This window comes from Coptis chinensis, chromosome 6 (genome assembly GCF_015680905.1).
Source record: "Coptis chinensis isolate HL-2020 chromosome 6, ASM1568090v1, whole genome shotgun sequence".
NCBI classification, from domain to species: Eukaryota; Viridiplantae; Streptophyta; class Magnoliopsida; order Ranunculales; family Ranunculaceae; genus Coptis; species Coptis chinensis.
In genome coordinates, this window is record NC_141461.1 from 96,588,310 (window position 1) to 96,695,752 (window position 107,443).

At 36.9% G+C, this 107,443-nt stretch overlaps 9 protein-coding genes, 3 long non-coding RNA genes and 2 pseudogenes across 27 annotated transcripts; 9 read left to right on the forward strand and 5 right to left on the reverse strand.

Annotated features, from left to right (window-relative positions):
- The first annotated feature begins 40 nt into the window (after positions 1-40).
- Positions 41-1,973, forward strand: LOC147495813 (Pentatricopeptide repeat (PPR) superfamily protein). The gene is made up of 2 exons (XM_086566904.1): positions 41-1,088; positions 1,224-1,973. Exons 1-2 carry the CDS (start codon positions 159-161, stop codon positions 1,815-1,817), a joined length of 1,524 nt encoding a protein of 507 aa, XP_086423030.1. The 5' UTR covers positions 41-158; the 3' UTR covers positions 1,818-1,973.
- Positions 1,974-2,786: 813 nt separating this feature from the next.
- Positions 2,787-4,537, reverse strand: LOC147495814 (uncharacterized). The gene is made up of 2 exons (XR_015197734.1): positions 3,706-4,537; positions 2,787-3,629 (listed from the first exon to the last, which is right to left on the reverse strand). It is a non-coding gene; the product is annotated as an uncharacterized LOC147495814 (long non-coding RNA).
- Positions 4,538-4,732: 195 nt separating this feature from the next.
- On the reverse strand, positions 4,733-10,872 carry LOC147495815 (putative disease resistance protein At4g27220). The gene is made up of 7 exons (XM_086568478.1): positions 10,609-10,872; positions 10,321-10,398; positions 9,587-10,204; positions 7,171-9,477; positions 7,027-7,108; positions 6,349-6,796; positions 4,733-5,334 (listed from the first exon to the last, which is right to left on the reverse strand). The coding sequence occupies exons 3-6, from the start codon at positions 10,200-10,202 to the stop codon at positions 6,793-6,795; spliced, it is 3,009 nt and encodes a 1,002-aa protein (XP_086424604.1). The 5' UTR covers positions 10,203-10,204; positions 10,321-10,398; positions 10,609-10,872; the 3' UTR covers positions 4,733-5,334; positions 6,349-6,792.
- A 2,233-nt stretch (positions 10,873-13,105) lies between these two features.
- Positions 13,106-18,252, reverse strand: ECA2 (ER-type Ca2+-ATPase 2). The gene is made up of 8 exons (XM_086564534.1): positions 18,078-18,252; positions 16,067-17,611; positions 15,867-15,988; positions 15,248-15,526; positions 14,773-15,156; positions 14,336-14,445; positions 14,036-14,264; positions 13,106-13,931 (listed from the first exon to the last, which is right to left on the reverse strand). The coding sequence occupies exons 2-8, from the start codon at positions 17,532-17,534 to the stop codon at positions 13,368-13,370; spliced, it is 3,156 nt and encodes a 1,051-aa protein (XP_086420660.1). The 5' UTR covers positions 17,535-17,611; positions 18,078-18,252; the 3' UTR covers positions 13,106-13,367.
- Positions 18,253-28,632: 10,380 nt separating this feature from the next.
- Positions 28,633-30,344, forward strand: LOC147495817 (uncharacterized). 2 transcript variants are annotated; one of them, XR_015199301.1, is made up of 5 exons: positions 28,633-29,041; positions 29,117-29,203; positions 29,281-29,414; positions 29,896-30,240; positions 30,327-30,344. It is a non-coding gene; the product is annotated as an uncharacterized LOC147495817 (long non-coding RNA). The 2 variants fall into 2 exon arrangements; XR_015199302.1 differs by lacking the exon at positions 30,327-30,344 and having other exon boundaries at positions 29,281-29,418; positions 29,896-30,013.
- A 2,521-nt stretch (positions 30,345-32,865) lies between these two features.
- Positions 32,866-34,549, forward strand: LOC147495818 (uncharacterized). The gene is made up of 3 exons (XR_015200111.1): positions 32,866-33,110; positions 33,676-33,748; positions 34,422-34,549. It is a non-coding gene; the product is annotated as an uncharacterized LOC147495818 (long non-coding RNA).
- Positions 34,550-41,590: 7,041 nt separating this feature from the next.
- On the forward strand, positions 41,591-47,723 carry LOC147495819 (ER membrane protein complex subunit-like protein). The gene is made up of 9 exons (XM_086564536.1): positions 41,591-42,075; positions 42,854-42,916; positions 43,635-43,730; positions 44,492-44,539; positions 45,095-45,166; positions 45,864-45,922; positions 46,546-46,636; positions 46,906-47,049; positions 47,369-47,723. The coding sequence occupies exons 1-8, from the start codon at positions 41,662-41,664 to the stop codon at positions 47,044-47,046; spliced, it is 984 nt and encodes a 327-aa protein (XP_086420662.1). The 5' UTR covers positions 41,591-41,661; the 3' UTR covers positions 47,047-47,049; positions 47,369-47,723.
- A 1,485-nt stretch (positions 47,724-49,208) lies between these two features.
- Positions 49,209-51,763, forward strand: LOC147495820 (endoglucanase 1-like). The gene is made up of 7 exons (XM_086564535.1): positions 49,209-49,515; positions 49,609-49,818; positions 49,974-50,174; positions 50,270-50,362; positions 50,453-50,614; positions 50,699-50,810; positions 51,118-51,763. Exons 1-7 carry the CDS (start codon positions 49,312-49,314, stop codon positions 51,612-51,614), a joined length of 1,479 nt encoding a protein of 492 aa, XP_086420661.1. The 5' UTR covers positions 49,209-49,311; the 3' UTR covers positions 51,615-51,763.
- Positions 51,764-52,736: 973 nt separating this feature from the next.
- LOC147495821 (uncharacterized) lies at positions 52,737-58,158 on the reverse strand. Of its 11 annotated transcripts, none has more exons than XR_015197742.1 (6): positions 58,024-58,152; positions 57,405-57,483; positions 57,242-57,327; positions 54,339-54,417; positions 54,168-54,249; positions 52,737-53,166 (listed from the first exon to the last, which is right to left on the reverse strand). XR_015197742.1 is itself a non-coding variant. In XM_086564543.1 (4 exons), exons 1-4 carry the CDS (start codon positions 58,145-58,147, stop codon positions 54,389-54,391), a joined length of 318 nt encoding a protein of 105 aa, XP_086420669.1. In that variant the 5' UTR covers positions 58,148-58,152; the 3' UTR covers positions 52,737-54,388. The 11 variants fall into 11 exon arrangements, 1 of the variants encoding a protein (XP_086420669.1); XR_015197739.1 differs by having other exon boundaries at positions 52,737-53,449; XR_015197745.1 differs by having other exon boundaries at positions 52,737-54,249; positions 57,242-57,301; positions 58,024-58,158.
- An 851-nt stretch (positions 58,159-59,009) lies between these two features.
- Positions 59,010-62,186, forward strand: LOC147495822 (serine/arginine-rich splicing factor RS31-like). 2 transcript variants are annotated; one of them, XM_086564537.1, is made up of 5 exons: positions 59,010-59,153; positions 60,870-60,982; positions 61,109-61,344; positions 61,492-61,737; positions 61,830-62,186. In XM_086564537.1, exons 1-5 carry the CDS (start codon positions 59,048-59,050, stop codon positions 61,849-61,851), a joined length of 723 nt encoding a protein of 240 aa, XP_086420663.1. In that variant the 5' UTR covers positions 59,010-59,047; the 3' UTR covers positions 61,852-62,186. The 2 variants fall into 2 exon arrangements, with proteins under 2 accessions (XP_086420663.1, XP_086420664.1); XM_086564538.1 differs by having other exon boundaries at positions 61,112-61,344.
- Positions 62,187-65,318: 3,132 nt separating this feature from the next.
- Positions 65,319-66,079, forward strand: LOC147495823 (uncharacterized; annotated as a pseudogene). The gene is made up of 2 exons (XR_015197736.1): positions 65,319-65,462; positions 65,558-66,079. The product of XR_015197736.1 is annotated as an uncharacterized LOC147495823 (transcript).
- Positions 66,080-71,473: 5,394 nt separating this feature from the next.
- Positions 71,474-75,969, forward strand: LOC147495824 (oligopeptide transporter 7-like). Of its 2 annotated transcripts, XM_086564540.1 has the most exons (8): positions 71,474-71,632; positions 71,882-72,393; positions 72,513-72,610; positions 73,588-74,157; positions 74,322-74,577; positions 74,668-74,850; positions 74,930-75,564; positions 75,686-75,969. In XM_086564540.1, the coding sequence occupies exons 1-7, from the start codon at positions 71,590-71,592 to the stop codon at positions 75,542-75,544; spliced, it is 2,277 nt and encodes a 758-aa protein (XP_086420666.1). In that variant the 5' UTR covers positions 71,474-71,589; the 3' UTR covers positions 75,545-75,564; positions 75,686-75,969. The 2 variants fall into 2 exon arrangements, with proteins under 2 accessions (XP_086420666.1, XP_086420665.1); XM_086564539.1 differs by lacking the exon at positions 75,686-75,969 and having other exon boundaries at positions 74,930-75,645.
- Positions 75,970-79,543: 3,574 nt separating this feature from the next.
- LOC147495825 (U-box domain-containing protein 43-like) lies at positions 79,544-87,158 on the reverse strand. Its single transcript, XM_086564541.1, is given in 7 exon segments — positions 79,544-80,801; positions 80,803-81,017; positions 81,962-82,452; positions 83,157-83,454; positions 85,640-86,656; positions 86,658-86,830; positions 86,981-87,158. Coding segments are annotated over 7 exon segments (3,006 nt in total). The 5' UTR covers positions 87,018-87,158; the 3' UTR covers positions 79,544-80,026.
- A 3,832-nt stretch (positions 87,159-90,990) lies between these two features.
- On the forward strand, positions 90,991-95,198 carry LOC147495826 (prefoldin subunit 2 pseudogene; annotated as a pseudogene). Its single transcript, XR_015197751.1, has 2 exons — positions 90,991-91,081; positions 94,656-95,198. The product of XR_015197751.1 is annotated as a prefoldin subunit 2 pseudogene (transcript).
- The last annotated feature ends 12,245 nt before the right edge of the window (positions 95,199-107,443 follow it).

A 107,443-nucleotide genomic window follows, 5' to 3' on the forward strand; every position in this document is an offset into this window, starting at 1 on the left:
AATATTAACAATATATTCATGAAATGTTACTGGTCAGAAATTTCAGAACTTTTGGCATTTTAAGTTTCACTACAAACAAAAAACAAAATATCAGTTTGCCGCCAATATAATGCAAAAGATGAACACTGAAAACCCAACCATCTCTTAATAGCAGTAACATGAACCAATTGAAGCAAATCCATGCACAAACACTTATAACTGGTACAGACCAATACAAATTTCTAATAACCAAACTTCTTGAAATCCCAAATATTACTTATGCACAGAAAATGTTTGACACAATTCCTCAACCAACTACTTTCCTTTATAACAAACTCATTCAAGCTTATTCTTCTCATGGTCCATATACCCAATGCCTCAAACTTTATTCTCAAATGTGTTTACGAGGTTGCTGGCCAAACCCACATTCTTTTACCTTCCTTTTTGCAGCTTGTGCTTCCCTTTTGTCGCGGCAACAAGGGCAAATGGTTCATACACAGTTTTTTAAATTGGGTTTTGAGTATGACCCTTATGCATTGACAGCGTTAGTTGATATGTATGCAAAATGTGGGTTGGCGGGATTGGCTAGAAAAGTGTTTGATGAAATGAGTGGTGATAGGGATTTACCTGCATGGAACTCGATGATTACGGGTTATACAAGATGTGGGGATTTAGCGGAAGCGAGGAGATTGTTTGAGTTGATGCCGCGTAGGAATGTTGTTTCGTGGACGGCTATGATTTCGGGGTACTCTCAGAATGAGCGGTATGAGGATGCACTTGAAATATATATGAGGATGGAGGCGGAGAAAGGGGTTAAGCCGAATGAGGTGACGATAGCAAGTGTTCTTCCAGCTTGTGCTAATCTTGGGGCACTTGAGATGGGGGAGAGAATTGAAGTATTAGTGAGGGAGAAAGGATTTGCAAAGAATTTGTTTGTAAGTAATGCTTTGTTGGAGATGTATGCAAAGTGTGGGAGGATTGATAAGGCAATGCGTGTGTTTAAGGAGATTAGACATACGAAAAATCTGTGTTCTTGGAATACTATGATCATGGGCTTGGCAGTTCATGGGAGATGGGAGGCGGGTTTGAAGCTTTTCCGTGAGATGCTGGTGAGTGCTCCGTGTGTTCCATTCTTCTCATTTTGTATTTTCTGGATATAGCAATTATTGCGTTGATATAACAAGTATGCTGCAATTTGTCTAACATCTTTACATTTTGTTGTCGGCATTGTCAAATATTATTAGACTGGAGGGATCTCACCTGATGACATCACATTCGTAGGGGTGCTACTAGCATGTACTCACGGAGCCCTAGTTAGGGAGGCCTGGAAGTTCTTTGAATCTATGCACAAAGATTTCTGTATAACCCCTAAACTGCAACACTATGGGTGCATGGTTGATCTATTAGGCCGCGCTGGATTTTTAAATGAAGCTTATGGTCTCTTAAAGAAGATGCCAATGAAGCCTGATGCAGTTGTATGGGGGGCTTTATTGGGGGCTTGCAGTTTCCATGGCAATGTTAAACTAGCTGAAATAGCTGCTGAGTTCCTCTTTGAGCTTGAGCCAAGGAATCCAGGCATCTATGTGATTCTTTCCAATGTATATGCATCGAGGGGTAGGTGGGACGGTGTTGCAAAAGTAAGGAAGCTGATGAAAGGCAAACAGTTCACAAAAGCAGTAGGTTATAGTTTCATCGAAGTGGATGGGATCGTTCATAAGTTTTTTGTAGAGGACAGATCGCATCCAAGATCTGATGAGGTATATGCTTTACTGGATGAGATTTTGTGCCGGATGAAGCTTCTTTGTTTAGAATCTGATTTAGATTCGGAGATTGAATAGCAACATAAGGATTGAATACCAAGGGACACAGTGTGAACCAATTGCATCACGGGTTTGGAAACACAACGATGAATTAGACTCCTCGTTGTGATTCTTAGTGTGCAATTTCTGTAGTCATTTCTCTTGACTTCTCAAGTTTTCTTTTGTGTTGCATCATTCTATCGGAATGCGGTCAACCAATTCCAACCCTCATTTTCCCTTTTTTTTTTTTTTTTTGGCAAGCCTGTTTTAAATGAGATCAGTAACTTTTTGATGCTGGCGGGGTTCGAGCCCCAGACTTCTGGTATTATCACCCAAAGGTTTTACCGACTTTGCTAGTCGGCACCTACTCCGTTAATGGAAATTGAACCCTGGGTATGGGCACTGCTCAACTCAATTGGAGGCTTGGAGCAGGTGACCAGTGACAGGATTACAAACGCACATTTTCTTCCTCCATTTGGCAGAGGGTCTAGTAGTACTAAACCATTACAACTACTAATCACAAACTTTATGGTGTTATGATCAATACATAAATCCTTCACAGTAACCTCTTCATTCGGATCATAGATTCTGGGGCCAATATATTTCGGAAATGCGATCAAACTAAGATTAGATTGACAACACTGAAAATGAGCGTTAATGAAAGATGAGCTGCTAATTAACTTGTACGGTTGTACTACAGTTGCATTCATACCTCAAAGGCTCAAACTGATTAAGTTCACGCCCATGAAGTCTTGTAAATATGTTAAAGAAGAAATCTTCCCCATGATATGATATGGCACAACCAACCAAATTGTTATTCTTGCCGCAGGTAGACAAATCTTCCCACTTATCTGGCACAACCAAATCATTTTTCTTCTCGTTGAAGATGTTCAAATCTTCAAGATTATTCTGATTTTCCATCATCAATTCCTCTTCTATTTAGTTTTGTAGGTTTGTGGGAGGCATGTAGTTTTGGATTTGATACAACAAGCGAAAGTGGAAGGAAACTTGAATGGAAGAACATCAATTAATCTAGCCAGTTCCAAAATTTACAATCTAATCTCTACAAAAGCTAAAATCTATTATCTCCTAAAGAAAACAATCAAACTCAACTACCACTGAAAAAAGAGGGTGCTAATTGTAAGGCCCTTAGCGTTTACATAAATAAATATAAGAGGATTGCTAATTCTAATTGGAATTCGAAAAGGAAACAACCAGGGAATTCTATATAGCTTTCGTTTGGTTACATTCCTAATTGGTTTAGGAAACTGGCCAGGGAATGAAGTGTGGTATTGGTTACCAGTTAGGAAATCCTACTTACTGACTGTCAATGAGGCAATGAAGAGCACACTGCCACCTTGGCCCTCGTTCAAGCATTAGGGGGCAAACACCCTTATCCTTGCTGAAATAGTGAAATCCCCAACTACACCCTCAACCTCGACAAGGAGATCTGAATCTGCTTCCGCCATAGTTGGGAACTCCGTCTTATACTCTTATCCAATGATTTTCCATTACTCAAAACTTGCACCTTAAACTTTTCATGGATTGCATGCCCCACACCAGGTTCGTTTACCAACAAGTCTTACACTTTTCTGCTTCTTGTTCCACGGATCCAAGCTGTTGCAGTCCGACGCTATCAACTTTGATGTCCTCCTTCAATCCTCCAGAGTCTTTGTGAGACAAGGCTCTTCATTTCTACAACCGCGCGCATTCCCAGCACCAATGCAGAAATGGTGTTTTTTTGTCCTACCATATACCACCACCTTTAATTGTCTGAGATGAAAATAACCGTGCAGCCATTTGATGCATATTTGTCCTTCCATTGCCTTTTGAATCTGCGTCAGTAAATGTCTGTAGCAAGACAGCAATGAGAATCTATAACAAACAGATATAAGGTAAGTGTACAATTCCAGAGAGAGCAGATGACCTTATCCACGATTGTTTCGACAACATCCTCAGAGAGGGCCAGATCAAACTCGATCAAAAGAGTCAACACCATCTCCTTTAACTGAAACATGCAACAAAAGTTACATACAAACTGGTTTAAAAATCAGATTCTTACACATTGAAATGTTGTATGCCTTGTATAATTTGGTCTGAACGTCTGATGTCTTCTTATATTCAGTCATGTGGTACGCCCTTTGGGACTCATTATGAATGACCCTTTGTTGCACATACAAAATTGAAAAGTATTGGTCGAAGACTTCTCATCATTTCATTATAAGTTGAGACATTTGTTCAATCACGGACTTTTCTAAGCATATAAATTTGGTCTTGAACACCCGAAATGAACAATTGATTATTTACTAATCAGTCAGAATTATAATGTATGGCTCCCCAAAGTCAGTGGGATCAAAACTGTGTTAAACATAGTCGATAGCATGATATGATATTTACTAGATTTTAAGATCACATATTCCCATCTCTAAATCCACATCTCTAACTACAATATTCTGCATGATAACATGTGTCTTGTGTACTATAACATGCTTCTTGATAAGTCAAGCACATACATACAGAATAAATGGAGAGAACCTGAATGATATATATACTAAATCACCTCCTCACGTTCAATTAAGCCAGTCTGCGTTAGATCATATAGTCGAAATGCAACTACACAAAGAATTTACCAAAGTGTGATCAGCAAATTAAAGGATACAGTGGAAAGGTGGGCAGTTTTTTGAGTAACTGATTACCAGTAGAATCTAGTAATGCTTATTATGAGATCATCAATATAAGTGTAAGTAATGAGAATCAATTCTTACATGCACCTTTCTCCTCCAAAGGAGCGTTGGGATGAAAGATGCCCAATGACCTAATAAATTCCTCGATTCAATAACACCATTAAACTTCACATCAAACAAATCCAAAACCTGTAATTTAAAACTTAAAACAACGACAGATGATATATACAAAAAGGGATCGAAAGTTAAAGACCTGATTCACGGTGTACATGGAAAATATAGGTCAAACACTTGTTCATTGAACCGCTCGGGTATAATAAATTTTCATAATTACAAAATGTGAGAAAGGAGTTATTTACCCTATGGATGTTCGAAACACTATGGAGTTATTTACCCTATGGATGTTCGAAACACTATGGAGTTATTTACCCTATGGATGTGAGAAAGGAGTTATTTACGTCTACTACCCATTCAACATAATCCTTACAACATTATTTCTGGTCAGGAAATTTATTCCTTGCAACATAGGTTCCACTCTTTCCAGTTTTAGCAAACGTCCGAAACACATTGGGCACCATGGGAATGCCTTTGACAGGGACCAACAATTTTCATTAAAAATTGCCTCCTTTGCCATCAGGGTGCCGCCTTTGACAACAGAGTTCATGATTGAAATTTTGAAATGAGATACGCATACAAATAACTAAAACATACTCACAGGGGTTTCTGAAGCAAGAACCGTAGGCTCCTCGTAACCAGGCGATCGTTTAACTTTCTTTGAGTAATAGCAGCCCATAAAACAAGCACAAGTTAAAAACCAAACTGTATGACAAGCAGGCGGCTACTATCCTACTGGCAGTTTTGAAATTTTGTACCTGTCAAACACATTAAAGTAGAATCAGTGCTTGAGTCAAGAGCAACAATACTTGAAGATTCTTGAATTTGGCTTCAGTTTGAAATGTTTGGAGGGGAAAATATGTCGGTGACCTATATTCAATCATGCCAATATAAATAAAGAACCTAAGCCTATGCTTGAGAAGAAATTATATAACATTTATCGAAAAAAAAAGAGAAGAAATTATATAACAGTTCAGAAGAACTCCAATACCAAGTATGTAAAGGACAACTATCATGGTATATGTGAGATTTTTTCTTCAGGAAAATGAAATAAATCAAATTAAACACGCTTCAACAGATCCCATTAACTGGAGGGGACTATATTGGTAGGACCAATCGGTGCCTAACACCAACTTTCAACCTTGGCCCTGTTTGTGAGTCAATGGTAATGTAATCACTGGATACTATTCAGGTTTAGGGAACTACTACAATGAGATTTTTCGGACTATGTTCACATGTAATACGAGGAATTATCATTGTATAGCGTAAAAGTGCAAACATATGATTGCATATCAAACCAATAGTCTGACTAGTTTGTTATCATAATGCCAACTCACCAAATTCCTGACATATGAACAAACCAGGAATCTCCATATACATTCAAATCCATGAATAATTATAACCTTAATGCAAGAGAAGCCACGACACTTACGAACTAAGCTAACTTTAACTCTTAAATCTCATAGAAAATATGCGGAGTATGGAGTTGTTATTACACAAGGAAATTTCAGCCAGTTCTAGAACATAAATGAATACTTACGAAACTTCGAATTTCCAATGGTTATATCAAAATTGGAAAAAATGAAAAGGATAAAGACCAACTGAAACGAAAACAAGACTAGAATTTCTGATTCTCCACTAAAAATCAATATAAATTCGAATTTGAACAACAACATCAGTATGGCCTATTATCTATCAAATTATTTCAAATTTGTTAAAAAGACAAAGTTTCAGATCCAACGCTTGAAACTACGGATGAATATGATGCATACCTTGATCGAAAACCCGATTATCTAAGCAGAAAGGAAAACTGGTTTCGATATCTAACATTTGATTCCTTCGTAGCACTTGGAGACCTTTCTTTTCCACAAGCACTTTGTAACTTGAAATCGAATAAGAGCTCTTTTCAATCCGATCAGAAAACGAGACGAAATCAATCATTCCTTTCTCGAAAGACGTGTTAAGGACGTGGGTAATCCCACTCGAGTGAATCCCACCACTCAAATACATCTTCTTGTTCATACATTAAGTTGCTGCGTTCTCTGCATCCAGTTTGACTGTTCAACAAATCACATTGCGGACACACACATAAACACCATTGATTGACAGGAGCAAATAATTGAGAGTATAGAAGTCGTTCTGAGTTTTACCATCACCAAAAGAAGTTCCAATACTATCGGTGACGATTCCCACAATCGAAAACTCTAGAAATCAGTTCAACTGAAAAAACAAAACAATCAAATTCAGAATTCCAATCAATTGAAACCAAAACAAGACTAGAATTTCTGAATCTCCACGAAAAATCAACACAAATTCGAATTTATCTGTGGATAAATTGAACAACAAATTATTTAAAAATCTTTAAAAACGGCAACAAATCAAAGAAAATCCTAAAAAGAAATAAAGTTTATGATGAAAAGCTTGAAACTACGGATGAACATGACACATACCTTGATCGAAGCCAAAAAACGAAGATTTTTGAGAAAAAGATCATTTCAATCCCACGTTTGAATCCTTGGAAAGAATACAAGCCTTTTCTTACTGATCATCTTCTTCTTCTTTTTCAACTTCTTCTTTGTCATCATCGTCATCACTTTCGAAGTTGAGAAAGAGATGTTCAGGACGTGGGTAATCCCACTCGAGTGAATCCCACCAATCTCTTCTTCCTTTGATTTCTTTGAGAGAAGGTGGGGCTGACTGATGTTCTCGGTTGAACAGAGGGAGCCTTTTCAATTCAGGACATATGCCTACAATAACTGTTTGAAGAGAGTCACAAACCATCACGCCCTTCCAAATGCTCTTCAGTTTCGGTAGATTCAAGAACCACAATTCCTTCAACCTTGGGAGTGCGACAGTTTCACATGCTTCTTCTTCTTCTACAATTAGTTCCTCCAATTCCGCACAATTGTACACTCCGATCTCTTCCAGGTATTGAAAGTGTTGTAATAACCTAGTTGAAATAAACAGGCGGTCCAGTTTGACTTTGTAAATTGAAACAGACTGCCAAGAGTTGCTGTACATGAATAGCTGACTCCAATTGCTCTTCAGTTTTGGTAATTTAGATAAGTGCAGATTACGTAACCTCGGGAGTACTGGAATGGCACCACTCTCATCTCCATCCGCTACCACTAGCTCCTCCAATTGTGAGCAATTCACAACTTCGATCACTTCAAGGTTAAGAAGCTGTTGAAGCAACCTAGACGAGAATAAAACTTTGATATTATGACAACTCCTGATATCTAACCTCTTCAAACAAGGAAAAGCTCCTGATATTAAACGAGAATAAAACTTTGATATTATGACCCGTTGTAGGAAGGGCAACTCTGATAATCTTGAGATTTCATTGAAATGTTGAACTCTAAGAAATTGAATGCTTTTCGGAAGTCGGAGGGCATTGCAAGGAATACCCTTTGAGTTGGACAAACATAGACTTCTCTCGTGCGGACTTCCGAGATAGAAGTCGCTTTCTATGCCAATAGAATACTTTTTTAACTTTTCAAAGTTTGTAAATTCAGCATAGGAAATAAAGTCCGACAGCTCGTGAAATTCGATTGTAAGATTCTCCAAGTGTGTCAAGCTTGAGAGTTCCTGCACGAAATCTCCCCCTCTTTCTCGCGCATACACATATTCCGCTTTTATTCCTCCCAATAGTAACTCTTCAAGTAAGGAAAACTTGGATATCAATCCTGAAGGGATAATTTCTTTCAATTTAGAATTGTCGCTGAGATCAAGGCTTCTGAGGTTGACCAACATTTCCATCCCATGAGGCAGTTCTTCTATGTCCGAATATGTGAGCTTCAACACTCTCAGTGACTGAAGCTTGGATAGAGAAGGCACTCTAACTAAGTACTCACAATAAATTAAGAGTAAACCACGAAGATTCACCAAATCAGAAAGTGAATCTGGTAATGACTCAATACTAGTCCCAGATAAATCGAGAACCGTCAGACTTTTCATGTGCACGAAGAATCCACTTGCAACGTGTTTCAGTGGACCATCATAATACTTCTGAGCAAAGATCAATGTCAAGAGTTTTGGGCATTTAGGAATAATTTGAATATTTTCTATTCCACTTTCCATAAACGAAACCCTCTCAAGATCTTCCGCCCAATCATTTTCATGTGGTATTTCTGTTGATGAAAGCCCAGTTCTGACCATGAATTTAGGTTTTGATTTTGTGATGTAAAGAGCCATATCCCTGATCAAATCATGCATTTTAACAAGGTCCCTATCTCTATAACCACGACCTTTTGAAGAAACTTCTTCTAGCATGCAACAACGCTTTAGTATATTCAGTATACCACGGCCACGATCCATTTCATCTTCTTTGCTCGATCCCTTGACTAACCCTTCCATAACCCAATACTCAATCAACTGTCTAGTGTCGATTTCATAATCTTCAGGGTACAGTGCACAATATAAGAAACACTTCTGGTGATTCTCCTCCCTCAATCGATCGTAACTGAACTTCAGACATTGAATAACTTTTTTCTCCATGTCCATGTTCAAACTTGTAGACTTCTTCAGATCTGATAATGCAACTCGCCACTCACCAACATCACCAACATCTTTGCTTCTCATAGCTTGCCCAATTGTGATGATTGCAAGCGGCAAACGACAACACTCCGCAACAACTTTTTTTGCAATCTCTTCCACGTCGGGAACAAGTTTCTCACCGACATTTACCAAGAACAGTTCCCATGCTTCGTCCTTAGAAAGGGGTTGAACTTTGACATCTTTCTGGCACAACATCCCTCTGCACACTTCCAATGATCTAGTAGTTAATACTATCTTGCACCCATTGATTTTTGAAGGTTCGGGAAGTCCTAGCTTATGCAGATCAAATGCCTCCCATATGTCGTCCAAGAAAAGTACAAATTTTCCTTTTTTTTTGCAATGCACTCAACAAAGATGACGATCTACTAGCTTCATCTTGTTTAGCGAAAGATCCAAATCGACTACTTTCGCAAATCTGTTGTTGAAGTTTTGAGCATCAACATCTCTCGATACAGATAACCCACAAAACATTTTCAAAACGTCTACGTTCTCGCACGAGCTGGTTACTGATTGTCGTCATAATGGTGGTTTTTCCCACGCCACCCATGCCGTAGACACCAATTTTCTCAAACTCATCACCTACTATATATTCCCAAACCATCTTGAGGTTCTCATCAGCAGTACGACCAATCAGTCTTGTAGTCGGCATCTCCATTCCCAAAAACGTTAAAGACTCTTCTGAGAAATGACTAGCCTCATTTAAGAGATCATCCATCACTTCAACGTATTTCACAAAATAATTTTCCAACTTCCGTCGTGAACAACAATCAGGCGTACAAGAAATTCCAATTGTGCATATTTTTATTTTTGGGTCTTTGGCTTCTTTGTCCACGGCATCTGCCACATGTATAATAGCCTCGGCTCTATTCCACCAATCCTGTGTGTCCTTTGTGCACGTCTTTCCGTGTATCTCTGCGATTTGCAGAATTTCGTTCACCTTGTTTTTTCTGGCAATCAGTTCTCCTTTTTTGTCTCTCAATGTCTGAATTTGGTCACTCAGACTTTTGACACCCAACTGATTAAGACCATGAGTCAGTACGCTTCCAACTACTGCTCCAGCAACTTTCATACCTGTCATTACAACACATTGGTTGTTAATTAAAGTGATGAGACATGATAGAGCTACTCCAGTAGGATATATATAAAATACATAACATTAAGTAAATAGAGAATATGTATAATCTCACTTGTTTGGGGCAGTTGGTTGTTCTCTGAACCTCTAATAACAAGAACCAAAGGAAAACGTTCAAGTACGAATTGGATATCTGCAAATTTAAAATCATGTAAAGGTGGAGAATTAGTAGATAAAAACACAAATCAGTTTTAAGAGATAGTCATCATTGGACTTTAGAATTGGTTAGCTCAAATTTCAAATAAGTGATGGATAAAGAGTTTAAGTTTGCAAAACCTTTAACAATGAATGACGATTAAAAAAAAAGAGAGTAATAAACAAGGAAGAATAAATTTGTAATAACCTTTAACAATGAAAATTTGATGGAGTGATGTTAAGCTGAGTACTAGTCCAAGATCGACCAAGCTAAGCAGACCAGCACAAAGAAGTTATGGAAAACTCTCTCTGCTGTTTGTAATGAAAAAAACCAACAACTCTGTTTCTTCCTACAGTCAATAAAGAGAGAATGTGTGAACCACAAATATATTATCAGGTCTCCACTTTTCTTTCAAGTCTTCTTCCTTTGCACGTGGTGGTGGGACTGGTGGGTCTTCCATTAGCTAAGCAGACCAACTGTTTCATCCTACAGTCAATAAAGAGAGTTCCATTGCACGTGGTGGTGGGAGTGGTAAGATAGTAAGATGTATGTATGTACCTGGACTGTTGTTGACTTGCTTCCTACGTAACTTCATTTGAATTTTTGATCATCCGATTTTCTGTTTTTGCCGACATAAAAAATGCAAATTTCATTACAAATGTGATCAGGCTGAATTCTTTATGAATGGTGTAAATATTGTACAAAGTCTGGTCCGGAATTAGCATCGGTTTAATTGTAAAAAAGTAAAGAAGCCAACTCTGTTTCTTCACACTAGAGAAAAGACTCAAAAGAGGGTAGTTTGGTTAGCTTGCACGCAGCGTGATGTGCTTCCAAGTCAAAAAAGGTTTACTACCACTAAGTAAAGCTTTGTCCCATATTCCCTTACCACTAACTAAAGCTAAAGCTAAACACACTTCTCTTTCAGCTACTTCTTTATCAGGAGAATATAAGCTACCCCAAGGTTGATTAGTTTTTCAGTTTGGTTTCTTCCATTTTGCAAAATATTTGACTTACCTGTGATTGTTATTTGCATTTTGTTAGTTAAAATAGTTAAGAGAACTTTGTTTTCTGATCATGTTGAACGATTTATTCCCAGGGGATGCCAAGTCTTGTGGAAGGGAGTGTAATTAATAGCGAGGGTAGGATTCAAGGTGGGCGCAGGCACCTTTCAAAAGCGTCTAGATCCCTAATAGGCTTATATTGAGCACTGAATTTTGTGTATATAATTTGCATGTTATTAACATACATGCTCCACTTTTTGAAACTTTTAGCTAACGTATCAGTGGTTCTTAATCCTTTCATCAACAAAATGATTTAACAATTAGCATAAAGATCGACCAAGCTATGCAGAGCACCACACAGAAGTTATGGAAAGCTCTCTCTGCTGTTTGTATATGATAATGATAATGATTATGAAATGAAAAAAGCCAATTACTGATTCTCCATTCCTGCCATTACAACATACTAGTTGTTAAAGAGTGAAGGTACCTTAACCAATCTTACGAAAACCAGAACTAGAAAGCGAGAAACAAAAATGCATTTTCCCAACTCTCACACCAATTTGTGTATAGCAATTATCAAATTAAAGAACCAACTCATAGGTAGATAGTTCAGATGAACAAGTAAACTATGGATCTGGTTTTAAGTGTTCTGACAGCATGACATAATAATAGTATAATACCATGGCCATATCTAGACTATAACTAGAATTAATTAACCCAACTTCAACGAATAAAAATTAATGTTTGCATGCAAAACATAAAATGTTAATTATATTATACATAAAGAGAAGAACAGCACTAATACTTTAATCTATAAGAAGGCACGTAGATGAAAATATAATATATATAACTTACCTTATAGTTGGTACGTAGGAACTGATGTTATAGACTAAATGGAATAAGCTGATCTGATAAAGAACAAACACCAAGCGGAAAGCTTATACATACAAATCATATCACACTTAGACTCCACTCACTCTTGTAGAACAATGCAATTCAGGAAAGCACACTCTTGTATCTCTTTATATTACAAAATGAATTGAAGAAGCCAACTCTAGAGAAAGTGTGAAAAAAGTCACCATGATTTTCTTTGATAGTGTGAAGAAAGTCACCATGCATGCTAAGCTTGCACGTACTGTGATTTTCTTCCAAGTAAAAAAAGGTTGCTGGATTGACCAATACGCGTGGGGAGGAATCTTTTGTTGGGTGTAGAAATTTTAACGCGGTAATTTTCAGATTTGCTGAAAAGGAACCACGGCATTTTTTAAGCTCAGGCCAGAAATGCGGGAATCTGGGTCCAGGTTACTCATTACAATGTGTGTAAATTCAGAGGGAGCCTTACACATGCAAGATGTCCATTTCGTACACTAGATATGCAGTAGTCGTTGAAAATCTAAGATAAGAACCCAATTTAAGTTTCAGAATTGATAGGTAAATTATTTCATTTATGCCGTATGAACATATGCATCAAAGGGCGTTAAATCCGTTAATTTCGATGTATTTTTGAGAAATAAAAGCGGAGTATGTATGCGTGTCCTTGTCCTAGTAATTCATGTTTTGCTGTAGCTCTTTAAAAGTGAATAATGGGAAGAGAAGAATGATGAACAAAAAAAGAGAAATGGTAGAAATAAGTTCAAATCTATTTGGGGCCTTCCAGTTTTCCAAAGCCAGCTTGCTATTTCCAAAAGAAGACGCAAAAGGGGAGAACAACATAAACGTACTTCGATATATTGTTTATTAATAGCTTGGTTATCCCAAGAGTGGATTGTCATTGTACTACAAACCAACTTTGGCTTACAAGCAGATTCCCAATGTTAGATTACAATGCAATCCTATGGCAGCAAAACACTTTTAGTTTGGCGCCATTTTTCTTTTCTTCTCATTTCGTTAAATTGGGTAAGTGTATTCAATTGATGCTTTTAGCATCGTAAAAAAGAAGAAGAGAGGCTCCAATGTTAAGATAAATTACACTGTCTTGTCCTTCTTGTGTCTCCATCTTTGACTCCTTCCAACTAGCTTGAGAACTTCATCAATAACTACAACAGGTGCAGAAACCAAGATAACTAAATACCATTCTTTTAGGCTCAGCGGAACAATGCCAAACACGTCAGCCAGGAACGGCACATAGAGTATGAGAAAGTGAAGCCCAAATGATACAGACATTGCCAACAGGAGGAAAGGGTTCTTCCATGGTGGCATTCTAACCAAGCTGTTATCTTCAGACAGAGCATTCAATGAGTTGAACATCTCAATTGCCACCAAAACAGATAAAGAAAGGGTCATTGCCTTTACTTTGCCGACCGAAAAGTAGTCACAGGGGTCTGAGAAACTAATCATCCGACCCCCACTGACCATGAATGGGGTCACTGAGAAATTAGACCAATTGGGGCACTCCCCCCAAGTGCGGAGCTGGGATAGAGTAACCAATGTGTGGCCATCTTCTGCAAGATTTATGCCCAGGAAGGACGCTTGGGTGTACCATAAGATGAAGATGCCAACTGTTGCGATGCCCACATATGAACCAATAACCTACATTCATGCAATATTGGTTAACAGAACGTCATTAAACGTGGCAAAAAGTATAACTACTATTAGATGGCATGGTTGGAGTGACAACTGTACATAATACTCACCAAGTATCTGAAGAAAACCCAAGAATTAATGAGAGCGTCGTTGCTCTTTCGAGGTGGTTTTCGCATTATATCAACATCAGCAGGATTAAAACCAAGAGCTGTTGCAGGTGGGCCGTCAGTAACCAGATTGACCCAGAGAAGTTGAACTGGTATCAAGCATTCCGGTATGCCCAGGGCTGCAGTCAGGAAGATAGATATCACCTCCCCCACGTTGGACGATATCATGTACCTGCAATAGGAAACCACAATGTTTATGTAACCGAGTTGAGAAACACGAGATAACAAAACTCAGAAACATACCTAATGAACGCTTTCATGTTATTATATATCGCGCGACCCTCGGCAACAGCAGAAACAATGGTGCTGAAATTATCATCTGCGAGAACCATGTCTGATGCTTCCTTGGCAACCTGGAAGATTACACCAAAGTATCACTGAGAACATTCGAAGTCCGAACATCCATAAACCTCACAATACATGTGGATCAAATCCAACTGGATTCAACAGCAAATGATGGATCACATGCTTAAGACCGCATTGCTGAAAATAATCCTAGATGATACAATGTTTGGAGCTACAAGGGATCCCATCAAATTGAAGCCCCCTCCTCTGTGCATCATGGTTTTAGTAACCTTTAAGGAAACTCCTCATGTAATCAACACGAGTTTGCCCAAACAATCGGAAAAACCAATAACAAGTATACAAGATGCAGCATAGTTAGTAATTGGCAAAGATACCTCAGTTCCTGTAATACCCATGGCAATTCCAATGTCAGCGAGTTTTAGTGCAGGTGCATCATTCACACCGTCTCCAGTCATAGCAACAATCTCACCCATTTCCTTAAGCATTCTTACTATATCTTGCTTATGCTTGGGTTCGGCACGAGAAAAAACCATTCCACCAGGTTTTGACAAAATTTCCTTTTGTAAGGTAGACGAAAGAGCCATGAACTCTTTGCCAGTATAACTTCTAAATTTGAGGTCTTCACCTTCAGAGAATAATCTGATTTCCCGACAGATAGCTTCAGCAGTGGATTTATTATCTCCAGTGATCACCATAACCTTGATCCCAGCATCCCTACAAGCATCAATTGCTTCATGAACTTCACCACGAGGTGGGTCCTGTTTCACAAGGAATTACATAGTAAACATTAAGAAACACATACAAAGAAGACTTGTAACTGTGATAACTGATAAGTATCTAAGGACTCACCCTCAAACCAACAACCCCCACAAAAACTAGGTCACTTTCAATGACGGGGTAGTTGACTGGATCAAGCAGTTTCTTATGAGAAGGATGGCACTCTGAATAGTAGTCTGAAAACTCTCCTAAGTCATCTTTATATGCCAAAGCCAAGCACCGCAATCCTTTTGAGCTCATTCCCAAATTTCTCAAGATTAATAATTGTCTACAAGGCTCATCCATAGGAACAATCGATCCATCTGCTAGCTGCACGTGTGAACTACGTTCCAATAAACTCTCAATCGCACCCTGCCATTAAAACATATTTATCAGAGGAAGAACTTCGACCGAATTAGCAATCAAATAGCAGTGACATTCGATAGTAACAAAGTTATGGCATTGCATGAAAAAGACAAAAAGTATAAGCAAATATAAGATATCAGTTGCAGATCAAGTTGAGCTGAATTTAAACTTGAAGCTTCACAGAAAGAACTAATCATTCAGATATAAGAAATTGCAACATTGACAAGCAGACTTTTCATTCTTCTATAAGGAAAACTCAAATAGGAATCTATAAAATATGCATATAAATAAAGATCTTCACCATCACCGTAAAGGCGTAAACAGAAAAAGTTGAAACAACATTCACCTTCACAAGAAGACGATTATTTCCTGTTGGCTCTCGGACAATAACACTCATTGATTTGCGAACGCGGTCAAACTCCAAAGTAGCAACCCTTTTCAATCTTTTTGTCCACCACTCAGAACAGCCTAATGTCCGTAAAAATCAATAATAAGCAAAATAGTCAGAAATTCACATATATGACGAAATTGCTGATTCCTGCTCACCTAATTTAACATTGCTGCGATCGATTGCACAATCTGCAGCAAACTGTGTATCACGGATCCTGTTTCTTGCCTTGGTATCTGGAACTCCCATCTTTTCAGCCAAGACCTTAAGAGCTGCCTCAGTGGGTAAGCCCGTAGCTTGGAATAAGCGGCCTTTGCAAAAGACCCCAGCGTCATTACAGACAGCACATATCTCTGCCATAGATTGCAAGTTTGCATCCATGTTGTAGCAACTCCAGCCCACGATTCCTCCATCCTTAGGATCGTAAGTTGTACCCTCAACATTAAATATTCGAGAAATAGTTGTCTTTCCACCTAAAGTGAAAAATTGGCTCACTGACATCTGATTGGTTGTAAGGGTCCCAGTTTTATCAGAACAAATCACAGTAGTACACCCCAATGTCTCTACGCTGGGAAGCTTCCTCACAATAGCATTCTTTTTTGCCATTTTTCTCGTACCCAAAGCTAAGCAAGTTGTGATAACGGCTGGAAGGCCTTCTGGAATGGCAGCAACTGCTAGTGCAACTGCAATCTTGAAATAATAGGTGCACTTCTCAAAAGAAAACCGGAAATTTGCAGGCCATCCATTGACAGTGTCCCATGTGAGAAAGTTCTTATAGTTGATCACCCACACAATGAGGCAAACAATCCCAATGGCAGTTGTCAGCCTGTTCCCAAACTCATCCAGTTTCTTCTTCAAAGGGGTATCACTCTCCTCCAATGAGGCTTCATGTATCTGTGTCTGGATCTTCCCAATCTCAGTGCGCATCCCAGTACTCACAACAATGCATGCACAGCTTCCATTCACTATTGTTGTGCCCGCGAATACCATGCATTCTTTCGCCTGCAATTCACAGTCAGATATAAACACAGGACTTGTGCTCTTAATCACTGGCATTGCCTCTCCAGTCAATGAGCTTTGTTCAACTCTCAAAATAGAGGTCTTCAAGACTGCAACTCTCATATCAGCAGGGACCTTGTCTCCAACCCTCAATTCGACAATATCTCCAGGAACAAGCTCTTTCGCAGGTAAATCTGGCACATAATATCCATCCCTTAACACCTTTGTGGACTCACTCTGCAATTCCTTGAGTGCTTCAAGTGCGTTCTCAGCATTAGTCTCCTGCCAAACTCCTACTACAGCATTAAGCACTAAGATCAAAACAATCACAAAGGGTTCAACATAGGCCTCAAAACCGGCTTCGCCGGACTCATTGCCATGTAAGGACGCAAGAACAAACGAGATGAAAGCTGCAACTAACAAAATCTTAACAAGCATGTCATCAAACTGTTCCAATACAAGCTTCCATAAAGGCTTCCCTTTCTCCTTATCAAGTTCATTCCAACCGTATTTTTCTCTTTGCTTCTCGACGCCGTAAGAACTCAGACCCTTTTCTAGTTTTACATTGAATTCCTTCAAACACTGCTCTACACACCAAGACCAAGCGGGAATCTCTTTTTCTTCCATCTAAATGCACCACTTAAATTCAACTCTTATTTTCACCAAAGCTTTTACAAAACTACCCTCAATGCCATCTCAAATTCCTGCATAAAAATTCAAGTGAAAAAGTAAATTGTCACAATTCTGAAAAAAAAAACACACACACACATAACCAATGAATAAATCAAACAAAATTCATACATTTCACCCCCAGCCTTTGATAAACTCAACTTTTGCAACACCAGCCACGTCAAAATTCTAAATGTTACTGCCTTTTTGAAAAAAAAAAAAAAAAAAACACACACAACTCCAGTGCCTTTTGATTCTGAAACTAAGTCCAAAATCTTACGCTTTCACTTCAACAAAAATCCCAACGACAACTACAAGCATTTAAGTCTTAAACAACACAACAACTTCCAACATTAACATCAAAGGAGACAAATTCACAAGTTTTCAACCAAAACAAAACAATCCTTGAACCTTGGTCACAAAAAACCAAAAGAAATAAGCAAAAAAAAAAAAAAAAAAAGAAAGAAATATATAAAACAACTGTGTAGAAAAAAAACGAACCTTAGAAAGTGAGCAGAAAGAAAGATGGCTTGGAGACAAAGCAAAGTAGAATAGAATTTTCTTGAAAAGACTTTCTATGTTTTCAACTTGTCCGAGAAAAAAAAGAGAAACAAGTTCGTTTTCAGGAACGGTCTATTTTCTCTTGGTATCTTTCTTCGTTGCTTCGTTTCTCTCTGTCAGCATTTTTAAAGTAGTGAACTAATTTACGTAAATAGCCTTGGCTTACGTGATTAAAAACTGACACGTTCTGTAACTGTGTACTTGTTACTGTTGATGCCGTACACGATTCCATGGAACAACAAGAAGATTTTCATGTGTCTAGTTTTTTGGTTTTGGTCAGATGTGACTGAAAAGCATCTAATTGGTTGGCTTTGGCATAATTGGATTATGTTGCTTTCTCAAATTAATGTCAACCGCTTATTTCTGGTTGAATTGGATTTGATTTCTTGCGTGGAAAGTTTGATGGAGTGTAAATGAGTAATCTACTTTAGTTTTTTTCTTCACGAAAATTCAAATATAGTCGTCGCTGCACTTTTTCTGCTAAGCAAATAAGAATAAGAACATAATTTGAAACTACCAGGAAACGACTCAAAGTAATTTTACTGCTCACATCACTCATTTACAACTATTTTACAATCCATAAAGAAATTCATAACAAAACATTTCAAAGTAAATTCACTGCACACTTCACTCTCATTTACGAAGGCAAGTTTTTCGCCAAATCCAGCCAATATACAATAAGTGCCTAAACATTTTTCATTGACATTTTATAGTAATACTAGAATTTAACCCGTGGCTATGCCACTCTGCTTTTACAAAAGTGCATTAAATATTATTTTTACAATATTCAATTTCATGTTAAACAACTATTTTAAGTATCTCAAAATATATATATATATATATACAGACATATAATCCTCAGCACCGATATTGATAAAACAAAAACATGACTACTTTGATAAACCTTCTCGATTCGTCTTCACCATATGACAAAAGATCATTCCTAAGGAGCATTATCAAACCGTTTTTTTAGTTAGACAATCGGCCTTGGTTCTTCTATTGATATGCATTTAGCCGTTTGACTGCATGTCATTTATCAAACCGAAGAGACACTGCTATATCCCACAAACAGGAGTAGTTGGACTTGGTACCCTTCCGAAAATGGATATGTCAGAACGTATCTTACGTAGCTGTTGGCTTTGCAAGTTATTGAAAAACTAAGCATCATATCTTAATTAAATGACTGACACACAGTCATCGTTGTGCTAACTTTATGTATTTTTCATACTTGCACAACATTATAGGAGGAGTTCTAATAATTGTTGGTCTTTATATGGTCACTTAGCTTGGGAACCTCTGAGAGAAAGAAGATTGGCAATTACCTACTTAAATCGGGACTCTGAACCCTTTCTTCACTGCGGGGATCCCCGATTGGCAAGGCTCCATACCGTAAAGGACACATGTTCTCGGGGACCTCCACCACATTACCCCGTGAGTCCGGATTGATATATCATCCTTGGACTTGGTTATTCCACCCGTGATACTACAATGGAATCTTACTATTATTATTATGCCGTTAGACTTGGTGTGTGTTTGGAATTATCCTGAGATATATCATGTATATCTGGTAGATTTAGGATTTAAGATGTGATGCACATAGCAGTTAACTCTAAAGAGTTGCCTCTGTTAATCTGTTATATATCTGCTTGATTTTTACATTACATGCCACTGAGTAACTGGATTTGGTAGTTGGTTTAAAAGGGAATGAGGTCTTTATTACTATTATTTTTTTGATAATAAAGGGAATGAGGTCTACCCATGGTACAAAAACAGACTTTATTGAATTTGTGCTAGTGGTTTGATATATGTTAATTTGCATGTTGGTTTATTGGCTTGTAGTGAAAAACGAAATCCGTTAAGGCTCGGTTTACCCAAGTTTTCCAATTGTTGCAAATCATGCACTCATGGGAAACTTATGCACTGAAGAAAACTGTGTAAATAGAAAGAACTCGATCAGCCAATTAAGTACTGAATCCGATTCAAAGGTGTGAACTGTGAAGTGTCAATTGTGCACATGTTTTTCCCTAATAGATGAACTTTGGAGTAACTTGATGTGAACTTTGGAGTAACTTGATATAAAGTTCTATTAACGTTTTGTGTACCCGTTGCATAGATGATTTCGCAATCGGCGAGAGATGGATAACTTGAGCTTCGTTAAAACCCTTGGAGAAAGTTGCGTCGCGGACTTCTTTCTAATTCCCTTATTAATTATATTAATGCCTCTAGCTATAATCTATACTTCATTGATTGGTGTGAGTGATGATTGACACTTCTATATGATTTTACTTACCCAGGACTTGTGCTTTGTGGTAATTGGATAGTGATTCCACTACTTCAATTTCTTGTTTGAGTCAGGCTTAATGCTTCTAAAGCGTGAGATTCACTTACTACCGGAGCTAAACTTTGAGCTTTGTATATACTAATTGGAATGAACTTAGATTAGATTTATATAGCCCTTGGATCCTGTGGATATATATCCGAATGAAGATATAGATTAATATCAATCAGTATCTTTAAGTAGTTTCCTAATTGGTATGAATTAGTATCTTTGAGTAGTTTCCTAATTGGAATCAACTTATTACGTGGATATTTTGATGGGGCAGGCGCAGGTCTATATAGAAGATGAGTGCGGGACTCTCTATATCCTGGTATTTCAAGTATCGGCTTGTGCTTTGTGGTAATTGGATAGATTTTATGTCAGTCTGGATAGATTTATATAGCCTTCCCGTGGATATATATGAGATATAATCCTGTGGATATATATCGGAATGAAGATATGAGATATAATTTAATATATATATTAACTATCTATGAGCCGTCAGATGTACTGACTGTATTAACTGTTAGCCGTCTGATGTAGGCTTCACACAAAGATCCTGGGACTCTCTATTATCCTAGGACTCTTCCGACTCTCTATTTCAAGTATCGGCTTGTGCTAGATTTTACGTCAGTCTGGATAGATTTATATAGCCTTCCCGTGGATATATACCCGTGGATATATACCCGTGGATATATATCGGAATGAAGATATGAGATATAATTTAATATATATATTAACTATCTATGAGCCGTCAGATGTACTGACTGTATTAACTGTTAGCCGTCTGATGTAGGCTTCACACAAAGATCCTGGGACTCTCTATTATCCTAGGACTCTTCCGACTCTCTATTTCAAGTATCGGCTTGTGCTAGATTTTACGTCAGTCTGGATAGATTTATATAGCCTTCCCGTGGATATATACCCGTGGATATATATGAGATATAATCCTATGGATATATATCGGAATGAAGATATGAGATATAATTTAATATATATATTAACTATCTATGAGCCGTCAGATGTACTGACTGTATTAACTATTAGCCGTCCGATGTAGGCTTCACACAAAGAGCTTAAAGACCAAGCTGTTTTATTATATAGATTATTTATATTTAATTGTGTATTTTTAACGTAAAACCAGATATTCTCTTTATTCTATGGTATTATGCATATTTTTTTTTCATAATATATTATTTGTATGTATGGGCATGTTTTTAGGAAAAATCCGATATGATCCGATGCAAAATATATTATATTAAATTAGTTTAATATTTTTTTTGTAGGAAATAAAATATGTTAGTCAAAGCCCAATTAAAACCCGAGCCCATGAACCAAAGAGGTCAGATAATTTAAATAATCAATAAGTAAAAGTTCGTGGCATAAATTATCAATATAACAAAACAGAGCTGTTTCCTGACTCGCGGCTGGGATTTGCTTTGAAGGGGTATAAATCTACGGTCGTAACGAGTGCCACAACGGCAGCCGCCGTAAATTAATCTAGAAATTGGGCTCTAGACACTTTCTGTTGTGAATAATTAACTGCGGAAACAACGTTACCCACACCAAACGGATCAATCCTACACAAAGATTGATCTTTCTCAATAGACAAGACTTCAACACCCTCCAAGCGATATCCCAACACTTCTCAATATCAAATAACAAGCATATGAAATAAAACAATCAATGTAAAAGAAGAACAAACCACAAGACGAGATATATCGTGGTTCGGCAATTTGCCTACATCCACACTGCGAGTTCCAAGCTTTACTAGATGTCCGGAGTAACTGATTACAAGTCTCTCTCAATTCACTCACAAAGAATGAACACTCAACTCACAAAGAATTGTGCTCTTGTAATCACTCTCTTTCTTGGTTTTGGAAAAGTTAGGTTTTCCAAAAAACTGATTTTGTTTTTATACCAAAAAACCAAAAATCGCGTTTCTTGTATGGCGAGGCCCGCAAAAAGACTGATGCGGGCTACTTATTAAAGCCATGGCGCTGGCGCCTTCTTTGAGGGCGGGCGCCGCTAAATCATCTGGAGTAGTGAAGCGAAGTCGCCAGCTCTGGCCTGGCTGGCCTCGACCGCGGAGAGAAACAGAAATTTTCTACATTCTCCACTCGGTGAGGTTTTAACACATAAAACCAAGCCAACACTTCCAAAGAAGATCACATCCGGTAGGGAACACCTCCAAAAGGAAGACTTCAGAAATCAATCCGCCTGGCGGGCTATGCCCACACGGGGCTCTTTCAAACATGTAGGATTTGGAGCAAGTCCAAACGGTGTTGGAACTTAACTCCGGTGACAACTTTCGCATATCGCCGAGGGTTGTCATGGGTGTCTACTTTCTCAAGTGCTACATCATCACCATCCTCAACGACATCCCAGTATAAAGTGATATCGGACATCAATATGCTTGGTCCGACCATGATGAACTTGGTTCTTCGCCAAATGAATAGCACTTTCGACTATCACAATACACAAAACAACACCGTTTCGCTTCAATACCCAAATCATCTAGAAGACCTCGAAGCCATAGTGCCTCTTTCCTCGCCTGCCACGCCATATACTCGCCTCGGTAGTAGATAGAGCAATCTGTAGCTGTAGCATAGACCTCCAACTAACCGTGCACCATGCATCATAAACACATAACCAAGATGAGTCGATCGTCGCCTATCTAGATCACCAAGCATAATCGGAATCCACAAACCCACCGACATAACAAGTTCTCCCACCATAAGCTAATCCCACATCCAAAGTACCCTTCAAGTACCTTAGTACCCATTTCATCGCCTCCCAATGCTTTGCTTCCCGTGATTTGCCATATACCGCTGCCACAACACTAACTGCTGCGGAAATGTCCGGGCATGCACACCATAGCATACATCAAACTACCCACTGGCACTTGCATAAGGAACATTAGCCATATATGCTTTTGTTCCTCCAATCGAACTAGGAGAGAACTTAGTGAAAGCCTAAAATGCCCAAATAAAGGAGTAGAAACCGACTTTGCATTCTCCATACCAAATCGAGAAATTACTTTTCAATGTATTTCTTCCGGAGACAACTATCCGTCAAACTTCTTCCTATCTCTCACAATCTCCATGCCCAAGATCTTCTTGGCTCCACCTAAGTCTTTCATCTCAAACTCGAGCTAAGTTGAGATTTCAACTTGTCTATCTCCACCATGCTTTTGGAAGCAACAAGCATGTCATCCACATAAAGCGGAGATAGATGAAGTCATTACCACGAAGCCTTCTAAAGTAGACACAAAGAGCTCATACTTACTTCGGTGTACTCATGTTGCATCATGAATGTGTCAAAGCATTGTACCATTGCACAGGCGATTGCTTTAACTCGTCACATGCGGACCCGATTCAATTTGCATACATAATCTTCTTTTCAAGAACGACAAACCCTTCAGGTTGTCTCATATAGATCTCTTCTTCCAAGTCCCCATGCAAGAAAGTTTTTTTCAAGTTGCTCTAACTCCCAAATTAGTGAGCAACTAAACTTAATAGCACCGCGAATGGACGTATGTTTGACCACCGGGAAAATACCTCATTGTAGTCAACTCCTTCCTTCCGTGAAAACCCTTTGCTACCACTCTTGCCTTGTACCCGATCTTTTTGGACTCGGGGAAGGACCTCTTTCTTTCCTCAACACCCATTTATCGCCGATAGTCCTTTTGCCGCTTTGGCAATAAAACTAGGTCCCATGTGTGATTTTTATCAAGAGATTCCATCTCTGCTTGCATAGCTACCAACCAATCTCTGAATGAGCATCTCTAACGACTTCCTTGAAGCTATCCGCTCATCATCTTCGATATTCGGTCATATGCCACTAAATCCACGACCATAGTGTTTCACTTCTTCGCCCATACTTGTGCACTTCTTTAACTTGTCTCTCGTGGCTCAGTCACCACTACAAGTTGCGGATGCTCTTGCTCTTCTTCCCTTTCTTGTGTGGTGGTTTCATGATTTGGTACCTCATCATGATCTAACCGGTCGTCTGGCAGATTAGACAACTCAAGCTCGGTAAGCTTGAACCCTATGGACTCACCATTACGCCCCACTACTTCCTTTACGAAAGATAACACGCGAGTCTCATCAAAAGTAACATCTCTCACGACCGGGAACTTGTGGGCTTCTAGACACCACAATCTGTATCCCTTTTACCCCATTTGCGAAAAGAATAAGAATATGGCCTTCTTAGCTCAGGATCTAGCTTGCTTGTCCCTCACATGGTAGTAAGGCACGATCCAAACACTTTCATGAGATACTATAATCAATCACCGGTTACGACCACACCTCATAAGGTGTCCCGCAATCTATAGCCGGTAATCTTGGTGACCTATTATGCAATTAACACGCCATGGACACTTTGATCCGCCTGAATACTCTTTGCCTGGGACCGGCATTAGACAATAAACATCTTGCTCTTTCAAGCAAAGTTCTATTCATCCTCTCTCGCCATTCCATTCTCATTTGTGGCGTGCCCTAATCGGTCGATTAATGCGGCAATTCCCTGTTCCAAGCCATTTAACTCTTGGAAAGGTCCATAGGTATACTTTCGGTACCATTGTCGGGCCGTAATGTCTTTTACCTTCCTATCTCGTGCGATTCTCAACCCTTTGCCTTCCACTTCTTAAATGTCTCAAACACTTCATCTTTCGATTTCATCATATACACCCACACATAGCGCGAGTATGATCATCAATGAATGAGACATAATAGCGGTTACCTCCCTTTGAAGCCACCACGAGGGTCCCCAAACATCCGTATGCACATAATCAAGGATGCTCATTGTTGTCGTGCTTGCTTGACTTGAACTTGATTCTCGCGATTTGCTTCCCATAGACGCAATGCTCACAGAACCCCATACTTGGCTTCTTCAAGTTCTTCAAGAACCCTCGCTTGCACAACTCAGACAAACCCTTTTCACTCATATGCCCTAAACGCATATGCCACATCTTAGTGCACTCAGAATCATTACTACATGCACCCACCGCTACATCGCCTATCACCGCATTACTACCAATCGTGAGTATACAAGGTTCCATATTTTTGACCCTTCATAACAATTAAAGAGCCATTAACAATATTTAGGACTCCACCTTCGCCCACAAACTTGTGGCCTTTGGAATCCAAGGTACCAAGAGAAATAAGACTTTTCTTTAGCTTCGGGGAACATGTCTCACATCGGTTAGAGTCCTCACTACACCATCATACATCTTAACCCAGTATAGTTCCAATTCCTACCGTCTTACAAACAACGTCATTACCCATTAAAAGCAGAACCACCATCAATGCTCTCTGCAAAGAGGTAAACCACTTTCTATTCGGACACATATGATAGGAACATCCGAATCAAGAATCCACCTCTCGGTCATATAGTCTTGTGTGGACACACAAAGACTGAACTCATCCTCTTCAGAGCCTGAAGCATAATTTGCCTCAAATTTTGCCTTACCTTTCTTCTGACCATCTCTCTTGTTCTCTTTCTTCGGGTGGGGACAATTACTTGCGTAATGTCCTTTTTCATTGCAATTGTAGCACTGTACATGTTTTAAAGGCTTCTTTGACTTGGACCTAGAATTATCATTATTTGAATAATTCTGTTCAGACGAATTTTCTCTTGCCACTAGCCCCTGACTTGCATCAATGCTATTTTCTACACGTGTCTTCTTCATTAACTCATAAGAAAGAAGTGCACTCTGAACTTCGTCAAGATCGACGACTTCTCTGTTCATGAATGCAGTCATTAGATGCTCATAGCTTTCTGGCAAGGAGAATATTAAACATGCCGCTTGATCCTCATCATCCATCTTCATACCAACATTCAAATAATCCGCTAGACGTCGACGGAACTCACTAACGTGCTCTTGCATCGTTGAACCATCGACCATCATGTACCGATAAAGACGCTTCTTAAGGTACATCTTGTTCGTCATGCTCTTGGTCATATACATAGACTCTAGTTTGAGCCAAATACCGGCAGCGGTATTTTCTCCCATCATACTATACATGACCTCATTAGCAAGACATAGCCGGATTGATGAACAAGCCTGAAGATCGAACTCTTCCCAATCATCATTACTCATACGCTCGCGCCTTAGATTTAATCCCTTCAAAGCCTTGTGCAAACCTTGTTGGATGAGGATGTCCTTTACTTGGACTTGCCAAATCCCAAAGTTATTCTTTCCATTAAACTTCTCTACTTCAAACCTTGCGTTTGACATCTTGGGAGCCATCTTTCAAGTTACACACAATAACCCAAAAGAAACGGTTTCACCTCGAATTTAATCGAACACCTTGTCTACACAAATTTTTAAGTACTAAACTCAAAATCCTAGGTCGTATACCTACGCTCGATACCAATTGTTGTGAATAATTAATCTGCGAAACAACGCGTTACCACACCAAACGGATCAATCCTACACAAAGATTGATCTTTCTCGATAAACAAGACTTCAACACCTCCCAAGCGATATCCCAACACTTCTCAATATCAAATAACAAACATATGAAATAAAACAATCAATGTAAAAGAAGAACAAACCACAAGACGAGATATATCGTGGTTCGGCAATTTGCCTACATCCACACTGCGAGTTCCAAGCTTTACTAGATGTCCGGAGTAACTGATTACAAGTCTCTCTCAATTCACTCACAAAGAATGAACACTCAACTCACAAAGAATTGTGCTCTTGTAATCACTCTCTTTCTTGGTTTTGGAAAAGTTAGGTTTTCCAAAAAACTGATTTTGTTTTTATACCAAAAAACCAAAAATCGCGGTTACTGTAGCGAGGCCCGCAAAAGACTCGAGCGCTGGCGCCGCTTACTACTGGCCTTGGTATATTAAAAAGCCAAAGCCATGGCGGCGGGCTTCTTTGAGGGCGGGGCGCGCTAAATCACTGGAGTAGTGAGCTTGAAGTCAGTCGCTTAGCTCTGGCGCGCGCCTCGACCGCGGAGAAAACGAAATTTTCTCTACACTTTCTTTAGTGTGATTTTTGTCTAGAGAAAGACCAATATTATCTTTTGATTCTACTCCAATTTTAATAACACGTCATTTTTTGGGTGTATTAACTGTTTTTAAAACTTCTTATTTCTCTTTTTTACCCTTTTATTTGTAACTGTCAATTTCTTCCACAAATAAATAATATGAAAATCTAATGTGTGCAGACTGTAGGTGTGTGTGTCAATCGAGGCCACTCATCAAGGGTGCGTGTGTATTGCTCCAAGATGTACTGCAATCAAATAATACAATTGTCTTATAAAAAACAACCATTTGTCCTTTCACAATTTGAATTACATCAAACAAAGTTTAAACATGTTATTCAAAATTATCAGCGATGCATTTTAAATTGTTAAAGCTGTATTGAAATTAGTTGTAATCAACATTACTTTTTTCCGTTTTTGAAGTTGATGTTTTCCACATTGTTTTGGTCTCTCCAAAAATTCATCTCACTTTTAATTAGAATTTTGTAGATTTCAGATGAATTTTAGTTATTTTGATTAACCCACTACTCTTTTGGTAATTTATTTAGTTCGTAGTTTTTTTTTTGTTGGTAGTTGGCTTTTTTAGTTGTGACTAATAAAAGAGATCAAAATTGTAAAAGTCAGTCTGAAATTTGAGACAGATGTCAAATTTCAGTTTTTATGGAGGAAAAACAAAAAAAAAGTTTGCTATTTCTTCTGAACTTAATAAATTTGCGTATGTGTACCTATACCCAATTTTCTGGTAAATTAATTAGATCATTAATTCTGAAATTAAACAGAAAAAACCTTTCGTTTCTCCAGACTTAAACTACAATTAATTAGACCGTGGTTCTCTTCGTTCTCTCTCTACAACTTCATCTAACAAAAAAAAAACACTTTTCTCCTTTTACTCCTTGGTACTCTCGCAAACTCACATGTAAGTTTCTCATTTTTTTTTTTTTTTTTTTTTTTTGGGTTAATGCGAACCAGTTTCACTTCTTCTTCTTCTTGATTGATAGCATATGACTTTAAATTGAGTCTCCGTGGAGAATTTCATTTCCAGTCATGGCTTGGCGATTCATAGTAGTGACTATCCCTATTGGTTTTACAGAGTGATGACAAAATTCTTCGAAAAGTGATTCAGATGGGATTTGGATGAAAACCACTTCATTGATTCTCTTTAAGAATGAGCAGTACAAAACGAGGTATCTATAATCCCGATTATTGTAGATTTTTGTTTTGGTTTTTGCATTTATGATTGCTAACTCTTCATGCTCATTTTAGGCAACTGTTGCATATAATTTGTTGTTTGCCAAACGCTTTCGATCCACCTGCAGGATATATTGGAGCTGGGAACTAATTATCTAATTATTTATGTTTGGAATCCTTTGTGAGTCGAGAAACAAGTGGGAAAGAAGAGCTCCTCTCACCCCTTCACACTGTGCGCTCCTTCTACACGGAGGAAGGGGTAAAACTGGTGTCACACGCATAATCGTCCAGCCATCCACTAAGCGCATCCATCACGACGCTCTTTATGAGGATATTGGCTATCATTTATCACATGATCTATCAGAATGCGGTCTTATCACATGATCAAACGCCCAAAGGTGCATACTTCAATTCATTTGCCCTTCTACTTACTATCTACAGATCACTACGTAATTTTTTCTTTCTGGCTTCAGTTATAGATGATTCTTCCCGAGAGGGCTTACACTTTCTTCTCTCACACCCACAAGGTGCAGAAATAAAGCATGCCTTTGCTAGATAAGGTACCTCCTTATTCAGTCCCTATCCAGTAGTACAGATGCTTACATTCATTTTTTTTATGAAATTCTATAAACTGCAGATATATACTAGATGAAAGGGTGTCTTTGTTTGACTATGAGCTTATTGTTGGAGACCATGGGAAGAGGTTGCTTGCATTTGGAAAATTTGCTGGTAGAGCTGGATTAATTGACTTCTTACATGGGTTAGGAAAACGTAGGTACCATCTCTTATTGCCCCAAACCTTCTCCTTTTTTCTTCTTTGTATTATATCACTCTCACCATACTTTTTCTATCCGTAAAAGGCCACCTAATATTGCATTCTTTAAAATCTTCATTTTTCTACTTTAAATACTTAGGCTCAGGTTAATGTTGTTAAGTAATTGAAGCCACATAGGGGATTCCTTACCAGCTTTGTTGTTTGTATAGTCGAATGGACCCATGAATTAAGCATTCTCAAAGAACATTTTTCAAGGTTCATGAATCCATATATACTTCTAATATTAATAAAAACTCTTCTATTGATGTGTGGCGGAACATACCGATATACATTACTATTAAAAGTATAGTCCACTCGAGAATCTATTGGTAGTCATTCAGTAACCTTGTTTTCTTAATGTTTACAGATTGTTGTGTTGTGTAACTTTTGTATGTTAGAATGATAAGAGCGTGAATCTTTTCTACTATTAAATTTCAGGTTATCTAAGTCTTGGATATTCAACACCTTTCCTCTCACTGGGAGCATCTTATATGTTTCCTTCTCTGGCTTCCGCGAAAGCTGCAGTGATTGTTGTTGCTGAAGAGATAGCCACGCTTAGGATCGCCATCCGAATCATGTCCTTTTGTCTTTATATTCACAGGATCAGGAAATGGTATTGATGTACTACTGAAATTTTGACTTCCATTCTTATAATTCTCTAGAACTCGATCATCCGCTAGGTTTGTCTTTTCTCTTCTTCTATTGGAATTGAATTTAATACTCAGAATGTTTCGAATTTATGAATTGCACAGCAGTTCTTCACGAAAGAGACGACATCAAGTGGTAAGTTAGTCATTTTTAATTTTTAAGTTCTTTATCTATTTTCTTTAATATTACCATTTTTAATTAATCCTCCTTTTAAAATTTAGTGTTTGTTAACGTGATACAAAGATGGAAATAAATATAAACTTTGGATAGCGTTCAATCATTCCGATAAGCTTTTCTGTTGAAGGTATTCTCAAACCAATCTAAATATACATTTTTTTCATTCATTTCCATTTTATTGTACAATAGATGTCTCCGGCTGGAATTTGTGTAATACCCAATCATCCTTAGTAATCTGCCTCATAGGTGTTTGACTAAAGCACATAACAAGATACATTCCTTTCAAAAGAAGGAGCAAGCAGCACCCATTATGGTATTGAAATGTACGGGTAAGTCAATAGATATGCATGGGTAAGTCACTTCAAGGCTTAAGACGATTTTCTCATGTCTGACTTAAGGCTTCTTAAGTATTTTGCAGTCGTAGTTATTGCACACACCACTAATTCCCTGTCGAATGGGACATCTTTTACCTAAGTAAATCATGGAATTATACTCAAAAGCAATGTTTCACAAAACTTATGTACAAGGGTAAATTTGTCATTCAACAAAAAAGGAATAAAAAACACGGAAAATTAATCGGTAATTTAAAGCATCCTCCGGACTATAAAACTCAACGTCTTTGTAAAAACAGAGACACCATTTCGTGGTTTCCCAATTAAAAATAAAATAAACCATTCGTTCTCTCTGTTCCTTATATCAATATATAAGGGAGGAAAGTTTTATGACCAACTCCATTAAACGGTATGGCTCAATGACATGTTATTTCTGTATAGTGTTTATGTTGATTCTCTTATTATTGTTATATCATTGGGTAGGTTTCAAAGTTAAGCCATGGTTTCAATTTTGTTCGAGTTTCCGTTGAACTTTATTTCAAAGGGGATCGTAAAAGGGTGCAGTGATTAGGTCTTTGGTTTCTCCTCTACCTTTTTAAAACGTGATTTGCGTCTCATGAATGGTTGTAAATACGCCGCCAGTACCAATGAAACAGAGTGTAGTTTTATTGAAGGGATTCAACATTTCTAATCTGAATTCTTCCGTGGTTCCCTTCTAAAAAATCTCTATAGAAGAATCTTCTTAGAAATGTTGTGACCATAGCATCCCAAGTAGGAATGGTTTTATAGTGTAAGTCATTCATGTAAGAGTAGCACCTGTCAATGATAATGGAAATTGACGATGGCAAAAAGCCTCACTTCTGGCTCTATCCCCACATCGATGAAGGAAGAGTACCCAATGTTTCTCTTGCTCCACTCCACCTGACTGTGAGCGGCGTTGGTAGAAGTTGTAATTTGTAATTTACATGGACGTGAAAGACATTGTAGGAGAGCTTAATTGGAGTTCTATCATTATGTTCAAGTTGCTTTGTTACACCGTACCATCTACTAATTTGCATTTTATATATACTTTTTACTGTTTTGACACTAATAACTACTGTTGATTAGATTACGCTGTTTTGCTATGAACGAAATTATGGAAGAGCAAATGGATGTAGCAAATCATTACAAAATAGGTATCTATAATTACACTATCTATAATTGATTTTCATTCACTGGGTTTCTATTTTCATATTTCTTGATTCATTGGATAATTTTCGTGTAGCATTCATGGTGAGTCGGAGCTGTTGAAGTTGAAGAAGAAGGAATAGTCATAATTTCATAATCAACTACTGTTCTAGGACCGGTAGAGCTTTCTCTAACTGCGTGAGGTTAGTTACACCAATTATTTTTCTATAGCAGTATGACATGAATCGTTATGCAATTTTGTTAACTTCATACTAAGGTTAGTTAATTGTTCTGTTCTCTCTTTCCAAACATCATTGCTTCTGTTCCTAGGTCTCAGAATTTTTTTATCTATATAAATCATGTAATTAAACTCAAATTTAGTACATGAAATGTTTTTAATAAAAGCTTTGACAATTTATGTTAATACTTGAAAAGTCAGTTGTCTCAAAGGTAAAAACAAATAAATTGAGAAGTTGTTAAGCAAAGTCTGTTACTGCTACATGATCTCTTTGCTCATGAAACTGCATAAAAGAGAAGCAAGTAACCTTGGGATGACATATCCAAATTTTGCAAGCCTTCGGAAACAAAGAACGAGGACCTATTTATGTATAATATCAGACTATTCGGTTAAGTTGGATATATCAATTAGCTTAACTAAATCACTTACACACATGCTAATTTAGGCCGGTTATTCTCTTTTACTTTAGTCCACGGTGCATTGCTTTCTTTATTTTACTGGAAGCTGATCATTTTTTTTTTTTTTTTAAATTTGTATATAATAGGTTAATCTGCTTGAAAAACTTTGTTAGATCACTACACAGTAAGACATACATTTTTAGCTTATGTTCGACATGTTTCATACTTTTTTAAAAAAATCTGTATATAATAGTCTAATATAACAAGAGAGGGAAGTTTTACGACCAACGACTAAGATTCGATTTCAGGGAGTATAAATCGAGGGTCACAATGCGCTGAGTGAGATTATAAATTAATTAGAGTCTTAATTAATTGTGGAAATAAACAAAAAATCTTTCGTTCTCCAGAGTGACAAAAACCTTTCGGGTGCTCCAAGTTCTCCCCATTAAAGCCATGATTAATTAGGGCGTTAAAAATTCTCTCTTGATCTGTTTTTCATATTCCCCATGGATCTTTATCTCTATGAACCCATTCGTGACAATTCATGAAAGAAGATAAACAATTCCTGAAATTCAGTCGATGATCAATATACTCAATTTTGGGAATTGAAGGTTGAAGAAGAACAAAAGTTCTCATGTTTGTGAAGGTGAGTGATTGAATTTGGGAATGAGTTAAAACTTTTTGCAAAGCCAGGTAACCCAACTTAACCAATTTGAGTTTTTCTTTTCTTTTCTTGCAGACGTTGAATCACCAACTAGATACCGTATATTCTTATCGCTTAACCAATTTTAAGTTTTGTTTATGCAGCAACTTCGATATAGGCACTACAATTCTCAAATTGCTTTATGCATTATAGTCATTTTTATTTTTATTTTTGGTGTTGGAATGCATAAACAATAGCAGCTAGACATTGATTTTCGTGGAAGGTATCCAAGCTCAAAATTTCAGTTAGTTCATTTGTTATTTTTGAAGAAATTACAGTGTTTTTGTTGGATTTCAGACTTAGTTTGATAATTACATTTGTGGAGTCATCTATAGCCATCGATTGCGAGAATAAAATTTTAAAGAAATAGACAAACCAGGACTTTCAATAGACTTAATGGAAAAATTAAAAAAGGCATAAGAAGAAGTGATACACAGAGGGACGAGTTGATTTGCAACAAGTTTGTCAAGTTTTAATTAGTTTTCATGATTCATATTTTGACCCATGTTTAATTTGTTCATTTTCAATTCATTGTTAGTTTTGTACTTTTTGTAGATGGTTCGGGAATTGGTAATGCTATAATCACTTCAAAAATTGTGGAAACATGGGTTCAAGTCCACCAAATTTGGTCTTTTTTTTTCCCTTCAACGTGATTTCTTATTACTTGACCAACTGATTTTGATTTGGCAAAACAATCTGTTTATTTTTTTATGTTAGCTTTTTCATTTGAATGTCGTCATCTGAGGTATGCCTTATAATGCATATTTCTTATAACAAAATGAGTTGTAAAATGGATAAAGCAATAGGCAGGTTTGGTTAATCGTTTGTTTAGGATTCTATTCTATAAACTGATAAAAGCATGCATACTCTTTTTTTGTTACTGTTAATTAGATCTCATTTCAAGTCTACAGGTTTAATAATCCTAAGCATGAGATCTCTCCATACAACTAACAAAGAAGAATCTTAAACCATTGATGCCTTATTTGTTAGTGCCCAAACAAAGAGTGCAGATAAAAAGGGATGGCTGCTGTATGGGGATTGCTATTTTTGGTTCCCACACCATGCAAAACCAACTACAGCCTATTTTTTTTTTATGTTTGTTGGACGTTAATTCAAGGTAATATGAACCAGCTTTAAGCATATAAAGATTTCATACTCAATAGAAAAATACTTGCTTTCTCTGACTTTTTAGAGTGTTACTGCATTGGATTTCTTCAAATTGTTAAAGTGTAAAAGAACTTAATCATTTGATATTAGCCCAATCAATACTTGCTTATTAATGGCTACTAGGTTATTTGCAGTTTGAGAAGAAAAGGGTTCAGCTGCGTTCACCAAATCATGTGCGATGAACTTGGCATTGGAAATGAAACAGAAAGTGAACATCTCCTCAATGATCAACCTGAGGTGGGTAATGAAGAACAGAGGAAGACACCAAGTAAGATTGTAGTGAATATCTTTTCTTTATGAATTTAGCTATTAGCAATTGTCAACTTGATCAATATGAACCCATAAAAATAATAATTCGCTGAAGAATGAGAGAGATATGGATATGATTATGGTTGATTGATGAGAAGCTCACGTAGTAGTCTGAAACTTGATCATATTTTCTTTACTTCATCTGACTTCTTAAATAGACATCTATGCCGGTATGAAATTTTGCTCTGAAAGAGAAACAAGGACTTATACATAGTTGCCAAAGAAATGTACGTAGCATTGTCGCTTACGTTTATGGGTGCATAGATAGTGAAAACAAGCAATGTTAATGTTTCTTTGTGTAGTTTGGTCCTCGCTAATTCAGTTTCTTTATTGTTTTGCTCTTTCTGATTGCATGTAATTACATATCTCTTAAAAAAAAATTGAATGGGCTTTATCAAAATAATATGCTTTTGTAACAATCCTTTATTGTTGTACGTACTTTGTGGGTACTTTGTGGATGAAACCTACCAGAGTTCATTTTCCAGGTGCTTAACGTTAAGACTAGATCATTAATTGCAATGTGCATGTTTTAGTATTTTAATTGGTGTATTCATATGTATTTGCCCATGTTAACAATTATAAGCGCAGTTCATGGACTGACAATTGATGCTACTTTTTTTTTTTTTTTTTTTTTTTTGAACTAGAAGTAGTTTTGAGTCTATGAGTTTATGTATTTGATGTATATATTCTTAAACATCTCATTTTTTTTTTTTTTTTTTTTGTTGATGGTGAATTCATGGTGCTGTTTTCAGAAACTGCGGATGTGAGTTCATGGTTGATAATGTGTTACCTGCATGTTCGATGACGTTAACACCAGTTACATGGTTGAATGTTTTGGGATCTCAGTAAATATTAGAGAAGCACAAGTGTGGATGAAAGTATTGGTGGTGTCTGCCTCAGTTGTTGTACTTCTCAGGGGAGTAGGGGGCTGCTCAACTACGATAGTACTTTCGAACAGATATGGAAATAATACAATGCAAGGAGTTGCACTCTTGCTTTTTATCTCAAATACGAATTGAAGCAAACTTTGTTGCAGACCAAGCAATTAGACGGGCAACTGCATTAACTTGCCGAATGAAGGAAGACTTTGTTGGGAAGCCTCTATGGATATTGGGATGAGAGGTCACAGGAGCAAACTATCTTAGAGTTGAATTCGTAGTGAGGTGCATGTACTTCACTTTTACCCTTTCTAAGTAGCTATTTAGATTCGTTTATAAATTATTTTTTGCTCATGAAATGGTTGTCTTTCATTACAATATAGTTTAATGACTTGCAATAACCCAGACTTCGAAGATTTTGTTATGCTTTACAAAGCCAATTCCTAGACTTCGAAGATTTTGTGTCCTCTTGAGGAAGGATTCATTAAACACCTGGTTTCAAAAAGATTTGTATGAAAGTTCAATGTATAACACCGGGAAGTTGTTTAGTTTATGATTGTGTAATTAAGTTCTTATATTTTGCAAATTGATTTTAATCACACTGCTTGAACTTTTTTAGCACATTAATTAGACTTTTCATTGAGTTGCTTACTTATCAAATTTTTTTTTCCCATCACAATAAATAGTAAATGCATGTGAAATTTTAAATTACATTTTCAATGACGTTTCTTTATGGAATCCGTGCCGAAGGCACGGGCATTAACTAGTCTATCTAACAAAACAGGGAGGAGTGGGAGGACAGATTCCACGTCATAAGGTGAGACGTAGTCGACATACCCCATAACCATAGCCACTCAAAATTCATGGAGGGTGAATTAAAAAGCTTTTATGGGGTGAGTTAAATAGTTTTTCTCACCTCACCCACCCCCCACACAAAAAAATCAACATTGGACAAAATTTTTATGGGTTGAATCTTTTATGGGTTTGGAACCATGAGCATGGGCTCAATTAAAAAAAATGGTAATAGTCGGGGTAGGCATCCAGAAATCAGTCAAAAGACTGGGCTTATTTGACATGGTACTGCACAATTGGCTAACCTAATTGATGCTATTGGGCTTATGGACAATTGGGCTGGCCTTGCGCCGCGACGGGTTGTTTTGCGCCTTGCACATACGCCTTGCGCTAAAGGCGTGACGAGTTGTTTCGTGCCGAAGGCGCGACAAGTTGCCGGGGGTAACGCGGCAGCCGCGTCGAGGTCTCGCGGGCCATAGGCATGGGCATATCCTAGTATTATAAACAATGGAATGAAATATTAGAGAAATTGGAAACTATGGAATGGAATCAAGATATGAGAATTGCACCTACCACTCCTCTTATCATTTTTACCACAATTAAATATCACCATTTATATTAATTATTTATTTGCTTTATTTTATTATCTCAAATCATTAATACATATTTTATATTCAAACCACCATATGTACTCAATATGTCTTATCCTCACCATATTTTTGCTAATCACTCCATTCCTTATTCAAAATCATATCATTCTATTTTCTCTCTTATTTGATTGCCAATTAATATTTAATATTTATATTATTCCTTCCATGAGCCAACCAATTGATAATATCTATCTCTTTCCTATTTCATTTTCTTAAATTCCTATCTCTTAAATTTTCTTTATATATATAAAAAAATAATAAAAAAACAAAAAACAAAAAAAAAACAAAAAAAACATTTCATGTGAAGGTATTATCTTCCAAGATTTGTTGAAGCTATAAATAGATAAGAGAATTGGCATTGAATACATCTCTCATTCTAATGTAGAAATTTAGTTTTGTAGTTCTAGTTCATTTAATTAGTGAGGAAGAGTGCTCTTGAGTGTGTAATTTTTTGAAAATCAACAACAAAGCAATAAAGGCGGCTTCAATGTTCGTTTTATCTATTGCCTTTAATTATCCATTCATATTAATTAATAGCAATGAGGGATAAACTTCCACCCATGGTGAAAAGTGAAAGCTCTCCATGAATTTATTGTTATTTTGTGTTTGTCCTTTTGCTATAATCTCCATTATAAATACTTCTAATGAGATACATGCTTCACATTGGCATTCTATCATAATCCCCATTTACATATAGGTTCTGTTTGGCTGTAAGAGATATTGTATTACTTAACTATGATTAGGTGATACAAATCAAGAGATTAACTACTTGTGTGTCTGCCCTTATCCTGTCACATGTTTTACTTCGGTACTGTTTGGTTGACATTCACACCTATATACTCATTTTTTATATCATACAAAAAAATAAAAATAAAAATAAAATAAAAAAATAAAACTCATAAACAAATTTTGGAAATAAAAACTTAAAAACAAATAAAAACTCATAAACAATTATTTGCTAAATTCAATTCTTCAACCATCAGATAGCCTACATAGCCCATAAATCCAACAACCCCAATATCCATCTCATTAAATCTCAAGACGTCAATCTCTAAAACCGCAGCATGCAATCCTCTTATACCAATTTCAAATACTCCAAAAAGTATGTCTTCAACGGTTGGAAAAGGAGGTATATTTGGTCTCATCAACTTTAAAACCGACTGCAAATTTGTTATTATTTCACCAACCTCACCCCCAACCACCATAAAAAGCCTAACCAACAGCTCTACATCTTCCAAGCTCAAGCAGAAAAACCTTAATGTTTTCAGATAACTGTATAAAATACTCATTTATATTATACATAAGAACTTTTCTACTAACCGCCAAAATAATGAAACGAAAATTCATAGGACCAACAAAGGAACACAAAGACTCTGTTTGGCTACAATAGATATTGTATTACTTAACTATAATTAGGTGATACAAGTCATGAGATGAACTACTTGTGTGTCTGCCCATTATCCTATCACATGTTTTATTTCGCTACTGTTTGGTTGACATTTACACCTATATACTCATTTTTTATATCATACAAAAAAATAAAAATAAAATAAAATAAATAAAAGTTTTAATTAGAGAAAATAAATAAGGCGGAGAGAGAAAGAGAATACATAAGATTTATGGTTCCATTACTAGAATTCTCATGAGAGAGAGGGGGGAGAGAGAGGGAGAACATTCTTTACGTGTTTTTTTTATTATTATTTTTTTTCTCTCTCATAGATAGAAAACACGTTTTAGCGAATATGGGCTTTTCCTTTGGATTTGTTTATCCACACTTTTGTCTTCCCGCAATTCAAGAGACTTACTAGAGTATCAACGTTTTAGACAAACCAAACACCTATATAAGGTAATATGAGTTTTTCCTATGGATTTTCTTATTCACACTTTTGTGTTCTCGCAATTCAAGGGACTTACTAGAGTATCTAGATTTTAGACAGACCAAACACTATATAAGGTAAACATAACAGCCACGTCACCAATTCATAAATATGGACTCTCTATTGATAGCCAAATAGAGCCATATAGTTACTGATAATTGTTGTTGGTGATTGAGTAAAGACCTGATGAATATTGTAAATTCTGTCTTCGTCTCCCTATTTTGGATAACTCTTCTGCTGTTTCATTCTTCTTTCTACTTGTGTGAACAAATTTATAGTCTTCATAATTCTAGCTCAAGAAGTTAACGCATCGACTTTTGGTTTGTACTTTCTCCATTTTGATGGTAATGATCTGCCATTAATAAATGCATGCAACACCTTCACAACGGACTCACTGTCCAAAGCAACCAGTAGCCTTGTTATTGGCACTTCTGAGAAACATTTATATAAAGCTTAGTGCTTTTACAACTACAAGTGAGCATGCAACATGTATTAAAAGGGGTATAATCTATCTAACAAAATACGGAAGTGTAGGCCCAAAAGGCTCCATCCAAAGGTAGATAATCATTCTCACAAAAATATGACTTGGCATATCTAAGTATTTAGAGAGTTTGTGCAATTTTGTTAAGTGTAATCAATATAATGGGATCTATCAAAAATCAGCCAAAAATCAACAATTGCGGTTGGACTTATAAACTGTTAGGCCTCCATATTTGACATGGCACCGTACAATTGGCTGGCCCAATTGATGCTACTGGACTTATGAATATTGAGCAATTGGGCTGGCCTTCGCGTCGCGTGTTGTTTCAAATCTTGACGCCTTTTCTATTTAAAGGCACGAAGAGTTGTTTTTGATAAGCCCCAATACGCGTCGAGGTTTCATGGGCCGTAGGCACGGGCATACCCTAGTAAGAAACATAATGAAGACTTGACTGGACTTTTTGTAAGCATTATCTTGTTGGTAGGTTGGAACATGGTAGGTAATGAAGACTTAGGGAATGGGGAGTGAGGACTGCATAGCCAATGTTTTTACTGCTGACTTAACAAAAAAAAACTACATACATTCACTTTTAGTTTTGACAGTTCTCTACTACTCCACGCAGTGCCGCTTTAAGCTCATATTCTTCAAACGTGTTTATGAAATCGCACTGCTCAGGCCATCTCCAATGGGGTGTAAAATTACACCTCCACTTAGGCTCTACATAGGTGCCATTAGGATTTTACACCTCTAATGGTATACTATTGTATAGCTTATAAATATCCACACTCTATACTAGCTCTCCAATGGAGAAGTGTAAAAAAAAAAGAATTTAAACGCGAACGTCATTTAAAGTGACGTCCCTCTTTAATTTAAACTGGGACGTCACTTAAAGTGACATCCGAATTAAAAAAATTACTTTAGAATTAGAAAAGGACGTTACTCCAAGTGACGTCCGAAAATTATTTCACTCGGGACGTCGGTTGGAAGTGTCAGCCGAACTTTTATTAACTAATAGTGAGAGGGAAAATTTCTTACCCTCTCTATTAGCTAATACACTATTACCTACGGTATAACACCCCTATTAGAGAGAGTTTTTTTATATTTGGGGTGTAAATTTTCCACTCTGCACGGTTTACACCCCCCATTGGAGATGCCCTCACAAAAGAACCAAAGAACATTTTTGAGGTCTCTTAAAAGGCCTCTTTTATATGTCTTTATGGAGTTAACTTCAAAGTAAGTGCGCGCTTGCCGGAACAAATAAATTGACCAATAATTTTGGTTTTAGGCATAGATAAACAGTAATTACGGTTTTAGGTAAGGGTGGAATTTGAGCCGAGCGGTTCGGGCTCGGCTCGTTTAGCTCAGCTTAAATTCGTTCATTTAATAAATGAGCCAAATTTGAGCTTATATTATAGCTCGTATAACCAACGAGCTTGATGAAGCTCGGCTCGATAAGTGAATTACTTGGGCTCAGCTCGGCTCGGGCTCGAGCTCGTTCATATATTATATGAGCCAAGCTTAAGTTTTTTTCAAAGCTCACTTAATAAACAAGCCGAACTTGAGAATGGTGAAGCTCGGCTTGATTAGCTCGAATTCCACCCTTAGTTTTAGGACAAAAACGGGCTGACATCAGCATATATCATTAATAATTTCGCTGTAAGGACATTTTCGGGATGACGTCAGTAAATTATTTTTTATTAATATAAATTATGACTTTCTTTGTTATACATGCAAACACCACTATGCATATATGATATTCACTACATGTGTATACCAACATACACACACCATTATGCATGTATATAATACACATACAAACATCATTATGCATGTGTAATACACATGCAAACACTACTATGTATGTGTATACCACACATGCACATACCAACAAACATACAAACACTACTGCTACACATGCACACACCAGTATGTATGTGTCCAACAAACATACAAACACCATTATGCATTTGTACAATATTGAATAAATTAAAATTTTCATGTTTGTCATAACATAAAATATAAGTGTGCTGAGGTGGTCAAAAATAAAATTGAAAAGTTCCGTAGGAGTTTTCTCCATTGGCCACAACATTTTGATTTAACTGATAAAAATTTAAATGGGGGTAATATCATCTTTCAGTAGTGGTCAACCCAATTTGTCCTTAAACTATAATGATTTGCTAACCTAAACTAGAAGCTAAATTAATCTCCAATTCTGTCCTATATATACAACGTGTTTGTTATGTGTTTTAAAATTTTCATAAATGGGCCTCGATATAAAGGCCTGCATTGAAAATGGGCTCATCAGTAAAGAATCAGTAAAGAGTATAAATAAGACTCCAAAATCTTCTGGCCCAAACAAAAAAAAAAAATTCCCTCGTCTCAAAACCATGGCGAACAAAACAAAAAAGAACCTCGAGATACGCATTTCCCACTACTCGATAACCATCTTCTTCCTCATCATCATCAGCTTGATTATTTCTTCATCTTCTTCATCACCATCATCTGCTTTTCAATCCGATGAATTACTTTTAGACGACGATGAATTCGGACTAGAAGGAGGAAGAGGTGGAGGAGGAGTACGTACTCCAATAGATCTGGAGTACATTAACAACAACCCATTACAAACTCCTTCTACTTCGAATCCAACGGTTAGAAAGAGATCATCATCATCATCATCTGATCATGATTTGGATTCGAAAGTTCAGTTTGTACTTGAACATGCTTTTGGTACTAGTGATTCTGAGTTTGTTCCTGCTGGTACTTTTACTGCTCGGTTAAAAACTTGGAGTCACGGCGGACAGGTCTAATTTTCCATCTTTTCTCGTGTTTTTTTTTTTGTACCATGTTAAATTACTTAGTTAGGATCCTAGAATTGTACCATGTTAGAAACTTACCAATCCCTTATATAGTATGAAATAATTTTAGTCTAATCCTTGAAAGCAAGAGCTGTGAAGGAGTAGAAAGCTAGGAGAGTAGGAAGAGTTATTTGTAAAATTGATTGAAACTCATATTAAAACAAATTTGGTATCGCGAAATTTAAATGCCTTGTTGCTCAGTACTTCTCATGTTTTGTGTCACATTTAAGTTTCACACTCTCCGTTTTGAGGCGTTATAGTCTTTAGAAGTTACAATTCTATTGGCTTCGTTTAGAATATTCAAGTTGCGTACTAGGACATTTACACTTCAAAACACTAAGAAAAAGTTTACTTGTCTTATGCCAATATGAGAATATCTAGCTATATTCATATATTGGTTCAGTCGAACTACATAATAGAAATATGACATTATTATGCAAATGCATAAGAACGTAAAATTGCATTGATGAAAACTGTATTGTACCTAATGTCAATATGAAAAACCAAGTTCCATCATGGGAATAGGTTCTGAAGCTATCATTTGTTGTTATTGTTGTGAATGTACTCTATGTGTGGAGAGGCCGTAGCGTCTTTGGCCTATCTTGTCGTCTCTTGTCATTTGCAATCCATGTCACATATTCATGAATTTCGTATAGGAAAGCATGTTTTCTTGTAGTGTCAAATTATCTGCTGTGGTGTTAACATGGAGTTTTGTTTTTTCCAGACCCTCACAAAGCTACGATTTTCAAGGAATGCTCTTACTGAAGCCGAGAAGGAAAAATTTGAAGTAATATTTTTTTTCTCTTTACATTTAATTTTGCTTGATATTCCTTTAATACAATATCTTCAATACTCGTTCAAAAGATTCAAGGTTTGTGGATGACAACACATAATCCTAATGCTAACATGCATGTTTGAACATTTGGGATGAATCAAGGGAAACTATTAGTAACAATGATCTTCTCAGCTCAGAGATCATTCTCATTACGTGTCATTCTACTCCTTTACTTGTTAAATGTATTTACCTTAATAGAGTGAAGTGTGATGGATAAGACTATGATATCATGAATTTGGAGTGTTAGGTAACACGTGCAAAAAAACAGTCTATCAAGAATTATCCAACTTCAGATAAAGTACTTTGCAAGTTAAAAACATCTAGACCTTCTGTTTTTGAGGTCACATTGATTGGTTAGGACTTAGGAATGTTGAAATAAGCTCATTGTCTGTGGGAACAGTCTATGTGATAACTAGGTCATCATCATTAGAAAGTAATTCTGTTCTGATATTTCTAAATTAGTGGAGGTCCAAATGCTACTCAAGTTTTCCTCGTGCCAATTATTCTGAGATTAGATGTACATGAGTACATCGACACGTGAAATACACAATTTATTCACTGTCAAAATGTAAGTTACTGTTGAAATCATTGGTGGGGTGCGTAAGAAAAAGGTTTAGAATTGCTTTATATGTGCACTGTTCCTTATGTATTCTTGTTATCTTTTGTGCAGAAGCTGCTGAAAGATGATGATTTCTATAGGATAAGGCTTCCATCCAATGTCGTGAGTCCTCCTGGGAAGGATTATGTCATTTCATCAGTCAAAGCAGTAAGCTTGCCTCAAGTTTATTTTGTTTTGCTTACTAGTTTTGTTGTATTTTGGCTTGTTCTAGTTGTATATGGAATCAGAAAGCATAGTTGGTCATATTGTTGTGTTTCTGAAGGTTCCCTTGGATTCCAAAAATTAATTTCTGTTAATGCCACTTGTACTATCTGTTCACCCTTCTGAATCTTTCTTTCATCAAGGACAATTGAACATTTGAACAATAGGGAAGACAATGGCGCCCTAGGCTGTTTTCTGGCCACCATTATCTCCTTTCTATTTGTGTTCTCACTCTATTTGCACTCCCAATAATTTTATGGAAGCTAATGTTTATCCTCTGCATTTATCAATTGTATTCTCTATATGTATTTATTTAAACTAAAGATAACCACATGCACTCTGTTTACTTGAAAACTTTTCTGAAGTAGTTATGTAATATATATGGATCTAAAAGGTAGAATTTTTCTTGTAAGTGACTTATTTACATACCAACTCTGCATTGTGTACACTTGGTATGGCACATCATCTGTAACTGTAACTAGAGTCATCGTTCATGGACTCTGGGCTAAACCCTGGTTATTATTCTGTTGGAAAACATTTTTCTTTGGGTTGATCTCTTATAAAGTCTTCCAAAATATTTAATGCAGCTAAGTTTTTTATTTGATGTTAAGCAGTAAACTCAGTGGAAATTGAATTGAATCATATATGTTTGCTTTATCTTGATACTATCTGATTGGATTTCTTACACCACTTCTGGTTCATTTCAGAGGTGCCTTATTCGAGATAATTTGGATGAGCATTTTGTAATTCACACGGTATGTGGTGATTTAGTTATTTCCTGTCTTACCTTTTTCTGTTCTTTTTTAGCCTGCCTTGTCCTACATTACACTCTCATATGCATGCAATGTATATGTAGATAGGTGCATGTTTGTAATATGTGACTCATAAATGTTATCCGAAAAAAAGAGGAAAGAATTTTAGCCGATCAGGGATTGTGTACCAATTTGCTTGCAAATTATTCCATCTGACAAGAACTATTCAATACTTCAGGAAACATTGGCGAACTTCCATGTTTATGGGTATACAGAGTTCAGGACAGACTATAACTCCACTATACTGTATAAAGATGTACTGATGATTTTCTTGATATGGTATTCAGACTTTGTTATTTTAATTTTAACTTTGCAATTCCTAATGGGAGAACAACCTATTTTCTTTGTCATGTGAAGATTCATTTAAGCCATCTAATACCTTCTTATGGCTTAGAGAATCTTGCAACCTTGTTGTTGTCTCATGTCTTTTCTAGAGTTGCCTAGCATATTCTGTATAAATGAAATCCCTGCTGATCTCATTGTCTGGTTCTTCTGCAGGATGGTGTGAATATTTTGGGTGTCAATTATGGTTCCCCTGGGGCATGTGAATATCCACGACTTCTTAAACTAGTGAGAATCGCTCTTTTCGTACATTTATTTACTCTTTTTCCGTTTTCTAAGATCTTTGAGGTGTTTATGTTGAGGATGAAAATAATATAAATCCAGAAATTATGTTTTCCACAATCAGGAAAGTTAAGCGAAATTAGGTGATCAGTGTTTTCATTTAGCATAGGGTACCTTAAAATTTGAATTATCTCTTCAATAAATCAGAAGTATATGGGCAGATTTATTGTTAGTTTGTGAAAGGTTTCTTGATAAGTCAGATCTGAAGACTTATCTCATGAGGGGTGAAATGAGGAGATAAAAAGAAAACGGGAAAGGAAGATAATAACATATTTGTAAATATTTTCTCTGGAGACCCTTATAGAGCCTTAAAGAGGCAAATCACTTTTTGGATTGCTGCATTGCTTACTTTGTTAGGAACTAAAACTGGACTGCTCATTTGCTAGTAGTAGAGACTAGAGTCACAATTTTTCTCTTAGACCAATTTTGTACTAAAAGAAGGGGCTACAGTCTACTGAATTTTGTTAGAAGGGCTCATTTAGATCCGTAAATTGATGAGTTTTACTTCATTCTGTTTTACCGGTGAGAAAAGGTTATCACCCATCAAAATAGCTAATGTAGTTGGGGACTCATTCTCCTTCAAGTTTTTCAGTAGAATCTCATTCCCCTTTTCATCCTTTTATAATTTAGTGTTTCCTTGCAGCCAAGAAAATGGGTCTTCAACTCATATACACTTTTAAAGAGCAGCGAGCAGGCACCAAGGTACCTTTCGATCTGAATATTCCTATATAGATGTCATTCGATCTAGGAAACCCGATTTGAGACAACTTATAGTAAGCTGCTCCAAGAGAAACTGCCCCCCCCCCCCCCCTTCTCTCTCTCTCTCAAACTCCTATGGGAATTATGTGTAGTTATTTAGTCTTGTTTGTTGGTATTGACCTTCGAATTCCTGTCTCACTTTTTTTTATGATTGCGTTTAAGAGGTACCTTTTTCACCAGACCTCTTAAGGTTGTATAATTGACTTGTTGGCCTTGGGTCTGATTAGAGTTGTGGAAGTTGTGTGTTTGAGAAAGCAATTTTCTCCGTTTGTTATTGTGTGACAATAAGGTTGTTGAACCTAAATTATAAACAAATTTCTTGGATGTCGGAAAGAAGAATTTATCCTTTGGACAACTTTGTGCATGAAGATGTTTGTGCGTGTGTGAACTTGTCCTATAACAACATACTGGCCATAATCCCTAGTATATGAGAATTATAGGAATTAGATTGAGGGATTTTAAGTCTTCCTTTTCATTGGTTATTGAGAATGGGCATCTAATTATATGGTTATGTTATATTTGCTAGCATTTTGTCATTTTCTGAATTCAACCTCTGGTTTATGCAGGGCTCCAGCATTTACAGAAGATATTGTTCTTGGGGAGACTGTTGAGGGAGAAATCTTGAATCCACCAGAGAGGTCTTTTTGGGCTAAATATGTGAGTCCCCAAAAAAAAAATCTAAATCTTGGGGTTTTTGGATGCACAATAGCCACTGATGAATGGAATCTGAAGTATTGAAACAGGGCACTTCATATTACATTGCAATAGAATGAAAACCTCTACAGCCTCTAAACCATTCAAAAGTTGCCAACTCGGACACTTGAATTTATTAAAATTTATTTAGGCAGGTTCTTTTGAATTTTCAGTTTATTTAGTTCTAAACCTCATTTTCCTTTCCCCTCCTTTTGTACCCTCTTTTGTTGCAGTGGATGTACTTGATTCCTCTTGGGTTGATAGTGATGAACGGCTTCACCCAAGCTATGAACCTGCCCGAGGAACAGGCTGGGCAGCCAAACTCCCAAACTCAGCAATCCACATCACAGGGTTCTGCTGTAAGAAGAAGATGAAAGGTTAGCTGCTATTTTCTTCTGACATTTAAAAATTGTAAGTTGTGGCTACGATTGGCTATCCTCTTAGTGGATCATGAAACTGGTGCACTTAACTCGGAATGGGATGTTGAGATATACAGTATTGTCCCACTTCGAACATTTAAAGCCTCACATGTAGTATATGGTTATATACAGTATTTATTTTTGTTTTTGTTGTTTTTTTCTTTTCAAATAATGCTCTTGTACGGATAAAATAACCATAAAGAAAAACAAGAACAAAAGAAAAAGAACAAAGAAGGTGAAAGAAATCTGACAATGAATCTTTTATTTCAAATTTCAGGGTTTGGAAAGAGAGCTAAGATAAATCACTCTTGAAGGGAAGCACTTGACTTCCTGTTCTGAGATCATTTGGTGGAAGGTTCCTTGCATTTAGAAGAAAGCTAGTGGAGTAAAAATGTTATTCTTCACCGATTGAAAGATTGGAAATTATGTTGCAAAGGAAACCTTAAAAAAATTCGGTGACTTCCTTGATCAGAGAACATTGTCAAGCCTTATAAGAAGTTCATTTGGCATTTTTGGCTATGATGATTTACTAGCAATTTTCTGCAATTTTAGAACTGTTTCTGAGATAAAACGTTAATGTACAACACGTATTATACAAAGTCAGAAATCATAAGCCCTACTCATTCCACTTCCGTATATTGAGTTACAAATGAGATTAGTGTTGAGTAAATTACCAAATCACTATCTCATGAGATGGGTTATTTTTTTTGCATTATTTCCTTCATGTTTTGTAATTGACTTTTTTGGGTTTGTAGTATAATAGCTGATGCCACACCATCGAGGCTGGAATCATTTCTTAAGTTTCTGCATGTGGATGTTGTAATTCCTCTTAGCACAGAAACAATGTTCTACACGACAGAGTTCAGAACTACGGACCCTAACATGTTAGTAAAATTATGACTAGGAGCCTTCACACAATTGGCCAAAGTTGCCAGCAAGAAGTTGTGAAGCGGTTGTGACGCAACCTAGGGACCTGTCAGTATGACAACATTGCAAATGTTCCATTGAGTGGCAATATGTACACCTTAGGTTATACAAGAACCTCTGCACCATTATCCGCAGCGTGACCACAATGGAAACAGACTAATCAGCCCCTGACAGTGCCACCATATCTTGAAGCACCAAGATTACCACTTCTGGCACCATCAGACTTTAAACGACGCCAGTAAAATTTATCTCTGATACTATAATCGATTTACGATATTCATTACTATGGGCATAACACCTGCAATTCATGGATGGTTAATAAACTTTAACAACACACACGTGGATGGTTTTCTTGGGTAATACAATTTCAAAGCAGTGGAAAACATGATTTGTCAAAACTTACAGCCCATGTGGATGGTCATTTTACTTGTTTAAATAGTAATTATAAGCAAGCAAGATTTTAGATGTTTGAATTTGTTGACACTTCAACGTGTAGATGGTCCTTTTGTTTCTTCAAGTTTCATGAAAGCTACAGTGCTGTCAAACCTTTGTTGCACACTTCAGTTTCTTGGTTGAATCAGTTGATTTTGCTATAGAGTGTCAAACATATGGAAAATGGTTGGAGATTTTCATTTGGTTAGAGTTTTTTAATGAAGTTGTTCATGTAAACAAGATCATCATCCTTAAAATGCGCACCCTTCATTGCAAATTATCACGGCGTAATCCTAATTTTTCATTCTTAAATGTTGAATAACGAACAAGTTATTAGTAGTAATAGTGAACAAACTGGAACTTAGATTTCATTGATTTAGGACTTGGGGTTGCCTTGTCTTGACAGTGACCATAATTTGAGGAAGTTAGGGAGACAATTAAGTCAAGGTGGTGAGTTTGGCATTTGTGAATTTGGTCCATAGAAGATCACGGATAGCTGATTCACATGTCTGTGATCCTGTGCCACCAAACTGAATGAAGTTAAGAATAGTTTTTCATTCCCATGAGATGTTGCTGAATTGCTTATCGGATAAAATTCTACATCTTTGTCCCTACATTACTTGACTTTTATTAAAAAGTCCGGTATTTCGCAGTTGATCTCGTGACCAACATCATTCCTTTCTCTTTGGCTTCCAATTTTCAACCAATAACTACCTTTCTAACCTCCTCACCACATCAATAAATACCAGTTGCACACCCCACCTATTCCATCGTCCATACATGTCTTCTCTCTAACCGGCATTGTACTTCATAGTAGTAGTAGTTATATTTTCTATAGTCTCTGTAGGCCACCAGGGGAAAATGGCTTTCAATAGGATATTTTGGTTAATGCAACTTACTTGGATGCTTAGTTTATGTTGCTCCGCATTTACCTCAGAAGACTACAGCAATGCGCTCGGTAAATCCATTCTCTTTTTTGAGGGACAACGATCAGGGAAATTACCATCTAGTCAACGACTAACATGGAGGGGTGACTCTGCGTTATCAGATGGCACTTCATATCATGTTTGCTTCACAACTCAAAAAAACTGTATTCTAACATAAACGGATTTGCTTAGTTATTAACTAAAACAAATAACTTGGCAATGCATAATGCAGGTGGATTTGGTGGGTGGATATTATGATGCAGGAGATAACGTCAAGTTTGGTTTGCCAATGGCCTTCACAACGACAATGTTGTCATGGAGTGTTATCGAGTTTGGTAGCTTAATGCGGGGTGAAGTTCAGAATGCTAGAGCTGCCATTCGTTGGAGCACAGATTATCTACTAAAGGCGGCCACAGCTACCCCGAACACTTTATACGTCCAAGTGAGCTCAGCCATCCGAAATATTATGTCTCCTCCAACTAATGAGAAAGTAGCATGGACTACGAATTGAAATCACCTAGGCCACCTTAATAACAAATGGAAAGATCTAGAGTTTTTTAAGTACTAATTAAAACAGATTGGTTTTCGCTTACACAGGTGGGAGATCCCAACATGGATCATCGTTGCTGGGAGAGACCTGAAGACATGGACACACCACGCAATGTGTACAAGGTGTCAACTCAGAACCCAGGCTCTGATGTTGCAGCAGAGACTGCTGCTGCATTGGCAGCTGCATCAATTGTGTTCAAAGACTCTGAACCTTCGTACTCTTCCAAACTACTTCAAACTGCAATGAAAGTAAAATATTCTACACTACTATAAATTCATTGAGAAAAATGATACTTTATTTAACCTCCTCAAGTTTCATGACGTTTATAAATGTAATGATGCAGGTGTTTGATTTTGCGGATAGGTACAGGGGCTCTTATAGTGACTCTCTTGGCTCAGTAGTGTGCCCATTTTACTGCTCTTATTCAGGATATCATGTAACACTTACCTTCAGAGTTCATTCAGACTTTCATTTTAATCCCCTCAAAAACTTACTATAAGATGACTAACTTCAATTTTCTAATCAGGATGAGCTTCTCTGGGGTGCATCATGGCTTCATAAGGCTTCACAAAACAGTGCGTACTTGGCATACATTCAATCCAATGGCCACACTCTTGGTGCAGACGATGATGATTTCTCTTTCAGTTGGGATGATAAGCGAGTTGGGACCAAAATCCTTCTTTCAAAGGTTTTACATAGCTTCTCTAACTCACGAGAAAATCTAGCCTACAGTCTTCCCTCTTGTCTGCACTTACATTGTTCTCTTCTACAGAACTTTTTGGACACAAAGGTTGAAGAATTTCAAGTATACAAAGTGCACTCAGACAACTACATATGCTCTCTGATCCCAAGATCATCTGGTTTTCAAGCCCAATATACAACAGGTCAGGTCCACTGCAGACCACACTAAGAGATACACTCATATTACTGCTACATTCATATACCTAAGCACCTACATGAGTTTAAGGTTACTTGTGTTAATTGCCAAGCTTCCAACTGATCATTGACCATACCGTTGACACTTACACTGTGTTATCCCTTGTTATAGGCACTATGATGCCTTAGTCAACTATCACTGTAAGGAGTATAATGGAAAAAAGCTCAAATTTCATACTTGGAGCCAAATAAGGGACCACCAACTGCCAACAGATAACTTATTATAGTCAAAATCTAATTCGGATTTTTTTACAGGAGGGCTTCTCTATAAAGGAAGTGCAAGCAACCTGCAGTACGTGACTTCTACTGCTTTGTTACTCTTGACATATGCCAAGTACCTAAGCTCAAACGGTGGCAACATTCAATGTGGCACTTCTACCTTTCGAAAAGAAGATCTAATCTCAATCGCCAAGAAACAGGTCGACTATATTTTAGGTGACAATCCACAGAAGATGTCGTACATGGTAGGATTTGGGAATAGGTACCCAACACATGTTCATCACAGAGGATCCTCACTGCCATCAGTACATGCACACCCTGACCGTGTAGCCTGTAATGACGGATTTCAGTACCTTAATTCTGCTTCACCAAATCCAAACATTCTTGTAGGTGCCATTTTGGGTGGTCCTGATAACCGAGACAGTTTCTCTGATGATCGAAACAATTATCAGCAATCTGAACCAGCTACCTACATCAATGCACCACTTGTTGGTGCTCTTGCGTTCTTTTCCAGTGCGGCGACACAAACATGACAATAAACGGACCTATTCATTTCCTCCTCATGGTTTCACACATAGACATTTATCATGTAACACCTACAAAAGTTGTACTTTCTAGAGTCTAGACAAGATGTTGCTCTACACATTGCTAATTAGTAGTAATAAACTAATAATTGCAACAATTTACCTTTTAAATATTTACTCTTATGAACTTTTTCACTACATACAATGTCTTAAGTTCTTAAGTCATAAACTTTTGCCCTCCCATTTGCGACTTAATTTGCAACTCTCAGAGGTAGATGCAAAATGGACCAAAACGAAACTACTTCATTCTAAAGAATATCTCGTAAACGGTCAACTTGGCGTGTGAAGATGAGAAAATCAATGTTTTTTTTGTTAGGGTACTTTTTCTTCTACTGGCCAATCTATTGTCAATAAATCTTCTTGATTCATTTTATCCTTTAACAAAATGTACTATTCATATTAGTGGAAATTTTGTCCAAACCCCCCACTTTTGTCACCACTTTTGCATAAACCCACATTTGTAAACATCACGATTTATCTCCGCTCCATCTGACTTCCATCCAAATTCCGTTGATATTTAACCTAATACCCGAGGTTAGGGTACTCTTAAAAGAGCTTACATCACCGTCGAAAAATTGAAAATTCCACAAAATTATTTCCCTATGCAAACTCCACGGGCAATACAGTTCTGTTGGTCCTAAAAAAACCAAAACTAAGCTAGTTCAGTCTCCATTTACATTCATGCTAAGGTTCATGCATAGAATACTCGCATCTTGTTCTGTGTTTCACAAGGAACAGATGACTACATGATTAAGAGGAAATAAACAAAAACAGATTAGTGGTTCCGTTTTCTAAATTCACCTCGTATATATAAAAAAAGGGTTCTTAAAATAACGGCATCTTATTCGTAAATTGCAGTCTAGTATCTAGTGATGAATCCATGACTTTTAAAGCCCCTACTCCCCAACATATCACTGAGATTCCAATTTCACTACCACATAGGTCTTCTTCAATTTCACAATGAGGACGGGCGTGTCCATCAAGAGGATCAACTCCCATTTAGTTATGTTCAATAATCAAACATTTTCATATATTCAAATCTAAAACTTCGCCTCAAATAAAAAAGGAGCGTGGTGGAAAGGGTTATATTTCAATATTTCATAAATAAAAGTAGCAGTGTCATACATCACATCACACCTTTGAGATTATCGAAAAAAAAAGTACAAAAATACATCACACCTATGCTTCATTATGGCAATGCCTACAATCAAATATTTCATCACAACAAGGTGCTTCCATCCATGATGTATAATGTGCACACATGCTAGATTCCATAATGTAAGCTAGGGACGAAGTGTAGAGCCGTGAGCATCCTCCACAGGTCAAAGGGGTCTGAGCAAGACATCACCAACCCAACTAGCATCAATATTGTTCCCACTTAGCCACCCTGTGTTCAAGGATTGGGGCTTTTCTGAAGGTGTGGGCATCAGCACTATTTGGGATCTTCAACTCATGTATAAACTATGTGATGAACTCCTTTGGTAATCTGGGACTAATTTTGCTTCACACACCCCAACACAAAGCTTAAACATGGAGTCCAGATGGAAAGACAGGCAATTGGAAGTAAATATCTGAATCTAAAGTGATAATGTATTCTCTCAAATCCTTCATAAAGCTGCATCTATCATTCATTGTCAAGAAATACGATTGCATCGAACATGTTTATTGTTTCACTAGAAGTGTCCTTAATTAAAAAGAAACGTCCTTCAAAACAAGCGAAAATAACAATAGAATTGCAATAGACATGAAGAAAAAAGGAAAAGGCTGCTTGATAATGGCTTCGCCTGGGAAAGAAAGTTGCTGTATTAGCATAAGTATGCTCCAGTAAAGATCCATCGAAAATCAATGCCTACATTCCTTGTGAAACCAGGTTTTCAAACCGCAACAACAAAATTTAAAACAATACATAAATTCCTAACAAAAAAGCCAAACAACCAAACAAAGAATTGACTGATATAGTGTGGGTACTAATGAGAAAATATACGATACTGGACACATTACACCTAAAGATACCATACCATCATTCTGAAGATACACTATGAAAATAATTAAGGAATAATTCAATTCGAAGATTGCTTCAAAATAATCGCTACAAAGAGGAACATCTATCCCAGAATAAAAGACACAAATCAGATGCTTGTGAGTTGTGACATCCATTTTGAGTTTTAAACATGAACATCCCCCATTATCACAGAGGACAATAAGTACACTCACAGCCGCAACTATACATGTGAAGAAATGACAACTGGTAATATGACATGCATGCAAATGTTTTGTTTGTATCAGGCTGTATAGATGGCACTGCAGGTGTCAGTTAGAAAAGGCCTTGCCATGTCAAAGATTGTTTGAATGATGAATCTTTTGAGAACGTTACATCTCCGCAACCAAAACAGATGCATGGGTATAGCTTGGAAACTAAATATTCATCAGGATTACAAGGTAAATTTTTTACCCCGAGATGGTTTCCATTACATCTATCAGGGCAAGAACTTGCATCTTTACCTGTTCAGATGATGTGGTGGCTTGCTCTGGGGTCTTGCCCTCTCAAAACACAAAGCAAACGTATCAACTGGACAAAGATGCACTGCACGATAAAACAAACATAAAGCAAAGGGAAGTCAAGTGTACAAAAACCATAAAGCAAGGAATGGCTTAAACAGTTGAACATTTAACCTTATTCGGATCAACAACACTGGTCACAGCACGATGCACAGGGCTAATACTCAGATTCGCAGCCTTTCCCCTATCACACCTGAGAAAAAAATTTGTAAATATAATGTTTGAACCTCTGAATCAAAATTCATAAACGCTGTTTTAACTAAACAAGTTAACAGAAGAAAAGAAGATTGTAATCAAGATTTTTTCAATTATCAATAAAAGGGTAAGGGTCCTCTTTTAAAACCCTGCTTACTGACTAAAAAAAAACAGAGCTAAAATTCGAATGCAGTGTCTGACACTACACTTAACTTCAACCAAGAGGGCGTAGGTTTCCAAGTCCAGCATCTGCCCCAGAAATATAAACATACACACACCCCCACAACAGAACAAATAAATGGTTTAAGTATGTTGCAAGCCCTTCCCAGACTACAAGTAATTACCATTTAAAATGAAACCTATATTACAGTCAACTGAGGAATCCTAAAACACTAAGAATTTCAAACAACGAGCTCCCTGATTGTAAAGCAATAAGGCTAAGGACGAAGCTTGAACATGGGCTTCAGTGGGAAAGACAAGGCAACCGGAAGTAAATAGATTAATCTCAAATGATGGTGTATTCTCCCAAATCCCAAATCCCAAATCCCAAATCCATCGTAGTAGCACCATCTACCATTCATTGTCAAGAATTAACAGAGCCTTGTACAGATTGCATTCAAACATGTCTATTGTTTCATCCTTTCACCAAGCGGGGTAACAAAAAGGACAAAAGAACTGCCACAAACACGAAAGAAAGACGCTGCTTGACAATAGCAAGAAAGTGGATGCAATCAACATAAATATGTTCCTAAACAAAGACCACCTCCTTTTTTTTTTTTATCAATAAAACTCAATTCCTAAATATGTAATGATCTTAGGTAGCAAGAAGCCATTTGATCCTACCACCCACCCCCTTGAGCTACAAGAAATCCCACTTACAAATTAAAAACTTCATAACCCACTAGCCTAATCGAACAAGACTTCCTTCGCCTCTTCCACAATCTTAAGTAGTTCTTTCTCCTTGTGCTCGAAGATCCTCATGTTTCTCTCCTTTCATAAAATCCATACAACCACACTCGCACTAGGAATATGGCCCGCTTGCCACTTTGACTGGGTAGACTAAGGACCCAGAATTAATTCATTCACCAAGGTTTATAGTGGAGCCTAAGCAAAGATCCATCTAAACAACAATTCTTATAGCCCTTTTGAAAGCCGAGTTTCAAATTGCAACGACAAAGTTCGAAACAACAGACATTCTAAACAAGAGGTGGTTGTTTATCTTTAATTGGAAGCAATGGAATATATTCATATGATTTATAGCTAAATTTTCAAACCTGCACTATGTTTATGTATGTTTTATAGTCTAAAGATTCTGGAATCAAAGATGATTTTGGGTTTCTAATGAACTCAATTACCACAGGTCTCAGTACATCACTGAGCAGCTCAAAAAATTGTGCATATCATCTCAATTGGAACTCTACATCCTGAATAGATGTTTTTCTTAGTGTTGTTAACTTGTACAGAAAGCTTAACAAGAATACAAAACTAGAAATTCCAGGGTTTCATAACTCAAGAACCCTAAGATTCACCATGACAACAGAAAACTGAATAATTCTTCCTTTAAAATTACGTAGCAACTGTGGCCTCAGCCTACAGCAAGTAATCTAGCCAAACTAAGAAGCTCTTATCTGGAAAAAAATAAAATAAAAAATAAAAAGTACAATAAAAAACAAACAAACTAGGAAGTGAAAAATATTTAAGTTTCTCTAACAATCCTAATCTAATCAAATAAATTGTGTCCTGTTGTCATTTGATAAGAATACGGGCCTCAAGACTAAAGCGAAAAGGACGGACCCACTTTTTTTCCTCCAACTTCTCTGATTAGGGATGGCAGTTGTGGCAGGTCAACTGATATGGGGTGCATAATACTCATTCAAAATGGAAAGTTTGCTGATGGAGATTGTGAAGGCACAAGAAATGATCCTCTTCACAATCGCGCAGACTAACTTCTTCATCCTCTTTCACTATATCGTGACACATAGTTTCCCCAGTACGAACCTAACCATAGAAGCTCATTCCACTGAACAAGTGCACACCTTTCTAGTTTATAGCAACCAACTTCACACTACTTGAATCTTCCCAGTAATTACAGTAATATAGCCAAATGCCTTTTCATTTCATTGATCTAATCATGGAAAGAATCACTGCAACACAATCCAACTTATCAAAAGGAAGAAAAAAACACACTCTGATGTCACCGAAGACCAATCAAGTTCACAATAACCTGCAATATGCTAAATATTTGTTAGCCTGAATTGCTGGCATCAAACGAGGTGCCTATGCACTTGATGAAAAATCCAAAGGACCCGAATGACGGATTAGGATGTAAACTCATACTCCATCACAAACCAGGTAAATCTACTCAACACTACACCAAAATGCGATGCAAACTTAATGTGGAATCCTCACCATAAAGTCATATTATAATTATAAAGAATGAACTTAAAAACCCTAATTTTCACAAAGATAACAATATACCAAATTCTTTATTAAAAACTAGATAACAAATTATATTTGGTGTCCTTAGCTCTACATTAATTTACTTGCAGAGCAAGTTTCCCAACAAAATGAGGAAAAAATAATTATAATATTCTTTAGTTATCAAAGGTGACAAAAGCAACTGGAAAAGAGTTGAGTATAAGTGAAGGATACAGGAGATATAGTAATCACCTCAGTTGGTTTAAACCCTATATCAGGATTAATTGTAACTGCACAGGAGTAGTACAACAGAACATGCCACTATGCCAGAAATGAGGATCATTCTGGTGAAATCATAACTACACTATTCACTCACTATTTTCTAGTAAATTAGAGAACTATACCTGTGCTCGAGGGATCTTTTTGACCAAGACAGCTAGAACGCTCTTCAGAATATCCAGTGCCTAATTCAACCAAATAAATTGACCCACTACATTAATGGATTTTAAGGTTGTTGATACTGTTGATACTGAAGTTTTAATGACAGTAAAAATTCATAAAACATACCCCTTACATATCTTGCATATGCTTTGGCACTTGTCATTATTTTCGTCATAACAAGCCAGGAGAAACGCCCCATACACACCTGCATGAGAAACTCACCAGCAAAGATAATCAACACTGAGATGCCATATTAACAGAATAGTAGCTCGTGGTATGTATATTGCGTATCAACTTCAGGTGGTAGAACAAAACAATATACAATTTTTAAAATGGGAGTCAATTCACATAGCAACACGACTTGGTCAGCATTACTACACAGCTACCTCTCTGCATTTGCCACTGGCATGGAACACCACAATAATACAAACTAAACCTACCGAGTCCCCAAGACCGCATCGCATCATACAGTGGACATCTAGCAATATTCAACTCAAATTACTCGGAATGAGAATATGACATCCACAGTAGCAGTATAAAATAGGCAAAAGTGTAGCAACCATTCCACAATCAAGATAAATGCCAAAATAAACCACCACATAATAAGACAAGTTGACTTGGACGCAGAGAAGGTAGAAAGGTTTAATACTTTGTGTTTGGTCTTTGAAATTGGGACTACTAAAATCGTAAAGGTGGACAGAAAATCGGACATGAGAGCATTCCAATGCAAGTCAAAAATATTCACCTCCACATCTCTTTTCCCAATCCAAAGGTGACAAATAATCTCGGACTGGAAGGTTGGATTCCGTCTGAATGTAAAAATCGAAAAAAATGCGTACGGAATGAAAATTATAAAAAGTCGAAAACATGCTAGAAGGAACCAACATCCCGTCCAAAAAAAAAAAAAACATCCCGTCCGAAGTTCACAATTCAGCTGCTATCTCAATTGAAAATTTCACTCTCGTTTTCACCGAAATATTCACATTTGCATTGGGCAAAGGTTTTAACCATAAGAGCATTTGCAATGCAGGTGGTTTTGAGAGGTTTGTGACTTTAGTCACCGGTTTTGTTGAAAAATGGGTGTGCGATGCAGAGGTGAAAAGTTGGTAATTATTTTCCCCAGTTGAAATCAAGGTGAAATCTTCCGAGATAGTTTCCCCAGTTGAAATTAAGGTGAAACCTTCCACCGGTGATAGAATTGAAATAAGGTGAACCTTCCATCTTCGGACGAGATGTTGGATTCCGTCTTCCGCCTCCGTTGTTTTTAAAAAAAATCGGTTTTTTTTTACGGAATGTTTCATTCCGTCTCGCGTGTATTTTTGATTTTTTTCGATTTTTTTTTTTAACTTCATACAAAATACCAGACGGGATGTTACATTCCATCTCAATCAAAAAACCTCCAGACGGAATCCAACATCCCGTCCGAGATTTTTTTTTCACCTTTGCATTGCACAGTTTCACCTTACTTTTCACCATTTTGGTGAAATGAGGGAGAATAAGTGACTACGTGGAGGTGAATAATTGGTGATTATTTTGACTTGCATTGCAAATGCTCTAAAGAGGTGAATAAAGTCACATTCCCAGTTTCCCACCATATCCACCTGCATTGGGAATGCTTTTAGTTGGACAGAAATAACTGGACAGTTCGGATCTCCATATCTATCCACCAAACCCATGGGCTTGTTCACCGAGGCCCAGAATCTCGGTTCTATATAAACACCTGACCTGGCCCCATCGAAGTGATTCTTGTTTATTAGGGTTTGAAAAAGATGAGGCCGTTGTTTTGTGGTAATTTTGAGTACGAGACACGTCAATCTGATTTGGATCGTTTGTTCTCAAAATATGGACGTGTCCAACGCGTTGATATGAAATCAGGTAATTCAATCTTTACATCTTTTCATTATTATTATTATTATGTAATAATAATGTTTTCATAATACGAACGACATGCTATGTATTAATATATTGTTGGTTACGTTTATGAAACTAATTTCTAGGTAAACATTAAGCCAGAATTGATCTTATGTTTCCTACAAGTTGTCATCATTCAAAAAGACCCAATATACACAAACACATGAGAATTGAGACCTGATAATATCGTCAACGTTTTCTATGCCACCTCTATTTTACTTTCAGCTTGTAGAACAAATGCACCTATGGCATGAAATAGGGTAGGGAGATGCTTTTAGTGAGACGTTTGAAGAAAACAAGTAAGAGAGTGAGCAGAAATATAACTCGATTTAGGTCATTGCAGCCTGGGCTTATCATCCGGTGTGTATGTTCTTGCCTGGAATTGGGATCTTTATTATTGTAGCCAAGGTAGTTGAGGCTAGAGTTCTTCTTTAGGTTTGATGTTGTTTTTCCAGAATTTTGAAGTTTTGCATTAGATATTTGGTTGTTTAGTTGCATTTTCCCCCATTTTGAATTCTCACAGATGGTTTTTAGTATATCCAAATAGAGCAAGCTAAGCTATATTGGATTATATTCCAAATTTTATACACGGACCTTTGTTTTCCTAGAAGTTTAATATGTGCATTCTTTTTGCGTAATGTATTAGTATTTGGCCCTGTCATTTTTTCGTTGGACTGATACTTTTACTGCACATGAACCTGGTGTAGCTTCTAATTGGTTAGATTAGATTCACTGAAATATTAAAAATTGATATAAACTTCATTTCAAGGAATATTACTGATTGGTACATGATGGCTGTGTGAGGCAGAGTGACTGGAGGGATGAATAAGATGACCTGATAGTGTCCTTTTCATGCATGGGGCTCATGTATGTTGATTTTCTGGGAATACACCTTTTGGGGCTCCATCACCAAGGAAGCATTCAAGAGGTGTTAACAAAATCCAACAAATACATTCTTTTACATTACATACTTAACATTAAAGAAGATGAAAAATTGCAAAGATTAAATTCACTGGAGAAAGACCTCCATTTTTAAATGTTTATTTTCACGCAGGGAAGTTGCTAAGGAAAACTGAGCTCCCCTCTGGGCTCATGGCAGAGGAATTCTTCCTGCCTTCCTGCTCATCAGCTCCATTCTCAAATGGCAGCATCCTGCATTTCCTTCACTTGGTCATTCATCACTCTCCCTCCACACTGCCATATTATGATAGTTGTTTTACAAGGACCTGGTCTTACTGTTCTTAGATGGATGAAACAGATTAGTCATGCCATGCCTACCACTGATCTCTCCTCTTCAAACTGTCCAAAGTTGCCATTCTACAAGAATGATCATCATTTATGCGTACTTACTGTTCATAGATGGATCAAAGAATTCGGTCATGTCATGCCTACTACTGTTCACTTGCTGTTTGAATGGCGAAGCATATTCAGCAATGACTTCACAGTTCTGACTATTTGGGTTTAAACATTTATATCATCACCATGATTTAGTTCATCGTGCAAGGCCTCTACATTGTTGAATTCCTTATGTGCATCAGGCCTTCACCCACATGCAGGTGTTGTACTCTTTTATTTTTACCAGGGGAGAGAAGCGATGATTTCGCTGTCATATGAGGCCTAATTATAGGCACTTTTCATATACTTTATTACTTTCCTCTGACTTTTGTCAATCTGTTGCAGGATTTGCTTTTGTGTACTTTGATCATGAGCGTGATGCTGAAGATGCCATTCGAGCTCTTGACGATGCGCCTTTTGGTCATAGCAAACGTAGGCTTTCAGTCGAGTGGGCAAGGGTAATCTTTTCCGTTCATTTTCTGAGTCACTCTCCATTCTGCTGTATAGTTTGCCTGTAGTTGAGGGGGGTTTTATTCTGAATGAAACCTGTTTCCACGAGTAGATGCTTAACCTTCCTTTTCTAGCAGGGGGAGCGAGGTGCACGGCATCGTGATGGGGCCAGGCCTATGACCAACCAGAGGCCCACTAAAACACTGTTTGTGATCAACTTTGATCCGATTCGAACAAAGGTTCATGACATTGAAAGGCATTTTGAACCATATGGTAAGGTCTTACATGTGAGAATTCGAAGGAACTTTGCATTTGTGCAGTTTGAAACACAGGAAGAGGCTACAAAAGCTTTGGAGTACACCCACATGAGGTTTGTATATCTGTTTTCTCTATCACCATCTCTGTGCGTGGTACTTGAATTACAATATGTGGTTTCAGTTTTAACTTGTTTGTTATCAGAAATTCAAACCGGAAAAAAAGCAGAAATTTGAACCTGATATTTTGTTTTCCTATGCAGCAAAATTTTAGATCGAATGGTGTCAGTTGAATATGCACTCAAGGATGATAGTGAACGTGATAATAGCCCTCCTCGTAGGGGTTATGGGAGGCGGGATGACAGTCCTTATGGTCGGTCAAGAAGTCCTGTATATCGCAGGAATCGCCCAAGCCCTGATTATGGGCGGGCTAGAAGTCCAATCTACGATCGATACGGTGGTTCTTCGTACAACAGAGACCGCAGTCCAGTCTATGAGAGATATAGAAGGTAAATTGCAACTGAGTTATTGTTAAACATATATGTACAATTCCATATAGTTCTGCATCTCAGAGTTAGTGATTTTCTCCTTTCTGCTACAGCCGTTCACCAATTCGAAGATAGATGACATGAAGAGAAAGGTGCTTCAGGCTTTATTTCGGAAAAGGAGTTGAGAATGTGTCAAAGTTTTAATTAGAAAGGAAGTTGAGAATGTGTTAGCAATCTACAGTTAATACTTTTTGGGTCAATGAGTAGTCTCGTCTGCTGTTATGTGGTTGAGAGCTTTAGTTTGATTGAAGTATAAGTGTTGGTGCCATCTATTATACTTGTACATTTCAAATAGTTGTGTTTGGTGACTACCTTTTTTTGGTTTTTTGGCTATACATATATGTAAATGTGGGGAGTGAGGACCTCATATTAGTGGGTTTAATAAGAAGTGGTTTGAGACCTTTACTGGATCTTGAGAAATTATCTGTTGCTATATCTTGTGAGAGTGAGATGTTGACTCAAAACATTAGCACGACTGAAATGAAAAGGAATGTGCCATGATAGAGTGATTTTAGCTCTCGCATGACTGTACATGTTAAATAAAAACAGGAATCAAATTATTTTCCTGCATACACTTTTGAAGATGTTTTTTATCTCGACAGTGGCTAGCTCACTTGGTTAATGGGCGTCCCTATTAACTGCAAGTATGCCAACCATGTTGCGCATTGGGTTTTTTTTTTATTAAAGTCTTAAAAGTTTTGAAAACTGTCTCTCAAGTTCGATAGTTAACATGATTTTTTTGGATTCTAATTGTAATTGTAATTATGTAGGAAAAGCTCATCAATTTTTTTTTAATAGGGAATAATTATGTTATTTAAGTGACATTAGAAAGGTTTTTCTAAATTATTAATAAAAGAGAACTTGTTTTAATATTAGTGAGGGAAATTAGATAATTATATAATTTAAGTGATATTAGGAAGGATTTATAAATCTCTATCTAACAAAACAGGAAAAGGACAGATTCCATTTTTTTAATAACCATAGGCCATAAACTCATTAATTAAAAAGTTTTTGGGGTAAACAGTTTTTCATTTAAGACATTGACAAAAAATTTTTATGGGTTGAATCTTTTATGGACTTGGAACCATGAGCATGGGCTTTAAAAAAAAATGTAATAGTGGGGTAGGCATCCAAAAATCAGCCAAAAATAAACCGCCGGGCCTCCAAATTTGAGAGAACTTGTTTTAATATTAGTGAGGGTGTGGACGAGTTGTTTCGCGTTGCGATAATTATATAATTTAAAGACACGATATAATGAGTTGAAGGATTTAGGTCTCAAATATCCTATTATTAATAAATAGAGGGTTTGTTATAATTTTTGTGAGAGAGGTGTTTCGAAATTGAGTAACTATGGAAATTACAAATTACCTACTTGATAGTGGAGAGGGGTTCCTCCTAGATACCGGCTATCATATAGTGTAGAGATTTCTCCACCTAACTTGCAGAAACTAAAAACAGAAGAGGTTCTTCCAGGCTCCTACAACTCTTTATAGCCTGTATCACTAAGTGAAATCTATTTGTTAAGTGGGAGCACTCCGAAAATTTAAACACAATAGTCCTTTTATGGTGCCCTCAAGTGGAAAATATACACCCATATATCACCATGTCCATCCTTTAAAACATGTTGATGAAAAATTGTGATGAATTATGCGCCTTCTTAATTGCTGTTGGTGACACTATTAGGGCATCTCCAATGGAGAGTGTAAAATTACACTTCCATATAAGTATCATTAGGATTTTACAACTCCAATTGTAAATTATTGTAGAATCCATAAATATCCATTTTCAATTGTTCTCAATGGAGAAGTGTAAAAAAGTTCAATTTTAAACTCGGATGACACTTGAAGTGACGTCTCTCTTTAAATTAAAGTGGGATGTCACTTCAAGTGTAGTCCGAGTTTAAAATTTTCAAATTGTGGTTTTTAGAAATAGATAGGGACGACACTCCAAATAACGTCCGATTTTTTTTTTACTCAGACGTTTGTTTGAGTGTCGTTCGAGTTTTTTATTAGTTGATAGTGAGAAGAAGAATTCCTCACCCTCTCTATCAACTAATACTCTATTATCTATCTACGCGGTACAACACCCCATTGAAAAGAGTTTTTTGATATTTGAAATGTAAAATTTTCACTCTATATAATTTAGACCCCCATTGGTAATACCTTAAACGCCTCCTAAATATGAATCTCCATCATTATTATGAGATAGGATATTGTTACTTGGAGTGTCGGACACCATCTTTCTTTTCAGTTCATATCCAATACCAACGTTCTTTGTGTGCACGACTTTTTCTCCTCTCGTACACGATTCTGTCTTTTCCAAGTTGTACAATGCGACATGACGTCCGGTCCATGCCACATTTGACATGTGAATGATGTGATAGTTGCACAATTTTTCCATGGTCACGTGAATCACACTCGCTTTCTATAAATACTGGAGTTGATATTTTCCAAACAAGAAATTTGGCTCACACTTTCTTTAGCGTGTTTTTTGTCTAGAGAAAGACCAATGTTATCTTTTGATTCTACTATCATTTTAATAACACTTCACTTTTTGAATATATTAATGTTTTCAAAACTTTTTATTTCTCATTTTTACCCTTTCATTTGTAACTGTCAATTTCTTCTTACAAATAAATAATACAAAAATCTATTATGTGTCGGCGGTAGGTATGTGCGTCAATCGAGGTCACTCATCAGGCAAAAATGCATGTGTATTGCTCCAAAATGTACTGCATTCAAATAATATAATTGTCTTATAAAAAAAAAACCATTTGTCTTTTCAAATTTCACAATTTGAATTACATCAAACAAAACTTAAACATGCTATTCAAAATTATCAGAAATACATTTTTAATTGCTAAAACTGTATTGAAATTAGTTGTAATCAACATACTTTTTTCCTATTTTTGAAGTTGATATTTTCCACATTGTTTTAGTTTCCCAGAAATTCATCTAACTTTTAATTGGAATTTTGTAGATTTCCAATGAATTTTAATTATTTTGATTAACCCACTCCTCTTTGGTAACTGATTTAGTTCACAGTTTTTTTTTTTTTTTTTTTTTTTTTTTTTGGTAGTCAAATTTCAGTTTTTATGGGGGAAAAACGATTTTTGGTACCTATACCGATTCCAATTCTCTGATTTTCCAAAATCCCGTTTCGATAAAATATCTCCCCAGGTCAATCTCGTTGTGCCCTGAAATATTTGACCCCGCGTGTGTTATGGAATATATCTGTATCAGCCATGCGCGTGTCAGAACGTGTAAACCCATGCCATACCACGTAAGAAAATCTATATATAAACCTGCCTACGGAATTGTTCAAGTCCACAATCAACAAAAACTCTTTTACTTTTTCTTTCTCTCCCTCAAATCTCAACAAGAAGATGGAGTTGTTAAGGTTAACACAATGTCCAAACCCTTGTTTCAGTCCTACGTTAAAATTCAAAACTAGTTCTTTTCCTCGTACGCAAATTATACAAGCGAAAAAAACAACACAACACAAAAACGAGATACATATAAATAATACAAATACAACATTAACATTATCTCCTATACTTTCATCCTCATCCTCGTTTCCAATTTGCGGCTTTGGAAAAGAAAAAGAATAATAATAATAATAATAATAATAATAAGAATGTGTCGGTTGAGAATCTTGATGAGTGGATAAGAGATTCTGTATCTGAGGTTGGTGATATTATTATTATTATTCATATTATTTGTTTGTTTTAACGTTTGAAGTTTGGATTATATTTAGTTATGTATGATTGGTTTTAATGCAGATTGTGAGAAATATTGGAGAAGCGCCGTTTTTAATGCAAGTATATTCGAAGACAAAGGTGGAAGTGGAGAGAGAGAAAGAGAATGTGGATGTTTGGGCATCTGTTAAAAGGAGATGGAAAGAAGGGTGTCCTATTCCTGATGGTGTTATTTTAGTTGAACAATTAGATGGTGATGATGATGATGGTAGTAAAAAATGGAAGATTTGACTGGGAGGACTAGGGAATGGGGAGTATTGATTCAAGGTAGAGGGATTGATTGCCCGTCTTGCTACATTCTCAAGACGTGTCGAGTTTTGTCGTCTATTGGGTTTTGTACTCATTTCTGTCTTGTGAGAGCTAAATGCTTTGGGGAAACTGCAGAATTACAGCTTCAAAACTCTTGGAATGGGATTTCTAATTGATATTTGTGTGAGTAGTTTGATTCTTAATTAATTGTACAGATTAATGCTTGGTCTCTAATTGTATATTGTGGAAACATACATTGAAACTTTGTGATTTGCTAATACAAAAATATTTGGATCATTTCATTGCTTGTTAAGTTGACAGATATATCTTGCATTTTAAGTTGTTACATTCATGTACATGAACTTAGAAAGGTATACATTAGTCCTAGGGTGGATAATCTAGAGTTAGATCCGATTGCTAATTGCTAACTGCTAGTATCTTCATTGTATTTGGAGTTCTTTGGTTCTTAATAGTGGAGGTTAGTGTTTGATCCCTATTTGTAAAATGTAGTAACATTCATTGAAAACTCTTAATTTGATAATACAAACATTTCTTAAGTTTCAAGCCACAGTTTACCATTTCATGTGTGATTGCATTTGAAGTTGGGCATTTTACATGTGTGCATTTTGAATGATTACATCCATGTCTGCGAATTAGGAGGGATAAGTTTGAGTGATCAGATTTTTGAAAGAAAAGGGAGATGACTTGGAGAAAAACATCGAGGAGGTGGTCTTTGGTTTGGGCATTGTCCAAAGTTTTCATAATCTGTCTGTGAAATGACTCTACTGCTTTAGGTGAAGTTTATTGGTTGCACGGCTTTCGGCTGGTTATCTTCTTTCTAGGTACCTTGGTATGCCTTATATACTGTATGGAATCTGGTTATTGAGAGATTGAATAAAAAGGATGTTTATCCTTTGAACGGGATTGAGTGATTGTGATCAAACCTAACCTTTCAGTCTTTCACCATACTATAGGTTGGAGTCTTCGAGTCAATCAGCAGCATTTTGTGGGTTGGAAGAAAGTTTTTGCAAGAAGGGGATTTATTCCTTGGAAGTATAAATGAGTTGAAAGACTTCAACTTAGCGCTGTTACTAAATGATGGGTGGAGATCATGAACAAAAGGGGGAACCTGTGGAGGATGGTAGTTAATTCTAAGTTGGTAACGGTCAATAGGGTGGGTAGGGGTGGTGACTATACCCAATGAGTGGAGAGTTTCAAAAGGTCGGTTTTGTGGAGGTTTTCAGATTGATGAGAGGCCTCTGTTTGTATGGTCTTCTCAGGATTATACGCCATATCCGACTTTAAACATTGCTTGATTTGCTTGTTCATGCGGATAGATTACTTGCCAGGGTATTAGGCATTATGATGCTTTCTTTGACTGGGATATTGTGACCATGGCTGTCCTTACGAAAGAAGTGGATAACATTCCTTCAGGAGACTGGACAGAGATATAAAACTGTGCTCTATCAGCAAAATGGGCAGAGTTTCCTTTAGATCTTGGTACTCCTCTCTTAGCTCTCAGATTCTAACCCACCTTCACCCTAAGCTCGGTCCTAGTTTCAGTAATCAGTGTACCTGGGTTCCAAGGTTCACCAAATCACTAGCTTCGGTCCTTTGTGTTTGGTGGGTAGTGTCTGTGAGTCATATTCTCAATCGTTATCATCTTTCTTGGGGAATTTTGAGTACATTAAATCGTAAGTTTAAACATCTCCGGGGTTTGTCCTTCATGGTTTTCGAGGTTCATTTAGAAAGAAAGTCAGATTCAGAGCATTCTCTTTGCAGTTATGTGGTACGTGGTTGGAGAGGAACATGAAGCATTTCGAGAGCGTGATGTGATTGCTTGTGGAGGACGTGAAATGTGATCATTACAATCAAAGTCTATCTAAAGTTTGTATTAAGTGCATTACGAGATGATGGATGTTCTTTGGCCCCTTTTTGTTTAGAGGATGGGCTATCATAAGAGGATCGAAGTGGCAGACGGTCTGTGCATAAAATTGGGTGTACTATCCTTCTTGTTTTTTGGTTCATTATGATCGTCTAGAGATTGAAGACAATTCATCAATGGTTTAAGTTCATAAGGACTTAGGTTTTACATGTCAGTGTTAAATGAACATTCTCATTTCACTATCTCATCTTATTATATGTTTTTAACATCTTATTAGTTGGTGTTATTGATTGTTTTGTTCTTTATAATCATTTTGCAGTGCTCAGCTGTCCAGTTATTGTATGGGCAAATGCGCATAGCTGTTCTATTGCTCGACTCATTATATTGGTAATGGCATATTGTCACCATTACGTGAGTCAGAGTTGAGCAACTTATTGTAGATATTTAACAGTTCCAATGATGAGGAGGGGATTGCTGCTACATTGGATATAATTTCTAACGACCATTCACAGATGACTTAGTGGCTAATAGAAGCTAGCACACTTTTATCGTTTTGAGATTTCTTGGAGATGGAACCCTTATTCTGGATTTAATAAAAACCAACTGATAGAAAGTGCGTTCAGTCCTATATGTAGTTTTTTCCATCTCAAAAACCAGGAATGTGCATAAAGAAGCCGGAATGGGAACTATTCTGCTACTGATCCAATGATGCATACTAGGTTGGTGTACCTGTTTGACTTAACTGGGAGTAGAAAACTGACTTGACTGGTTGTCCAAGAGTTCGAATGGACTGCACTGTCAATACGGTGACATGGAGGATTCTGGTGCTGCTACTCATTATTAGAAACTGGCTGACGGTCAAATCTCTTTTTACCTTGTGAAAGCTGACGCAGTAAGACCTTTGGTGGGATTTCTTTGGGTTCCTGATCTTGTGGCCTGTGAAGCTTCTTTAGAGGCTTTCTTGAAATCTAAGTATTCAGGTGAAAAGTTGGAGAGATTGGACTAAGGTGCTTGTCGACTCAAATGCCATTGCGCCAATGGTAAATTTACTGAAGCTCCTCATCTGTACATTTTGCAAGGACTTTGGATACTTTAGCGAGGATTTCCCGGTTGGTGGTCTTCCAGAAAAAAAGTGTGGAGAGAATCAGATGCCTTTGGTTGATCTGATTCAGATAGTAGTACTATGAAGTCTATGGCAGCCGAATACTTGCCCATTTCAATGTGCTTAGGCTACGGGATGAAAATATTCAACACACTCAGTTCATTTTTGAAGACGGACATGGATGAATTAAAATCATGTGGAGAGCTGTGAGGTGGACATTTCTTCCCTCGGATGTGGGAGTAATATCTTTGGGTGCTATTAATGTGCTATACCTTCCTTTCAGACCAGAAGTAAGCTTACCAGAAAGTCCGCCTGAGCTTCAGTCTTAAAGAAAATTTAAATGCTGATGGAATCATGGTCCTCAAATATGGTAGTTCGTTGTCCCTGAGTTTATTTCTTCAGTTCTCAAACATACGCCTGTTTGTAAGATTGTAACTGTTGCAAGGGATAAGGGATTCAATTTAATGAGGCTTCTGGGTGATTTTGCCCAACTGAAGTCAATCCATTGACAGGATTATAATTCTTTCTTGACAAGATTGCTGCCTCCATCCTCGTTGAAGGTAGTGTCTGCTGATTTGCTTACTAAGTTTGGTGTATATTTTGAATAATAAAGTTGAATTCTTTTGATAAAGACGTTTCTTTGGTTTTCCATGTAGCGTACTAGCGTGCCATTTACCTCTTCCTGAATCACATATCCATTCAGAATATTTATGTAAATTCATTTATTTGCCTTCATTAAATGTGGAAGGCCCTCGTTTTGCTCAATATACGGGACAAGAATTATGCTTGCTGATTTGGGAATCAATATTTCACCAAAAAAGGCTTACATTTAGATTACAAGCAGACTGTCGTGCAATTCTTTTTTCAGAGAATGGAAACCACTGTTGGTCCTGTAAAGCGAAAAACGAATGAAGATTTATACCCTGCTAGAACAAGTAAGAAATGGTAAATGTGGGTGTGGCTTAGAGTTGGTGAAGGCCTTAGGAACGTTCACAGTTTGCGGTTACTTGATCCTAATTGTGCAAGTGGAAATGATGAAATTCCACCATGTAAGTTTGTTACCAAATCAAATAGTCTCAACTGTAAGCTTTGGCAGTTTGGCCGTAGTAATTTGGTAAAAATATTCCAGGACCACTGGTCACGCAAGCACAAATGGTACAAAATGATTAGGGGTGACTTCGGATCGGAGGCTTTCGGAAAAATTTCCATTTTTTTTTTTCGAATGGCAATATCTTTTTCAAATCCGATCCAATTATTTTTGGGATGACAATTTTTCTTTCGAATTTGAAAATTTGGAAAATCGGAAAATTTTCAGAAATTTAAGAATCCGCAAAATACTGAACTAAATCGGAAATTTGAATTATATAATCGGATTTTCTTAAGAATAACCATTTTTTATCCAATTAATATATTCATTTAGCAATTATTTTGAAATGTATTAATTTAGTAAACAAGTTAGACTTTTTAACACGTTCATTTAGCAATTATTTTTTCATATTAATGCATTAATTCAATAAATAAAAAGATTGGAAAAATTGGGACATGTATTAGAATGATAATATTGATTTTTTGAAATTGTGAGAGAGACAATGTTCTATTTCTCTAGGGTTTTTATTTGGTTTGTAAACTATATGCAGTTTTAATTTAGTAACTATATGAAATAGATTGCTATGTTAAAAATTTAGAAATTAATCAGAAATCGGTTCGGATCGGATTTTGAAAACACATTTAATTCTAATCTAATTATTTTTCAGAAAAATCAAATATCGGAACACAAATATTATGACCAAATTCAAAAAAATATCGGATTGGAATTTGAAAAATTGGGTTTTCAGAAAATAAGACATCCCTATGAGTTGCATTTGATGATGATGCTCCCTCCATCCTTTTTGTGCCTGAGAGTTAAATCTAGATCTCCATCAGAGTGGGGCACTAATCTCTAATGCTACCAATATAGCTGAGGCATGAGACATGGCCTTTATTTCTGTTAAGGGTATCTTATTATTCATTTGTCTTGTCCTTTCCAACTCTTTTGGAACAATTAATATTTTAGTACCCACCCCCATGGCCCCATGTCTTCCTCAATAACAGGAGTATGGACGGTAAGATTAAAGATTTTTTTTTGCTTGAAATTATGGTTATAGATTAGATTATATACTTTCAATATTTTATTTATACAGAAGATTGGATTAGTTGGCCTTGGGTCCTTATAAAGTTGTAAATCTCATATTATTTAGTGTAGAAAAGTAGAGACAATATCCCCTATGAAAGACACAGGGCAATTGCGCAAACAGAGATTTTCATACTAGTATATATAAATGATTCAGTCGATGTGCGTGCCTCGCTGACTTCTCAATGCACATGGGTGCACCAATGATTGTGCATTAAGATGGACAATAATTTGGTACAGCTCGATGTAAAATCAATGAGTTGTGTATTGTAAATTGTGATGTCACCTTAGATAGGTGAAACCGTGAAAGTAGATATCGTTTTAGCAATTTTTGGCTTGATAACATCTGGACAAGTTCTCCTATGTGTCACATTCAAGTATATTCACTACAGTTGAAGATAATCCATGCACCACATGCACCCACAGGGCTACAGTTACCTAATAGATTCTTTCTGTAAATTTATTACAACGTGGCTAATCCAGCATTCCAAGCTATTACTTTTCTTTTTGAAAGGACAACAACCATGCAGCTAGCGCACTCAACAAATTAAATACTACTTTTGAGTTTTGACATTTGTATATCATTTGGTTTGCTAGCTGACCAGAAACAGGAAGAGAAAGAAGGCAGAGATCAATAGAGCCCAGAAGCTATGGGAGTCATGGAATCCCCAGATCAATTGGCATCTCCACTTCGTAAGTTTCAACTCAACATCTTCCTCGTATTCAGCTACTTTGCTCGATCGACTGCACAAGCGACCGTGAACAAAAACCAGTAGCCTAGTTGGTTATTGCGTTCAAAAAATAGGATGAACATAACGCAATAATTAGGCCATTGGTTTGGTTCACTAGTAACTTGTGCAGATGAACAAAGTTGTGCACAGGCAAAATATATAGTAATCTATAACTATCTATCTCACTACAAATTTTGGGATGTGTATGCAGTTTTGAAGAGCGAAAATGAAGATCATAGTGGTCCATCTGCATCCACATCAAGTAGTTCACAAATGGATTCAGAAGTGGAAGAAGAAAACTCGAGAATCAAACAGGTGGCTATGACAGTATCGACAGCAGATGACCCAACCTTACCGGTCTTAACGTTTCGAATGTGGGTACTTGGAACATTATCTTGTGTTCTGCTCTCATTTCTAAACCAATTTTTCTGGTACAGAAAAGAGCCTTTAACCATCACAGCTATATCAGCTCAAATTGCCGTGGTACCACTTGGACATTTAATGGCTTCAACGATCACTAAACGCGTATTCTTCAAGGGAACTCGATGGGAATTCACTATGAATCCAGGACCATTCAATGTCAAAGAGCATGTTCTGATAACCATATTTGCTAACTCTGGTGCTGGAACTGTTTATGCTATACATATTGTTACTGCTATCAAGGTGTTTTATAAAAAGGAGATCACCTTCTTTGTTTCTTTGATTGTTGTTATGACTACTCAGGTTGAATTCTTCTTGACGACCTTCTACATCTCTTATTTACTAAAATATCATAAATTTTGCTGTTTTTGGTACAAAATTTAATTTGATTGGTAGAGGTTGGTTTGGACTTTGAATGGTAGGTGTTGGGCTTTGGTTGGGCTGGAATTTTCCGTCGATATTTGGTTGAACCAGCAGAGATGTGGTGGCCTGCTAACCTTGTTCAGGTATCCTTATTCAGGTATGGCTGCATGATTGCATGTGGGGGTCAATTTTTCCTACTGATGGTTGTCAACTTGTCATCTTTCCAATGGATTCTTACGAACTCAGATGCCATTTTAACTATATATAATAGTATATAATAGTATCGGTTGATGTGATCTCAGTGTCTGAGGCTGATAGGACTAAGATATTTGTCAGATCCGAATAAGAAAGATAGTAAATATGGTGTTCAGATATTTGACTGAATCTGAATCTGAATCTGGACTAGAATCTGCGACAAATACAGACGTGTAAGTTGTAAGAAAAGTGTAAATGTAGATGTGGTGGTAAGTTACATAGCCCAAATAGGTGAGGAGATGAAGCTAGAAGTACACATTTCACTCTGAAATCTTCTGAATAAATGTGCTCTCCGCACTATATTATCGGCCATGGTAAGAAATACTATAAGTACTAACTGGGGGACGTAACATTTTTGTGTGATGTAAAGTTGTGTGGTATTGTGAACGTAAGCGTCTTTGTCAATCAAAAGAAAATGTTTGGTAGTGCTGCTGGGAGTTGGGGCTGCTCTTGCTTTAGCGTGTGTGTCTTCCTGAGTACCAAATATAATCAAGGGGTTACTTCTTTTTTCTTTAATAGCAAAGTCAACAAGATAATGAGATGAGAAACCCCACATTTTATTTCCATTAACAAATACAATATCGTCATTTATGGGAAACAAAGTGGCGTCCCAATAACCTGATGATCTAGGAAGAACAACTACATCTACATGTCTACATTTGTATTACTGTATAACGATATCCCTGTTGCAAAAGTAGGTGTCATTTATACTATTACTCATAAACTGTGGATCCAAACTCCTAACATAAAATGATCTATACTATTACTCATAAACTGATCTATTACTCATAAACTGATCTATACTATTACTCATTGGTACAGTGTGCTAGGTGTAATACCATATACGTGACACACTCTGTCTACGTTTCGTAATTGCAGGGCTCTACATGAGAAAGATGAGAGGCCCAAGGGTGGACTGACGCGAACACAATTTTTCCTAATCGCGTTTGTATGCAGTTTCGCATACTACGTCTTGCCCGGCTATCTCTTCCCAATGTTAACATCCCTCTCTTGGATCTGTTGGATATTTCCAACATCAGTTCTAGCTCAACAACTAGGATCAGGACTAAAAGGGCTTGGCATTGCTGCAGTTGGACTTGATTGGTCGACAGTTTCTTCCTATCTTGGAAGTCCTCTTGCCAGTCCATGGTTTGCCACAGCCAATATAGCAGTTGGATTTGTCTTCATCATGTATGTGTTGACCCCAATCACCTACTGGCTCAACCTCTACAATGCAAAGACTTTTCCTATATTCTCCGATGGTCTATTCACATCAACAGGCCAGAAGTACAATATCTCAAGCATAATTAACGATAACTTTAATCTTGATATCAAAAGCTATGAGCGTAATGGACCTCTTTACCTCAGTACTTTCTTTTCCATGACATATGGTGTCGGCTTTGCAGCTCTTACGGCCACAATATTCCATGTTATTGTTTTTCATGGAAGGTATGTGAATTTGTGAACCACATTATGTGTTTTTTAATGTGTCACTATTCGTTTATCTTGGTAATCTACACTGTATATAATAACTGGAATGTCCGTTGTTTACTGCACTAATAACTGGAACAGGGATTGTTTAACAACCAAGTTCACTTGTATTTGTTTTGAAGTGAAATATGGGAACAGAGCAAGTCAGCATTCCAAGAGAAGAACGTGGACGTACACACTAGGCTCATGAGCAAATACAATCAAGTACCTGAATGGTGGTTTGTGCTCATTCTAATTGGTAATATTGCTTTGACCATTTTTGCATGCGAGTATTACAATGAGCAACTTCAGTTGCCATGGTGGGGTGTATTGCTGGCATGTGGTCTGGCCATTTTCTTCACTCTCCCCATTGGGATCATCACTGCCACAACAAACCAGGTAGACTCCCAGCCTCCAACTTTGTGTATGTTTCTGTCGGATTCTGTGTATCCAAAGTGATTTCTGATTTACTGATGAAAAACGTAACAGACGCCAGGACTAAACGTTCTAACAGAGTATATCATGGGGTACTTGTACCCTGGCCGCCCCGTTGCTAACATATGCTTCAAGGTCTATGGATATATCAGTATGAGTCAGGCAATAACATTTCTTCAAGACTTCAAGCTCGGTCACTACATGAAGATTCCACCACGAACAATGTTTATGGCACAGGTTCATCTTACCCTGTAGCTTAATGAAGATAACATTCATGGTTTTGTGGTTTGATTATAAATTACTCCCTTGTGACCAGGTTGTAGGAACCATTGTTGCTGGATTTGTCTACCTAGGTACTGCATGGTGGCTCATGACTAGTATAACCGACATATGTGAAACCTCCCTTCTGCCTGCCAACAGCCCGTGGACCTGCCCTGGCGATCATGTGTTTTATGATGCCTCTGTTATATGGGGGCTGGTTGGGCCTCGTAGAATCTTTGGAGATCTTGGCACCTATCAAGCTGTCAATTGGTTCTTCTTAGGTGGAGTTATTGCACCATGCTTAGTCTGGCTTGCTCACAAGGCCTTCCCAAAGCAGGACTGGATCCGCCTCGTCCACATGCCTGTCATGATAGGCGCATTGGGCAACATGCCTCCAGCAACTGCCGTCAACTATACCAGTTGGATCATAATCGGGTTTCTATCTGGCTTTGTTGTCTATAGGTATCGACAAGACTGGTGGCGGAGGCATAACTATGTCCTCTCTGGGGCTCTCGATGCTGGTCTTGCCTTCATGGCTGTTCTATTGTATCTATGTTTGGGCTTGGAAGAAATCAGCCTTAACTGGTGGGGAAGTGACTTGGATGGATGCTCCTTGGCTTCTTGTCCAACAGCCAAGGGGATTGTCGTTGAAGGCTGCCCGATTTTCTGATTTAGCAGTGAACAAAAAGTGTAATTTTCAGCCCTTTTTTTATATTTGAAAATCTTCCCGTACAGTATGAAAATCTTCAAGAAATTGTTCTCTTTTCTTTCTAATTAATTAACCCACCACACGAAATACCATGACGTACAGGTGCACAAACACTAAAAGATGTAAAGGGTGGGAAGAAAGAAACACTCATACAAAGGTTGAATACAAGACTGACAGAAGTAGCTATTTCTTATTTACGAGAGAGAGCGGAAAGAAACAACAATCTGCATCAATGACCTGAATCTTCTACTCGAGGAGTTGGTCGCTATGCAAGGACGACCTTTCTCAGTATAAGTTATACATGCATTAGATACATACATTGTTAAGATACTCATCACACATGTCCGTAACATCTTTTGGTTTAACTCAGCTTCATGATCTTCCAACATGATTATTAACTGCAATTTCCACCACACACTGCACCGGTAAGTAATACAAGTTGTTCTCTAATCAACTTGGATGTTCAATGGTCCCAGTAATCTACGCTGGACATGTATAAACCAGTGTTTTAAAAGGCATTTGAGGGCGTATGCCTCGCCTGGCGAGGCGGACCTAAAGCGCCCTAGAAGTTTTGACCAAGGCGCTTTTACACTGGAAGCGTACGCTTCAATGTGTGAGGTGTTCATGAAGTGCTGAGGCGCTGCAGAAGCGCATGCCTCAGTAGTGAGGCGTACTCCATTGCAAAATAATTTGTCCACATTACTACAATACATTATTTTTAGAATATTTTTTTGTCATTAAAAAAAAGACAGCAAACTTTAAGTATTATCAAGTGACCAATCTAACCAATCTTTTGAAAATTTCCAAAGTTTTTCAATTGTTTATCTTTTTGTATTTACAATCTTTTTACTTCTTGTCCAGTCAGGAGTATAGATATATACTCTTAACCATATTAAATTACGAGTAACATCTCAACTAATAAAAAATTGTTGTCTGTAATTGGGTATCAGTTAGTGTACTTCATTTTATTATTGATTTTTATTGTTTTACTTTTAATTATATGGTTTTTTAGGTTTTGGACTTTGGTCATAGTACTAATAGTGTGGTAATTAGGCTTTGGTCCACAAAGCTTAAATATTATAATTTAGTCCTAATTTTGCTAGACTACTAGTTGACTAGTCAGTCCACTCAGTTGACTATGGTCCATCAATCTGCTTGTTGTTGTCATGTGGTCAGACTACCCCGGAGCGTTTCATGTATCTCATCACCATTAGATTGGCTGAGTTTTTATTTGAACTTGGGAGTTCAACCTATTCACCACACAACTTTTTGAACATCGCGTGTGCTTTGGCCTCCTTGGTGGGCATATGTGTGCGGTTTTCAGAAAGCAGCATGAGCTTAAAGTTAAGGCCCACGGTTTTTGTAAAACTGCACTGCTTACTAAAAACAACATGGGTTTTGAATACCGCGTGGGTTTGGGCCTATAGTTTGAGCTTATCTCGCGCGGTTTTGCAAAAGCAACGTGGGCTTGAGCCTTCCAATATGGACTTAATGACGCAGTTTTCCGATAAGCAGCGTGGACTTAGGCACGTGGTTTATCCAAAGTAGAGTGATTTGGTATTGAATATTTAATGTCTGGACTGAAGATGTTTGGTGTTTGAGTGATTTGATATTTGGTTTGATAAAAATATTTTGTGTTTTTGAGTTTGCACCATTAAAAATGTTTTTATTGGGTCAAATTTAAGATTTGTAAAATGAAATATCAATCGTTGGATGTTGTAAGATCTCAATAACCCAATCACGGGTGGACACATGGCAAACCAAACACTATGAACTTAATTATGTTCTTTTATTTCTCGAGATTCTAATTGTCAAAGATCAAGATCAAAGGACATATCTTGTATAGGAGTATTCTCGCCATATTCAAAAGGCAAACAGATTGACCATGGTCAATTTGGCTAACTAACGGTCAAGCTTTCGTGGACCAAAACCTAATTACTACACTAATAGAATGACCAAAACCTATTTATACAACTTAGATCTTTATATTTACATAAAACTAGCAATTTTCAGAATTAAAAAAATGTCTTGCGGGGGCTTGAGGCTTACGCTTCCGGCGTCAATTAAGGGCTAGCCAAAAGCCTCGCGTTGTGCTTTCACGTTTTAAAACATTCGTATAAACAGTGTTTTTTGAGGTTAAAGCTTTGCTTGGTTAATTGGTTTTGCTGTTAAACAAATAAAGGGAAGAAACTATAAAGAAATAGACTTTTAATCAAGAAAAAAAATGCATAGATGGGTAATGAACTATACACGAAATTAAACATTGGTGTATAAACTTTTTTTTAGCAAATTTGGGTAACGAAGTGTACCACGTTTTGCAATGTTAGGTTTTGTTTCACTTTTGTCCATTTTTTTACACATGTCAAATTTTTTTTTTTTTTCTCTAATTATGTGTCACTTATTTTCCTATGTGGCAATCTAGTGGCAATCTGACACGTATGAAAAAATTAGACGGAAGTGAAACAGAATCTAACGTTGCTAAACATGGTACACTTTGTTACCCAAATTTACTCAAAAAAAAAATTTATATATACACTAATATTTAATTTCGTGTATAGTTAGTTACCCATCTATGCATTTAAACTCTTTAATCTATCAACTAACATCTTGAATAGTTATCTGCCATCCATCCTACAGCGCAGCTAACAATAAGTTTACGTGAAATAAAAGGTTCTTAGTAAGTGCAGAAGCGAAGATTCAAGACATATTTTGTCCTTGAGTTTATGCATTCTTATTATATATATATACCGGCCTTGATTGTTTCAATTGAGAATAGATATATCTCAAATGTTATAGAACCGCATTTCTTCATTTAAACATTCACTTCAGTGATGAGCCCGTTTCTTTCTCCTACATACCATCCTTTTTTGTTGTATGTCTTTACAAGTAAGCGAGATTATTGTCGATCCACTGCCATCAAATATTAGACCCTTTCAAGGCTCACTCGCCTTTTTTTTTGGGTATGATGAAGGAGCTACATGCATGCAGTCACACACATCACAGGGTGACAGTGACAGTGTTGAATCTTATGTCTAAGAGGCCAAGGGTCCGTATCACCTCATATTGGAAACTCGCTTTGTTGAGGATCATAGTTTTCGAAAATAATAGTTTCCAAGGTGGAATACCTCATGAATTTGGTCAGTTGTTCAGGGCAATGTTTTAGAAAGCGTTTGAGGGTTGAGTAATGCGTATATGCCCAGGAAGCGTACGCTTCAGTGTGTGAAGGGTTCCCAAGGCGTACGCCTCACCATCCCACAGACTTTAGGCCATATAAAAGCTATAATTTTTTCAACGGAGAAATTCCAGTCGACATACATTTTTGCAACAACAATCTTGTTGAAAGATACCTATGGAACTTAGTAAGAACTAGAGGGAGTCTTCTTCCAAAGCTTGTTAACTGGGTACTTGATCGCAACAAGCTGACTGGAGGGATCCCAACCCTCCTTGGGAAACCTGACCTCTCTCTCTCTCTCTCCCCTACATTATTCAATGCTTCAAGACCCCCAAAGACTTGATATTGGTGAAAACCAAGTTACTGGTATAGTTCCTCATAATGTGGCAAATCTGAAAGGTTATCTGAGTTCTGAAAGCTATCTGGGGACTTCGACCTTTTCACTTCTATAACCAATTGTAGCAATCTAAAATATTTTAGTATTAGTGTCAACCGGTTTGGAGGCGGTATGGTACCTGCTGCTATAGCTAATTTCTAAAACGAACCAAGGATTTTACGTGAAAATCAATCATCGGCAACATTCCTGCCGAAATCTGGAATCTCCAAAACTTGTATGCTAACTCTCTCACTGGAAGTATTCCCATAGGAATTGGAAAGCTTCAAAACTGACAAAAGTTGTATCTAACTTGCAAAAAACCATGATGTTGCCCGTCATTCAACACTCTCCTCAGCCTTGTGGTGCGTGATGGGGATTTTTAATACGCCATGCCTAGTTTGACAAGAAGTGCTTTCTCCGTATAAATGTCTTCATTAACATAATTCAACTTCATCGTTCAGAATATACAACAAACTTGGTAAAAAAGAACATGCAGAATACACTGCCTCCAACCAGGATGGAGGTTGGAATCTTGTCAAGCAACAGTTTATACTATAAAATTAACTAACAGCCTCAGGAGTCAGGACATTGCATTCTTTTCCCTTCGGCAAAGTAGCAACCAGGTGCATGTTTCGAAGATAGCAGAAGTAAAACCAGGCCAATAAATAATCATTTAGCTCAACTTCGTTTTGCTAAGCTTACTCCTGGCCTTGAAGAGAGGCATTGTTTGTCCTGTTTAGAATGGAGGGTGTGGGCTCCATGCGCCCCAGGATAAGCTTTCCAATCTTCCAAGGGAAGATATATCCGCCCAACATCTCTGTATACGTTTTCGATTAGTCCATGTCTGTCTTCCAACAAAATTCAACTAGGTTAAAAATCTTGCTACTCACTGCCTCTAAAAATATGAAGACTGTTGATGGAGCACATTCAAATGGGCAAGTATGCGTGCTGCCAAAGGTCTCGCTGTACTATTTCCTCTCTGAGTTATATCAATCAAATGTATCTGAGCAGAAGCTCCATACTTTTTCTTGAACTCTTCCACTCGGAAAATCATTTCTAAAGCATGCAGAGCCATTTCTTGCAGTTGAAAAGAATGGGAGCTAAGTAACCTTATCATTGGCGTGATGGCATTTGCTTCACCAAGCAGCTTACTACCACTCTCTGGTTTTTCTCCATCAATCAGTGTCAACAAAGCCTCCAAAGACGCTCTACAGGGCCCAACATCTGGTTCCCCAAGTAAACCAACCAGAGGTTTTACTGCGTCAGCTTCCACAAGGCAAAAAGATGACTCCACTGTACAGATGCCCATGTGCACGGGGCAGCCAGTTTCGGATGGTGCCGAGCAACACCAGAATCCTCTACGCTGCTCTATTGGCCTGCTCAATCGAGTTGAATTTTTGGAGAACTGCTTAAGTGAAACAGCTACTCGCTCTTTTGTCAAAGTGGATCCTTTAACCAGCCACTGCACCAATACTGGAATACATTCTGCCAGTCTGTTTTGCCATTCCTGGTTTGTCGAGACAGAGAACCGACATAGAGAACCAACAGCACCTTCTATCAGTTGGTTTTTATATAAACCCGTATTGTTTCCATCTGTGAGAAATCTGAAAATGATTGGAAGTACACCACCTTCTAGTAACCACTCAGTCATCTGGGAATGATCCAAGGGGGTTAGAGATGATACCCATTGTAGCCGCAATCTCTTCCTCGTCAATGGAATTGTTAATTATATTCAATAAATTCGTGATGCAGCTCTGATCTATGTATTCTGATAATGTCCCATCATCATCGTCTTGTGTCAAGCAATAGAACAGCTTCACAGCATCAGCCCGTACAGTGATGTCATTAATTTCACATAACTTAACCAATACCTCGACAGCTGAGCACTACAAAAAATTATAAACAAGAACAACCGTCAATATAAGTAATAAATAAGATAGACATAATTAAAATCGAGATAAAATAGTAAAGCAACAAAGCTTATTGAAAATGGCATCTAAAACCAAAGTCCAGACTCTAGATAAACTACTTAATATGATGGATCCCCTGAATCACTGGAGGTTCATAATGAACTAAAAAACTGCTGAAGGGAAGAAAACAAATAGGGATCACAGAAAGAAATCAATGAATAGATAAATAAATACCTGAAAATTTACCAAAGGGGATGATCAAATTATAATTTGAACAAGTACTCATTGACCATCTGGCCACACGTGAAAATAATAACACGAAATGAAATAATATAAGAATAATGGAGTAGGTCGTTCATTTTGAAATAATTTCTTAAAAACTTTTTACCGAGTCTTAATTTTTTAGGAAATTCAGCAATATTTCTCTCCAATGACAGGCAAGACTGTGATTTTTCATTGATGGGAAATTCTAACTAGAAAACCAATATATTCTTGACAAAAACCACCAATCAACGAACTAGAATGCCAAAATATTGTGATAAAAGCAAAGTAAAGTAATTACATAGGGCTCACTCTCCTATATAAGGAGAGAACATGAAAAGAAACTCCTAGCTCTCCAAGATGGTACCAAAACCAACTACATTGAATAATAGAACTCCTAACAATCCAATATGATCTTCTTTCATGTGTTACTTTATGTTGTAAGTATTAATAATTCACAGCACAAGATTTAGCAAACTCTCTTATTGTGTCCAAAGCGTTAACCCATTAGCTGTACCGCAATAAATGGCCAGTGTAAATGCATCTCTCTCCCTACATGATTATCTAATGTACTTGACACTACTAGGTATGTGTTTGTAATTTCAGAATGATGGTTTCATGAAAGCAAAAGATGATATACTGAACATGAGCATTCACACCTGTCTTAGCTTGGACCTCATGTCCTTTGCAGAGGGTGGCTGGCACATATCCTTGAAGGCATGGAGTATGCTTTTCTGTACATTGGGTTCAGCCAGGTTAACCAAGGAAAACAGCTTGCAAATATCATCATCGTCTTCTAACAATACCACTTGTGTCTGACCAGCTTCATGCGCCTTTGTCGATAGTGATAAGTTCATAATAGTGGCTGCTGCTTCTTCCCGGAGACCTGGGGCTGATAAGCTGCGATGATAGAGGAGGCCAAGCAGTGAGACGACTGCACCTTCTCTAATCATCTGCAAGCCATTCGTTGGTAGGCTTGACAGATTTTTAAGAGCCTTAAGTGCTACTTTCTTCATCTCTGTATCACCCTGTGAGACCAAGTAAAGAAGTGGCCCAAGAACCCCTTCTTCAACGAGAGCAGCTTTGTTATGATCAGTCAACTCCATTTCAGCTAAAGTTGTAGCTGCCAGCAATTTGACATTTTCTAGTCCTGCATCAACAAATAGGTGTCTTAACAAAATTATAAGCATGACTCATCCCTCAATGCTTCCAAGTCCTAACCATTCCGCATACATGTTACCCGTTCAACCCCCCAGAGAGCTATAAGTGTGGGAGTTTACAAAATTGACTAGCATATGAAACAATCAAAGTGAAGTTGTTAAAAGATCTAAATATTACTCGATTAAACAAATGATACATGTCAAACTATGGTACTCCAGGATCAAACAAATAAAGTTGTTCTTGTCATCTAAATTAAAAAATGATACATGTCAAACTATGACAATCCAGGATCAAACATATAAAGTTGTTCGTTTTCCATCAAAATTGACAAAACCCAACAATAACGTGATCTTCCTTCTCCATCACAATCCGAAAATAAAACAAAGATAAAAATAGAATATTACAAGAAGAAGAGAGAAACAACAAAAGATACGAAACAGAAGAGACAAAAAGGAAGTGGCAGTCTGTAAGGTACTTTGGTTACCGTTACCACTAAGGCGCCAATCCTATCATTTTGTTCTGGTCTGGGCGGTGAGCCCCTAGCAAAGTCGGGGGCTCTTGCAAGACTTTAGAGCTCAATTAATTCGACCATTTAAGAAACAAGATATTGCAAATACTTAAGATGCCATTTAAGAAACAAATACTTCCTAGTAGATAATCTTCTAATTCAATAGCTGAAAGTATGAAAACTACCTGAAGAAAGGCGTTGCAACAAAGGCTTAAAATAATTCGCCTTTGCCATTTGTGCAATATTCTGATCAAGTAACGCGAGATTCTCCAAAAGCTCATTTGCATCTCTAGAAGCTTCAACGTCATCATTGCTTGACATAACCACAAGGAAGTATATGCAGTCCAGAGGTTTTCCAATGCGCTCACATATAGCAGCATTTTTTGAAAGTTCCAAAAGTAATGCCACCGCCAATTTACCTTCCCGACGTCCAAGAGCACGAACTATAGATTCAATAGCATCTTCAACATTTGCAATTCTTTCCTGAAATATAAATATTTCTATTTGATAAAAAGCATGAACTAAAAAAGCATCCACCTATATAATATTAAGATAATCAAAGATTCTAATCATAGGTATAACTGTATAAGCTCTAGATACCTATAATAGAACAAGTGATTCTACATGATCTCTCATCAAAATCCAAATGCAACTGTTCTATGAGACAGTCTAATAGATGTGATCATTTATGTCAAATATGGATAAGACTGGCATACTTGAATTTCCCAGAGAGAATGGCATGCCTTGGTGCTAGGTAAGACAACATACTTGTATACTTGTATCAGATTCTCAAGAAACATATGAAATGAAAGCATTCACCTACTTTATCTATGTGAATCAAGTTTACTAGGTTTATCATAGTATATTACATTTTTCAAGGTCTGTGAAAATTATATGTTATTAATTATAATTGTAAGTAACATATAATTTTAAAATTTCTATCTTCTAGCACATATGAGTTCACTCGTTCATGGCCTTTTATGGCTGCTACGGAAACCTCTTACGGGCTAGGAGAGTGGGAGGGCCAGCAAGAACTTCTTACATCCAGTACCCCTTTTAAAAGAGGTAACAGGTCACCTGGCTTAGAGACATGTCTCAGATTGAGTATAGTTGCTCTACCATATCAATGAACTCATGTAATGTAAATTTGGCTCCGCATGAAACATCTTCTTCAACACCTGATAAGTCTAATGCAAACAACAGATCTTAAGCAACAAATTGAGGGCAAAGTTTGAGCCCTTTTTACAGTTAATTAACCTGATACTCTTACGAGAGAATCAGACCTTGGGCTGTGAAGGCTACAACAACAGAGCCGCCTATTCTGCAAAAGAGGCCTCCAAAACATGCCCTCTCCTTAGAAAAGGTTCCATCTGGTTTTAACTTCACTAACAATCGTTAGGGGGAAGTCAGACACAAGGAAATCCAGAGAGCTCTTTTGAATCAGTCTTGCTTGCCAATCGGAAGAACTTTTTTAAGATTTATATTTTCAGTAGGTTAAATTGAATTGTAAGCAGACAACTTGATATTTAAGTGTTTATGTATTTGTCCCAATATTAATTTATCTTCTGCAACTTATCAAAAAATAAAAATAAAATAGGAATGCATCCTCCTTAATGGAGTTACAGCGTTATCCCTGCCATCTATGGGAAGCATCAATTAAGCGAACTGTAATCTCTTCCTCCTAACTTGGCAGAACTGAGCTTGCTGAAAAAAAAATCAAAATGCCTACTAGCTCCAGTTAAGAACATGATTCTTCTAGCAGAGACTGGATCAGGCAACTCCATAAAGAGCCTTACTAATGCTGCAGGGGACAAATATGCTATGATGTTGATATCAACACCCAACCTGATAGCTATTATAAAGTATTACCGGGAGCTTTGAAATTGACCTCTTAGAAGTTGCATGATCAGTGACATTCAGCCGAATGGCAATGCCTCTGTGATCAATCTAAGGATTTGGAGGCTGAAGCTAGTGAAGAAGTGAATTCAGTTCCTTCCCCCTTAGGGATGAGAAAGCTCCAATTCTGGATGTATTTGGAACTCGGATAAACTTCTTCCACTCTAGTAAAATTCTTGAAGGTGCAGTGGCCAGATTGACACTCCAGAGATTCGAAGAATGACCGCACGTATGAAACTGCATACTGATCTCAGTAGTGAAACCTATTCTTTGAACTGACAGCACCAGTCCCTACAATTCAGTTGTTCTCCTAGATTTATACCTGCATTTTTACCACTGCTCTACACTGATTCTAAGAAATTCCAGTTTCTGGAAGGTAGGACAATTTGTTCCCAGCAAATTGTTAAGGCGACACGCCCCTAAGTCTGATATTTGAACACTGTGTTCCACCCACCCATGGTAAAGCCTACTGGGATAAGCAGGTTCAGAGGACAAGGTAGTCCAGAATATGGCCATGGCACGATGATCAAAAACATTGTCACGATTACTTGCGCTCCCCCCACCACCACAGCCACACACAGACTGACAGACACACACACGCTTTGTTTTCTGTTTGGGGCATATACAATAACAAAAGGGGAGGGGGGGGAGAGGTGTAAAGGCTGATATTTATATGAAATATAGTGGTTAGTCACTAAACCTTGAAGTGTTGTGTAATTCTCCCTAGTGATTACTAGTTTTAGAAAGAAATATGACTGGAAGTAAGAGGTACCTTGGTGTCATCACTGTCTTTTGCCAGGATGGAAAGGATGACTAAAGCCTTTTGCTTTATCTCACGGTTTTTTGCACCAAGAAGCTTGATAAGAAGAGGTATGTAATCCTCATGTGCTACCCACTCCAGATGCAAATCTTTTTCTTCGCAGATATCTTGCAACTGGCCCAGAGAACGGAGTACTTCGTGCTCATCATTTGACTGGAATGATGGTTTGATGGATGCGAGAGTGATAATGGTGTTCCGATCTTTCCATTCTTCAATCGACTGCCGAAGAGCTTTGTTCGGTCGTAGTATTGCAGGATTTAAAGGAGTCTGGGTCAAGGGGCAAAGATTGTTCCCATCTGCAAGCCACTTCTCTATCGCACTTCTCTCAAATGTCTGACCAGAGGATGTGTCCACAGGGTCCACCATAACATCCCCAGTGATTGTGCAATAAAATGTTTCTAGAGGCTCCATAGGCTGACTAACTAGAGAGTTCCTCCTGTTGATATACTTTATCTCTTTCTCCTTCGCAGACGAAGCGGCATCCGCCCTTCCAAGCAATGCAATGATCTGATCCATTTGTATAGCCTCAGCTTGATCCTTCCTGGAATGTACGTCATCTATTTCATTTTTAAAATCGTCATACACCTTCTTTAATGCAGCTCTTTCAGTTGAGATTCCCAAGGCATCTGCAATGCGAAACAACAATTCATTTGCATAGGAACGATTAACATTCCTCTCCTGTATTCCCATCTCAATTTTTTCCAAAATTCCTTCCTCCGCCATAGCTGTGGTAAACTTTGCATTGAGCATATCTTCGCATAAATTGTTCATCTTTTCCTTTATACCATATGAGAGATCAAGTGATGCCAAAGGGATAAGAAGCAATGCCTTGCTAATCTTTCTTGTACTATCCTCTAAACGCTTAACAATCTTACGACAATTAACCAAGAGATAAACCCTACTCCTCTTGCTGCATTCGTCAACAAGTTGTTTCGCCTTTTTAATCTCATCCTCAAGAACGTCAGTGGCCATTCTTTAAGCTCTCAGATTGAATGTTTTTCTTACTCAATTCTTCAAGAACAGTAACTATCCTTTCCAAGTAAGTTTTAAGTTGTTGAAAACTCTTCTTTTCAACCAAAACATCATCAGCAGCATTTATTGTACCAATGGTAAACTTAATAAGCCGAGATAAGGCTTCTGAACCTGAAATAAGTTATACATAAAGATTCATTTCCTTTTCTTTTGCACCATACATATATTCAAAACATAAAACCTACAATAATAATAAAAAAAAAAAAAAAAAAAACACATAATCAAGTACTAAGAATATTTTGCAACTCTAGATAAAATTACCAAAAAACTCTTGACCTGATTGGTATACAATTTCCATATTTTCAGCATATGGAAGTGGGTATTCGGTTGACCACACCTTGACTCGCCTTCTCCACTACACAGCCGGGGAAGAGAGAGAAAAAAAGAGTAAGTTCCTCGTTTTGAAGACGGTGTCTATCATTTATTAATATTTATTTCTTCCCAACTTCCTTCTCACTTCTTAGTTCTTAACGCGGGAACTTTATTAGTAGTAGATACGGCATATATGGGTCGCGTTTACTCCTTTTTGTTAACTTGGAACTTTCGTCCCTCCTCCTTGTTGGTTGAGTCTTAAATTCTTAATTAAGGTTGTTAATCTAGTGCAGAAAATGCTAAAACAAATGTAAATGTGTAAATTGATATTTCCAAATCGATTTTGGCAACATTGGTTGTTACGAGAGTATTGTAGGACTCACATAGTCACATGCAATTAAAATTCTCATGTTATTTTGCTAATTAGTCAAAGCCTTCACCTTCAATTACTTTAGTATTGACATTTTATTTCGACCATACAATCAAATTCAGCCGATGAGATTAAACAATATACCGTCTCTTCAGTATTTTTTAACCTTTTTGTTTTTTTTATCTACATGAAAAACCATTTAAATATGGTTGATAGGGAAGAATGGATCCAAAACAAGTGTTTGTGTTCACCAAATGACCATAAATTGTGTGACATAAAATGAGCACATAGAACGTGAATTGAATTAAGTAAACAAATAGGCTTTTTTCTTGGGATTGAATGAAATAAAGAAAGAAAATTACAACAGACATAAATAGGCTCTTAATCAAACACGAACTACTCTTCCCTAATTTCAGTTTAAGGTACTGAAAATAAACATTAATCACTTTTTCCTCTTTCCCTGATTCCAGTTTAGAAAGTATTGAAAAGAAAATAGCCATTTTGTACCTTCTCATCCATATATATCCTAATGAGACAGTTAAAAAAAGTAAAATTGGAAACTGATTTCATAACACACATTCAACAGATAACCGGAAAAAAAAAAAAAAAACACCGTCCTCCAACCAAATTTTCTTAAAATATCAAATGAAAACCAACAATGTAAGGAGCCTTAAACAATTAAAAATAATTTGTCTCAAATTTTTTTGCTAAATTTTTGTTGCCTTGAATCTCTCATTAATTTGAAAAACCCACCCCAACAAGCCTCAAGGCCATCTATTACATCATCTTTCACCAAGTTTTACAAACCTGATCTACTTATTTGTCTTTCACCAAGTTTTACAAAACTGATCTATTTCACCACCAATCCATTTTGTTTGGTTTCCTCCACTACTTCATTAATTCCAATAATATATTTAAAAATCTTAACTGACATGAATAAAGCACGTATGAACAGAGAATCTAATAAAATTACACTACTCAACTTCTTTTATACAAACCAAATCCATAGTTACAATATTGATCGAAACTGCTGTACACATCCAAATTAGTATGTGGCTAACAGGCGTTTTGCATGTGATATTAAGAAACATAATTTGTATGTTGTTGTCGAGGCTCATGTCCTATTTGTTTTTTGAAAATTTCCTTTGCTAAAAAGATTAGACAAAATTTCAGGACCATCATTTCTAAAAGGGTCTTTTTAAGTTTTGGTCTTTTTAAATAATGGGTATTTGAAATTTAACTTATTAACTTATTAGTTTTGGTCTTCCTAAATCATTTTGAATAACAACCTACAAACAGTCAACCTTCTTGATTTAGGAGGACAAGCCTAATAAGCCAATTAGTACGGACCAAACCCCAAATCCCCATTATTTAAGAGGACCAAAACCTAAAATAAGTGCTAAAAATTTAGGGTATTCAACAAAAGCTATTTTCGGCTCGCTAGACATGGTGGATGCCAGGGTGTGCACTAGTGTTTGTATAAATGAATACATACAACCAAGACACAGACAACCGCAATCTCACACAATGAGCATTTAAACCATCAAAATATTTGAAAACGAGTAGGGATGTAAATGGGGCGGGTTTGTTATCCTCATCCCCATCCCCATCCCCATCCCCATCCCCATCTTCGATTTTATTCCCCATACCCGCCCCAATCCCCACTTGAGAGTAGTCAAGGATTCTCCATTCCCGCCCCGTATGGGTACCGGGTCCCCATACCATCCCCATTCCCCATTAATCAATTTTGAAAAAAAAAAAAAAAACATGCATGACTTGTACTCATTATACTCACCTAACTAACTAATTGTACTAAAAAAATGTTAGATCATTTAATAAAAACTATTAAGTTTTTACATTAGTCTAAGTAGTAAATTAAATTTGCAATTACAAAACCTATATTCTAGCTCAATAGTATTTAAGTCTAAGTATCTAACCAATAATTAATATCTTTCATATAGTATAAAGTGGCTTTGGTTTAGTGGTTTGAGAGTTATTTTTCCATAAGAGGGTTCTTGTATTTGACTTGAATACAAGTGAAAATAAATAATAAAAATAAATAAATAAATAATCGGGTCGGGTCGGGTCGGGTCGGGGACCCCATTTTCCGTCCCTGCTCCATCGCTGCTTGAGACTAGTCGGGAATTCTCCATACCCGCCCCCATACCCATTTAGTGCCCCTCAAACCCACCCCATTAGGGTTGGATCCTCATGGAACCCATACCCATGGGTAATATTTACATCCCTAAAAACGAGTGCATACTAATAATTGGCATTTGGTATTACCTTTACCTTTGCGTGTTCAATATATGTCAAATTGTCAATGCTTCTGAGATCTCACTATCTCAGACTACTTTCAGTCCACCACAATCAGGCCCAACTCGACCAATGGCCCCATGTCCGAAATTACGATAAAACAATTATCCAATGGTACTCAAACCTCTTCCGATCCTCGCTAAAAAAAATCTCTACGATTGAAATAAGAGGGTCGGTCCCTCATTAATTATAATACCAAGAGCTTATATCGACAAGACACTTGTAAATTTTAGCTTATTTAAGCCTCTCTAATATTGTATTAAAAGTTCCAAGGCTATCAATCACATACAACTAAGACAATTAATTCCACCTACCGACAGTTGCAAAATATCGGCGGAAAGAAACAAACTTCCTACCACCCTATACCCCTCAAAAACCGATGTCGGGTGAGAAGAGATAAGAACTCACTAAGCACCCATCAAACTTGATTATGCATGGAGCTTTAAGTTAATGTTTTGACTGTTGTTTGGTAAAAGGAAGTTAGTGTGTTAGTTCTGAAATTGGTTTCTTGGAGTTGGGTTTTTATTATATGACTTCTTTTAAGCTTGCTCTTAGTGTTAAAGCTGCCGTGGCAAATGTACATACATGGGAATATGATTAATCTATAATTTTTTGGTATTTTTGATGGTAATTAAACTTGTTTTCTTAATTTGAATTCAAGGGGTGGTTAATTGTATAATGTTCTTTGCTTGGTTATCCAGTGATGAATAAATTAAGGCTCTAACTTATTTATTTTGTGTGATGATTTATGAATAGAGTAGAGGATCACACCCATGAGAGGCACTCTAGTAGAAGTTAAGATTACTGTTGTGATTAATGTGGACAAACTTGTTGGGAGGTGGAGCCCCTCAATTGTTTAGACTTTGGAGCCTATGGATAGAATGTGGTAGGAGAACTTTTTGTTGGGGAAAGTTTAACTCTTAGACTCTTTTCATGAAATAAACCATTGATCTACTGGTATAAGTTGCCAGATTGTATTCCAGCAAAAGAAATTTAGGATTATTTTCTGTAAATCATATGGATGATTTCATTTGAAGGTGAAGGCTGACCGCTGTTTGGAGTTTATAGTTGGAACATAATTGACGAAATTTCATAATGAGCTGTACAGCTCTTGAGGTGTTAGCCGTTTGTTTTTGACCTCTAATAGTTTGTGAGTTTCATTTTATAGCTATTTTTCCGTTATGTTACTCTGTTACAACACTTACTGCGTATGCATTAAGTTGGATCTTCATTTTGTTACCTTTTATTTTTGTGTCCTTAGCTAACTCCTGTGGGATAGCTAATTTCGCAGAATTGGGTAGGTCATGGTCGTCTGATAAGGGTGGTGCCAAATACTCCTGCTGCTGTAGGTCACGGTGTAACAGGTACAACACCCAAAATTGAATTATCCACTTGACAAAATTGTTTTGCAAGTGGTGAGATCGAACCACTAGGATATTAAAGATATAACAAGAATACCTTCAAGAGGTACTATTATCTTGCTTGGTACTTGCACAAAAAAATGACAGAATAACAACCTGTTAGGAGACTAGTTGCCCAAATCTGGGTCACAGTTACTTCAACATGGACAAAACCTAAAGAGGGTTATGGTGAAGCTCAACCTAGATGGAGTATTATCTGGTGGAGCTAGATGTGGCAATATTAGAGGGATATATGATTAGGAATAGTGAAGGAAATGTGTTACTAGCGTACACATGATCACTACTTGAACCCGTTCCTCTTCCAGGAATTGCAAGCTATCTGGACTAAAACGTTGTCTAAGACATGATTTGAACAAAGTGATTGTAGGTTTGTAGTTAGTAATTGACTATTAACTAACAGGGGTAGAGAAACCACCATGGTACTACCTTAACATTACAAAGGCCGCCATCTTACAGGGCATGCTCAATTTGTTATTAGTCGTTTGTTCATGTTTAAATTATTATAGCTAGAAAATTATAGGGGTAGACTTGGCAAACTGTTAGAAAAAGAGTTATAAATTATATGAGGGATGGGGGTTTACCTACAAAGCAAACTTACAACAGTCAAGGAGAGTTGTCAGTTAGAGCATTCCCAATGCAGGGGGTTTTGGGGGGTTTGTGACTATAGTCACCGGTTTGGTTGGAAAATGGTTGTGCAATGCAAGGGTGAAAAACGCGTGACTTTATTCCCCAGTTCAAATCAAGGTGAAACCTTCCACCGAGATAGTGACTGACTTGTTAACTTCAACGGGATGTTGGATTCCGTCTGGATTACAAAAATCACCGGACGGAATCCAACATCCCGTCTCGTGTGTTTTTTTAAAAAATCTGTTTTTTTTTTTCCGGACGGAATGTTTGTGTTTTTTCGATTTATTTTCAGTTTTTTTTTAATTTCAGACAAAATACCAGACGGGATGTTGCATTCCGTCTCGATAAAAAACCTCCAGACGGAATCCAACATCCCGTCCGAAGATTTTTGTTCACCTTTGCATTGCACAACTTCATCTTGGTTTTCACCGTTTTTGGTAAAATGAGGAGGAATAAGTGCCTACGTGGAGGTGAATAAGGGGGGGATTATTTTGACTTGCATTGCAAATGCTCTTAAGGATACCACTGGACCGTTGGGCATTATGGTGGGGTACACAAGAAAAATAACCAAAATTGGGGTACAACACGTCAAATGATGATACAGTGAAACGTAATGTTGATATTGCCATGATGGACCAAAAATCAAGTATGGGAGGTATAATAAGGAACTCAGAAGAACATGTCAAACTAATTAACCTATACAGGATCAAGTGGTCCAAGATGTGCGTTGTACTAGGAACTTAAAGCCATGCATCAAAATAGGTCTTCAGAGGTGTAATTAATATACTTAAGAAACAAAAGGTCCTTGTTTGATAATTTTTAATTAACATTGGCAAAAGATGATTGCAAAAACTTGACATTTCTGGGTCGTTTGATTTTTTTTAAAACGTTGACAACAATTTTTATCTAGGTTAGAAGTAGAGAGAGAGAGATAAATAAACAGAGTTGCGCTGATTACTTAGCAAGCTTATATAGGAATCAAGAATGTAAATAGTTTTTCCCTCCTCTTGATAAAGTTTACTTGAGAATCTAATGCATGTAGTGGTTCATGGTTCATGTAACCCTCAATTTTTCTCAAAGAAATTTAAATGCACATTCCATTCTTTCTCTTTTTTATTTTGATTTGTTTGGTTATAATTTCTCTAACAGAACCCTAAATAAAATTCAAAGATAATTAACTTTTGATTTTCATGTTTAGTTAATTGATTTGCAGGTTGATAATTAAATTATAACTATACTTAACTCTAATCTTCCATTGATTGACCTTTTATTGTGGCCTTCAACGTGAAAAGGACGTATGTACTTTTTCGTTACATTCTTGTCCTTCACGTTGTTTTCATTTCTATCCTATTTCCTCTACTTCCTGGTACGTACATACCACCATCTCACAACCACATCTAAATTCTCAGAGGGTTCCCCATAGTTTGATATGCTTATTTTCTTGTTTATGGAGCTGCTAAGCTAGTCTCTTCTTTCTTTTCTTTTTATATATATATATTTTCGATAATTTATTATTTGTCGAGCTCATATAAGTTCCTCACAAATGTTGAATGCCTAGCTATATATACAACTAAAATAGTAGTTCAATTAATTTAGAATAGATGTACATTTAATTTAGCATTGTAGAAACCTAATATAATGCATGCAAAGAAGCAAACCTAGTATTGAGTAGACATACTTGCCAAATCCGGCCACCTTTTCAGAGGACTTCAATCCATTGTATTGAAAAATACATAAGTTATTTTATTTTTTTTGCTAACTGGGTGTCCGGGCCAGCTTACGCGCACCTCGACTAAACCCTAAACCCTAAAACCTAGAAATACACAAGTTACAAAATTATAGAAAATAAAATGATCGAGTAAGTTAGAATTAAATGAGATTTAAATTATACATTTTTGTACCATATTTTCACTAAAATGAAACTCATGTATTTGTATTTTGTCAGAAAGGATTCTCAATTTGGACTTTAAAGATGTGTTGAGTAACTGACAAATTAAATATTCCTTGAAAACCTTAGTTGACCAGGAACGGAAAGTCAATTATATTACTCAACTGTACGATGCTAAGAAAATGTATTGAGAGCGAGACATATTTCGATTTGAGAGCGAGACATATTTCGATTTCAAAAGATTTTGATATATATGTTGCGATAGTTTGAACTTTGGACCAAGGAACTAACTAAAATTTTACTTCGATGAATGTTTCAAGGGTGACCAAAAAAAGAAAGATTTAATTAATTACGAAACTTCTGTGTTATTTTCGGAAAGTATTGAAGAAGCAAACAAAATGTACTACTATAAAAATGTTCATTTATACAAAAGTTTCCGGTGGGAATAAATGAAAACAAAAATATTATTATTGCATCCTATTGATTTATCATCGGAATTCCGACAAATTGAAAAACCGGAATTCCGTGTGATGTATCGAAATTTACAAGGTCCTCATTTTCACCGGATTTTATTCCTCCTAATAATAGCATAATTAGGTTTTGGTCCAACAATAATCGTTTAAGCTAGATAAAAATACAAGAGTGTGTGTATTAACAATCATTTGTATTCATGTCTCAGTAGTAAGTGCATCAAACTACTGTTATGTAGATATCTTTATTGGTGCATATGAAGCAAAAGCTAGTATTTAGAGTTGATACATGTGTTGGTATTCTTGTATGGTGGGAATTTCAGTACATGAGTGGGTTGGCAACGGTCATCTATCCAACTGCTAGATATCTGTAATGGTACATGTGATACAGATGTTGTGTTCTTTCAATCAGGCTAGTATCTGAAGTTGATACCTAAATGGAGATTCTTAAATGGTGGGAATTTTAGGATGTATAGAGTTAAGATTTTGACTCCTATAAGTTTTCCTTTAATGTTTTCCCATTTTTGTTCAGAATGACGACCAGCAAAGGTGAAGGCGATGTTAAGGAACCAGTAAATGAGCAGGCAGTTGCCAATCTTTATGGTACCATGCGGTCTGAAATTAGCCAACTTCACACAAAAATCACAGAACTGGAGATGGAAGTGAGTGAGCACTCATTGGTGGTTGGAGCCATACAGCCACTTGATCCGTCCAGGCGATGCTATAGAATGATTGGAGGTGTGTTGGTGGAGAGAACCATCAAAGAAGTTCTGCCTGCTGTCCAGCGCAACAAGGCCGGCCTTGAGGAGGTAATTTCTCGGCTGAACGAAGCCTTAGAAAGGAAGAAAAAGGAAATGGTCGACTTCGAAGCGAAATACAAAATAAGAATAAGAAAACCATAAAACAATGTGAAGGATGATAACAGCAAAAAAGAAGGTTCTGCTCAGGGGGTTCTTGTTGGTCCGGCTGGTGCCGACGAATAAGTGATCACTTCTATGGGGGTTCTTTTTCATCTGTTACATCTTTTAATCTTTGTTGTAGACTTCACTTTTTAATGAAAATTCTGATCGTGGCCTATCTATTTTGTTAGTGTGGTATGTGCTGTAATCTTGTTCAGTTATCTATCTCGGACAGTTCCTTGAAAAATCTCATCTTGGGTACGGAAGTGAATTGTTATCTAGACAAAGACGAGGTTATTTGGTCACCGAGTAGCTCGGGAGAATTCTCAGTAAAATCAGCGTATGCAGTTCTGCGAAAAGAGAGACAAAAGGTAAAATAGTACAGGGTGGTCTGGGGAAAGCTCTCTATCCCAAAATTCTCGTTTACTTTGTGGCAATTGCTCTCAAATTGTCTCCCCACTCAAGATCGCTTGATACAGAAGAAGACTTTGCATTTCTCTGAATGCAGTCTCTGCGGTATATCTTCGAAGCACTCAAAGCATTTATTCTTCGACTATCACTACTCTAAATAGGTCTGCGCCTCTGTAAAAAACAATCTTGGACTAGGGGAGCTTGTCAAAGACTCCTCTTCTGAATGGTATAGTATTTTTAGGTTATGTCGGCAAAACACCACCTGTGCCGATATCTTTAAAGCTTTTATTGGAGCTACTGTCTACGAAATCTGGTGCGAAAGGAACAGACGGAAGAAGAAAAACATCTTGTTGACGCCCCAACAATTAACCTCAAGGATTATGGCCACAATGAAGCTGTACATTCAGAAAAATCTGTTAGAGGTCATAGACTCTTACTCTCTTCGAGCTCTTGTTGATAGGTTGGGACTGCAAATGAACTTCAAACCTCGGGAAGTTCTTTGGTGTAGGTGGAAGTCAGTGAACGGGGGCTTACATGCTCAATCTTCGATGGTTCGGTCCAAAGAAAAATAGAAGAAGGGTATGGAGGGACTATCACGAGATAGCTTGGGGAATGTTGTTCGTGCTTATGCGGGTTGCTTTCGTCAAGGAACTTCACCATACATCGTGAAATCCAAGCCATTCTGCGTTGGGCTTAAGCGGGCCCAAGAGATGGGTATAGAAAATCTGGAAGTCAATTCTGACTCTCTGGGAGCCATAAACATTTTGAAAGGGAGTGAGCGCAGCCCATGGTATTGTTCTAATATGGTTGCCTGTATTAGAAGTATTACTTCGCACATTTGTTAAATGCTCTTTTAGTCATATCTTTCGAGAATGAAATCGGGCAGCCGACTACCTTTCAAAAATGTATAGTTCGCCTGAAGAAGGTGTTGTTTTTTTCTCACTTCCTCTAGATGAAAAGTTACACCATATCATAGAGGAAGATAGAATAGGAACTATGTATCCCCGTTTTTCTTCTAATACAGGTTGAGGTCAGCCATAACCTCTAGATTATTAAAAAAAAAGTGATGAGTGACGATGTGGTTCCATTTGGACTCTCAACTTAATAAAGCCCAAATTTGAATGGGCCTGAGTTGGGCTTTGAAATCTCAAAAAATCAATCAAACCCTAACACATGTAAATCTTTATTTCTTCAAACTTTTTTTTTTAATCTTATTATTATTATTTGGTTTTTTTAATCTTAAAACAGGGGAGAGAGAGGGAGAGGGAGAGGGAGATGAAGTTTTTGGGCTGGTACGTGAAAATAGGAGTGATATCAGCAATGATTGGAGCTTCAATGGAACTCTTCATGGTCAAAACTGGTTTCTGTGTGAGAACCCTCCTTTTCCAACCCCCTTTCCCTTTTTCCCTTTAATATGTAGTCAATGTAACTTTTCTCAACTTAACTTCATATGCTTTATTCGCTTGCTGTATTGTAGTTTATCTCAGACTTTATTTATTTATTTTTATATTTAGTATTTTTTCTCTTGTCGTTTTTGTTTTCTATCTTGTAGTTGGTTATATAACCCCTAAACCTTTATTTATTTGAATTAATGTTATATATGTCTACTTTTGCGGGTTGGTGACTCGAGGTTCTTCATTAGTTTGTCTATTTAGATCATCTTCAACGATGTCTATGGCCTAATTTGGTGCTGCACTTAAGGAAACCTTATCAGTTTCCATCTTTATCTACTGCTTGGCTTGGTATTTGGGGCGGGGGATCTTAAGTGGACATTTTAATGGTCAACACAAGTAATTTGGATATGCCATCCTACTGCTCTACCCGCTCTTACAGCAGTTCCGTATCGCTACAGACTATAAACTAAAACTATATGAGAATTCAAAGTCTTAGACAACTACTTTTGCTTAAAACCGCTCCCCGTTCTTGAAACACCGAACTCAATTTAAAGTCATAGAGGACACATACTTCTTCAAAACACTGGTGATTACTGCTCTTGTTGTTCTACGAGAACGGAGTCGACTAACAGCCTGACCTCGATTCATGCTCCTGACAGCTTCTTTTCCTACTGCTCGGACTTGTCATTGTTTTATTGAAAAATTGAAAAAAGGGCATTCCTTTGACAATGAAATGAGCAAGGGAGAAAGAAATGCAAGAACCGGCCCTCAAAGGTATTTAATGTGTGTGTGTTCGGCGTAACAGAGGAACTGCAATAGATGTATTTACAGTACCTTATGCTTACCCATATTAGTAGTAGAAAGATGATTGAATTAGATGCACATACGCCTTTCCACACCGCCACATGATTGATTGTCGTTAGAAATCTGTCATGTCTAATTTCCCTATTTAAAAAGGAGGGATGGGGGGTAAATCCTAAAAGATCATTGCAACAAGCACGATGACCAATCCTCCCCCCCCCAAAAAAAAACAGTGTTCTTAGTATATTTTGTGTTGTTGCTTTCATATTTAGAAGAAACTTGTGGTGTTGTTTTCAAAGGCATGGTCTTACTGTTTTCTTAGGAGATATATATTGGCTTTTGGTAGTTGATGATAACTTAAGAGACCCGACTATCTAAAGTACTTGCCTGATTTTTCCTGTTATCTTGATGTTATGTTATGAGACCTAGAACAGCTTATGAGGGTTGACGGTAGCTTGAGAGACACTACTGTAGTTGAAATACAGTCTTGATATTATTTGTTGTGCAGATAATAAAGTAATTGTTCTGGAGTCGGAGAAGCGAGCTTGGGAAAATTCAGCAGAAGCTCAAGCTATCAAGGATGCGCTAAATCCATGGAGAAATCTTGACGCAGAGAAAAAGAACTCTTAATTTTGTTTCAGATGAAGGTCCTCTCTCTCTCTCTCTCTTCTCTCTTTTGTTACCATATTTTCATCTATTAATATTTGCATTGGATTCAATGTATGCGACACATCCTAGACCTAGTGCATACATCTTAGTGAATTAGCTAGTGATCATTGCTTCTGTTGCTGTCTAGTTGACCGGCCTACTCTGGCGGGTCATAACCAAGATTTCACTCCGGTAATGATACCCACTGCTTAAGCATTGTTGAATTACATCATTTGTCATTAATATGACAGGTTGATTGTTGATTTCATATGCATTCGCTAACTGTTACTTAATTTAGATATCTGTGTCAGGATACAAGCTTTCTCTGATAAGTAGCACTTCAACTTCCATTTTTTTTTTCTTGAATTATTTATCTTTGTTTTTTCCCAGGTTGAGATCCGTATCTTCCGTAAATTTGTAAATTTGAAGCAAGAGACGCTCAAGTTTAAGGTCATTCCATTGATTCTAACTGAACACACCGTCAGCAAGCATTGTAATATTAATTTTCCATTGAAGTAATGAGTTGTGAAGTTTGACAACTCTAATGAATTATTGTTACTAAGTTTTGAAGTTTCAGGCATCGTCTTCCTTTATTTGTATCTGCAGACTCATAAAATCCCTACTAATTCCACAAAATCAAATCAATAGTGAATTGAAGTACTCATCATAACTATCTCAACCTGACAGTGTGCGTGCATTGTTTGCTAAACCAAATAACACAATGTGCAGTTTTTCTACTTAGTGGAAATCCGTGCCCAACTTGAGATTAGGCATCTCTACACTATATGATAGCCGAGTCTTTAGGAGGCACACTTCTCAACCGAATAGTGTATTTCTAGTATTTTTATTTTAAGATTTTAGAACCACCTCACTTAATTATTCTAATAAGCTCTTTTTTTTAAACAATTTACAAAAAACTCTTTCACTTTACTGAAATTATAATTAGTTTCATATTATTTAAAATAATTTAGAAAACCTCTTTTACGACACTGAAATTATATTCAACCCCTCATAATATTTTTATATTGTTTTTAAGATTAGAACTAGAATTCATAAAATCATACTACCCGAGAGATATTAGAGCGAGCGACAGGTTTAAAGACTTAAAACAACACCGATGCGTAGCACGGTTCGCATACTTGTAGAAAGTAATACCGTAAATCCGTAATACAACAACTAGCTTCCGAACCCGTCCTACGAACGAGTGTCGTTATATTAAATTATTTTAAAAAATATTTGAACTATGTAGATAGATCCATTTATGATATATGAATATTACATTGGTCACTTCTCCAAATTTCTTGCAACATGAAAATTACACTCCATAAAATAATAATAATAATAACGCACTTTTATAAAAAAAACCCTTCGAGTTTTTTTTGTTGTTTAATAATAGAAGTTTGATAAAAATTTTGTGAGAATGCCCAATGAGGCGAAATTTATATTGAATATACTTGAATAGCAAGTCATTCCCAATTATATGCTTGTTGAGACATTTCCACTACACATAAAACAACAATGTTTTGAGGTTAGTTCAATGCATTAGTCTTTAATTTCTGATTTTATGTTAAATATTTTTTGAGGTCAGTTCATTGCATTTGTATCCAGTTTTTGATTTTTTGTTAATTCATCTTTGAGGTTAGTTCAATGCAATTACATCCAGTTTCTGATTTTCCGTTTTTCAATTTTTGTTAATTATTCTTTGAGGTTAGTTCCATGAATTTGCACTTAGTTTTGGATTGTGCGTTAATAACTCTATGAGATTAGATCAATGCATTTGCATCCAGTTTCTTATTTCAAGTTAATTATCATTTGAGTTTAATTAGTTCAATGCATTTGCATCTAGTTTCCGATTTCCCGTTAATTATTTTTAAGGTTAGTTTAATGCATTTGCATCTAGTTTTCGATTTTTAGTTAATTATTCTTTGACGTTAGTTTGATGCATTCGCATCCAGTTTTCGATTACACCTGAATGATTCTTTGAGATTAGTTCCATGCATTGGCATCCTGTTTCCGATTTGTCGTTAATTATTCCTTGAAGTTAGTTTCATTCATTTGCATCTAGTTTCTGATTTCCTGTTAATTATTCTTTAAAGTTAGTTCCTTGCAATTGCATCCAGTTTTCAATTTTCCGTTAATTATTCTTTGAGGTTAGTTTGATGCAATTGCATCCACTTTCCGATTTTCTGTTAATTTTTCTTTGAGATTAGTTTGATGCAGTTTCATGTTGTTTCCGATTACCCGTTAATTATTCTTTAAGGTTAGTTTGATGCATTTGTATCCAGTTTCCGAGTTCCCGTTAATTGTTCTTTGAGGTTTATTGAATGCATTTGCATCCAGTTTCCGATTGTCTGTCAATTATTCTTTGAGGTTAATTAGTTCAATGCACTTGTATCAAGTTCCTGGTTTCCCGTTAATTATTCTTTGAGGTTAGTTCATTGCAATGTTACATCCAGTTTTCGATTTCCCGTTAATTATTCTATGAGGTTAGTTCATTGCAGTGTTGCATCCAGTTTTCAATTTTCATCCCACTAATTATTTTTTTGAGATTAACTCAATGCATTTGTATCAAGTTTCTTATTTCCCATTAATTATTCTTTGAGGCTAGTCGATGCATTTGCATCCGGTTTCTGATTTCCAATTAATTATTCTTTGAGGTTAGTTAGCTGGATTTGCATCAAGTTTTCGATGTCATGTTAATTATTATTTGGTTCAGTGCAGTTGCATCCAACTTCTAATTTACCGTTAATTATTCTTTGAGGTTAGTTAAATTCATTTGGATCCAGTTTCCAATTTCATGTCAATTATTCTTTGAGGATAGTTTGATGCATTTGCATCTAATTTTTTATTTCCCGTTAATTATTTCTTTGAGGTTAGTTTATGCAGTTGCATGTAGTTTTTTATTTCCCGTTAATTATTCTTTGAGGTTAGTTCAATGCATTTTTATCCAGTTTTTTTATTTCTCATTAACTTTTCTTTGGCGTTAGTTCAATACAGTTGCATCCAGTTTCCAATTTTCCACTAATTATTCTTTGAGGTTAGTTCGATGCATTTGCATCAAATTTTCGATTTTCCGTTAATTATTCTTTTAGGTTAGTTCAATGCAATGTTGCATCTAATTTTCGATTTCCCGTTAACTATTCTTTGAGGTTTCTTTACTGCATTTGCATCAAGTTTCCGATTTCCCATTAATATTCTTTGACATTGGTTGGTTCAATGCATTTGCATCCAATTTTTCAATTTTGCATTAATAACTCTTTGATATTAGTTCGATGCATTTCCATCCAGTCTCCTATTTCTATTTACCCTTTAACTATTTTTTGAGGTTAGTTCATTGCAGTGTTGCATCTAGTCTCCGATTTCCTGTTAATTATTCTTTGAGGTTAGTTTGATGCACTCACATCCATTTTCCGGTTACCCATTAATTTTTCTTTGAGGTTTGTTCGATGCAGTGTTGCATCCATTTTCCTATTTTCCGTTAATTATTCTGAGTTAGTTCAATACAGTGTTGCATCCATTTTCCGATTTCTCTTTAATTATTCTTTGAGGTTAGTTCAATGTTGTTGCATCCAACTTGCGATTTCTCATTTTATTATCCTATTTCCCGTTAATTATTCTTTGGGGTTGGTTCAATGCATTTGTGTCTAGTTTCTGATTTCCTAATAATTATCAAAGTTGGTGTGTAATACTAACTTCTATTTATCGTTATGTACAGTCCTCAAAGCAGATAAATAAGAATGTTCATCGTTTGCTAATTCATGTTAGCACGTAAAGAGCATGAGCACTAATATGTTTATTGATTCAATGACCCTTTTTCCAAAAAAACCTCAGGTACATACTCCTTTTCATGGTTTAATATTTGAAAACCATAAGAGACAAATGTGGAATGTGGTCCGTGATAGAAGGCAAATAAATACTTCATTTACTAATAGTGCAATTACAAAAAAAAAAAAAAACACACTCTTAAAAACATGAAAATTTCAAAACAAACCTGTGATAAAAATTTCAATTTTGTTCTACGAAAGAAATCTATTAATTAGAACCCTATCACAAATTAAAGTGAAGTAAAGCATAAGAAAGAGTCGAATTAACATTGAGATGGTACCGGAGAATAGAAAAATTCTCTACCAGCGACATACGCTGTCCAAGTCCCTCTATTGGAATAGCAAGTAGGAAATCATTTGCATGTTCTGATTGCAAGCATCCAATGACTGCTTTCTGACGAGATAATAACACAAACTCCCTCTTAAGACCAGCAACAATCTTACCATAGAACGCTTCTGCAAAAACTTTTTGGGGTTTTGACGGGACGGTAACATTCACAGTCATATAACTGTGATCAAAATCGGTTATACATAGCCTCAATGCAGTGCTAGCAATATCAAGAATCTCATCCAAAGGCACTGGGCCACAACTCCTAAGAATGTGGTTATGATGCTTAGAGGTCTGACAACGGGAGGCCACAATAGCAAAAGTAGAGACATCAGTGGCACAATAAATACCTAACCCACCAAGACGTAGTGGGAGTGTCGATAAACGCCACTATAAATCACCGGGTCGGACCATCTAAACCACAATACCACTAATAAAAAACACCGCAGATGCCGATCAAAAGTCTTAGTCCTCTTCTATTTCTAAACATGATTTCACTAATGGTGGACAAGTACGAATCGTAAAAACCAACTTAGAGAGCCCTACAATTTAAAGAGCGCTAACTTTGGATGAACCGTTTACCATCCAAAAATCGCTAAATGGTCCATCAAAGTCATAACCTTTTCAACACGCTTCATGAGCAAGGCCCATGACAAATGGTGGAATATGAATTAGTAAAGACCAACACCTCCAAACAACCTAACCCCTTTGGAGGATGTGTCAAAAAAATGGTCCATCAAAGAAACCTTTTCAACACCCGAGGGAGCGGCCCATGGATCCAATTAGTGATGGCCAAAATATCTCAGTTTTAGCCACATTAAGAACCAGCCCGTAAGAAGGTCCTTCTTCTTGATTCATACCCAAAACTTTCGCCACCTGTTTTGTATTTCCGATCAGAGTCCCATCATCTAGGTACCAAGCCTGTAGCAATAACTGACAACTAGACTGGATCCGTAGAATCAGGGGATGCAACACCAGCTCAAAGAAAAGGGGACCCAAGGGGTCGCCTTGCTATACCCCAGTAGCAGACCATATGTAGCCATCACCCAAATATAACCTCGCAAGTTGACAATACAAGTACTCTACCCAAGGGTTTTTTATTTTTTTATTTTTTTGGTAACCTAATATACATCATTTTATTTTATTTTTTTTGAAGTGGAAATTTTATCGATAATGATAACGAGTTTAACAAATGGTTAGGACAAGCATGCAACAAGTTGCGCTGCAAGTCATTTTTTGGTAAGCCGAGTACTCGCAATGAATTGCGCTAACGGCTGTACGTGGACATCGTCCCTGTAACCAAAGATTCAACACAGGGATCAATGCATCTAGTAAATTAGACGATATAGCTGCTGCAACACCACTCATGACATCAAACAAATGTTGAGCTCGAAAACCATATCGACCACAAGAAGTACCTTTCAGAAACGGCCTAATACATGACAATAGGGCGTCTCTATCTACCACTAAAGTGGGCTCAGCAAAAGGAGCAGTTGGTTTTACCGGTGGTTGTCGTAACGGGTGCTTCTCCTCTAATGCACATATGGTCTCCACAGTATTGGAGGTAACTCCTAATGATGACAATACTTTTACCGCTGCAGCAAAATGTCCATCAGCAACTTTCTGCAAGCATCGAACAGTAGTTTTTATTTTATTTTTGGTAAGTTAATATACATTAGGTTTTTTTTTTTTTTTTTTTTTTTTTTAACGTAATATATATCAGTTTTTTTTTTTTTTTTTTTTTTTTTTGTAACTTAATGTACATCATTAGTTGTTTTTTGTTTTTTTTTTTTTTTTTTTTAAATTTTTTTTGGTAACTTAATTTACATCAATTTTTATTTTTATTATTATTTTTGGTAACCTAATATACATCATTTTATTTTAATTTTTTGAAGTGGAAATTTTATCGATAATGATAACGAGTTTTACAAATGATTAGGATAAGGCGTGCAACAAGTTGCACCGCAAGTCCTTTCTTAATGGCAAACCCTATCCTCCTAAATACAAACTCGTTAAAACCAGATGTCATTACGTTACTTTCCATAACATTCTGAAGTCGCTTGAGGAGCTCAACAGATTGTTGTTCCAAGAAACCGAAAGTGTAGAAATTAAACAAAATGAAATAATGCTAGTTAGCTCTACAAGCATCCCCATGCATCTCCATTTCTCTGTCATTGCTCTCTTAGCAGCTTCTCCCACCTTAAAGCCACCATTCCCCAACCTTACCAACGGAGAGACTCCAGTTACATCAACACATGAATGTTTTCTCTCAGACCAACTGTAGATCAAGACATCCGCAGGTTTAAGTGTTAATTTGCCCTCATTCGGATCAGACAGAAATTTAACAGGAGCTTCTTTCTTCACTTGTACTCTGGCCCTCCAAAATGCATCACACAAAATGTACTCCACCGGCGACATACGCTGTCTAAGTCTCTCCATCGGGATAGTAAGTAGAAAACAGGTTTTACGCCACAGTCCAAAGCCCTTTTCCCACGGTTTTGGACTGTCGGAGGCCCGTGGGCTTTTTGTGCGTCGGAAATAGTCTGCCGACAGTCATGACCGTCGGTAAAGACCACCAATAGCGACGGTCTTTGCGTCGGTAATTGCCATCGGTATTGCCACGACATAAGAAAAGGTCACTTTTACCTACAGTTTTGGACCGTGGGTAAAGGTCAGCTTTCCCTACAGTTTATGTCCGTGGGATATGCTGTTTTTGCTACGGCTGTAGACCGTGGGTAGAGTCATTTAAAAAAATAATAATAATTGCTATTTCAATTCTTAGATCTTTTCACCTGCAATCCACAAATAACCACCAATCACTTAACAAAGGTCTTACACCTACAAATAACCACCAATCACCATAACCATCCTACACCTTAGCAACATCTTGATGAGAAACAATACAAGTCATTCAATTAGAAACTCATAAGTTACGTTTGACATCAAAATACAAATGGCCAATATACGTACATGAAAATTTAAAGGCTCTGTTTGGCCATCTAATTTTCTGTAGTACCTGACCATGTGTAGGGTATGCAAAATTAGTGGTGGATACTCCAAAAGTGATTATTCTAGAGACTGTTTGGTCCGACGGTTTGTCTCGTACTGTAGTTCATCTTCTTCATTTTTTTTACCAACTCTTCAAAGGCAATAAAAATTGCCATCAAAATTTCCAAAATAAAAAAACTCAAATCTGATCGAAATAAAATCCTGAATGAATCAGTAACTTCATAATGAAAACCCCAAACTTCAAATTCAACATATAAAAAGCACTACCCATTACTTGAAATCCAACCAACAAAGTGTTTCTTTGAATACCCATTACTTTCAATACCCAAAGTACATGAAGCACTACCCATTTGGAATACCCAAATTCTACAAATTTTATGTGGTGGAAATGGTGGATTGTGCTTGTTGGTAATGCTTTGTTTTTTATTTATTTTTCAACCAAGATAAAAGTTTAGAGAGAATATGGTGGGGGTTAGAACTTTCACAATAGAGGAATTGATATTTGTGGTGGTCGATGGTGGTGGCAGAAGGGTGGTGGAGATCTTGGATGGAGGTGGGAAAAGGTGAAGAAGAAGCCGTATTTTTGGTGTATTTTTTTTTTTGTTCTTTTGTTTCTCTCGGATTCTGGAGCTTTCCTTGCGTATAAGCTAGTAGAACGAAATTGCAGCTCTCCCAATGGATACCACAAACCCGGTTAAAGCCCATTATCTAGTTTCGTTATACATTAAGTTCAGCCAACTATCCACTTAAAATGATGGACCAAACAAGAAACCCACTATCAATGCTCTTATTCATTATACAGGCTACCCAAACCATGCTACCAAACAGGCCCAAAATGTTACTTTCCAATCCAGAAGATAATATCACAATCCAACAAAAAGAAGCTTCCAATTCCGCCAAAGTCGCATGTATATCAACAAGCTTATGGTCCGTCTTCAAGAATATGGCTTCAATTTGAATAGTGACATGGCCTAACACTTGGCAACTACTGAGCTTGGAAGCAAGGCGTTCTTCACAATCGGCTGGGAAAGAAACAAAAGAAAATTGTTAGAAACAAACACTTTATAAGTTCCCTCCCTTGGCAATTGCAAACCAAACTATTGCCATAGGCAGTTACTTTAAAATGTAAGTATAACCCCACTACATGTCACTTGTGCAGCATCCAGTCCAACAAAAAAAATCTTGTTTAGAACATACGGATAATATATTTTACGTTTCCCTAACATTTTTCACATTCAGGAAAAAACAAAAATATAAATTGTAATGCCAGACAAGTGCCAAATTATGGACTAAAACAGTGCTGTTACCATACTTATTAAGTTGGTAAACTTTTCAAGTGCTCAATGATGGAATGAATTTAGTAATAATGCGCCTTATATTTAGTCTCAAGCTTAATAGTGGACTAAAAATTGAAAATTGTAATGCTCAATATTTAGGTAAACACTTCCCTTGTAATTCTCCAACGATCTACAATGTCAAATGCATGACTAAATTCTCAAATTTAAACGAATACTTCAAACATAATCTATGAAATATTTATGTGGGCGAATGCGTGTTACATTGTCCTTCCTGAGATTTGAGTGTGTGTGTGTGTGTGGTATCAATTGATGGTGTCTCCTAATATAAGAAGCGAGTAAGATGATTGCTGCAAATTTTTTAAAAAAAAACATCTCCAACGATCTATAATGTCCAATGCATGACTAGATACTCAAATTTTATAGAATACTCTGAATGCACACAAAGCAGGAATGTAGAGGACCCTGACCAATCAAAATTACAGTTATAGGTCAGTTTCCTAGCTACTACTAAATCACAAGGGTAGCAAGTAGGAATGTATATCACTTGCCTTGGTATTTTCATTATCTTCTTTGACATAGAGGCAAACACTTCTTGTCTATTAGCAAAATGTCCATCAGCAACTTTCTGCAAGCATCGAACGGTAGTTTCAAGAAAATAAGCCCAAAATGGCCACATCTTCAACATCAACATCCATCAAAATGGCCGAA

Excerpts from the sequence above, each read along its gene's own strand:
- LOC147495813 (XM_086566904.1), top strand. The coding sequence starts at position 159 with ATGAACCAATTGAAGCAAATCCATGCACAAACACTTATAACTGGTACA. Across the intron at positions 1,089-1,223 it reads AGCTTTTCCGTGAGATGCTG|ACTGGAGGGATCTCACCTGA; the intron begins GTGAGTGCTCCG and ends AAATATTATTAG.
- LOC147495815 (XM_086568478.1), bottom strand. The coding sequence starts at position 10,202 with ATGAAAGTTGCTGGAGCAGTAGTTGGAAGCGTACTGACTCATGGTCTT. Across the intron at positions 9,478-9,586 it reads AAATGTTTTGTGGGTTATCT|TGCATTGCAAAAAAAAAGGA; the intron begins GTATCGAGAGAT and ends ATCTTTGTTGAG. Across the intron at positions 7,109-7,170 it reads TCTCTTTCTCAACTTCGAAA|GCTTGTATTCTTTCCAAGGA; the intron begins GTGATGACGATG and ends CAGTAAGAAAAG.
- ECA2 (XM_086564534.1), bottom strand. The coding sequence starts at position 17,534 with ATGGAAGAAAAAGAGATTCCCGCTTGGTCTTGGTGTGTAGAGCAGTGT. Across the intron at positions 14,265-14,335 it reads AACATGAAAGCGTTCATTAG|GTACATGATATCGTCCAACG; the intron begins GTATGTTTCTGA and ends TTCCTATTGCAG. Across the intron at positions 13,932-14,035 it reads GGGTTTTCTTCAGATACTTG|GTTATTGGTTCATATGTGGG; the intron begins GTGAGTATTATG and ends GCATGAATGTAG.
- LOC147495819 (XM_086564536.1), top strand. The coding sequence starts at position 41,662 with ATGGCGAACAAAACAAAAAAGAACCTCGAGATACGCATTTCCCACTAC. Across the intron at positions 42,076-42,853 it reads CTTGGAGTCACGGCGGACAG|ACCCTCACAAAGCTACGATT; the intron begins GTCTAATTTTCC and ends TGTTTTTTCCAG. Across the intron at positions 44,540-45,094 it reads AGCATTTTGTAATTCACACG|GATGGTGTGAATATTTTGGG; the intron begins GTATGTGGTGAT and ends GTTCTTCTGCAG.
- LOC147495820 (XM_086564535.1), top strand. The coding sequence starts at position 49,312 with ATGGCTTTCAATAGGATATTTTGGTTAATGCAACTTACTTGGATGCTT. Across the intron at positions 50,175-50,269 it reads TACTTCAAACTGCAATGAAA|GTGTTTGATTTTGCGGATAG; the intron begins GTAAAATATTCT and ends GTAATGATGCAG. Across the intron at positions 50,811-51,117 it reads TCAAGCCCAATATACAACAG|GAGGGCTTCTCTATAAAGGA; the intron begins GTCAGGTCCACT and ends ATTTTTTTACAG.
- LOC147495821 (XM_086564543.1), bottom strand. The coding sequence starts at position 58,147 with ATGTTTTCGACTTTTTATAATTTTCATTCCGTACGCATTTTTTTCGAT. Across the intron at positions 57,328-57,404 it reads ATATGCAAGATATGTAAGGG|TGGGTCAATTTATTTGGTTG; the intron begins GTATGTTTTATG and ends CCATTAATGTAG. Across the intron at positions 54,418-57,241 it reads AAAAGATCCCTCGAGCACAG|GTGTGATAGGGGAAAGGCTG; the intron begins GTATAGTTCTCT and ends TTTTTTTCTCAG.
- LOC147495822 (XM_086564537.1), top strand. The coding sequence starts at position 59,048 with ATGAGGCCGTTGTTTTGTGGTAATTTTGAGTACGAGACACGTCAATCT. Across the intron at positions 60,983-61,108 it reads TTTCAGTCGAGTGGGCAAGG|CAGGGGGAGCGAGGTGCACG; the intron begins GTAATCTTTTCC and ends TTCCTTTTCTAG. Across the intron at positions 61,345-61,491 it reads TTGGAGTACACCCACATGAG|CAAAATTTTAGATCGAATGG; the intron begins GTTTGTATATCT and ends TTTCCTATGCAG.
- LOC147495824 (XM_086564540.1), top strand. The coding sequence starts at position 71,590 with ATGGGAGTCATGGAATCCCCAGATCAATTGGCATCTCCACTTC. Across the intron at positions 72,611-73,587 it reads GTTCAGGTATCCTTATTCAG|GGCTCTACATGAGAAAGATG; the intron begins GTATGGCTGCAT and ends TCGTAATTGCAG. Across the intron at positions 74,158-74,321 it reads GTTATTGTTTTTCATGGAAG|TGAAATATGGGAACAGAGCA; the intron begins GTATGTGAATTT and ends TTTGTTTTGAAG.